At 38.6% G+C, this 133,848-nt stretch overlaps 1 protein-coding gene across 1 annotated transcript; it reads right to left on the reverse strand.

Moving 5' to 3' along the window:
* Positions 1–15,428: 15,428 nt before the first annotated feature.
* On the reverse strand, positions 15,429–102,421 carry CFAP95 (cilia and flagella associated protein 95). The gene is made up of 6 exons (XM_043486984.1): positions 102,207–102,421; positions 77,058–77,166; positions 65,379–65,497; positions 64,742–64,810; positions 36,918–36,975; positions 15,429–15,708 (listed from the first exon to the last, which is right to left on the reverse strand). Exons 1-6 carry the CDS (start codon positions 102,356–102,358, stop codon positions 15,517–15,519), a joined length of 699 nt encoding a protein of 232 aa, XP_043342919.1. The 5' UTR covers positions 102,359–102,421; the 3' UTR covers positions 15,429–15,516.
* Positions 102,422–133,848: the final 31,427 nt, after the last annotated feature.

Genomic DNA, 133,848 nt, shown 5'->3' on the forward strand with positions numbered 1-133,848 from the left:
AATACTGGTAAGATATTTCATAGAGTATCCCTTAATTGGGATGTATCTGCTTTCCCATTATTCAACTGGAGTGAGGGGATTTGAGAGGAAGACCACAGAGGCCAAGTGCCATGTTCTTCACGTAATATCAAGGCTGTGTGCATGCTTTCAGTTGCTCAGTGGTGTCCAACTCTTTGCGACACCATGGACTGCAGCCCACCAGGCTCATTTGTCCACGTAATTTTTCAGGCAAGAATACTGGGATGGGTTGCCATTTCCTACTCCAGGGGATCTTCTCAACCCAGGGATCAAACTCACATCTCTCTATTTCCTGCATTGCAGGTGGATTCTTCACTGAGTCACTGGGGACAGCTATCAAGGGTAGATACTACTTACTACTGCCGATGTTGACCTTGATCACTGGGTTGAGGTAATGTTTACCAGGAGTGTTCACTACAAACTTACTCTTCTTTACCTATTTCCATACTATTTGGAAGAAAGTTACTATGTGTTGCATACACTGAATAAATTGCAGATTATGCTCACATGCCCTACTGTTCTACTGTTTAGTTCTTCTGTTTAGAACTAAAATTCTAGAAATATAGAATTATTTGCTCCTGTTTAGCTCTAAACATCTAGAAATATTTAAAAATTTCATCACTGATACTTTCCCATGAATGATCCCCACCCTCATGTCATATAAAGCAGCGATTGAAAGGTGAAATGATCTGCTCACCCTCTACTCAGAAAAACTCCTTCCCTTACTCCAGGACTTGAACTGAGGCAGGCTTATTCTTCAGAGAAATATAAGGTTCTGTAGCATACCATCTGTCTGGCAATCTCTTGAGATACTTTTCTCTGCCTGATTTCTCCAAAGTGAGAGGCATTAAATTTGCCTCCACACTTACTTCATCTGCTTTTTTTAAATCATCTTATCCTGTCTCTCGATTACCCATTTCCTTGAGTCTTGTCTTTCATAGCCACTGTCTTACAATTATCCAATAAAATCAGAAATGCCAACAGCCTTTTTTCTTCTATTTTCCTGCTTTATGAAAGAGCTTTTTGCATCCTCCACTGGACTTTAAACTACTTATGAGAAAGAAGCATTCTGAAAAGAAATGCTCTTTACTTTGTGATTTCCCTATGTTCTTTTCTTCAGTTGGCTTGAAAAGAGAAGTGTTTTCAGATTCCTACATTTCCTTGAGGCTTTTAGAAATATTTCTTTGTTTGATGTACTTCAGTTTAAAAAAAATCAGTATATACACCCTGCAGTTTGTTTTTTAAGTAATGAATAAGGACTTTCTTGTGGCCAATTCTGGGCTCTCATTTTTTAAAAAAGCCCAGTCAACTCTAACTGCCAGCGTCGTATCAGCTATCTTATCAGTATAGTATCTGAAATAAGCCTACTCAGAATTTGTATGCATATTTGATAAAAATATGAATTAAATGCACCAAACAGGTACAATATTGAAAAATACTCTACTTTTAACCCATTTTTAAAATCTCTTCTCACTTTCCAATTATAACTTGAATTTATCCTCTCCCAAATATCTCCAAATTTGTTTTCTTACTTGACAACTCCACCCACTTGTATAGACTTAAGTTTAATTAAATGCAATTTTTTTCTAACAGTTCTTAAGATTAGGCCAAAAGCCTATAGAATCTAACATTCTCATGTTCAATAAATAAATGGACATATATTATGCACCTATATGAATTCAACACATTAAGTTTTAAGGGAAAAAAGACTTGTTAATCCTTAGTCTGGTAGTACAATAGAGAATAAAATATTTATAATCAATGAATACTTGATCCTGCCTATATTAAAATGATAATTGGAAACCTAGGCCACAAGATTTAGTTGTGTTTAATGAAAATCTCAGAGTGAAATGTGACACAAATCATTTTTAGAAAGTAAAGCAGAGTTAGCCATTACCCTTCATTTAGAAAGATAAAGGAGAAGAGTCGAACATGTACATGCCAATTATCATAACATTTAAGGTGAATCTATACTTCATCATCATGAAGTTGGATTTCTGTCTAAGTCTGTTTACTAAAAGAAGTACTTGGGCTTTTTTTTCTTATTAGTAGTACTGGGATATTTTTTGAAATTAGGAAAATATCTTTATTATTTCTGCAATATTCCACTATTCACTGTAAAAATCATGATAATGGCTTTTTCACAACTTCATAAATTATAGAAAAATTATTTTCCACCTTCTTTACAGAAGTCCCCCTGCCCTCAACCAGCCTCCCTTGCTGAGTCCCAGAGACCTGTGAGCCCTGTGTGGAGGCTCAGCCCACACACATCTGTGGCATACTGAGACAGGCCACCCACAGAGGCCTGCTACATGGCACTTGTGGCTGGCAGGCCACACGATAGGGATTTAAAAAAAGAAGAAGAAAAGAAAAAGTCTACTTCACCTATGAATATGGTTTTTACTATACAATAAATATTAATTTTGTTCCCCATTCTTATTTAGAAAATGCTTAGAGTGATGTTTTCCCTATTTTTCCATGACATAATAATATCCTAGAATATATGAAAAAATATTCCCAGCAAAAATGATTCTGTGATGAAATAAGCCCAGGAAATACTAGATTAAATAGGAGTAAACTGCCTTCTATTCTACAGAATTTCTCAGGGTCTTTGATATTTGAACGTGTGTTGTAATGCTCCAAGATAGAGATATGGCATATATTATTCCCCAATGACATTTGGCCAACAGAACACTTTCTTCAAGAAACACCTGTTAAAATCTCCAGAACAAATTTTTGGAAGTGAGAGATTAATAGAGAGAGCAATGGAGAAAGAAATTAAAATGACTATTGGGAAGCAGTGATGCTATTAATAGCAATAGGAAATAGGAGAGACAAATTTGCAATGGAAGATTATTTCATCTTGAACATAACGAGGTTCCTTTCCTGTCTGGTGGAGATGAGCAGCATGTATGAGACTCAAGCTCAGGAGAGAGGTCAGGTTATTGATTACTATTAATTAGAAGTCTTCTACTACATAGCCTTAGCACTCTGATACATTACAATGGCTTGTGAGATAGGTCACAAGTAACTTCTTACTAACATTGGTTAAAATACCAAGCTTGCAAAAGCTTTACACTTTCAAAGAAAATAGTATTATAGGCTTTTCTGCATGTAATGAATGATACAAAGAAAATTTATTTTCTCAGCAGCTAGTGACTGAATGGGTACTTTGATAAGTCCGAGGGTGGCAGCTGGGCTGCCAGGGCCTCACATCAATAGTAGTAGGCAGACTCCCTGCATGAGACCAGGAAAAGGGTATGAGTTCAAGTCTTAAAATAGGAAATGGTTTGGTGAATGGAGGGATGCAAGAGAAGCAGGAGGATGAAGAAATGTGAGAGCAAAGACACTTAATGGAGGTTTTCAATTAAACTGTCACATGCTATGTGATATAACTTACCCTCACATCCCAGTAACTGAAGTAAGTTTTCAAAAAATCATATACTGAATGTGGTTTGATTTTTTTAAAAGAAAGCAATGTTTTGTTTGGCAGAGTATCAAGACAACACTCAGATGCATGAAAAGAAGGGATAGCCAAGATCTATGTGGCCAATTTGGTGGATTCTGTTGGCTACCTGCTCCACATCTGCTTCCCTCTTCTTTCTTCCTGACACCCTGCTTTACATCCGGTAGCCATATAACAGAATCCAGTGGAAGCCAACCCCATTTGTAGTTCAGGAGGAGATTCTGGCTTGTCTAAGCCAGTCATGGAATCCCCCTTGCCAGGGACGGTTTTAGGAATGTGCAAGTGACCCCTCTGGCCACTGAGAGGTACATGAAGGAGACTCAGGGAAGTTTTCCTAGCTTCTGAGAAATTCATTAAAGAAGAGAAAGTCATTCTCTTTCCCCTGAACATTTCATGCCTGGACATGAGGGCCAGAAGACTTCATCCATTATGTAGCCAGTCTGAGGAGGGCAGAGGCAAGAGAACTCAGAAGCCAGGACACAGCAGACCAAGGGTCTCTCCTTCCTTTGAACTTCATGTTATCTGAGACCATAAAAGCACTTAGGTGTTTCAGCCAGTCTAAGAATTTTGTTTCTTGTAAGCAGAAGTATGTAAACTACGAATGCCTATAACAATATCACTCTCACTGACCTACAATCCGAAAAGCTTTTCCAGGAGGGAGAGAAAGCAGCACAGTTAAACCCAGCCTGATCTAAATATTTCATAATCTGTAGCCAATCTAATCTATATCATACCTTTGTAAAATGCTTTACTGACTGTTATGCCCACCCTCTTCTCCCACCTGAATGCATTCTGTGCACTATTATATTAGTCAGGATTCTCCAGAGAAACAAAACCAACAAGACGTGTGTGTGTGTGTGTGTGTGTGTAGATAGATTTTAAGGAATTGACTCATATGATTTATGGAGGCTGGCAAGTCCAAAATCTGCAGGGTGGGCTCTCAGGCTGTCAGGTTGGAGACTAGGAAGAGCCAATGTTGCAGTTGAAGTCTGAAGGAAGTCTGTTGCAGCATTCCTTCTTGTTCAAGGGAGGTCAGCAATTTTGTTCTATCCAGGCCTTCAAATGACTGGAAGAGGCCCATCATATTTTAAAGGCAATCTGCTTTACTCAACGTCTACCAATTTAATTGTAAATCTCATCCAACACCCTCACAGAAAATATCCAGAACAATATTTGATAAAATATCTGGGCACTGTAGCTCAGTCAAGCTGACACATGAAATTAACCATCACAACTATTTTTTTTAGTTCCCAACAAATTTCCTGGGACCTCATTTCACTTTGGGCGTATTCAAGGCATTATGTCATACGTGTGAATATTTTCAGTCATTGGCATCACAATAAATAAAAGAAAAAAAATGAATTCCACATAAAGGTAATAGTAGAGTCTAAGACACTGTATACAGAGAGCAGGATAAAAGTCAATCCAGGGAAATACCTGGGTATTACAGTTAGGAAAAGTAAGACAAGCCAGTGAAAGAGCAGTTGAAGGGGGCAGGGCAGTGCACCCATGACGCACAAAAGGACCCCTGGGTCAGTATTGCCACTGTTGTGAGAAATGGAGGGTGTCAGGGTCCAGAAGACAATTTCGGGACTAGGTCTGTAAGAGCACATCTGTTTAGGGATCCAGGCAGAAAACAGATAGCTGTTCGATTTGGTTTATTTAAGAAGCATTTAGTATAGTATTAAAAAGGTGTGTGAAATATGAGGAGGAAGCAGGGAAATGACAAGGTACCCAGGTAGTATTAAGGAAGAACAAAGAAATGTGAGCACTGGAGAAGTATTTACTTCCCTATGTCAGAAAAAACTTGGGGAAGGAGAGGCTCCTGGAACCAAGGACTGCATGACAAGAGATGGAACCATCTGTCAATGGATAAAATCAACCTGTATCAACTTAGTCAAGAGGGAACAGGGCAAGGAAATACTCTGACTTCCCTTCGATTTTCTTGATTACCTGTCGGTGCTCCCACTGACTAAACCAATGGGAAGCCAGAGTGGGCTTGCCAGATAAAACACAACACATCCAGTTAAATCTGAATTTCTGGTAAGTCTAAGTATTCATATTACATATGACATGGGACATACTTGCATTAAAGACTTATCTTTTTACTGGAAATTCTAACTTAGCCTGATGTCCTATATTTTCATTTGCTAAACCAGTCAACCCTAAGCCAGAGGGTAATGAAATCCACCAAAGCGTCTCTAAAGCACAGCCTCTCAGGGTCCAGAACAGGAAGAGGAAGTGTGGGGACTGGATCTGAAGGGCAAGAGTTGATAGGAATCACAGATGATAGCAGAAGCCAGACAAGGAGTGGCTGGGGCAAGAGGTGCAGGCAACTAAGCATCATCCGCTTTTTGAGAATGCCACCGGTGGTTTGAGAGAGTAGCAGGATTGAGGGGTGGAGTGCATAGCTGATGCAGCAAAGTGCAGAAGGGACAACCTCTCAAAAGCCTATTTGGAGAGGCCACAGCCCTTTTCCTCCCCATTTGTGGGGCTCCTTTAATGCTTCTCCTCCAAAAGGAGTCATTTATGTTGGTGCCCTGGATGCTCTCTAGAAAACACCCTTTACCTTGAAGGATGAAGACATAGAAATTTTTGTGGATAGGCGAAACTTTCGCAATTTCATGTTTAACTTTTAACCAGATTGCTCATTAGTATTAAGCTACTCAGGAGAAGAGATAAATCTACTTTTTCTCAAGAATCCTCAGAGCTGAACTATTACAAGTTTTTTCTTCAAGTATATCTCTTCCTTGCATTGCTGTATACCAAGACTGCAGACTGTATAAAATCTTCTCTTGTTACAAATTTTACTATTTGGTCAATCTCTATATTTTTAAGACTCAGGTAGTGTTAATATAAACTAAGCTTTTGTAAAGAGAATATAAATTTTAAAATAATATTTTTATCTGGAAGATGGGAATTGGTATCTGTTTTTTTTTTTTTTTTCTTTTTCCTTTTAACTGAAATGAAGCTCTGTAGAGTACTTACTTCCATGGCTAATTCTCGGTCATCTATGGTGCTGTAAATAGGTATGCCATGGAGAAGTCAAATTTGAATGTCATTCATTTTGACATTTTGGTTACTTATTTCAGCTTTTTGATTTCTTTGTTTTACTTCACTGGGACAGCTGCTGTCTACTCCCAGTATGTGATAGAAAGGTGACTTACATCAGTAAGATAGTTTGTGTTCAGACAACCAAAAGATGACAAAATCCTGTCACGTATTAAATATTTCCCAAGCCCATAACACAAACAGAACGCTTGAGTAGAGATAAAATGAACCATCACCAGGGACCTTCAGAGTACTTATGAAGCAATTTCATTTCTACAGTGAGAAATTTAAGTGAGGAAGGCTTGAGACAAATACAAAAAAGGCAAACTAAATATTTATCCTCAAACATCCAACTCAGGACCATCATTCTTCAAGTCTGTAGCTACCACGGGCAGCTGCACTTTACATAACCGAATCTGTACCACAGACTGTGAACCCGAGAAAGCCACTGTGCACAATGATTTTCTTTCAGTGCAGCATTTCTTCAAAACAGCTTTCCTCTCCACTCCTCTTCCATGCCATCTCTTTAGCATTCAGTCTTACTAGCTGCCTTCATCACACCTGTTGTGCTACATTGTTCAACTTTCACCATTTTGGGGACATGAGAAGGACTCATTCAAAATGACGCTCTGGCTTGTGAGCAATTTTTTTTTTTTTTACTTTAAGTATGATTTCAGTCAGATTAATAGATGCCTTGGCAAACTGTCTGTTTACCATGCAGGGCATAAATTTTCTTAGGTCAATTTTGCTATCTTCTCCCATTTTCCCAAGATTATAACTGAAACTCTTGGTAATATATACCTGTTAATTAACTGAGTCTTTTTAGCTAACCCCATTCTGATCATATGGATTGCAATCATTATTATCCATACACTCACCATATCAGTATATGATTATGACAGATGTCTTTATACCAATTCCCTCAGCATTTCTGAGTGTCCACTGTGTTTTAGACACAAGTGGCCCCCAATGAGTAGACATGATGCCTCCTCTTCAAAAACTGTTAAATGGTAATAAGAAAAGCAGGTGAGTGCCATAATAGAGAGACACACAAAAATCACAAATGACTGGGGAGCAACTAATATCAGACTTAAGGAGAATTTGGGGATAATGTTCAGAGGGAGGAATGTTTCTAAAACAGTCAGAAACTGTCACAATTCTATGTTTTGAGCCTTTAAGTACATAGTAAGCTTCTATCTTTTGGTTCATAAAAATAATGGCTGATAAATTATTAATACATGGAAAAACAAGAATTTCACATACAGGTAACATCAGGCAGAAAGTGATCAGGCTAAAGAAATAAAGACCTAGCTTCCTATTAGGAAGATCAGGTGGGCCATGGACTGTGTGCCCAGTTGACAAACTGGCCACAACACAGGACTGGAAAGTCACAGGCTAAATGAACAGTATCCCCTTAATCTCTAAGAGTTGAATCATACTTTGCTCAACAGTGAAGACGTGTAAAGTTCTGAGATTATTTTCAGATGATCTTGGTTTGAATTCCAACAAGTCCCTTCACCAATTGGAGGCTTAAGTGACAAAGAGGAGTACTAATGATAATCACACACAAACACACACACACACATATACACACAGTATTCACAGAAGTTGTTGTGATGATGAAATGTAAATATACAAAAAGTGCTGGCACGTGTTGCTTCTCAGCTCTAATTATTAACTCTAAATCTATACATTCTGTACTTTAGCCCCTGATCACTTTTAAGAAACTCAATTTTGTCTTCTCACCTGCGTAATTATTGCCTCCTACAACTTATAAGCCTGGATGACTCGGGTTCAGGGTATCAGCAAACCTCCTGAAATGGTAGGTAGCACTGGATGGATGGTACTATCCTGTCGTTCCAGACACTAAGTCGTGTCTGACTCTTTGTGACCCCATGGACTGCAGCATGCCAGGCTCCTCTGTCAGGTCTTTGCATCAACTTCAGCAACAGTCCTTGCAATGAATATTCTGGGTTGATTTCATTTAGGATTAATTGGTTTGACCTCCTTGCTGTTCAAGGGATTCTCAAGAGTCATCTCTAGCACCACAGTTTGAAAGCATCAGTTCTTCAGCACTCAGCCTTCTTTATGGTCCAACTCTTCCATCCACACATGACTACTGGAAAAATCATAGCTTTATAGCTTTTTGGATTATATGGACCTTTGTCAGCAAAGTGATGTTTTTTCTTTTTAATATGCAGTCTAGGTTTTGTCATAAGCTTTCCCTCCAAGGAGCAAGCGTCCTTTAGTTTCATGACTGCAGTCACCAACTGCAGTGATTCTGGAGCCCCAAAAAATAAACCAATTCAATGGACATGAGTTTGAGCAGACTCCAGGAGTTGGTGTTGGATAGGGAAGCCTGGTGTGCTGCAGTCCATGGGGTTGCAAAGAGTCGGACATGACTGAGGACTGAACTGAACTGAAGAAAATAAAATTTGTCACTGCTTCCATTTTTTCCTACAATGTGCTTAACTTAAGGGCTAGTTGCCTCCCTGAGTTAGGAAGTGCTTTGATTCTTCAACTGCAATGGGGTAGTTCTAGAACATCAGGAGATAGAAGTCAATGTATTATTTTTTCTTATTCCTTTATTCTTTGTTTGCACTATTTCCAGATCTGTGACAAAGGAAAAACTTCTCATAATTCTTAGCTATCCAGGACCCCTGAGTGGAGGGACTCACTTTGCCTTAGGAATGGATCCAAAAGGGTTATCCTAGCCCATAACTAGGCTCCATGAACACCAACAACTTGGGCCAGAAGTGACAAAAAAGCACCAAATTATGTTACCAATTTAAGGCAAATGGGCAAGATTCCCTCTTGACTCTCTTGTAGAAGTATTGAGCAGGAAGAGGCATAATTTTTGCACAAAGGACTTTGCCTAAGAAGCATGCAACAGCACAGACTGTGGTGGACTACAAAAATAGACAGAAATTATCCCCTCCTTCTACCCACACTCTTTGGTAGAGCCCACCCACACAGACTCCAGGCTGGCCTCCTGACTTGCTCCAGCCAGGCTGTAGTAAGCATGACACAAGCAGATGTCTGACAAGCGCTTGTGCACAGAAGTATCCCCATTTGCTTGTCTTGTGATCCCTGCACTACTACCAAATGAATAAGCCCAGTCTGTTCTGCCACATGATGAAATGCTCATGGCCAGGATGTCCCTGACATCCCAGATGTCTTTGAACCGAATGCCAACTAGGTGAGGCCATCCTAGAACCATCCAGCCCCAAAACAGAGAAACCACCCAGTGGACCACAGAACAATAAGAAATAGTATTTTTTCTTTTAAGTTAGTATGTTTTCAGGTGGTTAGCAAAAGCTAATTGATAAAATTATGCATTCTCTTTCAAGGTTGCCAAGTATAAATACATTATATGTCTATAGGTGTGTACATATTTATACATACAGGCATGCATACTTTGTCTTCTGGAAATGGGCACACAGACCTTAGTAGTAACTTGTTAAATATTCACAGTTGATTTAATCTTCTTCCAAAGAAAAGGAAAACTTCATTACTTAGTGATGTTAGAATATTTCTCAATATTAACAGGAATATTTGTAACTTTTTCCGGGAAAAGGTCTGGATTTCATTAGACTGTCAAAGGAGTTCATGAGCATAGCAGGGTGAGATCCACACATAAAAGGAAAATTCTAGTATGAAGGAAGAATGTTAGAGAATGAGCTGAGTTTGATTCCTAGAAAACAAGCCCTAGTAACTATCCTGACAAATGAAAAGCAGAACTGTGTGATGAAAAATTAAAGAACAGAATTTTATGAATAATTTCAGTATTATTTATTGACTCACTGTATCATCACTATCATTATCAAAAATATTGGTTAAATCACATATGTGCAATACAAATTTTCACTTGACAGTGCTTTCCTACAAGATCTTCCGGGTTCTATTCATTTTCAAATATTCTGTTGTGTCGGAATAGAAATTCCAGTATTTGTTTATAAATGAAATCTCCCAAGCTACTCCTTAAGCCAACAAAACCCTTTTTTTTCAGATTTATGTGTTTCAATTTTTTGAAAATTATATTACAAATAGGTTATGATCTTAAAAGCTAAATAACCCAATTTAAACTGGAAAATGGATCTAACTAAAGGCTTCTCCAAGGAAGATACACAAATGGTCAATAACCACATAGAAAGATGCTCAACATTACTAGCCATCAGGAAAACACAAATCAAAACCACAATGAGATACTATTTCACACCCACTAGGATTGCTATAAGCAAAACAATAGAAAACAACAGATGTTGGCAAGTATATGAAGAAACTGCACTCCTTAATACACTAGAAAATAGTTTGGCAGTTCATCAAAAGGTTAAACATAGAGTTAACATATGACCCAGCAGTTTCACTGCTACCTATATGCCCAAGAGAAATGAAAACATATGTCCACACAAAAACTCATACATAAATATTCATAGCAGCATTATTTTTAATAGTCAAAAGACAGAAATATCCCAATGTCCATCAACTGATAAATGGATAAACTGTAGTATAGCTATAAAATGGAATATTATTCAGCCAAAGAAGAAAGAAGCACTCATATTTCATTTAACATGAAACCTTCAAAACATTGTTAAGTGAAAGAAACTAATCACAAAAGACCATGCATATGATTGCACTGACATAAAATACCCAGAAGAGGTAAATCTTGAGACAGAAAGGACTTCCCAGGTGGCTCGGTGCCGCCATGCAGGAGACGCAGGAGACCTGGGTTGGATCCTGGGTCAGCAAGATCCCCTGGAGGAGGGCATGGCAACCCACTCCAGTATTCTTGCCTGGAGAATCCCATGGACAGAGGAGCCTGGTGGGCTACAGTCCAAAGGGTCATAAAAAGTCTGTCACGACTGAGGTGACTATGCATTCACACATGCATCCATGCACATAGAGACAGAAAATAGATTAGTGGTTGTTCAGAACCAAGAGATGGGGAGGCAACGGGGAATGACAGCTAATGGGTAAGGAGTTTCCTTTGGGGATGGTGAGAACATTCTAAATTGATTGTGGTGATAGTAGCACACCTCTATGAATATACCCCAAATCACTGAATTACACACTTTTAAGGTTGAACTTTATAATTTGTGAATCATATCTCAATAAAGCTATTAAATTTTTGATAAAGCTTATGATCTTAATATTTGGAACACTGATTTACTGTGTGGGGTTTTGTTTGGGTTTTCCACTTTTATTACAATATTTGCCTCAGGCTTGCTCCACCACAGCTATTTAGAGGGCCAATAGAGTCGGACATGACTACTGGGTGTTGGCAAACCGCCCTCCTGCTCACTCTGAAATAAAGTTAGCTTTTGGCCAGCAGAGCTTTAAGAAAGGATCTTTCTGCCTCTCTGTTGTTGATGGTAGCAATACCAGCAATTCTATGGGCTCACCCACCCTGCCACCTACCTGTACTCTATGTCCCATAGAAAGGACTTTTACCATTTCTGCATAGGGTCTTGGCAAATCTGGAGTTTTTCTGTGCCTCTAGAAAAATGAGCACTGGAATCCAGGGAGTGATTTTCCTCTGTAAATAAACCAGTGAGGGGCTTCCCTGGTGGCTCAGGGGTAAAGAATCCGCCTGCCGATGCAGGAAACATGGGTTTGATCCCTGGTCAGAGAAGATCCCACATACTGTGGGGCAACTAAGCTTGCATGCCACAACTGCTGAGCATGTGTTCCAAAACCTGAGAGCCACAACTACTGTGCCTGCGTGCCCCAGAGCCCATGCTCAGCAACAAGAGAAGCCACTGCAACGAGAAGCTTGTGCACCACAACTAGAGAGTATTCCATGCAGTAATGAAGACCCAGCACAGCCATAAATAAATAAACATTTGAAAAAAATACTCACTTCCTGCCTCAGCACAAAGGGATTCCCAGTATAAACCAGTGGATCTGAGATTTTATTCAGTATTTCTAAGGTGAAGCCATCCACCCACTCTCCATCTCTATTTTCTTTTTAGGGGGCTTGAAAAAGTGTATTATCTTACAGCTTTTGGGGTCAGAAGTCTGGCCCAGCTCTCACTGGAATAAAATCAAGGTGTTAGCAGGTTGTGCTCCTTTCCAGAGGCTCTGGGAGAGAATCTGTTCCCTGCTCATTTGGGTTGTTGGAGGAATTCAGTTCCTTGTGGTTATAAAACTGTCCATCTCTATTTTCTACATCATATTGCAGGGTATGCAGTTAGAGAAGGCGAGGTTCAGAATAAGAACGAGACCGGCACTTTACAGGAACAGATCACCTTTAATGAGGCAAGAAGGGGCAACAGTCAGATTAGTGAGCTGCTGCCCTTACCCAAGAAAAGAGTAAGTATAAATAGGCATGTATGTGGAAAGTTACTGTCTTAAGGGGGCCTGTTCTTCTCCAAGGTTGTTTGGAGTAGTTATCTCTTATACGGCTGGGGCAAGGAATTTTGGAGATAGGCCAGAGACTGGACCACTGGGAGCTGGGCGTAATCAAGGTTAATGTCCATTTTTTTCTCTTCCGGTGAGAGAGATTTTTGTTTTGCATAGAATGGTGGGAAGGACCTGGAGGGGAGTTTTGACTCCAGGCTATTTTGAGCCATGTAGCTTTCCTTCACATATACTCCAGGATCTTGCTTCCTACTTGAACTCAACCAGATTTGCTGTCCCTACTATTAGGATGTGGCCTCTGCCTTTATCATCTTAATCTCGGACACCAAGAATCTGCCAATTTTGCCATTTTTCTACCACCTCTTTCCCTCTACAACTTATTTCATATTTGTCCAACCTCTCCTTTGGTAAAGGGTCACAGTGCCTCCATAAATAAGTATACCAGGTGAGAACTGCGGCAAAATGGTGAACTCACCCCATCCAGAGAGGGCCTCCCATCATACCCCTGAGGACTGCTGCTGTATCAAAATCAGACCAGTGTTTCCAGATCTGAAAATGTGCCAAGGACATAAGAGTTCGAATTTTAAAGTACAATGTCCTAGTCTATAAAATGTGGCTCAATTTTTTTAATTAAAGAAAAAAACCACTGAAGATTAAATCAAATTTATTGTGGGCCAAATTTAATCAAGGACCACCACAGCAGTCTGCACTCTGCCGTGGTGAGCTCACACCAACAGTTCAGACATAATACCATATAAAGGCCAAAAGAAAAATACTGAACAAATATGAATGCTAACTGTATAAAAGCATACAAGATATAGCGTTATTTTGGTGTCTCAGGTGGAATCTTTTGAAGTATATGTGCGGAACCATTAGAAGATAGTGCAGTCATTTCCTAAAGAAGACATTCTTTAACAATATCTAAGTTTCAGCTTTTATTGTTTGAAATGGTCTCTGATACTGGTGAGTGAACCATTAAAGCAGTTATCTAAAGAAATCCAAATCAGCACAAAATAATTACTCCTGAAAAATCTAAGTAATCTTTAATTTTTTCAATGCATCATTTTATTCAACTAATTTAAATACAACCCCCCTTATTTCATTCTCCTCATCAAACAAAAACTGATTTCTAAATTGATCCCTTGTGACAGACCCAGGTTATTTATGTAAAATGTAATGCTAATCACCGTGACAATATAGAATTCCTGCTAAAGAAGGTGAATTTTTTTTTCTAAGTAAACGGCAAGTTCAAAGGTCGGTATGGCCTTTAAGACTTTTCCCTTACAAAAAGAAAAACAAATTATAAGTAGCTTGACATACAGATTTGCATACTTCAAACAGCTGTCCATTCTAGAGATGTTAACGAATGTTCAGAGTGATTAAACTTGAATTTATAGTTTATGGAAGGAAAGGTAATCCACTAGAATAGGTACTACATAAAGAATTAAATATTATATATTCATATATTATATACATATTTATACATACATATTTGTGTATACGTACAGACACTGAAGCAGCAAGAAAATATAGTAAAACTCTGCTGGTGAATGCTTTCTTGCCATTTCCACATTTTCTTTATTTTCATCTCCCTATTCACAAGACTTATGTCCTCACCTATATTTTGCTAATCACATTAACATTTATCATGAAATACTATTTCATGAATTTCTTTTTTTTAAAGAAAAATAATGAGAGTAAATTTAGCTTAGGCTGACCAAATAAATAAACCCTTCCTCAGAAAAAATGAAAGTTCAAATGCACCTCAAAGTTCAACTAGTATCTGCTATTTATGTAACCCTAGGAAAGCTACTTGAAACTTTGTCTCTGCTCATCTGTAAAATGGAAGTGTAAGTCAAAATAACTGCTAAGATTTCTTCTAAATCTAACACTCGATGATTTAATTTTCCATTAAACCCTTAAAGTTTCACTAAGATTCTGTCTGCATGACTGTTACGCCATACAATCAAAAGGTGTTATATTAAATAAGGAAAATATTCCTTAAATATTAAATAAGGGGAAAAAGGGAAAAAAATCCTTAAATATTAAATAAGGAAATATACCATGCTGAAATTATAATCTATAGTGCAGCTAGACACCACAGATACGTTAAAGTCTATAAACAGACACACTCCCCCTCAATACACATACACACACATTCAACACCATCATAGGGCCAGTGTTGCTCAAATTTCAGCAATTTGAGTTTCGTGTGGAATTTGAGCACCACCTAACTTTTTATTCACTTAAAAGTGGAAGTTATCTCATTTTTTAAAATCAGACACACCCTAAGCAAACAAGAGCTTGACTGTGCTGGCTTCATGTATTTTTCCTAATAAAATTTACTCAATAAAATAAATCCAGTCAATAAAATAAAGTACAATTAAATAAAATACCTCCAAGTATTATCTAGAATTTGTTACATACTTTCAATGATAAACATGCTAAACTTTGGAAATACCAGAGTAGCTTATGAAAATAAGGATATACACACTGTGTAGAATATAAGATTTTGTGTTAAAGGAATGTATTGTAAAGTTTCCATTGTATTTATTAGGATAGAAAATTATCAACTGTTACATCCACTCCCTTTCATTAGTTATAGAATCTGACTCCATACATTATTTTAAAAAGGGAGTAATAGGGCCATCTGTTAATGGGCTGAGTTTTCGTTTTACATATGAATTGGCATAAATCCCACTCTCGTCAAGCCAAGTGTTGATGCCAAATCTTTTGGAACCATCTAGATCTGTGAACTGAGAACGGCATTTTCTGTGGACAACTGAATAATCATCATCTTGACAAGGATCACCCTATGGGGCAGGAAAGATAATATTAATATTAAATGACTGAAATATGTATAAAGGAATGATTTCCAAAAGTTGATCTTTAATGTGTTAGTCTTATTATGATCAAAGGTTAATTTTCAAACAATTGATTAATATAATCTCTCAAATTAGTAATCATTTCTTGTATTTGGCTATTGCATTTATAAGTATTTCTAATTATGAATGATAAGTCTAATTAATGATTGTCTTATTTATAAAATTATAAATTATTATATGTGCAAAATTTTCTAAACCATAGATATACAGCATAAAGATCTATTTCTACATAAGACAAAAACAATTAAACTACCATTTAACATCTTTTATATTAATATAATTTTTCCAAAGACTAATATCTTGGGCTACATTTTTTTTTTGTCTTTTTTTTATATAAATTCATTTATTTTAATTGGAGGCTAATTACTTCACAATATCGTAGTGGTTTTGCCATACATTGACATGAATCCGCCACGGGTGTACATGTGTTCCCCATCCTGAACACCCCTCCCACCTCCCTGCCCATCCCATCCCTCTGGGTCATCCCAGTGCACCAGCCCCGAGTACCCTGTATCGTGCATCGAACCTTGATTGGTGATTCGTTTCACATATGATAATACACATGTTTCAATGCCATTCTCCCAAATAATCCCACCCTCGCCCTCACCCACAGAGTCCAAAAGACTGTTTTATACATCTATGTCTCTTTTACTGTCTCACATACAGGGTTATCATTACCACCTTTCTAAATTCCATATATATGTGTTAGTATACTGTATTGGTGTTTTTCTTTCTGGCTTACTTCACTCTGTATAATAGGCTCCAGTTTCATCCACCTCATTAGAACTGATTCAAATGAATTCTTTTTAATGGCTGAGTAATATTCCATTGTGTATATGTACCACAGCTTTCTTATCCATTTGTCTGCTGATGGACATCTAGGTTGCTTCCATGTCCTGGCTATTATAAACAGTGCTGCAATGAACATTGGGGTGCATGTGTCTCTTTCAGATCTGGTTTCCTCAGTGTGTATGCCCAGCAGTGGGATTGCTGGGTCATATGGCAGTTCTATTTCCAGTTTTTTAAGAAATCTCCACACTGTTCTCCATAGCGGCTGTACTAGTTTGCATTCCCACCAACAGGGTAAGAGGGTTCCCTTTTCTCCACACCCTCTCCAGCGTTTATTGCTTGTAGACTTTTGGATAGCAGCCATTCTGACCGGCATGAAATGGTACCTCATTGTGGTTTTGATTTGCATTTCTCTGATAATGAGTGTTGTTGAGCATCGTTTCATGTGCTTGTTAGCCATCTGTATGTCTTCTTTGGAGAAATGTCTGTTTAGTTCTTTGGCCCATTTTTTGATTGGGTCGTTTATTTTTCTGGAATTGAGCTGCAGGAGTTGCTTGTATATTTTTGAGATTAATTCTTTGTCCGTTGCTTCATTTGCTATTATTTTCTCCCATTCTGAAGGCTGTCTTTTCACCTTGCTTATAGTTTCCTTTGTTGTGCGGGTTATATTTTTAATAACTGCTATCAGGTCATACTTGCAAGTAAATGTCAAGCTGGAAGGTTCATCCTATGAGAAATTTACCTCAGTATAACCCAGTATAATATTTAAGGTATTTATCCTTAGAGTGGGCTTCCCAGGTGGTGCTAGTGGTAAAAAACCTGCCTGCCAATGCGGGAGACATAAGAGACACAGGTTCAATCCCTGGGTTGGGAATATCCCCTGGAGGAGGGAATGCAACCCACTCCAGTATTCTTTCCTGGAGAATCCCATGGACTAAGGAACTTGGCTGGCTATAGTTCACAGGGTCGCAAAGAGTCATACACAACAGAAGTGACTTAGCACACACGCATCCTTAGAGTACTTCATAAAAACTTCTATTGTAATAAAACAAGACACTATCATTGCCACTTCCCAAAGGAAATATTGATTCACTCAGATTACATCAAGGATAATGGCAGACAAGAAACATAAAGCCCCTGTACTGATTATCTAATTTCTGCTTTAAATTGATACTAATTTTAAAGCACTAGGACAAAATTGAAATTAAATCACCAAAACTATAAAACAATGAAAGAACACCAAAATAGTTCTAATCTTAGATAGGCTTTGTTGAAAACAATTGAAAATTCTAACCACATAATAATTATGGTGTCTATTTATTTACTGAGTGCCTATTATGGTCTGAACATGGTAGTTGGGTATAACTTTTAATCCACAACTGGCTCTGAAGTAGGAATCATTACTCCTACTTTACATGCAAGAAAATATCATTTGCTTAAAATCTCAGGGGAGAATCTAAAGAATGCCAGTGATTCAGCCAGGGCTTCAAGCTGTCTGCTTGTAAGACACATTAGCACACTAGCACCTTCATGAAATTCTTAATAATTCAAAGATAAAATATATAAACAATAAAATCTGAAAGCTACATAATATCCATGTCACTTTCTACATAGTTTTGGACTTTTGCTTTGTGTTGTTGGGGTTCTATTTCTTTGAGGTTTGTATGTTTGTTTTGGTTCAGATAGAGATCCTTTAAAGGAGATTAAAGCATCACTTGCCAAACTGCCCTCTAAGTAGGAAGCAGGATCTCCTCATTCCTACCCCTGTTGCAGTGGAACTGAGGAGAGCTTCGCATGTAAGTCAACACCTTCCTTTAGCATCTCCTAGGCAGAGAGGATGATACGTTTTGATGAGACGAATGATAAGAATAAATGTGATGTTTTAGGAGAAGTATTCTGGCAGCAGAAGGTGCTAAAGACTGAAGATGAAAAGGACTGGATCCCAGAGCTATGATTAGAAATGGATCTCAACAACTTACATATCATTAACTCATGGATGTATAAACAAAATGTGGTCTATTCACGCAATGAAATAATTTATTTGGCCAAAAAAAGAAATAAAATACTGGTAGTTCTATAGCATAGATGAACCTTGGAAATAGGCAAGTCCACAAAGACAGAAAGTTGCTTTGCCAGAGGATGGTGGAGGGGAAGGAATGAGGTGTGACTATTAATGAGTGTGATTGGATCAAAAGGCACCAAGATATGTGGCTAAACATTATTTGTGGGTTGTATCCAGATGAAACTAGCATTTAAATCAATGGACTCAATAAGATAGTTTGCCTTCCCCAATGTGGGTAGGCATCATCCAATCTGTTGAGGACCTGAATAAAAGAAAGGCTGAGAAAGTAAGAATTGGCCTGTTTTGCTTGATTGCTCGAGCTGAGATGTTGATCTTATCCTGCTCTTTGGTGCTTCTGGTTCACAAGCACTGGTTTCCCTAGGATTTCAGCTTTGGTTTGCTTCTGTAGAGAAACCTGACTGGTACACTGGGTATGTGGTTTCTTTGGGGGATGATGGAAATGTTCTGAAACTGACTGCGGTGATGACTGTATGACACTGGAAATATATTTAAAAAAATCACTGAATTGTACATTTTAAAAGGGTGAATCTTATGGCATATGAATTAAATCTCAGTAAATTATATCTCAGTAAGACCGTTATTTTTTACAAGTGGATAAGAAGGGGTGAACAATGCTGAAGTTAGGAAAACTAATTAAGATAATGTTTGTTGCCTGTTTTTGTTGTTGTTGTTGTTGCCTGCTAACACACATAAAACTGAATGTCTCCCATGATCAGAGATAGTAAACCAACCTCCCCACCCAAAAAAACCCTACACAACTGATCTGTAATATTTGACAATTTCTGTGTTGTCTATACTCCTACCATGGTTGATTTCAAGTGAAGTCAGTAGTGAACACTGAGTTGGGCAGACATGAACATACTCGCATCACGCAAACTTTAAGAGGTGACTCCAGCTCACCCTGAATCCACTTTTCTCATTTCCCATTAAGCAGCAGCCATGCAATGTAAGTAGATTAAGCCCCCTCTAGGTCTAGGGGCAGAATCCGATTGCCTAAGACAATCAGGATAATCTCACTCCACTCTCAATGACAGTGATTAGTTCAGTGTTAGACATGTGACTTCAGTTTGTCCAAACAGCTTAAAGCCTGAGACTTCTGTTCAAGGGTTTGGGGAAGAAAACATTCTTTTCTCACTACTGGATATAAATAAGGAAGCATCTAGCCCAGGCTGCTGTTGGCAGCCTGCCTACAATCAGTATAGCATGAAACAAAACCATAAAAAGGCAGATATGAGAGTCAGTAAAAAGTATAATGACATTGCTGTATCAATCCTTTCCTGAAGCCAGACTTTTCAAAAATATATGAGCCAATAAATTACTTTTACTGCCTAATCTAGTTTGAGTTGGTTTTTGTACAACCTACTAAAAGCATCCTATCTAGTATATACCTGAATAATCTGTAGTATTGGGACACTGAGGTACTGAGAGTTAGAGCAAGGAAATGGGTCAAAAACAAGGGAGATGGAAATATATAGAAAAGTAGGAGTAAAGGCAAGCAGTAAATTTCTGCCAAAGCATACACTCAAGAATTAGAAGGATGCAAACATGGAACAGGTGAAAAAATAAGGTTTTCAAAAATAATAACAAACTATTAGGAACCATGAGGGTATAATTACTATAAGGAAGCAGAATAAAGGTTGTTTTTCAAAGTTTAATACAAAAGGCACCAAACAGAATAGAAAAAAGCAGCTTCACCAACCAAGAAGGTCCTATATCAAAGGACCTTTTATATTGACTGCAGCTCATACCCAAGGCCCAGCTGAGATGTTGGGAGTTTTGGACAAGCAAGTAATTTGGCCTACTTTTGAAACTAAATATATAGAGAGGGAGTAATCATTTCAAAATTATTAGTAGTTTTCCCTTTTCTTTGTTATGTAACCACCCATTTTCCCACAGGGTGATCAAAATTTGTTTTAGAAAAAAAATGACAAAGAGCAAAGTAATATCACCTTCTAATGCAAAATACAGTTTTTCCTAAAGACAACAGCCTTACAATCCAATGCATACTCTTGAGGATTTTAGAATATCAATGACCATACCTGGAAGATTCAAATCATAGGTTTCTCCAAGTATGGAGAGAAAACATTCTTTGCCATGAAGCCTTAAACAAGAGTTGGAACAGAGAGTAGGAAAATACAGAGGAAGTTTGGGGCATTGTAGGAAGATGAAAATAAGGAAAAGCAAAGAAGGACAGGAGAAATAGTTGGTGCATTTCCCAATTTTCCCATCCGTAGACTTAAATCAGGGCTTCCCTGGTGGCTCAGACAGTAAAGAATCTTTCTGCAATGCAGGAGACCTGGGTTCAATCCCTGGGTTGAGAAGATTCCTTGGAGAAAGAAATGGCAACCCACTCTAGTATTCTTGCCTGGAGAGTTCCTTGGACAGAGAAGCCTGGCGGGCTACAGCCCATGGGATCAGAAAAAGTTTGACATGACTGAACAACTAATATTTTTCACACAGTTTCATAAGCTTCCCCAGTGGCTCAGTGGTAAAGAACCCACCTGCCAATGCAGGAGATGCAGGAGACGTGTCTTCAATCCCTGGGTCAGGAAGACCCCTTGGAGGAGGAAATGGCAACCCACTCCAGTATTCTTGCCTGGAGAATCCCATGGACAGAAGAGCCTGGTGGGCTACAGTCTATGGGGTCGCAAAAGAGTCAGACACAACTGAGCTTGCAGCACAGATTTGAACCAGATAGGGTCTTGTTGATATGGACAGAGAGAAGTACATTAGACACTTGAGAATAATGGCAGAAAGGCATAGGGGTCTCCTGGCCCTCATTTCTCATGAGATCTTCAAACAGACCACCTCTCATGCTGTTCTTTCATTTGCCTGGGGCACAGCCAAACCCAAACCAGTGAAGCAGCCTGGTCAGGCAGAGGGAGGCCTGGGAATCATCAGTCCTGAGGCATGTTTGGTATTCAGTGGCACAAACAAGACCCTGAAAGTAGTTGCAAGTCTGGAGAGAAGGTTCAACTGTTAGCTGCAGAGCTGAGCACTAAAGCTAGGTACTGAATGGGAATCACAGGCGGCTTCTGTGGGATCAACAGTATCTATGGAAGTGGAAATGAAGTTGAGTCATCTCAGACAAGCCATGAGGGCTCCAACCAAGCCCGGAGAAAAAGAATGGGAAATAGAAATACTCACAGACTATAGCCACTTATACCTGTAAGAAAAAGAGCAACCAGGTAGACTTGGGATATCATCCCAGAGACTAGATGTTGATGGAACAGCTACACAACAGCTCTTTGTGCCTGCATGGGCTTCTGCACGGCACGGTGACTGGGTTCTAAGAAGAAGGATGGCACAAAGAGAACAGGAGGAAGCTGCATTGCTTTTAAACAGCTACTCCAGAAATCATATAGCATCACTTTCATCACAGTCACAGTTCACCCAGATCTGGGGGGAGGTAACACGGACTCTACCTCTCAATGTGAAGAGTGTCAGAATCACATTGTAAGAGCACGTGCCATGGCAGCACATGTGGCAACCATCTTGGGAAAACAGCAATTTGCCACAGGGAGAAAAGTAGGGTGTGTTGGGGTTCCCAAGACCACCACTAGATTCAGTGACTTGCTCAGAGGACTCATGAAACTCAACATATAATTGTACTTGTGACTATGATTAGGGCTTCCCAGGCAGCACTAGTTGAAAAGAATCTGCCTGCCGATGAAGGAGACGCAAGAGACATGGGTTCAATCTCTGGGTCAGGGAAGATCCCCTGCAGTAGGAAATGGCAACCCACTCCAGTATTCTTACCTGGAAAATCCCATGGACAGAGGAGCCTGGCAGGCTACAGTCTGTGGGTCGCAGAGTCAGACATGACTGAGCACATGCACGCAAGCACGTGGCTATGCTTGATTACAGCAAGTTGATTCAAAGCAAAGTGAGCAAAGGGAAAAGGCACATAGGTTAAAGTCAAGAAAAAAAAAATAGGTATGAAAGTCTGAGACCAAGAACCTTCTCCCAGTGAGTCACACCAGATGCACTTGATTCCCTCCAGCCATGAGGTATGAGATGCTATCTACTGGGGAAGCTCATTAAAGACTCCAAGGCCAAGATTTTTCTTAGGGGCTGGTCACATAGGCACCCTCTGCCTAGCATAAACCAAAATTCCAGACTCCTAGAAGGAAAACAAGTGTTCAACATAAAGCACATTGTTTGTGCCAACAGTTTAGTAGACACTGTAAGCTACTTTTATTAGGGAATTCTTATCTCTACATGCCAACCAAAGGCCAACCTTGTAAGAAGACCTTTTAACAGATAACAGTCTCACTTCTTTTCTACAATTGGAAGTGGGAGAGGGTCTCTGAGAAAGTGAGTTGTTTTTTTTTTCCAAGAAAGATTAAATTTTCTTATAGGAGCTATTTAAATCATGGAATCAGATTAAGCTTTATGTTGATTGAGAATTAGTGTTTTTCCACTGGTGATGGGCTTAGGAAGAGGGGCCAGTGATCAGTTAGACATACTTCCTCTGCATATGTGAATTGCAGACAATTGTTAGAGTTTCAACACCCTAACATAACATCTAAATGATTACTCAACATCTATTAAGTGGGTTGGGAAGAAGTGTTTAGAAATTGTATATAGAAAGAGATTTGTGAATTATCTCACATTATTGGCTGATCCACTATTCTGGTGCCACACAGACTCTGAGTTCTGACAAAGTATTCTTAAGATAGGACTATCACTGAATTGTCTGAGTCTTCCGGATAGATGAGGGTAACTGAGAATTCATCTAAAGTGCTTAATAGGTGGGCAACAGAGCACAACAGCTTAAGCAGAGCTATACTAGAGGTGACATTTCACAAGAAGATTTTAGAGGACTTACTAACCTAACTGGGGATAAGGAATCGAAGATGCTCATACCTTCAAATCTGGATGTCTGATAGAGTTCTAACACCATTAAAAAGAATTAAAAAGACACAGAGATGAGGAGGACTTGTTTAAGGGGGCAAATGATGAGTCACTTCTCAGACATTTTTAATTAGAGATGATGTCAGTACAAAATGCTTATTTTAAAGGCAATGCTGTTAGACAGACGTCCTAGAGAGAAGTCACTGCCCTATGCACAGCAGTGATAATTGATTGGGTAAAATAGTGATAAAGAATATCACTAGGACCATGGATTATATTTGAATATGGACTCTGACTTTCATAATTATCCTGTATCAATTTTATGTGAGGCTGAAAACCTTACCATGGCTCTGTGTCTGTTATTAAGAAATGCACATTGAATTATTTATAGGTAAAGAGGCACAAAGTCTCCAATCTACTCTCAAATAGTAAATAATTGGTGACTCTAGGTAAAGATTATATGGGAGCTCCTTGTGCTGGTCTTATAAATTTCCTGTAAGTTTGAAATTATATAAAAATAAGTTACCCGTCAAAAGTGATGGTTACAGAGCCATGGGAGTGGATTAATTTTCTGAGATTATGTAAAATGAGAGGAGCAGGGTTCTGGGACCCAATTCTTGGGAATACTTACGGCTGGGTTCATAAAGAAGCCATGAAAGACAGAGACAAAAAGGCATGGAGAGAGCATTGCAAAGTCATAGGTTCTGAGGAAAGGGAGGGCACAAAGCAGGTAGTGGTAGCCAATGACTACTCACTTCCAAAGCAGCATCATAGATAAAACACAACCAACAATAAGAATCAATCTCTTGTCATCTTTGAGTGTGCTGTTTCAGAGAATGGTTGGGGAAACTGAAACATCCTGATAGAAGATGGAAAAAAGTGTCAGAGAAAGGAACACAGAGGGCAAACAAGCTCTGTAGCAACAGGAACTACTAAAGACCCAGCAACAGAATCACTGTACGGAAAATCTGCACTAAGGCTAATAAAGTTTTCTTTTTCCTTTTCTTCTCTTTTTCTTCCTTCTTCTTTTTAACAGATAATAGAAAAACGGGTTAGGATATTACAGAAGGGTCCTCTTGAGTGCCCAGCCAACCTTACTTCATTGTGAAAGACAAATAAGACATGGTTTTACCACCTACATCCGTAAAATGTATCAGTAAGTGATAGGTATCCAATTCTTAGATTCCCATCCTTTTCCCACCTCAATCCCATAACCTCTAAGCATCATTTATCTTCCAAGCCATTTTTTCAGGATAAAATGACATTGCCGTTTCTTAGTCAATCATATACCCAGTCCTTACCCATTTCTGTGGTTTCACTTATTTGATTTCATCCTGTTTTTTTAGGACTTTTTATTTTTCATAGTTTTATTTTTCAAGGTCATTTTCAGTTTTAGGCCTGACTTCTGCAATATCAATAATGCTACCTAATTTAATATCACTAGATAATTTGAGAGCAGTCTCAATTCCTTCATCTAGAGAGCTTGTCCATAAAAACACATAATGGGTTACGTTTCCTGCCCAAATCAGTCACTGCGAACTAACCTTGTGCCCACCATTACAGACAGCTATTAGCCACCTGGCATTCATACAGCAAAGATCATTCTTCCCTAGCATGCCTTTAAGCATCCTCATTTGGTGTACTCCATTTACTCTTTAAAACATACAGAGGCAACAAGCTTATTTATCTGAATGTCACATTGGATGGAATTAAAAGAGATATTAAAGTAGATTGCTGTGATATTTTGCTTAATTTCAGTATATATCATGTATAAAATTCTTCCCTACTTACATGTACTTACTCCCTACTTACAGGAAGACCTGTCTTCCCCTAATAAGGCTGTCTTCTAAGTACACACAGAGTGATGTGGGAAGAAAAGAACAATTCCCCTATGGCCAAAATTACTTTACTGCCTCTGGGAATCACAGGGCATAGGCATTTTAGACAGATTCCTTTGTTCATTTCCCTACATTACTTTTAAATTGATTTCATTTCTATTGGATATTTTTTCCCTCAATGATTGAATAAGAGTAACTGGCAAATGCAGCTGTAAAGAACATGCAAATAGTTGGATATATTTTTACTACCTATTTAAGAAACCTTTAGTATATCTTTTTATTTGGTAAAATTTACATAGGAGAAATATTTGTAACAAATAAAGGTATTCAACTAAAGAAAAATAGTCATGGGAAGTTCAAGGACATATAGACTGTGAATATAAGTATAAACATCTATATCATTAATGAGTTAGGGTTAGGGTTATCCCAAAGAAAAATATGGAGGTCTATATGAATAGTCACATCAAAAAATAACCTGACTTTTCAGTGCAGTTCCGTTGCTCAGTTGTGTCCAACTCTTTGCGACCCCATGGACTGCAGCATCCTAGGCCTCCCTGTCCATCACCAACTCCCAGAGTTTACCCAAACTCATATCCATTGAGTTGGTGATGCCATCCAACCATCTCATTCTCTGTCATCCCCTTCTCCTCCCACCTTCAATCCTTCCCAGCATCAGGGTCTTTTCCAATGAGTCAACTCTTCACATGAGGTGGCCAAAGTATTGGAGTTTCAGCTTCAGCATCAGTCCTTCCAATGAATATTCAGGACTAATTTCTTTTAGGATTGAATGATTGGATCTCCTTTCAGTCCAAGGGACTCTCAAGAGTCTTCTCCAACATCACAGTTCAAAAACATCAATTCTTCAGTTCTCAGCTCTCTTTATAGTCCAACTCTCACATCCATACATGACTACTGGAAAAACCAGCTTTGAAAAGATGGACCTTTGATGGCAAAGTAATGTCTCTGCTTTTTAGTATGCTGTCTAGGTTGATCATAGCTTTTCTTTCAAGGAACAAGTGTCTTTTAATTTTATGGCTGCAGTCACCATCTGCAGTGATTTTGGAGCCCAAAAAGTAAAGTATGTCACTGTTTCCCTTGTTTCCACATATATTTGCCATGAAGTGATGGGACCAGATGCCATGATCTTAGGTTTCTGAATGTTGAGATAGAGAGGATAGCTATGATAGATAGATTATCTATATATCTTATCTATCTCTCCATCTTATCTATGTGTCTACCCATCTCTATATCTAAATAAAGATCAATGAGAGAAGCTGGGAAAGCCTTGTGGAACTATATGAGCAACTGCCAAATGATCCTAAGGTTAAAGCTTATTGTTGTTGCTCAGTCGCAATTATGTCCAACTCTTTTCAACCACATGGACGACAGCATGCCAGACTTCCCTGTCCTTGACTATTTCCTGGAGTTTGCTCAAACTCATGTCCATTGGGTCAGTGATGCCATCTAACCAGCACATCTTCCATTGCCCTCTTCTCCTTTTGCTTTCAATCTTTCCCAGCATCAGAGTCTTTTCCAATTAGTCAACTCTTCACATCAGGTGGCCAAAATATTGGAGCTTCACTTTTCAGCATCAGTCCTTCCAGTGAATATTCAGGATTGATTTCCTTAAGGGTTGATTGACTGGTTTGATCTCCTTACAATCCAAGGGACTCTCAAGAGTCTTCTCCAACACCACAATTAGAAAGCATCAACTCTTAGGTCCTCAGACTTCTTTATAGCCCAACTCTCACATCCATGCATCCAGTCATGCATGACTACTCAAAAAACAATAGCTTTGACTATATGGACTTTTGTCAGCAAAGTGATGTCTGCTTTTTAATATGTAGTCTGGTGGTGGTGGTTTAGTTGCTAAGTCATGTTCGGCTCTTGTGACCCCATGGACTGTAGCCTGCCAGGCTCCTCTGTCCGTGGGATTCTACAGGCAACAGTACTGAAGTGGGTTGCCAGTTCCTTCTCCAGGGGATCTTCCTGACCCAGGAATTGAATCCAGGTCTCCTGCATTGCAGGCAGAGTCTTTACCAACTGAGCTAGAAGGGAAGCTCTTTGTCAAAACTTTCCTTCCAAGGAACAAGTGTCCTTTAATTTCATGACTGCAGTAATCATCGCAGTGATTTTGGAGCCCAAGAAAATAAAATCTTTCACTTTTCCCCCTTCTATTTGGCTTCCCAGGTAGCCCAGTTGGTAAAGAATCTGCCTGTCAATGCAGAGTATGTAAGAGACACGGGTGCAATCCCTGGGTCAGAAAGATCCCCTGGAGTAGGAAACAGCAGTCCAGCATTCTTTCCTGGGAAATCCCATAGACAGAGAAGCCTGGAGGGCTACAGTTCATGGGGTTACAGAGTCAGACATGACTCAACACACACATATTTGCCATGAAGTGATGGGGCCAGATGCAATGATCTTAGTTTTTGAATGCTGAATTTTTAAGCCAGCTTTTTCACTCTCTTCTTTCAACCTCATCAAGAAGCTCGTGTTAGTTCCTCTTCACTTTCTGCCATTAGAGTGGTATCATCTGCGTATCTGAGGTTATTGATATTTTTCCCAGCAACAGTGATTCCAACTTGTGATTCACCCAGTCTGCTATTTCACATGATGTACTCTGCATAGAAGTTAAATAAGCAGGGTTACAAAATACGCAGCCTCGATATACTCCTTCCCCAATTTTGAACCAGTCCATTGTTCCCTGTCTGGTTCTAACTGTTGCTTCTTAACCTGTATACAGGTTTCTCAGGAGACAGGTAAGGTGATCTGGTATTCCCATCCCTTTAAGAATTTTCCACAGTTTGTTGTGATCCACATAGTCAAAGGCTTTATAGCATAGTCAATGAAGCAGAAGTAGATGTTTTCTTGGAATTCCCTTGCTTTCTCTATGATCCAATGAAGGTTGGCAATTTGATCTCTGGTTCCTTTGCCTTTTCCAAATACAACTTGTATATCTGGAAGTTCTCGGTTCATGTGCTATTGAATCCTAGCTTGGAGGATTTTGAGCATTACCTTGCTATCGTGTGAAATGAGTGCAATTGTGCAGTAGTTTGAACATTCTTTGGCATTGTACTTCTTTGGGATTGGAATGAAAACTGACCTTTTCCAGTCCTGTGGTCACTGCTGAGTTTTCCAGATTTACTGGCATATTGAGTGCAACACTTTAACAGCATCATCTTTCAGGATTTGAAACAGTTCAACTGGAATTCCATCACCTCCACTAGCTGTGTTTTGTAGAGATGCATCCTCAGGCCCACTTGGCTTCGCATTCCAGGATGTGTGGGTCTAGATGAGTGACCACACCTTCATGGTTATCTGGGTCATGAAGATCTTTTTCGTATTGTTCTTCTGTGTATTCTTGCCACCTCTTCTTGATCACTTCTGCTTCTGTTAAGTCCGTGCCATTTCTGTCCTTTATTGTGCCCATCTTTGCATGAAATGTTCCCTTGATAAATCTAATTTTCTTGAAGAGATCTCTGGTCTTTCCCATTCTATTGTTTTCCTCTATTTCTTTGCATTGTTCACTTAAGAAGACTTTCTTATCTTTCCTTGCTATTCTATGGAACTCTGTATTCAGTTGCAAATATCTTTTCCTTTCTCTCTTGCCTTTCAGTTCTCTTCCTTTCTCAGCTATTTAGAAAGCCTCCTCAGACAACCACTTAACTTTCTTGCATTTCCTTTTCTTTGGGATGGTTTTGGTCACAGCCTCCTATACAATGTTACAAACCTCTGTCCATAGTTCTTGAGACACTCTGTCTACCAGATCTAATCCCTTGACTCTACTCATCACTTCCACTGTATAGTCATAGGGGATTTGATTTAGGTCATACCCAAATGGCCTAGTGATTTTCCCTATTTTCTTCAATTCAAACCTGAATTTTGCAATAAGAAGCTCATGATCTGAGTCATAGTCAGCTCCAAGTTTTGTTTTTGCTGGTTTATAGAGTTTCTCCATCTTTGACTTCAAGGAATATATATAATCAATCTGATTTCAGTGTTGACCATTTGGTGATGTCCATGTGTAGAATCATCTCTTGTGTCAGAAGAGGGTGCTTTTGCTATGACCAGTGTGCTCTCTTGACAAAACTCTATTAGCCTTTGTCCTGCTTCATTTTGTACCTTAAGACCAAACTTGCCTGTTACTGCAGGTATCTGGACTTCCTACTTTTGCATTCCAGTCCCCTATGATGAAAAGGACATCTCTTTTTGGCATTAGTTCTAGAATATCTTGTAGCTCTTCATAGAACCATTCAACTTTAGCTTCTGTGGCATCTGTGGTTGGGGCATAGACTTGGATTGTTACTGTAATGTTGAATGGTTTGTCTTGGAAATGAACCGAGATCATTCTGTCATTTTCTAGATTGTACCCAAGTGCTGCATTTCAGACTCTTTTGTTGACTTTGAGGGTTACTTCATTTCTTCTAAAGGACTCTTTCCCACAGTAGTGGATATAATGGTCATCTGAATTAAATTCATCCATTCCTGTCCATTTTAGGAAATGTGGTCTCTTAGCACTGGGAGAATGCCATGAGACTCAGATTCAGAATTATTTGCCTTTAAGCTACAAAATCATGGCCATATGTACATGCTTAAGGTCAGCACACATATGTACAACACACACTGAGATCTTTCAGGTATGAATATACATCAAGGGAAGCCACCATCTCCTTCTGAACCCAAGTAAGAGAAGGCTGTTTCTGTGGTTAATTAGCAGCAGGATTTTGAAACACCTTGACGTCAATCAAAAAATACTAGGTACAATCATGTGACCTCTCTTCCTTCTTCTACAATTCCACTCCCTCACCACTACATCTCTTTTGCATTAGAATGTAAACCTCTCTCTCATTTCATTTCAGTCAACAGTACATAATAAGATAAACAAGAGTATTCAGCAAATGGCCATGATTATTCTCTTAGTAGACAGTGAGTCAGAACCTTAACAGAAGAAAAAGAGAAAATTAAATAGTATATATATTAAGATGCAGTACAAAGTGAAGTAGTACTAAAATAAAAATCATGAAGACACATCATGGACTCTGAAACATTACCTAATTAAAGTTCAACCTTAATTTTTTGGATGAAAGCTTGGCAAAACTACACTCTATTCTAGACTACAAGGCTTACACATGATTATTCAGTGTGACCAGATTTACATTGAACAACTTTTCATGCTATTACATTTTTAAAGCAATAATAACAACAACAAAAGAAAAAAAAAAAAAAAAAAAGAAAAAGACTATCTACACTGGAATTATGGAAGATCATGGGGACACAGAATGGAGCAAAGATGCAAAGAGAAGGCCTTAAAAAGAAGTGGAAATAAAAGCTGATTTAGTTCAGACAGGTAATGTTTCCTATAGAAACCCCAACCTGTTCTAGATTCACTTTCTGACCTAGCTATTGGTGGTTTTCAGTAAGTCACTCTTTCCCTTATCTTCTTTTTAAAGCCCCTGTTAGACATCCCTTCCTGGGAAGCAGGAAACTAAGGGTAATTCCAGCCTTTAAGGAGTTTCTTTCATGTTTCTGAGCCCAATTGAACAATAAAAGGCTCTTGATGGTGCTCAAGGTGACTCCTAGCTAAGGTGAATCTTGGTTTGGGATGATATTCAAAGTATTTGTAAATCAATACGCACCAAGCAGTTTGGACGAGTTTTAGATGCCCCTGTCAGGCAGGTGTTAAGCTACCAGAAAGAAAATCCAGGTTGGGCCCACTCAGCCATGAGGCACAGAAAAGCCCAGTGTCTAAGGCCCATAGTATTTTAAAGTTCCTATAAAAGTGTTTTAATTTATTTTAAAATCAGAATTTTCAAAGTGACTATAACAATAGTGTGAATGTACTTGGTGCCACTAAATTGTAAACTAAAAAAAGGTTAAAATGGTACTTTTATATTATATATATTTTACCATAATGAAAAATGCAAACACCATTTTGAAAAACTAACTCTATTAAATGATAGAAACTCATATTGAAGCCAGGAAATGATGCCAGTAATTTAATACCCATAAACATCACAAAGCAGTAAGCAATGGCAGCTATTATACAGAAAATTTTGCTTAAAATAGAGTACCAAAGTCCAAAAGTACTTCTCAGGAAAAAATGAGTGTTGTATGATTTAGTTTTGTGTAATAACACCCACTGGAATTCCCTGGTGGCTCAGCAGTAAAGAATCTGCCTGCAATGCAGGAGACGCGGGTTCAATTCCTGGGTCAGGAAGATCCCCTAGAGAAGGAAATGGCAATTCACTCCAGTATTCTTCCTTGGAAATCCTATGGCCAGAGAAGCCTGGCATGCTACAGTCCATGGGGTCACAAAAGAGTTGGATACGACAGCGTCTAAACAACAACAAAAATAACACCCACAGTATACTGATAATAATTTCAGGAGGGTTAACAATAACATGACCACATAACATGGCTATAAAATACAATAATATAGTCACAAATAGTCAAAAATAGACAAGGAGGCAAAACAGTATAAAAATATAAAAGAAAAAAAGATAGGTAATCTTTACAAAATACCAATGAGAAATGCAGCCTAAAAATACATCTCTTCAATAAGCCTTTAAATTAACAAAAATGAATATAATCCAACCTGGATTATATTTGCCTTTATGGCAATACAATTGTAAAATAAATTATTTACTTTTTTTTCTTTCAGTGGAAGAAGGAGCCCATGAAACTCCTTAGGGCCCAGGTAAGTCATAATGGCAGCCCTGGGTCCTGGGAGTCCAGAATGCTGGGCTGCTGAGGCAGCAGGGTTCTGGGGAACTCAAGGCCACAGCAAATTTCTAAACAGCACAGAAATAGCAATATTTTAACAATGCTGTATCTGTACCAGGGCATAGAATCCCAGTGACAGGATAGGTCAATCCTACCATTGTGGGGAATATTTTAAACAGATGCAGCCTCTTTCTTACCTACTGGGCAACACTGCTTAGGTTCCTTGTAATCAAGTTGGAGTGCATGTCAGCTTTAATACATAACTCTCTGTTTAAAAGGTCCTCAGTTTTTTATCTCTGAAAGAACTGAGATATGCAACATTTTCTGGCTTAACGCTACACATGTGCCTGGAAAGATAATTCAATACACAGCTCTATTTAGGAAAAAAAACTGGTAATTCACACAGTAAAGACCAATCAGATGTTCTCAAATGGGAGCTGCAGGGCTGGGAGGAGCCATGCATCTCCAAAACGCTCCCACTGAGGGACTGGTCATTGGACTCAGTCTTTGGTCCTGCCTTTCTTTCCTACTATCTTGTAGGCTGACTTCAACACTCATATTTAGAATCTAGCCAACACTGTCACTTGCCATTTTTTCACCTTCTCAAGTCAATGGCTTAGATTCCATTATAACACCTCATTCCCATGACCACATCTTGGGATCTATCATTCCCCCAAATAGTTCTAAATGAGAAATATCAATAAATTCCAGTACATCCCCTTTGCTCACTACCTCTAATTTCTTTTAGCTCTCTCACTCCTTCACTATTGCCATGCTTGTTCTTTTTTTAATTCCCCAGACTCTTAAACTTCCTGAGTTTGCTAGTCCATGCCTGAACTAATTATTTTCCTTACTAATCCTGAGTGTGTTCGGTTGACTCTCCACCATTACCCTCTTCTCACTTGTCCTTTGTCTCAAAGACTCATGTACCCTACAAACATCCAGTCTTAGACCAATCTTCTGATGTAACATCTCTGTGACTTTTTCCTTTATTTTGGTTCTTTGGGAGAAAGGGAAGATTTTAAGGGAAGGTATCTTTCATTGAAATTGGGTGAGTCATAATAAATACTCCCTTTAAGAAGTGGAATTCTGAAGAAGTAACTTGCAATTCTCTTTCGTTTCTCTCCTCAGAAATAACTTCATAGCTTCCTAATAGTTTGGATTTACTCATTCATATGGGAAGATAATTTGCATTCCCTTAAGACTTCTTATAATCCCATCCTACTTTATGCAAGTATGAATTAAGCAAATGTAAGAGACCACAATATAAAAATTTATAAAGCCTCAATTCATGCACAAAATTTGAGATAACACAAATCAAAATATTTTTAAGATTTCTTCAGAAACTGCATAATTGCAAAGGTGATTGAGTGAATGGTGAGCTGTGTTTATGCAAAGGCCACATGGTGAGGTCTCTAGCAAGTAAAAAATACTCTCCTTATTTTGTCAGTATTTTATGAATCATACATTTTTGTGCGTGTATGGTAACTTCTGAGTTCAGTCACTATTCCGCTATTACTTAACCATTCACTGTCGTTACAATTTAAAATATTTTATATATTCTATAACAATGGAATGCAAGCATTATTAAATGGGGGTGCTAGAAGCAGTACTGAAAACATGCCTCAAAGTCAATTACTTTGACAAGAAACTTAGAAGTAAATGAACAAAACTCTAAATAAAGCCAAACAACTGCCATCACATGCTGCATGCTGTGCTGTTAATGTGGAAACAAGCAACATGAGAAATACTGGAAATAATGCTGAAAAAATGAAAAGAACAAATACATAACACAGTGGCTAAAGAGTTATCCACCCAAAAAATACATCCCATATTCTTTATATTTATGCTTATGGGAAAATTAGTCCTTTGAATTATGTGAGTTTTTAATTACATGTCTTGCAACCTTCTTTTTTTAGAGATGGGGCCAAATCCCATGCATATAAGGAAATGAGCCTGAAACTCATTTTTAAATAATATATGTTTCCATGTGGTTCTGATTACAAACCACCATGCTTGCTACACTGAAAAATGCTGAAAAGTATAATGATGAAGAAAATCACCTAAAATTTCACCATTCACTAGCCAACCTTACTAGCATTTAACAGTTTCTTCAGGCTTTTTTCCTCCATACTTTTACATAAAAGTATGGAGGAAAAATACACCTACAATTTTGTATCTTAATGATTTTTCTTGACCTTAAATAAGAAGATTTATCAAGACACTAAGAACTATCCATGGACTTTCTAAAAGGTGGAATATATAAATATGTAAAATATCTCATTATGTGATTACAACCTATTTAATTAGCACTGTCAGAAAGGAAAACAAAACTTTCCTTTACACTTATAGATCCTTCTGATTAGTCTAAGAATTAAACTGATAAGACAGATTAGCCAGAAAAAGTCTAATTTAACTTCATACATACAGGAACCCGACATACGTGAGAAGGTTCAAAGACAGATAAAATGAGGTATACATGTCATCCTAAGCTAAGAAATGGGATAGAGGCCTGGGGCTTCCAAGAACAGGAGGGTTCACAAGACAGTAAGACCAGATGTTTGGCAATTAGACATTTACCCTGCAATATAGATGCAGCTACTTAGCTAAAATTTATCTCCAGTAATACCTTTTTTTTTTTTTTCTGAGAAAAATTCCCAATTTAAACTCTTCTAGGTAGTTAAAGGAGGAGAGTAGGTTATCTTAACCCACGGGGTCTTTGGCTCAAGAAAATCATCATGCAGGAATGATACATTTTTTGGAGACTCATTCTGAATCCCTAGAGTACTGTACCCAATTCTAAAACATTGGGTAATTTCCAAGTTTGCCATAATAAATAATTCAGTGATGAATATCATTGGATATAAACTTTATCCCTGGTTTGAATTATTTTTCTTGGGGAAATCCTTAGAATTATTAGATCATATAGTATATCAATTCATATTGCAAAATTCCTTTCCAGAAAGACTAAAACAATTTACAATATTTCTGGCAATAGAAAAAAAAGTAGCCATCTCACCCCAGTGTCACTCAACAGAGTATTATTATTTTTAAAAATATCACTGATTTTACTAGCAAAAAAATTAACTGTTTTAATTCACACATTCTATTATTTGTAGACTGGGATTTTCCCTGTATTTGTCAGTTAACTAATAATAATTATTTCCTAATTTGTGAATTGTCTTTATATGCCCTTGGCTCATTTCCCTACGGTTTTAACAGTTTTCCTGCCAATAAATCTGAATTCTTTATGTATTAAGCATATTAATCCATAAGCCATCATATTTGCTTTTCTAACAGCTTGATTTCTATTTTTTAATAAGCAAAAAGAAATAATATTATAACATTAGTAGTACCAGGAATCTTTTATTTCCGTAAATGGTTATGCCACTTTCAAAAAACTTTTGATTATTCTCATCTATTTATACTCTCAAATAACTTTCACAATCTTAGAGTTCTCAGATAGTAAAGAAAGTTCATTGGGATTTTTAATGTAATTATATTAAATTTATAAATTTAACTTATAATTAATTTAGTTTTCCAGTCCCATAAACAGTAGTTATTTCCTTGTACTTGAGATTTCTATTTCAGTTACCTTTGGCTCAAGAAAATCCTCATGCAGGAGTGATACATTTTTTGGAGACTCAAAACACCCAAAACTTAATGCCTTCAAATAACAATTTATTACTATTTTCTTGCAATCTCTTGTGGTCTGTAGTCAGATGACAACTGAAGCTGCAGTCTACGCCCACTAGGCTGGATATCCAAGATGGTTTCATCATTCATAAGTTAAGCTCATCATTATCCCTTCTCATGGCCTCTTCCTTCAGCAGAGTAGCCTTGATTTCCTAGCCTTGGTGGCTCAAGGCCCCAGGAATTGGAAGCAGTCTTATTAAAGCTAGCCTAGATTTGGCATAGTGTTACTTTTGTCATGTTCTATTGATCAAATCTGTCACCTGACAACTGTGATTCAAAAGATGGAGGAACATTTAACTCATGCTGAATAAGTAGCCTGTCTACCATCTTTGGAGAGTAGCTTCCACATCTTCTTTATTGATCTTTATCTGAGAATTTTCTTCATAAAAGTACTTAAAATTTGTGTTGCTATAGTAATTTGTATGTTTTTTTCTTTTATAGCTTGCTTACTAAGCAGTTATTGCTAATATGAAGGAAAAATATTATCTTTGATGTATTTATTTTATATTCAATCACCTTACTAAATGGTCATAACTGATTCTAATTACTTATTATTTTAACATCCTGGTTCTCCTGAGAAGATAATCATACTATCTGAAAATAAAGATTTTTTTTCTCCTCTTTTTCAGTAGCTAAGTCTCTTATTGTTTGCACCAATTAGGACTTCTAGAACAAGACTAATAGGAAGCAGCCTTGTTTTGCTTTTGTGGTATAATGTTTTCAGTACAAGTATACTGAAGTTGTAAACTGGACATATTTTATCAGCATACATATTCCCAGGGCTAAATTAAACCACTTATTTTCATATGCTAATATAATTCAAATGAATAGAAAGGTAGGTTCTTATTCCAGATAAATTGAGTTTATGGAGCAGGACAATAAAGTGAAGATGAGGCAGAAAGTAACTAATATATTTTAGATACTGCAATATTTTCTCCCTGAAATCTATAAACTTGTTCCCAAAATAAATCATAACCATAAAATATTCCATTAACTCCCACAAATAGCTAATATCTCTAAATAAATATAAAACATCATAAATCTCAACAATTTGTCCTTTCTTCTCAAGCTTGACTATTTACACTATATGTAAAGAATCATATTAAGCACATAAGTATTAGAATATGGCTTTTCAGCTCGCTTATACTCACAAGTGGCTGATATTCATATGGTGGAGCATATTCTTCAGCATATGTTGTCAATGTACACCTAAGAAAGATAAGTCAATATCTGAGAAAAGAATGACTCCAAAAGAAAAATATTTTAATTTTTTAGTAGTATGTGCTTTAAACAAAATAAAAAACATTTCAAGGAAAATTGGCCCTAATAAAACTTTTAAATTTTTAAAATTTCCAGGCCTCATTTATAGTGTTAACTATAACCAGCAAGATGCCTTCCTTCAATTACTTCCAATACCACCTACTATTCTTCTATACTAATAATATGCTACTAAGTCCCAAAGCTCAGGTGCATTCCAGACAAGGGTTCTCTTTTCCACTCACTTTCTACTTTTCAAACTTTTTGGCCCTATACCCCAAGGTCTCTGCTAGATGGCAACTGGAAAATAATACACAACCAGGGAGTCTGAGATTACATAGTTTCTCCAACCTCCATTCCATGAAATACATAGAAATGTTGAGTGAAATACATCCTTCTCCCCCAAGTCTACAAACACAGCCCAAGACTCAAAGCTGGAGTTTGAACTGCCTATCAAGGTCAGGAGACATGACCTTGGGTTCACAGAAGGCGCAGAGCTAAATTGCTACTTATAATTAGGAGTCTGTAAAGGCTGTACCTCCATATGTGTGTGTGCTGAGTGTCCAACTCTTTGTGACCCTATAGACTGTATCCCACCAGATCTAAACTGCTACTTCCAGTCAAGAGTCTGTAAATGTTGTACCTACATATAAAAGAGACCAAAGGAACTCTAGCCATCAGACTAGGGAAACTTGCAAGAAAGTTTCTCTCTGTCTGGTACTCAGAATAGGGGAAAATTTTTTTCTCCTATGAGAAATTACTGTCCTGATTCTGTTCCTGGCAATATTATGGGATTAGATGGTCAAAGAAATTCATCTGAGAATTGCAAACCTAAAAATACCAGGAAAAAGGACATTTAAACATTTTAACACATGACTGAGCTGATGGGAGGGTAAAGAACAAGTAGAAGAATTAAAAAATAACTAGGATGTCAACTAAGAATGATTACTGGGTACAGATGCTAATATTTATCTGGCGGTAACCACCAATTAATTATTGTCAGACTTTCAAGATGTGATTTCCAGAGGTGCAACATTAGCATTATCTGGGGACTTGTTAGAAATGCAAATACTTGGATGTCACGCCAAGTCCACTGAATTAGAAATTCTAAGAGAGGGCCCCACAATCTTGCTTTAACGAGCCCTGTAGGTCAGTGGTCCCCAACCTTTTTGGCACTAGGGACCTACTTCGTAGAACACAATTTTACCAGACTGGGAATGGGAGGACATGGTTCGGTGATGATTCAAGCACATTACATTCATTGTGCATTTCATTTCTATTATTATTACATCAGCTCCACTGGAGACCATCAGGCATTAGATCCTGGATGTTGGGGACCCCTGCTCTAGGTGATTCTAAAAGTATGAGTATTGGCAATTAAAAGAACAAAAATTAGAAGTGTAACTTTCAAACCAGCAAATAGGATATTACTTAACATTTTTAAAGAACAGTCTAATAGAAAGCAGGAAAGGATAAAAAAAAAAGTGAAAAAATTTTCTGCTCAGAAGACAAATTAAAATAATAAAAAACACCTTGGTAATCACAAAGAAAGTAAAGGAATTAAACCCATCAGTGAAAATATTTTCTCAAACTTAAATTGAAAATCAAGTTGTATTATATAGCCCAACTCTATGGGATGTTTTTTGTTTTGGTTTTTTTTGGTTTTTGGTTTTCAAATATAGTTGATCTATAATATTATATTAGTTTTAGGTACAGCATAGTGATTCAGTTTTCTTATAGATTATACTTCATTAACAGTTATAACAAAATGATGGCTATAATTCCCTGTGTTGTACAGTCTATACTTGTTGCTTATTTATTTTATACATAGTGGTTTTCTATATCATACTCCTATCTTCCTCCTCCTCTTTTCCTTCTCCCCATTGGTAACACACTAGCTTGTTTTCTGTGGGTCTATTTTGCTATATACATTTGTTTGTTTTATTATTTTTTTACATTACACATATAAGTGATAACATACAGTATTTGTCTTTTTCTGTCTGACTTTTCTCACTAGGCCTAATATTCTCTAGGTCCACCCATGATGCTGCAAATGGCAGGATTACATGCTTTTTATGGCTGAGTAAAATATACCATTGTATATATACACCACATCTTTATTCATCTGTTGACAGAACTTTGGTTGCTTCTGAATCCTGGCAATTGTAAACAGTGCTGCTCTGAACATTACAGTATATGTATCTTTTCAAAGTAGTGTTCCTGTTTTTTTCTGGAAATATACTCAGGAGTGTGATTGCTGGATCATAAGGTAGTTCTATTTTTAGTTTTTTGAGAAAACTTTATACTGTTTTCCACAGAGTCTGTACCAATTTACATTCCCACCAAGAGTGTGCAGGGCTTCCTTTTTTTCCACATCCTCACCCACATTTGTTATTTGTGTTCTTTTTTAATGATAGCTGTTCTGATAGGTGTAAGGTCATATCTCATTTTTGTTTTGATTTGCATTTCTCAAATAACTAACAGTGCTGAGCAACTTTTCATGTGCCTCTTAGCCATCTGTGTGTCTTCCTTAGAAAAATGTCTATTCAGGTCTTCTGCCCATTTTTTAATTGGGTTGTTTGTTTTTTGGTATTGAGTTGTATGAGCTATTTATGTATTTTGGATATTAACCCCCTGTTGATCACAGCATTTGCAAATATTTTCTCCTATTCAATAGGTTATCTTTTCATTTTGTCAATGGTTTCATTCACCATGCAAAAGCCTCTAAGTTTTATTTATTATCCTATTTGTTTATTTTTGCTTTTATTTCTTTTGCTTTAGGAGACAGACCCCAAAAATCACTGCTATGATTTATGTCAAAGAGTGTTCTGCTTATGTTTTCCTCTAGGAGCCTTATGGTATCTGGTCTTATATTCAGGTCTTTAATCCATTTATAATTTATTTTTTGAATATGGTGTTAGAGAATGTTCTAATTTCATTCTTTTACATGTAGCTGTCCAGTTTTTATGTCCAGCACTACTTATCGAAGGGAGTGTCTTTTCTCCACTGTATATTCTTGCCTACTTTGTCATAGATTATTTGACCATAGATGCATGGGTTTATTTCTAGACTCTCTAGTCTGTCTCATTAATCTATGTATCTGGTTTTATGCCAGTACCATGCTCTTTTGATTACTGTAGATTTTTAGTAGATTCTGAAGTCAGCAAGAATGATACCTTCAGCCTTGTTATTTTTTCTGAAGATCACATTGGCAATTTTTTGCCACACATTAACACAAATTAGTCTTTTGTGGTTCCTTATAAATTTTAGGATTATTTGTTCTAGTTCCATGAAAACTGTCATGATTATTTTAACAGGGATCGCATTAATTGCTTTGGATAGTATTGTGATTTTAACAATTATTAATTTTCTAATCCATGAACATGGGATATCTTTCCATTTTAAAATATCATCTCTAATTTCCTTTATATATTTTTAAATATAACCTTCAATTTAAATTTATAAAAATATAAATCAATGTTTTATAGTTTTCAGAGTATAGGTATTTCACCTCCTTGGTTAAATTCGTTCCTAGGTATTTTATAATTTTTTATTCAATTTTAAATGAGTCCCCCCCTTTTTTGCTTTCTCTTTCTGAAAGCTCATTATTAGTGTAAAGAAAAGCAACAGATTTCTGTATATTAATCTTGTATCTTATAACTTTACTGAATTGATTTATTAGTTCTAATAGTTTTTTGTTGGAGATTTTAGGGTTTTCTATACACAGTATCAGGGCTTCCCCAGTAGCTCAGATGATAAAGCATCTGCCTGCAATGCGGGAGACCTGGATTCGATCCCTGGGTTGGGAAGATCCCATGGAGAAGGAAATGGCAGCCCACTCCAGTACTCTTGCCTGGAAAATTCCGTGGATGGAGGAGCCTGGTAGGCTACAGTCCATGGGATTGCAAAGAGCTGGACATGACTGAGCAGCTTCACTGGTTCACTGGACACACGGTATCATGTCGTCTGCCAATAGTAACAATTTTACTTCTTCCCATCCACCTTGGATGCCTTTTATTCCCTTTTCTTATATGACTACTGTGGCTAGGACTTCTAATACCATGTAAATAGAAGTGGCAAGACTGGGCATACTTGTCTTGTTCCAGACTCTTAGCATATTTTGGGGCATGAGCTGTTGTAGACTAGCCACGGTCACAATAGTGTTCTGGGCTGTCTCTGAGGCATTGCTTGAGTAAGCATTAACAATGGCCATTGTGCCTCCACTGAGAGCCAAGTCACTTTTGTATCCCATGGCCAAGCTTTTTCCCAGATCTCTGTGATGTGAAGTAAGCGAGGCTAGAGCACTTGCTCAGCTCAGGCTGGGGCACATGTCAAAGTGTTTGCAGGAAACCCAGCAACCACTGGAGCAGTCTTCAATTGACCTCTGATCTGCCTCAGAATCTAGGCTTCGCATAACCCTTCTATTAGTCTCAGCAGTCCTTCAGCCAGTCAAGGCGGCTCATCTCTCCTTTTCTGAGCCCTAGGACTGGGGTACCCAATGTGTGACTTGAACCATTCAGTCTCTGGGGCATGTCTCCACTCAAGCAATCTCTTTCTTCTGGGTCCCCTCCCAGGGGCACAGATCCCAGGTTGACTGCTTTTCTTTCCTCTCTACTTGATTGCATGTGGACTTTTGTTATAGTCTTGGTTGTACAGAGGTCTTTCTGCCAGTTTCCAGTTAGCTTACAGTGAGAATTTTTCCACGTGTAGATGTATTTTTTAATGTGTTCATAGGGGGGGAGGTGAGTTCCGTGTCCTCCTACTCCATCATCTTGGTTGATCTCCTCCCCAAGTCTATGCTTTTTACACCTAAAATAAAATTATTTTCAAAAAAAGTTTGAAAATAAAAGATATAAAAATATATTTCCAGCAAATATTAACCAAAAGCAAGTGTTCTATATTAATATCATATGTAATTGATATTGAATCAAAAATTATTAGTTATAAAGATCATTACCTACTGATTAAAGGAATAAGTCACTAAAGAAGACATAATAATCCCAAATCAATAAAGCAAACAACACACAGAATATGTAAGACAAAAAATGACAGAATCACTAGGATAAAATGACTAATTCACAGTTATAGAGGAAGAATGTACCATATGCCTAGAACTTGGGTTCCTTAAGCCTAAATCTACATACATCTTCCAAAACCATATAGATTAACAGCAAACAAAATCTTGTAAGTGTTGATGCATAGAGTGTAACAGAGGCTAGAAAAGACTACAAACTTCTGTTTACACAGAGGTGGGAGAACAATCCAGAATCAGTAGAACAAGATCCAGAGCACATTTAGGAGCAAAATCAGGTAAGGATTACATGGAAGAGGAGAAAGAGAAATACTGAGAACAAGTTGGGAAAATGCTGAAAACAAGCCTGAGACTAGAGGATTTGAACATCAGCTTTCCAAGAAACAGACTTGGAAAGTATGCAAGACCACAATAGCAGTCTTGGGAAGGCACTGCCTCTAGGTAACTAACAAGGTAAAGAAAAACAAGAAATTAAGCCCACAAGTTAAGGGTCCTAGAACCACCACTCTTTCATAAAAGATGCCATTAACAAAATAAAGCTTATTTCACTGATTCAACAGAAGAGGGCACTCCTGAACCAAGATATTGAGGAAACTGCCCAACTTTCATTCCCCCTCTGTACAATTACATGGTTGCTACTATTCCAAGAAAACTCAACATACTTAAACAGCAAAAGGCAACATTACTATGAGAAGAAAACAATAAGTGAAAATCAAAACTAAACTGATGAAAATCCTCCCCAGAAATATTTTCCCAAATAGTCACAGAAGTTCTCCATCAACATTTCTATTCAATGATGTACTAAAGATTCTGGCAGATACAGTAAAACAAGAAAAAGAAGCACAAATATACTAATGTGAATGGAAGAACAATATTTTCATTTTCCAACAGATGATAAGGTTGTATGTTCGACTACCCAAAAGAACCTACAAATCATAACAATAGGCAACTTTCAGGGAGGTTGTTAGATATAAGATCAATATACAAAAATATAACAGACATACACAAATAACAAGAAATTAGGGAGTGTAATTAAAGTGGTAAAATCCCACTTATAATTGCAATAAAATCTCTGAGCTTCCTATAGGAATACAACAGAAGATTGACATTTATGAAGAAAATGTATAAAAAATCAAAAGGGCATAGAAGAACTGCTTTTTTATAATGGATGACTCAACGTATGTTACATATGTGTATGTGTGCATATACATATATATAATTTCTAAAAGGTTTAATGTCTGATATTTTATATATAGATCTTGATTAAATTTTAATTTAAAACTTCTATTGCTCAAAAGACAGTATAGACAGAGTTATAAGAAAGGCCATGGACTAGAAGGAGTTATTACAATATAAAATTAACCAAAGCAAGATTAGCCCAGATTTAAAGAATCCTTACAAATCAATAAAAGACATCTCATAAAAATGGGATTTTTAAATAACCAGTCAATTCATAGTAGAAAAATCAGAATGACTAATAAAATCTGAAAATGAATTAAAGCTTAAAATTCAGACAAATTCAGTGATTAGTGAAATGCAAAGTAAAACTACAATGATATACCATGTTATATCCATTAGATCGGTAAAAACTAAAAATTTTCTAAATGTTGATAAAAATATGAAAGAATGAAGAGATTTGTACACTCTTGGTAGCAATATTTTTACAAAATTGAAGATGCACACATCTTAATACTCAGGAATTCTGGGTATAAAGAAACCCTTGCATATATATTTAAGGAGACATATGTATATGCATACAGATATTCAATGAAGCCTTATTTGCAATAATAAAAATTTGGAAACTATCCAATGGGTCCATCAACAGGGTGGACATATTGGATAACTAGATAAATCATTTTTCAGAAAAATTATAAAGCAAATGTGATTAAAAATATCAACTTACATTGTAACCAGATAATGAGTTGATGAGTGTTTGAAAGTATTTTATTTGGAAATATTCCATCTTAAAAAGTTTAAGTGTGAATAGATGACTATAAATAAACTTATTCTCTTGCTTTATTCTCACCTGACATTATGACTCAAATATGATTATCATTCACATGTCAACGTTTGCTTTGGGCAGGTTGACCTTGAAAGCTAGCATTGGACATCTCTCAACTCACTTAAGCAGGTAGAAACCCATTCCCCGAGTTCAGGCCCTTTTCAGGTCAGTTCAGCTGCTCAGTTGTGTCCAACTCTTTGTGACCCCATGGACTGCAGCAGGCCAGGCTTCCTTGTCAATCACCAAGCCTGCTCAAACTCATGTCCATCGGGTCAGTGATGCCAGTCAACCATCTCATCCTCTGTCCTCCCCTAATCCTCCTGCCTTCAATCTTTCCCAGCATCAGGGTTTTTTCCAATGAGTCAGTTCTTCACATCAGGTAGCCAAAGTATTGGAGCTTCAGCTTCAGCATCAGTCCATCCAATGAATATTCAATACTAATATCATTTAGGATGGACTGATTTGATCTCCTTGCAGTTCAAGGGACTCTCAAGAGTCTTCTCTAACACCATAGTTCAAAAGCATCAGTTCTTTGGTGCTCAGCTTTCTTTATAGTCCAACTCTCACATCCATACATGACTACTGGAAAAACCATAGCTTTGATTAGGCAGACCTTTGCTGGCAAAGTAATGTCTCTGCTTTTGAATATGCTGTCTATGTTGGTCATAGCTTTTCTTCCAAGGAGCAAGTGTCTTTTAATTTCATGGCTGCAGTCACCATCTGCAGTGATCTTGGAGCCCAAGAAAACAAAGTCAATCACTGTTTCCATTGTTTCCCCATGTATTTGCCATGAAGTGATGGGACTGGATGCCATGATCTTAGTTTTCTGAATGTTGAGCTCTAAGCCAACTTTTTCACTCTCCTCTTTCACTTTCATCAAGAGGCTCTTTAGTTCTTCACTTTCTGCCATAAGGGTGGTGTCATCTGCATATCTGAGGTTACTGATATTTCTCCCAACAATGCTGATTCCAGCTTTTGCTTCATCCAGCCCAGAGTTTCTCATGATGTACTCTGCATATAGTTAAATAAGCAGGGTAACAATGTACAGCCTTGACATACACCTTTCATGATTTGGAACCAGTCCGTTGTTCCATGTCCAGTTCTAACTACTGCTTTTTGACCTGCATATGGATCTCTCAGGAGGCAGGTTAGGTGGTCTGGTATTCCTATCTTTTGAAGAACTGTCCACGATTTGTTGTGATCTACACACTCAAAGGCTGTAGTGTAGTCAATAAAGCAAAGTAGATGTTTTTCTGGAACTCTCTTGTTTTTTTGATGATCCAATGGATTTTGGCAATTTGATCTCTGGTTCCTCTGCCTTTTCTAAACCCAGCTTGAACATCTGGAAGTTCATGATTCACGTACTGTTGAAGCCTGGCTTGGAGAATTTTGAGCATTACTTTGCTAACGTGTGAGATGAGTGCAATTGTGCAGTAGTTTGAACATTCTTTGGCACTGGAATGAAAATTGACCTTTTCCAGTCCCATGGCCACTGCTGAGTTTTCCAAATTTGCTAGCATATTGAGTGCAGCACTCTCACAGCATCATATTTTAGGATTTGAAACAGCTCATCTATAATTCCATTACCTCCACTAGCTTTGTTTGTAGTGATGCTTTCTAAGGCCCATTTGACTTCATATTCCTGGATGTCTGGCTCTGGGTGAGTGATCACACCATTGTGGTTATCTGGGTCATGAAGATCAGGCCCTTTTCCCTTTCTTTATTATCACCTCCAGGCAGAGTCTGATACAAGATAGGCACTGAAAAGTATTTACTAAATGAATAAAGCAATACAATAAATTAAAACATAAAGAAATAAAGAGAATTCAATTCAATGAGAATTCAAAGTAAACAGAGGTAGAAGATTAACTGAAAAGGCAATGATATAGCTAGACAACATGGAAACTTTTTTTTTCCATTTATTTTTATTAGTTGGAGGCTAATTACTTTACAATACTGTAGTGGTTTTTGCCATACATTGACATGAATCAGCCATGGATTTACATGTGTTCCCCATCCCGATCCCCCCTCCCACCTCCCTCCTCACCCCATCCCTCTGGGTCTTCCCAGTGCACCAACCCTGAGCACTTGTCTCATGCATCCAACCTGGGCTGGTGATCTGTTTCACCCTTGATAATATACGTTTCGATGCTGTTCTCTCAAAACATCCCACCCTCGCCTTTTCCCACAGAGTCCAAAAATCTGTTCTGTACATCTGTGTCTCTTTTTCTGTTTTGCATATAGACATCGCAGCACTCTTTATAATAGCCAGGACATGGAAGTAACCTAGATGCCCATCGGCAGACGAATGGATAAGGAAGCTGTGGTACATATACACCATGGAATATTACTCAGCCATTAAAAAGAATTCATTTGAATAGTTCTAATGAGATGGATGAAACTGGAGCCCATTATACAGAGTGAAGTAAGCCAGAAAGATAAAGACAACATGGAAACTTTTACAGTACTGAATAATGACTTTCAGTCAGTTATGGCTACTTATAAACTCAGTGATTCTCCTTTTCTTTTCTATAAATCTGAAGAAGAGGGTGACAATCTTTAGGTGATGTATTTAATCAAATTTTCATTTGAGAATAAACATATGAAAGACCAACATGAATCATCCTCTCAGATATCAGCTTAAAGCTGTACCCAAATAAAGAACATAAGGAAGGGGAAAAAAAAAATCCATAGAAGAGAAATGGCCTTCAGAGAAACTCAGGAAAGCAAAAGGTGAGAGAGATAAAGGAAGCATTGGTTCTTGGCATATCCTGGGGAAGGGGTATTCTGGCTCATAACTAGAACAGAGCTGGAGTATATCAATGTCAGGGCTCCAATCCAACTTATGGCTGGCAACTTTTACTTTAATTCATGTCTGGAGTCACAGGAGCTAGCCTATGCTACGCCTCCTCTACCACTCCATCACTAACCATAGCTGAGAGGTCCAGACATCAGCCTCCAGCCCATGTCTGTCAGAGCTCTCCCCTGAAATACCTTAAGAAACACCAGTGGGAAAGGGTCACTCTCCTGTGATGAGAATCATGGGATATAACGTCCCTATCCTAAGAGGGAGCAAATGAAGCCAACAGGAAGAGAATCCTGGAGGTTTTCTAGTCCTGATTCAGCAGTCTCTGAAGCTCAACTCTTCAGTGCACTTTCCCAGAGTTCCATGAGGTACTTGAGTGCTGTTTTCAATGAACTCCCTTTTGCGCCCAAGATAATTTTAATTGTGCCTTCTCTTACATACAGCCAAAAGAGTCCTCTTACAATCAGGCATTCAAAGTCTGAGGCCATTGATCACTGTAATCATATAGCTAATCCCCTTCACTCTGATTCCAAACAGACTGGCAACCTTCTGATTAGAGTTTGGCTTTCTATACAGCCTTTTTTTTTTTTTTTAATGAGAGAGAATGCTTTTATTAGGCTGACATGCCTGGTATGCTTGAAGATTTTATTTCGCATTATAAATTAACTAATTAGAATTCTGGCTTTTCTTGTAAGTTTAATGTGCACAACTCAATTTCCATGAGTCAGATAAATTGTGAAGCATAGATAAAATTGTCTTTCTGGAAACATAAAACTGAAGACCAGATGCTGGTAAATTCACCAAGATATGCCATGCTGAAAGGACGCTTGGAAGTTCACCAGCTGGCTTTAACCCAGCACTACCCACAGTTTACCACTCATGCCCTCTTCAACCTTTAACAGTTGTAAGGTAGAGTACAACTAAAAGTGTTTTGTAAGATGAGGAAGGAAAAGGAGTCTGATATGGCAGTTATCATTAAAGCCATGTATTATTTAAAATACCAACACCAAGTAACATCAGTGGTAACATGTATGACTCTATAAGATGATGCACCAAAATCTAGGATAAGATGATGTACCATGGAATCACAGCTTCTTAAATCTGGAAGAATTTTAAAGGTTAACTGCTTCTTTTCTGTTTTGTCAAAAAGAGGGGCAGATTTTTTTCTCACCCCACTTCCCAACAGTCAGAAAAAAAACTGACATGCGACATCCATTCAACTAATCAGATGTTCCCACCTAAGAACATGAATCTAAGTTACCATCTCAATTAATGAATTAATTTGGAATTAATCCAGTCACTGACAGCAGTAGAAGCAGCATCTATTTTTAGAATGAGTATAGCCACAGAGCGCCATGAATTCTACTTGACACTGTGTGATACAAGGGAAGGGAGATCTTATAGCCACTCTGGAAAATCTGTCTCACTCTCAACAAGCAACCTTCATTTAAAAAAAAAATCTCCTATCAAGCTAAAATGGATATCCCTGTTATTTCTTCCTCCTATTTACTGAGGAAGCTGTGAAGACAAATCTGATAGTTCTTCCTCTGCTGAATGCCAAGACTATTTTTCAGAAACCAACCTTGAAAAAGCTAGTGAGCAAGAGGTGGGGAGGAAAGAAAAAGTGGAGGATAATTTGAATCTGCTTTTACTTCTGATCCGACCCAAGCCATGGTTTAGTTCCCTAGCAGCTTAGAAGCAGTATTCCCCTCTCATGAAGAACACAGAACTGAACCCCAAAATTCTAATCTCTGCTTTACAAGTAAGTGGTCATGGGGCTTTCAGCAAGTAACTTAAGCCTTCTGCATCTTAATTTCCTTTATTAGTATCTGATCCATATGTATTTATAGAATAGATGGATTAAGTAATGAGGAATTGGAGTCCTTTATTACCTCTGTGCTTTGATTTATTCATCTTTACAATGAATAAAATGTCTATCCAAATGGCCTTGTAATGATGTGAGGAGAAGGATAGAGGATCATGCATACTTTGAAGGATATGGAGTGCTCTTATCCATTTAAGCATGAAAGACAATGTACTAGAGGGGTTAAGAATAACAGCCCCTGCAGTCAGATAGACCAGACTCGAAGTTAAAACCCAGCTCTGGTGCTTATTAGGTAAGGACCAGAGGAACTCCTGGAAAGTCACTTTACCTCTCTGAGCCCCTTTGTAATGGAGATAGTAGCAACATCCATCTCAAAGAATGAGAATTAAATGAAATAAGGTATGAAAGCCCTTAGCTCAGTGCCAGAGTATGTGCTCATTAACACTAAAAGAAAAAAAAAACTGTAATGATACTAAGTAAACAGAAGAACATGATTTACTTTGCATTTTAATTGGATTATTCAAGCTGCTCAATGGAGAACAGATTGAAAGGGATAAGACTGGAAGCAGAGGAACTAGATATTTATATTAGCAACTGGGTCTGGGTCACTGACTCTTCTCATCCTCCAGTCTCAAATATCCACTTGCTATCTAACATTTGCATTTCCTTCCATCTTCACTGCCTCAATGAATGGCCCCATGAAGCCCTTGTTGCCTAAGCCAGAAGCCTGGTATTCAACTTTGAATCTTCTCTACCTTCATAACTAACCAATCATCAAGTAAATGCTTATTACTCTCTTTTAAGGTGTCAAAAATCTGAGCCCTTCTTTCCCTCCATGCCACCATCACTAAAGCTCAGGCCTTTATTGTGTCTTGCCTTGATTAGTTCAGCAGTCTTTTGACTGTAGTCTCAGGTAGCTACCAATCTGATTTCTGCTTTCTGAACACAAACCTGATCTTTCCTACCCCACAGGTGAAAACTTTTCACTCCTGCCTGCATGATAAAGACCATATTCCTTAACACAGCTTTCAGGCCTTGCTTGCTTTGTCCCCAGCATCTCTCGCCAACTCTGGCTATCACCAGGGCACATGTGTACTCCGAGCCAGGCATGTTCATCATAGGTCCCAAGTCTGTATGGCCAATATTCTCTGCCTGGGCTGCCCTTCTCTCCTGTTGGTCTCAGTTCAGTTCAGTCGCTCAGTTGTGTCCAACTCTTTGCGACCCCATGAACCACAGCACGCCAGGCCTCCTTGTCCATCACCAACTGCCACAGTCTACCCAAACCCATGTCCATTGAGTCAGTGATGCCATCCAACCATCTCATCCTCTGTTGTCCCCTTCTCCTCCTGCCCCCAATCCCTCCCAGCATCAGGGTCTTTTCCAATGAGTCAACTCTTCACATGAGGTGGCCAAAGTACTGGAGTTTCAACTTCAGCATCAGTCCTTCCAATGAACACCTAGGACTGATCTCATTTAGGATGGACTGGCTGGATCTCCTAGCAGTCCAAGGGACTCTCAAGAGTCTTCTCCAACACCACAGTTCAAAAGCATCAATTTTTCAGTGCTCAGCTTTCTTCACAGTCCAACTCTCACATCCATACACGACCACTGGAAAAACCAGAGCCTTGACCAGATGGACCTTTGTTGGCAAAGTAATGTCTCTGCTTTTTAATAGGCTATCTAGGTTGGTCATAACTTTCCTTCCAAGAAGTAAGCATCTTTTAATTTCATGGCTGTATTCACCATCTGCAGTGGTTTTGGAGCCCAAAAAAATAAAGGCTGACACTGTTTCTACTGTCTCCCCATCTATTTCCCATGAGGTGATGGGACCAGATGCCATGATCTTAGTTATTTGAATGTTAAGCTTTAAGCCAACTTTTTCACTCTCCTCTTTTACTTTCATCAAGAGGCTTTTTAGTTCCTCTTCACTCTCTGCCATAAAGGTGGTGTCATCTGCATATCTGAGGTTATTGATATTTCTCCCGGCAATCTTGATTCCAGCTTGTGCTTCTTCCAGCGCAGCATTTTTCATGATGTACTCTGCATAGAAGTTAAATAAGCAGGGTGACAATATACAGCCTTGATGTACTCCTTTTCCTATTTGGAACCAATCTGTTGTTCCATGTCCAGGTCTAACTGTTGCTTCCTGACCTCCATACAGGTTTCTCAAGAGGCAGGTCATGTGTTCTGGTATGCCCATCTCTTCCAGAATTTTCCACAGTTTATTGTGATCCACATAGTCGAAGGCTTTGGCATAGTCAATAAAGCAGAAATAGATGTTTTTCTGGAACTCTCTTGTTTTTTTGATGATCCAGCGGATATTGGCAATTTGATTTCTGGTTCCTCTGCCTTTTCTAAAACCAGCTTGAACATCTCAGTTCTCAGTTCACATATTGCTGAAGCCTCGCTTGGAGAATTTTGAGCATTACTTTACTAGCGTGTGAGATGAGTGCAATTGTGTGGTAGTTTGAGCATTTTTTAGGATTTCCTTTCTTAGGGATTGGAATGAAAACTGAACTTTTCCAGTCCTGTGGCCACTGCTGAGTTTTCCAAATTTGCTGGCATATTGAATGCAGCACTTTCACAGCATCATCTTTCAGGATTTGAAATAGCTCAACTGGAATTCCATCACCTCCACTAGCTTTGTTTGTAGTGATGCTTTCTAAGTCCCACTTGACTCCACATTCCAGGATGTCTGGCTCTAGGTGAGTGATCATACCATTGTGATTATCTGGCTCGTGAAGATCTTTTTTGTACAGTTCTTCTGTGTATTCTTGCCACCTCTTCTTAATATCTTCTGCTTCTGTTAGGTTCATTCCATTTCTGTCCTTTATTGAACCCATCTTTGCCTGAAATGTTCCCTTGATATCTCTAATTTTCTTGAAGAGATCTCTAGTCTTTCCCATTCTGTTGTTTTCCTCTATTTCTTTGCATAATAATGGTAGAAGTAGCCATATAATCATGGTATTTAGAGACATGAAGGTTGTTTTCAATTACCTATTGCTGTGGCTTAAATGTTCCTGACTTAAAATAACAATCATGCTATTATCTCTGATTATTATGTGGGATCATGGGCTCCACTGGGTGGTTATTCTGCCCCATGTGATGTCAGTGAGAGCTAAAGTCATTAGGTATTTGCCTACATTGAATAGCTCACTCACATGGCTGGCAGCTGGTTTTATCTGTTGTCCGGGAAGCTCAGCTGGAGCTGTCAAATACAGTGCCTTTGTTCTCTTCCATGTGTCTTGGTTACTTACAGCATGTCAGCTAGAGTCCAAGAATCAGAAAGCAGCAACTACCAGTCCCTTTAAAGTCTGCACTCAGAAGTCTGAGGACATCAGTTTTGCTACATTCTACTGATCAAAGCCAGTCATAAGGCCAGACAAGAGAGATAACCTCTGCCTCGTGATGGGAGCATGCATATACAGAGAGAGAAGGAACTGCTGGCAGCCACCTCTGGAGACTAGTGACCACACTTTCACCAGTGCTTCCTTTAAGAGCTTAGTGCTCAAGGCTAAATGTAGCAATTATCATCTGAGTTAGCAAAGGAAAGTGATATTCATAGTCCTAGTTGATCTATCATTCAGAGAAGCAGCTTAGTAGAGTAGCTAAGACCATGGACTTTGACGTAAGACCTTGTCAGTTCAAACTCTGACTCATTATTACCTACCAGTTTGAACATGTTACTCGACTTCTCCATACCTCTTATTTTTCCCCCTTCATAGAATGTGGATGATGATGGAAACAGCTCATAGTGAGTAAATAAGTCAGACATATAAAACCCTTAAAATGGTGCCTGGTATGTAATAAACATCATATAAGTATTTACTATTAGTAGTGTTACTCTTAAGTTATAAGTTATTTAAACTCAATGAAGAGGAAAAAAAGAAAAATACCAGCACAGGTAAAAAGAATATAATCAAACTCTTTTCCCACACCTCTGTTCAGTTTCATTTACAGACAGATGCTCCACTAGCAGCAAGATGCCCTCTGTAACTTGTTACCTGGAACACCAGAGGGCACTTTGCCCAAAACTCCGATTACTATACTAGAGTGCATTCTGATTGGCCTGGCCTGGGTCATATGCCCAGGTGTTTGTGGGTTTGTGAGGAGGTGAGAGTGGAGAAGAGAATCATCCCATTCATCATACAGTCTAATTGGATCGCACTGAATGGTAGAGAGAATGTTATCCAGAAGAAGAAAGCTGGACATAGAAACAAAAGGTCTTACAAAAAATAAGAATCAACCAAAAAGATACCTGCACGTTCATAGCAGCACTATTCACAACAACCTAAATGTCCATCAAGAAGATGTGGTACATGTATACAAGGGACATGTATATGGTACATGTATACATCTTGTATACATGTATACAAGATGTAGTGCATGTATACAATGGAACATTACTCATCCATAAAAAATAAAGAAAAAAATGCCATTTGCAGCAACATGAATGGACACAGAGATTATCATACTAAGTGAAGTAACTCAGAAAGAGACAAAGGCCGGGTTGGCAAAAAAGTTTGTCCACAGGGTGGTATGGAAAAACCAGAACAAACTTTTTGGCCAGCTCAATACTGTATATCACTTACATGTGGAATCCAAAATATCACACAATGAACTTTCTATTTACAAAACAGAAACAGACTCACAGACATAGAGAAACATATTTGTGGTTTGCTAAGAGAAAAGGATGGATTGGGAGTTTGGGATTAGCAGATGCAGACTGTTATGTATAGAATGGATTAAATGACAAAGACTTAATGTAGTATAGCACAGGGAATTATATTCAATAACAAAAAAGAATATGAAAAAGAACATATGTGGGTATATAAATACACACATATACATCTGAATATATATGAATCACTTTGCTCTACTGTGAAAATTAACACAACATTGTAAGTCAACTACATTTTGGTGAAATAATTTTTAACAAAAGAAAGGAAATCAAGAATTGAATTCAGATGCTAACAAACATAAAAGGGGAAACCAACAGTAACACAATAATAGCAGGGGACCTTAACACCCCACTTTCGCCAATGAATAGATCATCCACATAGGAAATTAATAAGGAAACACAAGTCTTAAACCAGATGGCTTAATTGATATCTTCAGGACATTCCATTCCAAAACAGCAGAATACACTTTTTTCTCAAGTGCACATGAGACATTCTCCAAATCACATTAGCTGTTGTTCAGTCACTCAGCATGTCTGACTCTTTACGACCCCATGAACTGCAGCACACCAGGCTTCCCTGTCCCTTACCATCTCCTGGAGTTTGCCCAAACCCAGGTCCATTGAGTTAATGATGCCATCCAATCATCTCATCCTCTACTGCCCTCTTCTCCTCCTGCCCTCAGTCTTTCCCAGCATCGAGGTCTTTTCCAATTCCACCTCCTCGCATCAGGTGGCCAACGTATTGGACCTTCAGTTTCAGCAACAGTCCTCCCAATGAATATTCAGGGTTGATTTCCTTTAGGATTGACTGGTTTGATCTCCTTGCTGTCCAAGGGACTCTCAAGAGTCTTCTCGAACACCACAGCTGGAAGGCATAAATTCTTTGGTGTTCAGCCTTCTTTATGATCCAACTCTCACATCCGTACATGACTAGTGGAAAACCCATAGTTTTGACTATACAGACTTTTGTTGGCAAAATGATATCTCTACTTTTTAATACACTATCTAGGTTTGTCATAGCTTTCCTTCCAAGGAGCAAGAGCCTTTTTATTTCATGGTTAAAGTCACTGTCCACAGTGATTTGGAGCCCAAGAAAAAAAGTCTATAACTGTTTCCATTTTTTATCCATCTATTTGCCAGGAAGTAATGGGACCAGATGCCATGATCTTTGTTTTTTGAATGTTGAGTTTTAAGCCAGCTTTTTCACTCTCCTCTTTCACCTTCATCAAGAGGCTCTTTACTTGGGTCACAAATCAAGCCTCAGTAAATTTAAGAAAATTAAAATCATATCAAGCACACTTTCTAACCACAACTCTGTGTGCTTGCTGCTGTGGTTAGTCCCTCGGTTGTGTCTTGACTATTTGCAACTCTTTGGACTGTAGCACGCCAGGTTCCTCTGTCTATGAAATTTTTCAGAGAAGAATACTAGAGTGGTTTGCCATTTTCCTTCTCCAGGGGATCTTCCTGACCCAAGGATCAAACCTGTGTCTCCCGTGTCACCTTCATTTCGGGCAGATTCTTTACCCTCTGAGTCACTGGGGAATGAGACTAGATACCAGTTACAGGGGAAAAAAATCAGTTTAAAAAAAAAAACACATGGAGGCTGAACAGCACACTTCTAAATAACCGAGATGTCACTGAAAATATTTTAAAAAAAAATTTAAAATACCTAGAAACAAAAGACAATGAAAACACAATGACCCAAAACCCATGTGTGCATGCCAGGTCCCTTCAGTCATGTCTGATTCTTTGTGACCCTACGGACTGTAGCTTGCCAAGATCCTCTGTCCATGGGATTCTCCGGGCAAGGATACTAGAGTGGCTTGCCATTTCCTCCTCTGGGGGATCTTCTCGACCCAGGAATTGAACCTGCACCACTGAGGAAACCCATATCTTTTTGTAGATGACTTCTATGTAAAGTTCTCCAAAATTTTTCAATATATATCATTGATCTTCCAAAAACCTATGGGATATAGCAAAAGTAGTTCTAAGAGGGAAGTTTGTAACAATATAAGCCTACCTCAAGAAATGAGATATATCTAAATGGAGTATTTGTTGTTTTTTTTCAGTCATTAAGTCGTGTCCAACTCTTTGCAACCCCATAGACTGCAGAATGCCAGGCCTTCCTGTCCTTCATCAACTCCTGGAGTTTCCCCAAGTTCATGTCCACTGAATCAGTGATGCTATCCAACCATCTCACCTCTGCCACCCTCTTCTCCTTTAGCCTTCAACCTTTTCCAGCATCAGGGTCTTTTCTAATGAGTCTTATCCAGGCTCTTCGCATCAGGTGGCCAAAGTATTAGAGCTTCAGCTTCAGCAACAGTCCTTCCAATGAGTAATCAGGGTTGATTTCCCTTAGGATTGACTTGTTTGATCTCCTTGCTGTCCAAGGGGCTCTCAAGAGTATTCTCCAGCACCACAGTTCAAAAGCATCAATTCTTTAGCATTCAGACTTTTTTGTGGTCCAACTCTCACATCCGTACATGATTACTCAAAAAAGCATAGCTTTGACTATATGGACCTTTGTCAGCAAAGTGGTCTCTGCTTTTTAATACTCTGCCTAGATTTGTCATAGCCTTCCTTCCAAGAAGCAAGAGTCTTCTAATTTCATGGCTGCAGGCAATTTCCACAGGGATTTTGGAGACGAGGAAGTGAAAATCTATGACTGTTTCCAGTTTTTCCCCTTCTATTTGTCATGAAGTGATGTGACCAGATGCCATGATCTTAGTGTTTTGAATGTTGAGTTTTAAGCCAACTTTTTCACTCTCCTCCTTCACCCTCATCAAGAGGCTCTTTAGTTCCTCTTCACTTTCTGCCATTAGAGTGGTATCATCTATATATACTTCTCCCAGCAATCTTAATTCCAGCTTGTAACTCATCTATCCCAGCATTTCACATAATGTACTCTGCATATATGTTAAAAAACAGGGTGACAATATACAACCTTATTGTACTCCTTTCCCAATTTTGAATCAGTCAGTTGTTCCACGTAAGGTTCTAACTTGCTTCCTGACCAGCATACAGGTTTCTTAGGAGACAGGTAAGATCGTCTAGTATTTCCATCTCTTTCAGTATTTTCCACAGTTTGTTGTGATCCACACAGTCAAAGGCTCTCACGTAGTGAATGAAACAGGTGTAGATGTTTTTTCTGTAATTCACTTGCTTTCTCTATGATCCAGTGAATGTTGGCAATTTGATCTCTAGTTACTCTGCATTTTCTAAACCCAGCTTGTACATCTGGAAGTTCTTGGTTCATGTACTGCTGAAGCCTAGCTTGAAGGATTCTGAGCATAACTTCACTAGCATGGGAAGTGGGTGCTATTGTCTAATAGTTTGAACATTCTTTAGCACTTCCCTTCTTTGGAACTGGGATGAAAACACTGACATTTTCCAGTCCTGTGGCCACTGCTGGGTTTTTCAAACTTGCTGACATATTGAGTGCAACACTTTAACACCATCATCTTTTAGTATTTTAAATAGCTCAGCTGGAATTCCATCACCTCCACTAGTGTAATTGGTAGTAAGGCTTTCTGAGGTCACTTGACTTCACCCTCCAGGATATCTGTCTCTATGTGAGTGACCACACCACTGTGGTTATCCAGGCCATCAAGACAGAATATTACTGTTTGTTATCACTGGAATGCAGAAGTAGGAAGCCAAGAAACACCTGGAGTAACAGGCAAATTTGGACTTGGAGTACAGAATGAAGCAGGGCAAAGGCAAATAGAGTTTTGCCAAGAGAATGCACTGGTCATAGCAAACACCCTCTTCCAACACAAGAGAAGACTCTACATGTGGATGTCACCAGATGATCAACACTGAAATCGGATTGATTACATTCTTTGTAGCCAAAGATGGAGAAGCTCTATACAGTCACCAAAAACAAGACAGGGAGCTGACTGTGGCTCAGATCATGAACTCCTTATTGCCAAATTCAGACTTAAATTGAAGAAAGTAGGGAAAACCACTAGACTATTCAGGTATTTGACCTAAATTCAGATTTGACCTAAATCAAATCCCTTACGATTATACAGTGGAAGTGAGAAATAGATTTAAGGGACTAGATCTGATAGACAGAGTGCCTGATGAACTATGGACAAAGGTAAGGAGAGGATGGGACAAACGGAGAGCGTAACATTGAAACATATACATGTTTATGTATATGTCTACTCTACCATACATAAAGTAGATAGCTAATGGGAAGCTGTTGTATGACATAGGGAGCTCAACTCTGCTCTGTGACAACATAGAGTGCTGGGATGGGGTGGAAGGTGGGAGGAAGGTTCAGAAGGGAGGGTACAGATATATATACTTATGGCTGATTCACACTGTTGTATGGCAGAAAGCAAAACAACACTGTAAGCAAATATCCTCCAATTTAAAATAAATTTTTTTAATTTAAAAAATAAAAGAATTCAATTCAGATCTATCTCCCTCTCATTCCATAATCATTTCACCACACAACTCTCCTCTCCACATTTTCTTTGTTGTTATCCTCATCACCATCACCATCAGGCAATTATAAACTTCTTTCTTGTAGAGAAATGTTCAACAACTTGGTGGTATTTTATCAAGAGACCAGCCATAATTCAAGTGCCTGAGCAGGAAAAGAAAGTAAATGCCTCACACTTTGAGGGGAAAAAAGACCCTCCCGCTCTTCATATACAGTCCCTTTCCTCTGAAGAGCGCCAAGGGTTTTACAGATGTTAAATGCCCCAGTGAGAAGAGTGAATTGGGAGTTTAAACTGTGGCCTAAGCTTGCTACTACTGCTGTGAGGTAATCACTGCATACATATGTGGATAAGTGCTCTGTGCCAACAATGAAAGCTTAACTGTCTGAACTACTTTTTGGCCTCATTTAACTTGTCCATTTATGCAGCTACAAATGCCTTTCTCCTTTAGAAACATAAAATTTTAGACCAGGAAAGGACTTTACAGATCATTTGGTTCAATCCTTTCATTTTCCAGATGGAAACAACTGGAGCCCAGAGAGGGTTATTAGCCAGCACAAGGTCACATAGGTAGGTTTAACACATGTCTGAAAGTAGAATCCGTGTCTCCTATTTTCCTATACCATGCCCTTTCTTAAAAACCACACTATGGCCAAAAAGCTACCCTACCCAGTGATCTAAAACACTACTGATTTCTTTCTTCTCCAGTCAGGTGGCTCACATAAATGTTTGGATAATCCTGGAAAAGAGACACATTTATCATAAAATTTCAACAATAAACACTAATCACTACCAACAGAAGGCAATGAAATTTGGCAAAAAATGACAGGACACATTAGTTAGAGCTGACCTTATAAGAGATCTATCTAGCTTCTTCTCTACCCTCTAGTAGGTGATTAATACTTTTGGGCTGTCCTAAAACTGGCCCAGAAGCCCATGGATCTGCTTTTCACCCAGCAAATATGCTATGTTAGAATTGGCTTTTTCCTACTTGAAAAAAAAAACAAAAACTTCTCCTGTGAACCATTATCCCAGGACCATATATGGTTATGTACATAAATTTAAATAAGGGCTTCTGAGAAATAAGATCTTAAAATTATATTTATACCACATCTCTCAAAATTGGATTTGCTTTATATAGGTTTTGTGGTTGTTTGTTCTGTCAATTTGGTTTCTGATTTTTTGTTTGTTTAATGGTCACAGACACAGTCAAGACATTATATTGTACATGAAAAACCTTACTTCTTAGAATAAATCAGCTACAACTGTCTGGTTCTATGGACAAATCATGTAATGATTTTGTATTAGATATCCAGGAGCCTTCTGACAGTGAGTTAGTTTTTCATCCCTCATAAAGAGTACTTTCACATTAAGTGAAAACTCCTTGAGGAGTCTTAAGAACAAGGTAGAAGGGCAAAGAAAGACCCTTAGATTAACTTGTTACAGCTTCATGTTTCTATCCACTTTTCCTATGTGCCTTAAAAGAAATGTGCTTCATTATTTTTCTAGACCTTTAGTCTCTCTATCCATGTAGTAAAAGTAATGTATGTTAGAGAACCCTAAACATGCAACTATATCCATCTTAGACCATAAGAGCACTGTTGACATCTTTGAACCTTCTTGACTCTCACCCCTTCCATCACTGGCCAATGCCAATTCCTTGGTTACTCACTGATGGAAATACAATCAACTCTCAAGAGAAGCAATAACTCTAATTCTGGACAAGCTCACTCCAGCCTCAAGGCATATTATTCTCATTTTTAAAGTGTAAGTCATCAATATCACTTTTGGTCTCAACCTGACCATTCTATATATTGCAGTTGTTGAAAACGTATCTCCATCTGTGACGTGTGGAAGGAATTATTCACCAAGCCCTTTTCTCTAGTTAAGGTCAGGAGTGATAAATTCAGTGATGTCAAACATTCTGGTTGTTCTGATTTTCAATATGTTCCACTGAGATGTTTGCTGCCAGTTTAAGGAAGAGAGGCATTGTGTCTTCTTCACATTGGCTCAAAATAAAGTAGGTGGGCTACTGCTTTTGAGTTGCAAGAAAAGGAACAGACTGTCAAATGCTATCACAACATAATGAATGTTATCTAAAATTAAGATAAATGTATCTGACTAATGTCTCCTTAATAACAAAGCTATATATGTATTCTGATTTTTTTCCATCAAGGTAACCTGAAGTTTAAATTTACATTATGATTACAGCTTTTATTTTATAAGTTAAAGCACATTATTTTGGTCCATTGAGCAAACTCATTTTTATTCACTGCCTTTTAAAGTTGACATTTAACTTCTACAGCTGTACAGTTGGCAAGAAGCAAAAGAATATTTAATATTCAAGGGAGCAGATTCTACAACACCAGAACATTCTATTGTATAGAATGCCCTATAATTAGTGTACGTTAACTGAAAGAAAGAATTACAAATGGAATTAGTGGAGGATGGTTGAAGGTACTCATGTATTCATTTCCTTGCTAGTACTTGTGCATCAAATAAAACAAACAAGTAATTCTAGTAATTCAAACTAATAAGAGCTGATTTTCTAAAAGACCGTGTCTTTTAATGTATTTACCAAACTAACATTGAGAATAACTTTAGTTCTTCAGGACTTAAAGTTGTAAAATCAAGTAAAACAGGAATTAGTTATACCCCTTTTCCAGTATAATTTGCTGTTCAACATCAGAAATAGTTTGTTCATTTGAGAAATTAATTATATCTACAGTAGGTCAGGTTCTTTGTTAGGACTGGGGGGAGCTGCAACAGCCTTTGCTTCAGAGCACTGAATTCAGTAAGAAAGGCAAATAAGAATGTAAGTAACAGCAACCTAACTGGATAGGGATAAAAGAAGTACATGGTATTATGAACACCCACAAGAGACCTACCATGGGGGCTGGGAGTGGCAATAGGAAGGGAAGGTCCTTCAGAAGAGGTGACATTTCAGATGAGACTGAATGACTTCAAGGTTAAGATTGAATGTACACATTGAATCTTGCTTCCTCAAAAAGCTTCACTAAAATCAAATTAAAGAGATTCAAAAAATAAAAATAAACCCACAAGAACAAGAAGGACAGAAAAAGGAATACGAGAAATGAACTTTGAAAGCTCAAGAGAAGATGGACAAGTGGACTCTGACTTAGCAGAAAGCTGAACAAATCCTCAAGCAGCAAAGGAAGATTGGGGCAGAGCTATTTGAGAAGCATATAAACTCCAGGCAGGATCCTCCCCCACACCCCATTGCTGAATAACTGCCCCTTCCTTACTCCCTTACTTCAGCAGGAAGCTAGAAATTTATTCACTTGAAAGGGTAAAACAGAAAGTCCTTGACCAACAACATAGTTCAGTGACCATACACAAGGAAGGATTAACATGGATGTCCAAGCCAATTGCCCTGTTCACTCCAACACCACAGATACTAGCCCTTTGCTCCTCAGATGGGCAATTTGGGGAACTTCCTCTGGGGAATGTGACCAGCCCATAAGGAAAGACTAAAATACTGATACCAGGGCTTCTGCAAAAAAAAAAAAAAAAAAAAAAGACACACTTAGATCCCTCTAGTGAAGCTCCAAATAAATAATCCTCACACAGAGGCTCTGAGCCTCATCTCTTAATTATGAGCAGGAATACTTAGTCGCTCAGTCATGTCCAACTCTTTGCAACACCATGGACTGTAGCCCACCAAGCTCCTCTGTCCACAGGGATTCTCCAGGCAAGAATACTGGAGTGGGTTACCATGCCCTCCTCCAGGGGATCTTCCCAGCCCAGGGATCGAACCCAGGTCTCCCACATTGCAGGCACACTCTTTACCAGGTGAACCACCAGGGAAGCCCGTGAGCAGAGAACCAAGGAGTAATTACCAAACATCTAAGGGAAGCTTCTAGAATGGAAGATAGATACCAAACAAACAAAAGGCAAACTAATAAAAAGCATCTTAGAGAAAACAGATAATATGCATGGATAAAAATTTAGTAAAACTAACTATTAGTAACATCCCCAAATATATATTTCAGTCATGAAACAAACAAACAAAAAAAGAATTCTATAAAAACAGAAGGATTCAGAAAACAAAAAGAGAATTCAATAGTAGGGTTGAAGACACAGAGAGTAAAGTAGACAGTAAAGACAAATATGAAATAGAGAGAAGACAAGAAAGTTAGAAGACCAGGCCAGGCAAACCAACATCTAAATAAGGTATTTCCAAAAGTGAGAACAGAGAAAATGGAAGGTATAAATCATCAGTGAAATAAATGAAGAATATTTTCCTGAACTGAAAGACAGGAGTTTCTTGACCAAAAGTATTTGCCAAGTGGCTGGACCAGCAGATCTGCTTAGCATTTAACATATATGCACAAATTACTGTTCTGTTTCATACGTTTTAACCTACTTAGTCATCACAACTCTATAACTCTAGCCCCATTTTACAGATAAAGAAACCAAGGTACAAAATGGTTAAGCAACTATTACTAGCCCAAGTTCACACAGCTAGTAAGTGGCAGAGCCAGGATTTGAAAGTAGGTAATGTAGCCCTGAAGTTCACTACACAATACTACCATGCAGGAAGGGGCAGCATTGTGAAATTTCAGAAAATACTATAGACAGTTCCATTTGATTTTTTAAAAGCAGGAGTATGTACTATTTTGATAGTGTATGCAGAGCCAAACAATTGACTAACAACCTGAGGGAAATTCCATGCAGACTTCTGTTCCTACCTCCAAACACAACTTCCTTCTGTCCAATAGTCTGTCCTACAAATTCCAATTACATCAGAAACTCTAAATTCCTATTCCCCACCCCCAGCTCAACAATAACACTGCTCTACACTTGGGCTCACCTCCCTGCACTATAGCCAGGAAAAGTGACCTCAGTGACTAAGTGATCCTCAGTTCTCATCTTCAGGAGCACAGAACCCCACTGGTTGCTAGTCAATCCTTGACAACAGTTGCATAACATATTAATATTTTGCCCAGTTCTATCATTATTCATGGCAGGACAGTAAGTCTGAAACTAGTCCTTGTATACCTGAAAGGATCTTTACTTGACTTGCACATTTAAATAATTATGGGTTCAAAATTCTTTTCCTTCAATACTTTAATATTATGCTCTTGCATCCAGTGTTGCTGTTGGGAAACTAAGGTCAACCTGATTTTTATTATTTTGCCTTATATTTGCAACCATTTTCTTTATTTCCCTAAGTAATAAAGCTTTATATTTCTGTTCCATTGGTTTTCAATTCCTATTATATTCGTTCCATCAGGTCTATTTCATCTGGTAGAAGTTGACTACGTCTTTTCATTTTTCATGATGCTTTTGTTCTTTAGATGTGTCATGATATTTTTAAGACCAGGAATTCAGCTGTATTATTAATAAGATGATCAGTTGCCTCTGCTTTTGATGACTCTATAAATGGTCCACTGAAAAGGGAGGCTCAGCCGGTGTCTTCACTGTGAGTGTAGGAGATATGAGTTGAGTGCCTCTGCTGTACTTCTCTGGGCTTAACTGCACTTATTTTCCCTGGCATTTCTTTCTCCTCAAGATATACTGCCTAGTTCCTATATGTCGGAGAATATTTTCTCTACTTGGAGTTGTAGGAGACAACTCAGGGTCAGCTTACAGCACTTTCCACTACCACTCTAAGCACACTCTGCAAAGTAGGTTAGCTCTAAAGCCAGACAAGTTCTCAAAGGAAGCACAAACAACTAAATTGCCACTGATGATATATACTCATATCTTCATAATACACGATCCAACACTTAGAATTTTTTCATGCTTATAATTACCTATATTTCATCACTTATATATATATATATATATCATTATAGCAATTATGAAAGTTTGTCTTCTTTAGAAAGATGAGTAGAAAAGAAATATTTTTTCTGTAGTGACATATCATGTTGTCTCCAAAAGCAATTTCTTTTATTAGTTAAAAACAGTAGTAGTTTCTTCCTATACCGTTAATTCTCACTATTCACAGTAATGTTCTGGAAAGTCATTGTGAACACTGAATTAGAACATCTTGAACGTATTAGGAGAAATACAGGGTTAGGTTCCTTCAAGCTCTGGTTACATTTTCATCAGCAAATTAACACATATTTTGGTTTCATGTGTGTTTCTGTTTAAAGACATTCTATTCAATATATAGTTTATGCATTAACTTTGACTATGGCCAGCAGTACTGTAACTCATGCCTGAAGGAAGTTTATCTATTTTCTGCATAAATCATATCATAGTCTTCTTGCCCTTAGGAACACTAAATAACATTTCAGCACTACACTCAGAAACCATTTCAAACAGCAAAATCACTAAAAAATCACCCAAAAAAATGCAAAAAATACATGATTGTGAAAAGGACACTTGCATACACTCTGAAAACTGAAACAAGAAGGTAGTCTCACCTTGTTCCACCTCAGCAGAGAATGTGTGCTTTGGGTAGCTCAAATTTTTTGCCACCATTACTGTCTTTATGCATATCCATTATTATCTGCAACAGCACCCTTAGTATTGACTTGGGGGTTATAAATCAGTTTTAGCAGTAAGAGAATTTACAAATATAGAATCTACAAATATTGGGTATTGAATAGTGTATTATTGTTATTATTATTGCTTGCATATTGATGGGAAAAGCTTGTTAAAGGAAAGAAGTCTCATGCTAATTTTTGTGTATACACATGCACACAAACACATATATCACTATTCATATTTTTTAAATGACAACCTACTTTTCTTCTAACAGTCTGATGGTATTAATAAATTGGAAAAAAACACCATTTTTTTTAAGAAAGGAAGGAAACCTGTAAAATACCACATAAAGGACAGTTTGTTGACTTTTATTCACCACTAATTCCTTCACCCCTGCAAACAAACCTTCTGAACCATTAAGAAACATTTTGTGCAATCTGCAGCAGTTTAGGGATTACGAACATTTTGCGCCAATCTGTTGGGTGTCTAGTAAAGAGAGCTCCAAAACCTGTGGCAGGCAATCCAGTATCCCTGGAAACAAGATAACAACTTTTAGAAAACATGTCAAACTGACATTCACAAACTTTCAAAGCCAAACAAAACTAATTTGGGAGCTGAATTTTTATTATAAATTTTTAAAAGATTTCCATGTTTGCAAGTTTAATGAACTTTACAAAATATTAATAAAATGTCTCAACAAGTAAATGGAAAATTTCAGCATTTCTGTCCAACAACTACAATACAAGAGGAAGTCTATGTCATGCATTTCCACAGAAAGGCACTAACTTTTAGCAGTAAATTGTAGAAATGGGGTTCAAACCTAGGTAGTCAGAACTATCACCAGAAAAAAACACATGAAGGGAAAAAGACCTTTAATTGGACCTATAATGTGCAGAGTTGGCTGGCAAACAACCAAGGGAAAGAGAATTCCAGACAGAGGGAGCAGCATGAACAGAAAGCATGGCAGCTTGAGATGTGGTGTCCGTGCTTGCTGTAGCCCAATAATGTGTAGCTGGGGCCAACCTACCTCCTTCACTGCTTATTTATAAGCCCTTTCCTGCAGAAGCCTGTTCTAAGGAAAGGGCTATATTAAGCATACCTTTCAATAATTCCAGAGTTCACAGTTTCCTCATTCAATAAAGCCTTGCTCTTTATTTTGGGCAGTTTCGTGTTTAAACAAACTTGTGCCATTTTTTCACATGTTTCTGATATCCAAATCTGGAAAAAATAAAAAATCACATATAAAGAAAATAAATAGTTAAAAATTCTCAGTTACTAAAATATATTTCTGTTGAAGTACATTCTGATTTTAATTGTTGACTATTCATATTAAAAAATAAATGGCCCATAGCAGTCAATGATTTCATCATAAATATGTGAAAATGGCAATTCCTTACTATGTTTTGTTGGAACAAAAATCAGATTGGTTGTTTCCGTGAAATGGAAAGTACTTCATTCAACTAAATACTAACTCTTATTTGCTTTCTATTTCCTTCTCAAGATTAGTATATTTTAACTTCTTTAAATAAGAAAATGTAGCAATCACTTTGTAAATCACACACGACTTTAGATACCATCATTACCATTGTTATCCATTTTCTATCACAGAGGATAATTCAATGAATTATCAAACAATTATTACTATGAGAAAAACCTGATAATTATAGGATATACTCAAATCAATTGCAGAAGCATCATGGGTAATGTCTAGAGGATCTTAGGAATTAAAATGTATGCTGAAGATTCAGTGTTTTTCCCATTCAAAACTCTAGAAGAGCACAAATATGGAGATTCACAGCAGAGATTCAGAACTCACTACCACCAGAAGAACCAATTACTTGCCACAAATCTGAAGACAAGCTTCCCTAAGATATCCTATGAAGCCCTAGATCACATCAATTCCACTAGATTTTGTTCAAAAAAAAAAAAAAGAGAGAGAGAGAGAAAGTACTGTTTAGAAATCTGGAGACTTCAACTGCAAGAGTATCCTAGAGCTACAGTCAAATTCCTTTGGTCCATTTTTGTGAAGATTAAAGAGGCTCTGTAAAACTAAGAACCCATCCAATTCAAAGCAATTTTAACTGTAGTCTCTGATCCTGGTTCCTTGGTCTACTCCATGACTTCTATGATTTCTGTCCCCTCAACCTCCTGAATCACCAGCTTCCCAACCTAATTTCCCAGCTCTGACTCTTACACTTGTAACTCAACTACTCTTCCTCAGAGATTCCAAGTTTCACAAATAAACAGCAGAGGACTCTGTATTGGGCTCCATATTTTACACTCTAATGAAAAATAAAGCATTATCTTTTAGGGAAAAAATTACTAGGTATCATTTTGTTTTTAAGGTGTAAGTTTGGCCCAACAATTAATCTTAGATATGCTCTAATCATTTTTGACAGTAAATATTTCAATAAATTAATCAACACCATTGAAAATTATATAAAACAAAGGTACTGGCAAATTGAAACAATGAATAGTAAAAAGAAACAGATAATAGCATTAGTGGCTCTTAAGTTTATTGACTGCTTATTCTGTATCAGACACCATATTAAGCATTTTATATACATTAGCCCTCTAAAAACTTAAAGCAACCCTGAGTGTTATGTATTAATTATGGTGGCAGAAGGAAAAGAAAAATCATATGGGGGAATTGAAGAAAGTTTAATAGGAATCTCCTTATTAAAGTGTGGCCAGAATTCAGAAGACCAGCAAACAATGATGAAGCACCCTGACGACAGCAATACTGGTGAGCCACAGGGTGGGGCAGTTATGGGACCCAGATGTACAGCTGGAAAGAGAGGGTCACTTGGTAGTTGTGGCTTTCAGAACAGACACAGTGTTTTAGTCTGCTCAGGCCGTTGTTACAAATATCATAGACTGAGGGACTTACACACAATAGGAAATTATTTCTTAGAATTCTGAAGGATGAGAAGGCCAAGATCAAGGCACTAGCAGTGACTGGTGAGTCTACTTTCTAGTTGATAGACAGCCCTCTTTTCACAGTCTTCACAATGGCAGAAGTGGGAAAGAGCTCTTTGGTGTCTCTATTATTAGGGTATTAATCTCATTCATGAGGACTCCACTTTCATGAACTAAACACCTCCCATATGCCCCATCTCTTAATTGCATCACACTGGGAGTTAGAATTTCAACACTTGAGTTTGAGAGGGACACGATCATTTAATCCATAGAAGACAGCCACTGCCAAAATGGCCTCTCAGGAGGAAAGCAAAGAAATGTCCAAGCCAGCTCTCCATCCACTGATGTCAGCGCCTTCCACAGGCCAATTCCTGGCAATTCACAGGAAGCCAGAGGGCAAAAGGACTCACTGACATAATCCATAAAGGTCAGCCCCCTTGGTACATAGCAGGGTTGAGAAGGGTGGAGAGTAGATCTGGAGGGAGAAAGGAAGGACTCTTGGCTTATTTTATCTTCTTTTTAAGGAGGGGAAAACTGAGGTTGAAAGGGATTAAGTAATGCTCATGTAAACCAGAGAGAAAAGAAGTTCCACAATTTAAAACAAGCAGTCTGACTCATTCAGTCATTCATCCATCCGTCCGTATCTGTGAAATGCCAGGCATCCTACTAAGTTCTAGAGTTATAATAGTAAATAAAACCCAGAGACTATACTGGCTGTAGCTTAGTGAGTTGCAATAAACCATGGAATAATGGCAATAACAATACCACATTGACCAGACACCATTCTAAATGTCTTCACATTAAATGCTCATGAAAACTCTATTCCCACTTTATACCCAAAGAAATAAAGAAACAGAAAATTGTAAACTGTTGACCGAAGTTACAACCTAGTAGGTGGTGGAGCCAACAATCAATGAGAAGCAATCTGTCAGCAGAGCCCACACTTATCCTCTGTGTCTCCCATATCAGAGGTAAATAGTATCCTCCAATATTAGACTTCCCTTTCTGTTATTCATCAATAATAGAACTCTCAAATTTTAGTTGGGCCCATGAGGTTTCAGACTACATTTCTAGCCTCCCTTATAATTAGAAATGACCAGTGACTGGTTCTGGACAATAGGGCATAATGGAATTAATATATACAACCTTCAGCTTCTGTTTCTCTTTCTGTGGTATGGAATGTGGACATAATGACCAATTTCCAGCAGCCATATTGGGCCTTTTGTAAGGGATGGCAGAGCAGAAAGCAAGAAGCAGTAGGTGTCTGACAATTTATCAAACTTTCATATCACTCCTGGCTTGTTATCCTCTAGACTTTTTTTTCATTTTTCATTTTTTTTATTGCTATTAATTCAAGGAAAAAAGGTTGCATAAAATCCAATCTTTTCTAGAAATATAAGTGGCCTTTCCAGTACATAACATTTCAAATATCAAAGTATATAGTAAACATACAAATAAGGAGAAGATAACATACCTCCTATATACAATACAGTCTTTTAAATCATAAAATAAGCTCCATAAAGTACAACTGGCAAGTGATTCACAATGCGGTCCATACTTACCAAAACTCTCACTTCCACAATTCGACTGCAGCTTAACAATTAATCTAATAACATGGTCCCAAAATACCCAAATAAAACATATCTAATAAAAATAATTTCCTTTTGTTGAACTTTCTTTTCAAATTAAAGCTTTCATCTACCCCTTCACCCACCCCTCCTTTCTTCCCCTTTTACTCCTACACCTGAAAGAAGGTTTCAAAATGTACATTGGTGCTATAAATATAAACTCTACCTATGAAGCTTTACAGGAAGCTTCTTACTTCAAGTGTTTCCTTTCGTCTGGCAATCTGTTAGGTTTCTGAACCAAGGCCACATATTTAAGTTCCTCGGCTGCACACCAACGTGACCCCACAGAAACACCCACCCACCGTCCCTGCTCTGTACTGAGGGTGGGGCACAGCAGACCCAACCCCAGGCCCTTACACCCACGGCTCAACGCCGGGGGCTGCTCAGTGCCATCGACTTTTTATATACAAGAACAAAACCTTATGTGAACAGTCACTGTTGATTTTTGGTCTCTGTTGTGTGTAGGCAAACCTAATCCTACACCATCGTAATCTGAAAAATCACTTTGGTCTAGAAATGTTCATAACCTGACATAAGGGTGGATAATTTATAAAAACACTTCCATGTGTTTAAAAGTCTCTTGGGCTTTATATATATGTATCACAAACTGGAGATTGGCAATTTGATATGTGCAATTAACATAGCACAAGCTTACAGGATAATCACTAAAATTTCCATTTAATTTGCATAATAAAATCTAGCTTGAGTAAAACGGTAATATAAAAAATATCTAATATGTATACAGGAAGTACACTTCATAATATCATTCTTATTCCCCATTTTCCTGAGCATCAATTTTTTAAGTCTCTATCTCTAATCTTCCGAAATGAATTCTTCTGTATGGCTACATTTAAGAAAAGCCAGTAGGTGTATGGAGAAGGCAATGGCACCTCACTCCAGGGCTCTTGCCTGGAAAATCCCATGGATGGAGGAGCCTGGTGGGCTGCAGTCCATGGGGTCGCTAAGAGTCGACACGACTGAGCGACTTCCCTTTCACTTCTCACTTTCATGCATTGGAGAAGGAAATGGCAACCCACTCCAGTGTTCTTGCCTGGAGAATCCCAGGGACGGGGGAGCCTGGTGGGCTGCCGTCTATGGGGTCGCACAGAGTCAGACACGACTGAAGTGACTTAGCAGCAGCAGCAGCAGCAGTAGGTGTATAATCTGGGTAATGGGTACAGGAAAAGAGTAGGTCACTTAGGACTTCCCCTCAAGTTTCACATTTGAATGTAACCAGCCTATTTATGCTGAGGAAAACTTACCCGCTGGAGAATCTCTCTCAGCAAGATTCACTTTAAATGATGCCCAACAGGCATTTCTTTTTGGGTTCCTTATAGGGTTCCCTGAAAGCATGCTCCTCTAACTCACACTGAAGAACTGAAGTGACTTAGTACACACGCACACAAGCAAATTGACACACAGGAAATATTAAAAGCTAGTTTCTCTGAAAGTTAAATTAGAGCATGACTGTGCTCAATCGCGCAGTCGTGTCTGACATTTGCAGGCCCCATAGGCTGCAGTCCACAAGGCTCCTCTGTCCATGGAACTTTTTAGGTAAGAATACCTAAAGAGCGGGTTGCCACTTCCTACTCCAGGGGATCTTCCCTACCCAAGGATCAAACCCACATCTCTTGGGCCGCCTGCACTGGCAGGGAGATTCTTTACCACTGACCCACCTGGGAAGCCATGTGGCATGACTATTGACACAGAAAAAGAGTTGCAAAGGAGAGTAATAGGATCAAAATGGCAGATACCTCCTTTCATTCACGTTCCAAGGGCCAAGAAATGATACTTGATAGAATTCCAAAGCCTATAGCTGAAGCATAAGACAAGGAAAGTACTCGCAAGTTGGCCAAAACTTACACAGAATTCCTGAAACAGGAAAGTCAGATGCAATTGTACTGACATAGGAAAAGCCAAAATCCAGGAGAGCATGCTGGAACCTGTCGCATCAACTTCAAATTCAGAGATTATGGAGACAGAAAGCAAGAGAGGGCCCTGACTCAACAGTCCACTATCTCCAAACATCTTCCTTTTCCCTGGTTTAAGTGGTTCTCTTTCACTGACATTTAAAATTATTCCATTTATAAAGATTTGATCCATAACGCATTTTTCGGGTAGTACTTAGATCTGAATGCAGCAAGCATCTATAAGACTGTAGTACTCAAAATACTATTCTACTATGTCAATCAAAGAAAGAGAAAATACCTGAACCAATTAAGTAAATGACAATTTAATTTCTCAAATCCATTATAATTATACCCCTTTTAGGGTCTTTAATTTTTAAATGTTGTATTTTCATCCACCAAAACAGCTCGTATTTGAGACCTACTTAGTATTCATCTGTTCATAAAATGAATGTTAGCACACTTTTGTACTATTCATTTATTTGCCATTTTAAGTCCAAAATGACTGTGATGTTGTTAATACTAAGCTAATATTACCCTAATTTGCTCATCAGTGTTATCCTGTTCCAAAAATGCCTTGGCATTGATCCATTAGCTGTATAAGAAAAATCTGCTTGATAAAATTACTCAAGTTTCTGTTTGTTCCTTTCTGACATTTCTCATCTTCTGTGACACAACATCAAATTTACTCTGTATCTAATCCCTCTGAGTTTATGGGATTCAATGCGCAACACTTCCTTAGAAGTGGTCTTACATAAGTGATTGTGACAGGGGATCATAATCTGACATGAGGTCCTTGGGTGAGGGACTTAACAAATGAAGAAACAATGATAGATGTACTCTTGATCATTTACTTTGCATGGAACTCACTCTGTTATAGCTAAGTAATACCTCAATGAAGTCCAAATAAAATAACACAAACTATTGTAATTTAAAATACTACTTCCCATAATCATTTAGACTACTATTAACACAATCAGAAATTCCAGTGGCTTGAATGACTGCTCCCCTATGAACCCATGGCTCCATTCAGCTTCCTGAAGCCAGAGGGGTCATTGGGGTAGGAATTTGACTATGCTACCACTGAAACTTGGGTAGTATCTTTCCAGATTCCACCAACAGATAATTCCTTTAAACATTCAGCTCAGGAGCTTCAGGTGGTCACCTCTACTGGGAAGCCATATTTTTCTTTGGCCACACCACCACACAGCTTGCGAGATCTTAGTGTCCCAACCAGGGAGTGAATCCAGGTTCCTTGGCAGTGAAATCACTGAGTCCGAACCACTGGACCACTAGAGAATTCCCTAGGAAGCCATCCTTGACCCTCTCCTCAACTTATTTCAGTTCAAGTGCTCTGCACAGCATCCTGACCTTCTTCCTGTCATATTATCCATCATACATACCACCACTGTGGTTGCATGCACCCACTACCCCCCAAAAGTCTGTGAGTTCCTGATGTACAGTGACCTTGCTTTGAATTATGTTTCTAACCCTAGCATTCATCATGATAACTTGGCACAACATTTCTTATCCCAGCACTTAACAAAATAATAGGAACTTAATACATGTTTGTGGAATATAGTCTTCCTTTCTTTCTTCTTTCCATAAATATTTATTGTGTACCCACTATGTGCCAGCCCTGGAGAAGGGAATGGCAACCCATTCCACTATTCTTGCCTGGAGAATCCCATGGCCTGGCAGGCTACAGTCCATGGGTTGCAAAGATTCAGACATAACTGAGCGACTAATACACACACACACACACACACACACACAATGTGCCAGACACCATTAGAGGAAATGGAGATATAGCAGAGAACAAAAAAGACCAACATCTGTTCTCCCATAAAGCTTGTATTCTAGTAGGAAGAGACAGACAAATAACAGCTAACAAGTCTTAAATATGTCCAGTCATTGAAGTGCCATGAAGAAAATTAAAGTAAGGGAAGGGGATGGAGAGGGATGATGTGAATAGACTTCTATTTTATATACAAATGGGCAAATGGCTCATTGAACAAGTTGGTCTTGTAAGTAGGTACAATCAGAAAACAAATCTATTCTTCTTCCATTGCTGTCCATCCATAGTTACTTGAAAGGGATAATTCATTTTTATGCTCTTTGCTGAAATATAGGACACACTTTAGGACTTTTCTGGTCACTGAGATAATATAAAAACCTTTGGCTACTTCTGTCCCAAGAACAGTTTTACTGAATAAGTAAAATGCCCAGTCCCATGTATGAGCCAAAATTTCATTTAAAATGAAAGGTTCTCAAGAAGCATGTTTCAGTCTGGTCTACTTCGGCTGACTTCTTCCCAATTGTCCCCCTTGGAATTCTTCCCTAAACCCCAACTCCTTCTTGCTCCTTGAGGGTTTAAGATGAGGGTGAGAAGACATGAGGAAGGAGAGAAGCAAATGTGGGAAAAGTGGACATGTACTCTTGGTTTGGCTTTCTCTGGGTTTGCCTGTGTCTGACCCTCTCCGACACTGAAGGATGTTCAAAATTTTCTTGCGGGGTTCTAATAGAAGCTGAGATCCCTTCTGGGAACATCCAACGGTGTGTTATATGATACAGGATGCCAATCTCTGCACTTAGATGTCCTGGCTCAGCTCATGGGAATACAGTCAATCCCTCTCCCATTCCTACATGAGGTGCTCTCGGGCAGGCACTAAAATGGCTCTCTGTCATCTTTCTCTTCTACATGGCCCATATCTCATCTCCCAAAGCCGCATCTGGGCCTGATTACTCACTTATCTTTGTCCCACCACTGATGAATATGTAGTTAATTCCCTTCTTGCTGCTCTGCTGCTTTAGATAGATTACCGGAGCCTCATATCTGTAACTTAGTTTTGCAGATGAGACTTATAGCACACCTTTTTCAAAATCCTGTCTCTATTTTCAAACTGAATTTTGGCTTTGCTGCAGGTTGGGAAAAGATAATTGGGAAGTGGATCCAAGTTCATTCAGTAACATTCCTATCTAACACACACTGGAAACCTGGTAGGACAAGGTTTCAATGACTATGAATGAAAGTCATAAAGAAGGGAAATATTATTTCATTTATACATTCTCTATGAAACCCGAGATTTAACTGCTACAATGCATGGAATATAAGGAATGAATGTTTGAGGTTCCTACTCCTTATATTTCACTTCATCTCACTTCCTCCCACAATCTAGAGACCAAGAGCACTTTCATTTAGGAATCAAAAATAAATGTGTTTAAGGGTCACAGATGCTAAGTGTATGCCAGACAATGCCTGCATTGTACACCTTGTGTTCATTCTCACCATGCTCAAGAAAGCAAGGGAGAGCTGGGTTTGGAGAAGTGGCAAGGGGTGGTTATTTTCTGAGTTAGGCATTATACTCAAGAGCCCCCATCCATGTGCTGGCTAATGACCAATTAGGCAGCCTGGTGCAAAGGCAAGAGGGCAGGGTGGAAATCGGGGAAACTGGCAGAATACCCCTGAGATTTAAGCTGTGGGACTAAAGGAGGACAAAGCAGAGAGAAACAGAGATGCTGAGAGTGTGTGTGTATCAGATAGAGAGGAAAAAGATGGAGGGAGAGAGAAGGGGAGAGAAAAAGAGAGGGAGGGAGAGAGCTGCCTTGGTTCCGGTAAGTGTCCTTGTTCAATATCCAGGCAGCTGCATCTTTATAATAAACTCCCATTTTCAGGCTATGTTTATTAGTCTCTGTCTATGATAACTATAAAAGGAATGGGGAACAGCATGGGTTCGGCTAAGCTAATTTATTCCCATCATCTTGCAGAACAGAGAATTTTCTAGAGGCATTCTCAATGGTAGAATTATGGATCTTCCTAGGCTTACCCTTTTTTAAAGTAGCCCAGCCTTTGAGGGGCAGGATGTGATCCAAACCCAGACTTCTCAACACATTCACATCTGTCTGTGAAATTACCAACTCTTCAGGCCCCAAGGCCAAACTAAGAAGTTGAACTGAGCAGTCAACTAGTCCCAAATCTCTTGACACTGTAGGACAGAATTTGGGAGACTATGGGGAGTTGAGTTCCTGCCTCACACTGATTGAGCAAACACCTAAATAGTTTGAGAAAGAAGAATGGAGCTGCAGGAATCAATCTTCCTGACTTCAGATTATACTACAAAATTACAGTCATCAAGACAGTGTGGTACTGGCACAAGAACAGAAATATAGACCAATGGAATAAAATAGAAAGCCCAGAAATAAACCCATGCACCTATGTGTACCTTATTTTTGACAAAGGAGGCATGAATATACAATGGGGCAAAGACAGCCTCTTCAATAAATGGTGCTGGGAAAATTGGACAGCTACATGTAAAAGAATTAAATTAGAACACTTCCTAACACCATACACAAAGATAAACTCAAAATGGATTAAAGACCTAAATGTAAGACCAGAAACTATAAAACTCTAAGAGGAAAACATAGGCAGAATGCTCGATGACATAAATCAAAGCAAGATCCTCTATGACCCACCTCCTAGAGTAATGTAAATAAAAACAAAAGTAAACAAGTGGGACCTGATTAAACTTAAAAGCTTTTGCACAGCAAAGGAAACTATAATCAAGGTGAAAAGACAACCCTCAGAATGGGAGAAAATAATAGCAAATGAAACAACTGACAAAGGATTAATTTCCAAAATACACAAGCAGCTTATACAACTCGATACCAGAAAAACAAACACTGCAGTCAAAAAGTGGGGAAAAGACCTAAACAGACATTTCTCCAAAGAAGACATACAGATGGCTAACAAACACATGAAAAGATGCTCAACATCACTCATTATTAGAGAAATGCAAATCAAAACCACAATGAGATATCACCTCACATCAGTCAGAATGGCCATCATCAAAAAGTCTACAAACAATAAATGCTGGAGAGGGTGTGGAGAAAAAGGAATGCTCTTGCACTGTTGGTGGGAATGTAAATTGATACAGACACTACGGAAGACAGTACGGAAATTCCTTAAAAAACTATGAATAAAACCACCATATGACCCAGCAACCCCACTCCTAGGCATATACCCAAGGAAACCAGGGTGGAAAAAGACACATGTATCCCATTGTTCATTGTAGCACTATTTACAATAGCTAGAATATGGAGGCAACCTAGATGCCCATCAACAGATTAATGGATAAAGAAGTTGTGGTACATATACACAATGGAATATTACTCAGCCATAAAAAGGAATGCATTTGAATCAGTTCTGATGAGGTCGATGAACCTGGAAACTATTATACAGAGTGAAGTGAGTCAGAAAGAGAAAGATAAATATTGTATTCTAACGCACATATACGGAATCTAGAAAAATGATTCTGAAGAATTTATTTACAGAGCAGGAGTTGAGAAACAGACATAGAGAATAGATTTATGGACATGGGGAGAGGGGAGGAGAGGGTGAGATGTATGGAAAGAGTAACATGGAAACTTACATTACCACATGTAAAATAGATAGCCAACAGGAAACTTGCTATATGGCTCAGGAAACTCAAACAGGGCTCTGTATCAACCTAGAGGGGTGGGATGGGGAGGGAGATGGAAGAGAGGTTCAAAAGGGAGGGGACATATGTATTTCTATGGCTGATTCACGCTGAGGTTTGACAGAAAACAGAAAAAATTCTGTAAAGCAATTATCCTTCAATAAAAAAAATAAATTAAAAATAAAATAGGAAAAAAAAGACCCAGCACAGCCAATAAATAAATAAATAAAATTATCTTTTAAAGAAAGAAAGGGGAAAAAAAACACCTAAATAGCCATGGAGTAATCCATCCACAACAATGCAAACAGGAAGTACTTATGCAACGAATCCTCCTTTAGTAACTTGGTTGTACAAATGTTATAGGAAATAATAGCATGTTTAAATTACTTACAACTCTGTCACCTTAAGTACAAAAGATATGAAATCAAAGAAATGGGTTCAAACTCTCACTCTTTCACTCCCTGGCTCGGTGACTTTGAGTAAGTCATTTAACATCTAGGAGTTCCTCTGCACTTGTAAAATAGCAATAATAATACCTACTTCACAGGGTGATGATGAAGTTTAGAGGAGACATCTAGCAAGGTATCACAACAGCAGTAAGAATTTCTTGAGCATTTGCTATGCACCAGGCACTGAGTTAAGCACTTTATTTGCTTTATTTACCCAGTAACCTTATGAAGTGCTCCCACCTTACAGGTAAGGTCACTGAGGCAAACAGGGGCTAAGCCACGTGCCTAAGTAACTAACACAACTAAGAGGAGCCCTGAGAAAATGCTCCTTCCTCTACTTTTTCATGTTTCACTAGGAGGAAGATTTGGGCTTAGAAAAATTAGTGGTTACTACTTACTAGGGGTTCACTGGTTCCAAGTCGACGATATGTTGAATTACATAGTTTTTTCACTTCTTCAGGACCCTCTATATCATAATCTTTGGGATAAGTTTCTCTGTCACGGTGCCTTAAGAAGAAAATTAGAATCTGTTAAAGGACAAAGCTTATTCATCATGTATTGCATTTAAATATTTTAAAAATAATGCAATGAAAGCTTACTACATTTCTGACATTGTTCTAATGATAAATTTACTGGATTTGGGACATATATTGCCCATCTCTTTTCAGGTAATACTGAGGCTACTCCCTAAAAACAATTTAGCATGTGTGATAAAACTAATGATATAAAACAATACTTTTCCAACACAGTGATTATTCAGTGACTCCAGTGAAGTGAATCTTATTTAATAATGTAAATTAGTTACTGAAAGTAAAAATTAAAACAAGACATGGTAATATCTTAGAAAGGCAACTTACCACTTTAGAAATTGTTCTACCATGAGTTTTAATTACAATTCTTTTCAAAACAAGAGATAGTAAAATATTTACTCATACGGATTTATAACTTGTGGTCCCTGCTTCTAAAGAGGGTGTAAAGGAAGTTAACGGTTAAACATAACAGTTCTTAAAACATGTAGATGAAAGAGGAAACGTATTCTGAACATTTTGACTAAAACAGTGGTTGAAAATAATAATAAAGGAAATGTCTGGGGATAAGGAAGGAAAGAGGAGGTGAAGTGGCCCACAACAGAAGGAGCTATTTTCGCAAAGCTTTCTCAGGTGAGATAAAGGAAACTGAACCCAAACACCCATCAAAAGAGGTTTGCTTTTTTATCAAGAGATATGGAACTAGGACTATGTGAGGGACATGGAGGTACCCTGGAACTTATTATCCATCCATCCACCTATCTGCTCATTCATTCAGGAAATATTTTAAATACCTATTACATGCCAGGCATTCTGTTAGGTGCGGGAGATACAAATGGGGAGAAAGTGTGGTGTAATTCCTGCCTTCGGTTGCTCATAGTCTGGAAAGGGGTGGGCAATTAAACAAGAAAAATCTACAGTGTCGTTAAGTGTGGGCACAGGACTGTAGAAGCAGAACAGCATTGACTAACCTGGGTGGGGCACCCAGCCTAGGACCTGACCACCCCACCTCACCCCACTGCATTGGCGCTGGGGCCCTGCACTGCATTCAGCTTATACCCTTACCGCCCCACCACTACTCATGGAAGCAGAGCTCTGCATAGAACACAGCAGAGAGGGAGCCCAGGGCAGGTTAGCAGAGCTCCAGCATGAGCCCTCAGCCCTCCTCACATCTGAGCATTAACTGCAAAACACTAAGAGCATTTTGGTACCAATACCATTTTTTGAGAGCCTGAGAGAAACCTCTCACTGAAGTTCTTTAGGGGAATATTGGACATTAAGAATCAGGAGTTGGGGACTTCCCTGGTGGTCCAGTGGTTAAGAATCTGCCTGCCGATACAGAGGACATGGGTTTGATCCCAGGTCTAGGAACTAGGATCCCACATGCTGCAGGGCAGCTGAGCCTGTGCACCACAGCTATTGAAGCCCGGCACTCTAGAGCTCATGCTCCACAAGAGAAGCCCGTGATGAGAAGCTTGTGAGCCACAGCTGAAGAGTAGTCTTGGCTCACTGCAACTAGCGAAAGCCCGTGCACAGCAGTGAAGATCCAGCACAGACAAAAATAAATTAATTAATTTTAAAAAAACCCCACAAAACAGGAGTGGTAGAGTGAATGGGGTCATGGGCTTGAGTCATTGCTCAGCAAAGTGCTAGCTGTGTGACCTTGGGGAAGTCACTTAACTTTTCTGTGCCCTTATTTTCATATGTGTAAAATGAGGACAGAAATTATACCAGTACATTTTAAGATTTTTAGAAGAGTTAAAAGGAAAAAAAATTAAAGGTGGAAGGTCCTGCAAATAATATAAAGAACCCATATAAACCTACATATAGTGAATACTCATCTGGCTTCAAAAAATTCTGAGGTAAAAAATTTGTAACTTAATTTTTGCATTATTGTACTTAATTTCTTTTCCAAGTGCTCATAATTTCAGGTGAAAAAAACCTAATCTCGGTCAATTCTGGTTCTCTTCCAACTCTAAAGAGTTTGTGTGGTACCACAATGCCAAGAATCCATCTTTATTGGCATCATATCTCCTTGTTGGAACCCGTGGAAACATCCTCATTCTCCAATGTTCTTCCATTACAGATCCATGCAGAGCTCTGGTCCTGCCACACAGCCTACACTGACTGGCACTTTGCCAGAAGGGTGCCACTATCCGAACCACGAAAAACCTTTTTGTGTCCCTCTCCAACCAGGGTTCCTAGAAACCCAGATGTCATCCCTGAATTGTTTGCCTGGCCCCACCACACTGGGCTTGGGAGACGCATCAGAGCCCCACACACCAACAGCTCTGGAAACATTACCCTGGGAATAAACGATTAGGCAGTGATAGGTGCCATCTACTTTAGGATTTCCAAAGTTTTAATCCAAGTTTGGGATCCCAGACAAATCCACATATTCTCAGCTTCTCTGGCCTCTTTCATCTTCAGTGCATGAACTCTTCATCTACTAAGGGACAGAACACCCCAGCTCTTCATCTATTCTCCCAAATCTGCAGTGCCATCCCAAGACCTAAGGTTTCGAACCTCAAAGCCAAGAATTTGGCTCTTCTGTTGCCTGTTGGGTCATTCTTCCCTGAGGCAATAAAACCAGGATACCTTCCTAGGAACACAGGAATGAAAGGCCAAAACACCAAGTAATGTTTCAATGTATTATCTCCAGGGCCCATCTCTTTCTTAGGCACTATAGGATCCCTGGGATGGGAAGATCCTCTGGAGTAGGGAATGGCCACCCACTCCAGTGTTCTTCTCTGGAAAACCCCATGGAAAGAGAAGCCTGGCGGGCTACAGTCCTTGGGGCCACAGAGAGTTGGACATTAATGGGTGACTGAGCACACACACACACACACAGGCCCAGCGTCCAGGGCCTGTGAAACTTTTAGGGGCTAAGAAAAGTGTTTTAATCACTTTTAAATCAGTAAAAAAGAATGTAACCAAGCTTGAACAATATACATCTTTATACCAAAGCAATCATAAACTATCATTTAAAACGTTTTTTTTAATGGAGGACGGGACCCATGAAGGCAAAGATAGTGTCCATGAAAGTCAGAATGCAGCCTTGATTATCCCGCCATGTATTTTAGGTTGTATTATAACTAGATTATTACCAAAAATACAGACATGTTCCTTTTCTTACCACAATCTCAGACAACAATCAAAAGCCCAGCATTAAAACATCAATCTATAATGAAACTTTGGAGGACTAAGATAATGCAATTGGCATTCCATAAAGTCTGCTGGCTGCCCACAAATGATGTGCCCAGAGCCAGCAGGTTCTGAGAAACACACAGCTGAAGACCTGCCCCTATTTCCTAGATGCTGCCAACCCAGCAAAAATAAATATATGTGTTCAAAAATGTAAAATATAAAATATGCAAAATGTAAAATTAACAGTAAAAATATACTTATTATAATACTAAATGTATACTTAGGGGCTTATTTGCCACATATAACAGTAAAAATGATTAGGGTATTATAAAGGATATGGGAGGCCTAATTATTCCCTGATTTTATCATGTCAGTTGAATATTGACTTGTGCCTCAGTTTCCCCAAGATGAACTGGGAATCATACACTAAGGACACAAATCAATTGAATGAGAGTCTCAAGTGAAAAGTGACATAAAAATGCAAATGTTATTATGGGTAATAATATTATATCTATCTATAACATGCTTCATTGGGGATTTTTAAATACTTTGTCAATATCAATTAAGCTTTATAGCATCTTTGTAATACATATATACACATAATCAAAGTATTATATACATAGACATATATGTCTATACATATACATATACTTCATATTGCCTTATTTTGCCTGCTACCTGAATTTATTTATGGTTGTCATGACTTCTCATTTATTGCAATAAAAATTCTTTATAAGAAAATAATGAATATAATGAAATAAAATGTACAATGTCTGTAGAACAGTAACTTTCAAACTTTTTGATCATAGTCCCCGCCTATACCATTACAACCTACCCTGAGACATTTTTAGTTGTTGCATCTGGGTGGAGTGGTTTGCTATTGGCATTTAGTGGAAAGAGGCTAGCAATGCTCCACTAAATATCCTATGGTGCACAGGACAGTCCCCACAATAAAGTACTATCTTATTCAAAGTGTCAAAAGTACCAAGATTGAGGAAGAGCTAGAGGATGACTGTATACCAGATTCTTAGATCAGTCAGTTCAGTCACTCAGTCATGTCCGACTCTTTGAGACCCCATGAACTGCAGCACGCCAGGTCTCCCTGTCTATCGCCAACTTCCGGAGTTTACTCAAACTCATGTCCATTTAGTTGGTGATGCCATCCAGCCATTTCATCCTCTGTCATCCCCTTCTCCTCTTGCCTTCAATCTTTCCCAGCATCAGGGTCTTTTCCAATGAGTCAGTTCTTTGCATCGGGTGGCCAAAGTATTGGAGTTTCAGCTTCAGCAATAGTCCTTCCAATGAATATTCAGGACTGATTTCCATTAAGATGGACTGGTTAGGTCTTCTTGCAGTCCAAGGGACTCTCGAGAGTCTTCTCCAACACCACAATTCAAAAGCATCAATTCTTCAGCACACAGCCTTCAGTCCAACTCTCACATCCATACATGACTACTGGAAAAACCATAGCTTTGACTAGACAGAACTTTGTGGGCAAAGTAATGTGTCTGCTTTTTAATATGCTGTCTAGGTTGGTCATAGCTTTTCTTCCAAGGAGCAAGCGCCTTTTAATTTCATGGCTGCAATCACCATCTGCAGTGATTTTGGAGCCCTAAAGTCTGTCACTTTTTCCACTGTTTCCAAAAGTTTCCACTGTTTCCCCATCTATTTGCCATGAAGTCATGGGACCAGATGCCATGATCTTAGTTTTCTGAATGTTGAGTTCTAAGTCAACTTTTTCACTCTCCTCTTTCACTTTCGTCAAGAGGCTCTTTAGTTCTTCTTCACTTTCTGCCATAAGGTCAGTGGTCCCCAAACCTCAGATTTCACAGAGCAGCAAAACTTTACCCCCAAATTTGTAAGACCAACATAAAATTGCGAACACTTTCTCTTAACAGGAACATTAAAAATAAAATAACTATCCATCACCTTTAATAAGAAGACTTCCAACACCAAAGATAAGTAAAATCAATCTTAAAATCCTTTAAATTGAATAAATTTAGCTATGTGAAAAACTTGCTACACTGTCTTTATAGTTTGCACATCACCTTGGATTAGTATAAAGGTCATTATTGACCAGCCCTGGTCTAGTCTACAGACTGGATCTGCAGATGTTCGTTTTTCTCCAGACAGGAATTTGACAGCAGGAGTCAGTTCAAGGCTAAAGCAGCTTGATACAGGTATTGTGTTGTTCACTGAAGGAAGAGCTGAGTTTTTGATGTCAGGTGTGTAGATACAGACTGACATTCTTGCTGGAAGGGGCGCTTCTATGACCTCCTGACCTCCTGCTAGCAGGGCCAGAATCTTCTTTGTCAATCAGCCTTGCTTCTGCTCTGTCAAGCCCAGAGCTAAGCTGTGGCTATTTTTTTATATGAGAAATCTTTATGTAAGACATCCTTAATTACAAGAAAGGAAATTTGTTTTCTCTACCCTATTGTGGGAAAAACAGTATGAATATGAACAGAATTACAAACGAGCAAAGGGCTGACAAGACAGGATCAGAGCTGCCAACTGTATAAAAAGGAACTTGGAGTGATGACCCTGATGTCAAAAATGCCACTTGGGCTGATTCAGAAAGGATTAAGGTCAATTGAATCTAGTAAGGCAAAGATAGTACAAGTAGGTTCCATTGTAGAAAATACTCTACTACCAATCCTACAATTACCTGAATGCTCTAGATCCTGTATTTCCTGTCTCCTCCAGTCTAACATAGTCCCAAGTAAAATTTCATGAAAAACACTTTCTGGATTTGTTTCTGGGGTCATTTGGAAGCTCGGGTTTCCTACCATAAGTGCTGGATGATTTCACTTCTAATCAAATCTGCAAGCCCCTCTTGACTAAACACATATAAATTCCCAACTGAGTTACAGGACTAAACAAACTCAACTCCAGAACATACTTGGGCAAGGATCTGAAGATCCTCTCAGGCTGCCCTAAGCCATAGTGGTCCAGCTCTCAGAAAAGAACAAGGTTGGGTTAGATCACAGGATTCTTCTTGCAGGAAAGGAGACCAAGTTACTCCCTAAGGTTTTTTCTGTGGTCTCAAGATTAAGTGAGGGAAGCACAGTGCGGGTGTGCAAAGAGACCATTATCTTTATCACTTCTCCACCTTTCACGTTTTAAAATAATTGTCCATTAATGAATCTTCCTTTTCATTAGACTAAGAACATCTTAGACGCAGGGATCATTTTTTTTCCACTCATTTTTGTGATCTCAGTGCCTAAAGACTTACACATTGTAAATGCTCATTAAATCTTAAATGATTGATTGAATTTCTTACATTTTGTTCCTGTCACCTTAATATAAATGCTGAAAGCAAAGGCTTTCAAACATGTCCATAGAAATAAAGAGCATCCCAGCTCACTCAACAAAAATGCACATAAAAAGGAGTGATTATGCATATAGAGATGCTAGTTCTTTTCAAAAAAAAACTTGTCTCCAGAGGAATTATAAATCTGCATGCCAAACGGGAAAAGTCTCAGCATACATTGCAGAGGGGGTGTGAACCTGAGCAATATCTGACAATGAAAATCCAAGCTGAATTCTGGTTTCTGGTTCCTTGACGAGAAACACATTTTCTTCATGAATTTCAAAGATGTTAAAAATGTTGACTCTGGATGGGAGAATACATTAATTTCAAATTTTAGAACTATTAATGTAGTTCACAACTACTCTGTCAGCTATTGTATTTCTGATGTAAATCTGAGCCAAATGAGAAAGATACCTTTTCTATTAGCTTTTATAATTAACTGCTATCTAGGACTTTACAAGAAAATTACCCCAGGGACTCAGCTATATTTCCTGGCACATTAGAAGCATTAAAACTAGTAGGATCACAGACTACAAAGAAATACTTGACAATCCTCTTTAAAGATTTCACAGGCAAATGATTTATATGCCAAGGTAGTGCTATTTGGTGACACATTTATCAAACTGACAAATGAAGACTTTTAGACATATTTGCAAGAGTCATAAAGAAAATTTTATGTCCTTGGGAGAAATGGTGACATTTCAGACTCATGAAGAGGGACTTTGTTTTTCAATGTGTCTCAGGCTCTGTGTGATTCATGTATTTATAACTATGAAACCACAGAATCTGAAACCTAAAAACTGCACTCAAAAGAAAAGTATTTGACGGAGACAGATAAGTGAGGTCATTTTCCTCACTCAGCATATATTGAATGACATGTAAATAAGACCCATCATTATTGTGAAATTTTTTATAAGAAATTTTAGAAACAGGAAGCCCCATGGAGAATATAGGAAGTAAACAAAAGGAATACAGCATGGGAGACTGTCTATCTTAACAGTTGAAATGTTAAATGTTGTCAGTATAATTAACTGCCAAACATATTGTTGTAGCCACACGTTCTGGGAAACAAACTCACTCAGAAGGCAATGCAGATAATGGAGTGAAGTTTATTACACTAGTGGGCCCAAGGCAGAGTCTCCTCTTAGCCAAGGATCCCGACCAGTTTTTGTGAAAACCTTATATACCCTAAGTGTACATGCTCAAACTCACCTTCCCAAATTCTCTGAAACTAGTCTGAACAAAGGAAAAGAAAGATACAATCAAAGTTAACCCGGGATTCAAATGCCTTAAGCCTAGGTAGTTAACAGTGGACAATTATCAATAGGCCTGTGGTCATACCCCAATAAGCATAATAGAATTTATTATTCTATTCAGTTACACAGATACTTAGGGTATTCTTTTAGGCAACGGAGAGTCTAGGTACGAGCCCTGGGGCTCTTCCATCCAGGGGGTCTGGTTTTCCAGTTGGCATGTCGTTTCCATAGATACTGGGCATATAGCTCAAAGTCCACAGTCCGGCCCAAGATGGAGTCCTGCTTTCAAGAAGGAGCCTGTTCTGTTTCCTCCTTCAATATGACTTTGAAAAGAGATGGAGGAACATGGATTAACTGGAGTGACACTGCAATTGATTATCCCACCTGGGACACTGTTAGAGGGAAATCAGGTCCTAAGTACACTGACAGGGGTGAAAAGGATTGGGACATTTTATTAACCAATGTTTTTTGACGACTGGATCTCAATTATCTTCAGATTCGAGGATACTTCTTACTGTTCTGTTAGGAAAAACGCCGCGGGAGGAAAAAGCCGCCTCTAAGGACCGGTGGTAAAGGCCTTTTATTAAGCGTAGCTCTAGGGCAGAACTCCCGGGGGCTGGTGAGTGAGGAGACAAAGGGAGTCTGCAAGGTATGAGGGGTGGGGAGGGGTTTTATAGTCCGGGCAGGCATCCAGGCCAGGTCTTTTCATATAAGGAAGAAAGCGCGGGCTACAGCGGTGGTCAGTGTCCGAGGGCTTTATGTTGGTACCTGATTGGGCCAGGCTGCAGGGGGCCAGCCCCTGGAAGTTTAGCCAGCCTCCAGAATTTGCCTTGCAGCACTTTCCCGGGGGCATGCCCCGACCTTTCAGGTTCCTTTGATCTCCCCTCCAGAAACAGTTTATGTTGGCTGGCCAAAGACACTTAAGGTGGTGGAATAGTAAGACTAAAAAGAGACCGAGTCTTTAAGGTGTATTATAAGTTGGTAATTACTGTTATCCAAAAAAATTACTGTTATCCAAAAAAAAACTGTTATCCAAAATTACCGTTATCCAAAAAAATTATACTGTCATGAATGGCATGAAGACTAGTTTGGCCCCTGCAAACTAGAAACAAATGCCTGATTACCTGCATAAACTCCTATCCCTACAGTCTTAATATTACTGGCTTAGATAATTTGAATTAATTGCTGTAGAGTAGCATAAAATGGAGCTTCCCAGATGACGCTGTTGGTAAAGAATCTGCCTGCCAAGGCAGGAGACACAAGAGACACGGCTCGCTATCTGGGTTGGGAAGAGCCTGTGGAGGCAGGCATGATGACCCACTCCAGTATTCTTGCCTGGAGAATCCCTTGGACAGAGGAGACTGGTGGGCTACAGTCCATAAGGCCACAGAGTCTGACATGACTGAAGTGACTGAGCATGAACATGCAACATGAAATTATTATATTATGTGAGCTTAAGAACCATGTTAATGCACACTTCTATGAATCCATGAGCAAAGTATATTGAGTAGATAATACAAGGATCTTTAGTTTCAAAGCAATTCATTCTATTCACATTGAAACAAATGAAAAAGCCTTTCTTCATAAATAGTATCTATAGCTAAAACAGTCTTTCTTTATGAACATAGCTACACAAATGAACACTTTTTCCATTTCTTCCTAAAAATCATTCAAAAGCGGCAAAGGAAATGGAAAAATTAAAACTAATTTATGGCGAAGTTATAATCCCTAGATTACATCATGTATAAGGGCTACTTTAAGCAGCCAAGATCCAGTTGAAGACAAGTGGAAGAAGCAGAGACTGAGCCAATAATCTCAGTAGAGAGATTGCAGAGAAGTAGAAACTCTCAGAGCACCAGCCAGACTACATTCCCATAGTTTTGCAGATAAACTCTTTCACTGAAAACAATGGAAAATGTTAGATCAATATATATATACACATATGTGTGTATGGGCGTGTGTGTGTATTTTAAATTCCAGCACATTGAAAGTATGTGAGAGATGATAATCCAGTGGGGAATTTAAAGGCCAATTTTTGGATGAAAGCTGTAACAAAAGGGATAAATAGAATTTTAAAACATCAAACCCGCTGATGCCCTTGGGACATTTGTTAATAGGCACAGGGGCAATGGCTTCAGGCTGGAGGTACTAAAGTCTAGGCCTGGAGCCCACCTAGGATGGGAGTTTTACAAGGAAGTCTTCCATATGTGGTAGATATTATGCCTGCCAATACAATTTCTCCTTTTTACTGGAAATGTAGGCGATTAAAATTCCCAGCTCCTTTGCAGTTAGTGAGGTTCATTTGACAAACTCTGGCTAATAAAATAAAAATGAGCAGAAATGACACATGTCATTTCTCCCGTAGAATTCTCAAATCTTTTTTGCCCTGCCAAAGCAAAAGACTTTCTAGATGATGGAGCCTCAATCAGCCTTAATCCCAGAGGATCTCTGTGGAGGAATGCCGAAACTTCACCAGAAACCTAAAGAAATCTTTGTGTAAGTAGGAAATACACCTTTATGTGTTAAACCACTGAGATTGTAGGAGCTGTTTGTTATCACCGGAATGCAGAAGTAGGAAGTCAAGAAATACCTGGAGTAACAGGCAAATTTGGACTTGGAGTACAGAATGAAGCAAGGCAAAGGCTAACATAGATTTGCCAAGAGAATGCACTGGTCATAGTAAACACACTCTTCCAACAACACAGGAGAGGACTACACATGGACATCACCAGATGGTCAATACTGAAATCAGATTGATTATATTCTTTGCAGCCAAAAATGGAGAAGCTCTATACAGTCAGCAGAAACAAGACTGGGAGCTGACTGTGGCTCAGATCGTGAACTCCTTATTATCAAGTTCAGACTTAAATTGAAGAAAGTAGAGAAAACCACTAGACCATTCAGGTATGACCTAAATCAAATCCCTTACGATTATACAGTGGAAGTGACAAATAGATTAAGGGATTAGATCTGATAGAGTGCCTAAAGAACTATGGACGGAGGTTCCTGACATTGTACAGGAGGCAGAGATCAAGATCATCCCCAAGAAAAAGAAATGAAAAAAGGTAAAATAGCTGTCTGAGGAGGCCTTACAAATAGCTGTGAAAAGAAGAGAAGCTAAAGGCAAAGGAGAAAAAGAAAGATACATTCATTTGAATGCAGAGCTCCAAAGAATAGCAAGGAGAGATAAGAAAGCCTTCCTCAGTAGTCACTGCAAAGAAATAGAGGGAAAAAATAGAATGGGAAAGACTAGAGATCTCTTTCAGAAAATTAGAGATACCAAGGAAACATTTCATGCAAAGATGGACTGAATAAAGGACAGAAATGGTATGGACCTAACAGAAGCAGAAGATATGAAGAAGAGCTGGCAAGAATACACAGAAGAACTATGCAAAAAAAGATCTTCATGACCCAGATAACCATGAAGGTGTGGTCACTCATCTAGACCCACACATCCTGGAATTCGAAGCCAAGTGGGCCTGAGGATGCATCACTACAAACAAGCTAGTGGAGGTGATGGAATTCCAGTTGAACTGTTTCAAATCCTAAAAGATGATGCTGTGGAAGTGCTGTACTCAATATGCCAGCAACTTTGGAAAATTCAGCAGTGGCCACAGGACTGGAAAAGGTCAGTTTTCATTCCAGTCCCTAAGAAAGGCGATGCCAAAGAATGTTCAAACTACCGCACGTTGCACTCATCTCACATTCTAGCAAAGTAATGCTCAAAATTCTCCAAGCCAGGCTTCAACAGTACATGAATCGTGAACTTCCAGATGTTCAAGCTGGGTTTAGAAAAGGCAGAAGAACCTGAGATCAAATTGCCAACATCCACTGGATCACTGAAAAAGCAAGAGAGTCCCAGAAAAGCATCTACTTCTGCTTTATTGACTATGCCAAAGCCTTTGACTGTATGGATCACAACACTGTGGAAAATTCTCCAAGAGATGGGAATACCAGACCACCTGACCTGCTTCCTGAGAAATCTGTATGCAGATCAAGAAACAACAGTTAGAACTGGACATGGAACAACAGACTGGTTCCAAATTGGGAAAGGAGTATGTCAGTGCTGTATATTGTCACCCTGCTTATTTAACTTATATGCAGAGTACATCATGTGAAATGCTGGGCTGGATGAAGCACAAGCTGGAATCAAGATTGCCAGGAGAAATATCAATAACCTCAGATACACAATGACATCACTCTTAAAGCAGAAAGTAAAAAGGAACTAAAGAGCCTCTTGATGAAAGTGAAAGAGGACAGTGAAAATGTTGATTGAAAACTCAACATTCAGAAAACTAAGTCCTGTCACTTCATGGCAAATAGATGGGGAAACAATGAAAACAGTGACAGACTTTTATTTTTGGGGGCTCCAAAATCACTGCAGATGGTGACTGCAGCCATGAAATTAAAAGACACTTGCTCCTTGGAAGAAAAGCTATGACCAACATAGACAGCATATTCAAAAGCAAAGACATTACTTTGCCTCCAACAGTCTGTCTGGTCAAGGCTATGGTTTTTCCAGTAGTCATGTATGGATGTGAGAGTTGGACCATAAAGAAAGCTGAGTGCCAAAGAACTGATGCTTTTGAACTATGGTGTTGGAGAAGACTCTTGAGAGTCCCTTGGACTGCAAGGAGATCAAACCAGTCAATCCAAAAGGTTTGATTCAGTCAATCCTGAATATTCTTTGGAAGGACTGATGCTGAAGCTGAAACTCCAATACTTTGGCCACCTGATGTGAAGAACTGACTCATTGGAAAAGACCCAGATGCTGGAAAAGATTGAAGGCAGGAGGAGAAGGGGATGACAGAGAATGAGATGGTTGGATGGCATCACCGACTCAATGGACATAAGTGAGCAAACTCCGAGAGTTGGTAATGGACAGGGAAGCCTGGCGTGCTGCAGTCCATGGGGTCCAGAGTCACACACAACTGAGCAACTGAAATTAACTGATGTAAAAATGTACACATTTTTTCAAACACTGTAGAGGAAGCACTAATAATTCCCTCACTTTGAAAACTAAAACTAATGGGCCATCTTTATTTATCCATGTGACTCCTAGGAGCTAGGACAACGTGTTCTAGAAAACTTTCCCTGGTCCAATAGGCCTAAGTGCTCCTCTTAGATGTCTCCAGAGCACTCTGCTTACTCCCATCCTAGCAAGTATTACAGTACATAGTAATTGCCCAGCAAGACCCCTCTGAGGGTAATGTGATTTATTATAGGTCTTATTACTGTCTCACAGTAATCTTGACCTCCTAGGGGCAGGGAGAATGTCTTATTCACTGTCAAATCCCAAACCCAGTAGATGCCATTCATAAGAGATCTCTTTATTTAGAAAAAAACATTGTTTTTTTTGGAGGGAGTAGGGGTTATTTGGTATTTTGCTTTATGTTTTCAAAAGCTCATCTCATGCTTCTGGGTCCTGGCTAAACAGTTCAGTGTTTTCCCAAGTTTTCTAAAAATTGTGACAAGTGATTCATACATTTTAATTTCAAAATATTCTTCCTACCATTTTCTATAAAAGGAAGCCAAATTCTTTGCAATAAATAAATGAAATTATATTAATTCTTCCATTTGATTGAACCTGGAACAATCTGATTGGGGACCTAACATCTCAACAAAGAAACATAATTTTTCTGCCAATTCATTACCTTTGTTAATGCATCAAAACTTATTGCGATCAAAATAAAGAAAACACTTAGTGTGACTAATATCAATTAAAATGTAATTGTACTTCAAAATTAAATATTATAAACAGTAATAGAAGATGTGTCTATCAAAACAGTAATATAATACTCAGATTTATTCAGAAATTTTTCAAAGCACCACAAAATCTTTTGTTCACTAAATCTCTACACAAGATTTCTATTTTCTATCTGTGATATCTAAGGTCAATTTTTTAAATTATTTTTTTAAAGATTCAGTTGTTTTTTTTTAAATTTATCTTTGGCTGTGCTGGGTCTTTATTAGTTTATTGATGTGTGTAGGCTTACTCTAGTTGCGAGAAGCAGGGGCTCCTCTTCCTTGAAGTTCTCAGGCTTCTCACTGTGGTGGTTCCTTTTGTTGTGAAGCATGGGCTTTAGGCACGTGGGCTTCAGTAGTTGTGGCTCCCGGCCTCTAGTGAGCTGGCTCAGTAGCAGTGGCACACAGGCTTAGTTGCTTCAGAGTGTGTGATCTTCCTGGACCAGGGATCAAACCCATGTCCCTTGCATTGGCAGGCAGATTCTTAACCACTGGACCACCAGGGAAGCCCCTAAGGTCAATTTTTGAAAACTGCATGCGTGGGTGCCAGTTGGGTGTGTGAGTGGGGAAGCTTAAAGTCAAAATAATAGCTAATGTAGGAAGTCATCAATATATTCAGTTCTCTTCAGTCGCTCAGTCATGTCCAACTCTTTGCAACCCCATGGACTGTAGCACGCCAGGCTTCCCTGTCCATTACCAACCCCCAGAGCTTGCCCAAATTTATGCCCATTGAGTTGGTGATGCCATCCAACCATCTCATTCTCTGTCATCCCCTTCTCCTCCTGCCTTCAATCTTTTCCAGCGTCAGTGTCTTTTCCAATGAGTCAGTTCTTCGCATCAGGTGGCCAAAGTATTGGAGTTTCAGCTTCACCATCAGTCTTTCCAACGAATATTCAGGACTGATTTCCTTTTGGATTGACTGGTTTGATATCCTTGCAGTCCGAGGGACTCTCAAGAGTCTTCTCCAACACCACAGTTCAAAAGCATCAATTCTTCAGTGCTCAGCTTTCTTTATGGTCCAACTCTCACATCCATACATGACTACTGGAAAAACCATAGCCTTGACCAGACAGACTGTTGGAGGCAAAGTAATGTCTCTGCTTTTGAATATGCTGTCTATGTTGGTCATAGCTTTTCTTCCAAGGAGCAAGCATCTTTTAATTTCATGACTGCAGTCACCATCTGCAGTGATTTTGGAGCCCCCAAAAATAAAAGTCTGTCACTGTTTTCATTGTTTCCCCATCTATTTGCCATGAAGTGACAGGACTTAGTTTTCTGAATGTTGAGTTTTCAATCAACATTTTCACTGTCCTCTTTCACTTTCATCAAGAGGCTCTTTAGATCCTTTTCACTTTCTGCCTTAAGAGTGATGTCATTGTGTATCTGAGGTTATCGATATTTCTCCTGGCAATCTTGATTCCAGCTTGTGCTTCATCCAGCCCAGCATTTCACATGATGTACTCTGCATATAAGTTAAATAAGCAGGGTGACAATATACAGCACTGACATACTCCTTTCCCAATTTGGAACCAGTCTGTTGTTCCATGTCCAGTTCTAACTGTTGTTTCTTGATCTGCATACAGATTTCTCAGGAAGCAGGTCAGGTGGTCTGGTATTCCCATCTCTTGGAGAATTTTCCACAGTTTGTTGTGATCTGCACTGTCAAAGGCTTTGGCATAGTCAATAAAGCAGAAGTAGATGCTTTTCTGGGACTCTCTTGCTTTTTCAGTGATCCAGTGGATGTTGGCAATTTGATCTCAGGTTCTTCTGCCTTTTCTAAACCCAGTTTGAACATCTGGAAGTTCACGATTCATGTACTGTTGAAGCCTGGCTTGGAGAATTTTGAGCATTACTTTGCTAGAATGTGAGATGAGTGCAACGTGCGGTAGTTTGAACATTCTTTGGCATCGCCTTTCTTAGGGACTGGAATGAAAACTGACCTTTTCCAGTCCTGTGGCCACTGCTGAGTTTTCCAAATTTGCTGGCATATTGAGTACAGCACTTCCACAGCATCATCTTTTAGGATTTGAAACAGTTCAACTGGAATTCCATCACCTCCATTAACATCAATATATAAATGGGTTATATTTTAAACTTGTGTTATAAATTTGGGTATTTGGAATTTAGAATTCATTCTCCATCGCAGTAGCTCTCTATAGGATATAGTATTATATTATATAAATAACTACAAGATAGGATGGGGCATAGTAGATATCTATGGGATTATTGGGCTTCCCTGGTGGCTCAGATGGTAAAGAATCTGTTTGCAATGCAGGAGACTCAGGTTTGACTCAGGTGTGTGGGGAATATCCTCTGGAGAGGAGAATGCCTACCCACTCCAGTATTCTTCTCTGGAGAAAACCAGGGACAGAGGAGCCTGGTAGGCTACAGTCCATGGGGTCATAAAGAGGGAGATATGACTGAGCAACTTAATAGGATTATCAGCCTAGCACTCCTTCTTTCTCCTGGGAATGTCCATTGTGCCCTATGGCTATTGGTGAGCTGCCATTTTCTACTTCATTTTGACCAGTCAGATGACCCCAAACAGATACTTGGCCCAGTAATGGACATATGACCTGAAATTTTAAAATTCAGAACTTAAAATATCTTAAAACCAACTTTTTTGTTGGTTGAAGATCTAAGTTATAAATTACAGAACCATAGCAGTCATGTTTCCCATAGTCTTCAGTGATAAGATGAGGGTAACACAAAGAGGAGGAGAGAGGAGAAGTGAAGCAAGACCTGGAGGCAGTGGCACCCCTTACATCTGTTGTTCCTGCGGTTGAGCTGCATACCTGCCCTTCTTCTTATCTAGTGATCAACCACGCTATGAATATCATGACCTAATTCACTTTCTTCCTTCCTTCTGCTAGTGCAAGCTGAGTATTTGTCAACTGCAGTCAAAAGAAGTCTGATCAGTACACACAGAAAATAGTACTGATGAGGTGGCTTCTCAGGCCAACTCAGAGAAGTTTATCACAGAGTGCTAATTCTAGTGCCATTGAAAACCTTGATCCCTGAGCCTGGGTATCCTGGGGTCCATAAGACTGAACCTCTCCTTACCAAAATATCACTAAGCCCCACCTTCTTCTTACCTCCTCCCTCACACCCTACACATCCTTACCTAGAAAAGGACCATCAGTAAGGGAAAGAAAGCTGGTGAAAAAGCACATGCGACTCTCTGTGAGGAAGAGTGCAGCAGCATTAAGACGAGGCTCTGGTGACTCCTGCAGCCCAGGAGAGAGATGGTCCCAAGAACAGGAAGGAGTTGGCTCAGGCAGAGGTACTTGTATACAGCAATGTTCTTTTCTAATCCAAGTGTACCCACATAAGGAAATGCCTGTCCTATAATATCTGCCCTACAGGTCAAGGGTTCATCTTGCAAGTAAAACTGTTTTATTTTGGCCATCAGGTAAATTAAGCAAAACCTCATACAAAGGGAAAGGTACAATTTTATAACCACTGGTTTTCAGAAAATGAATTTGGTTGGGATTTCACAAAGAGAGAATAGCACTGAAAGAAAAATACAGTCAGGACAAAAGGATGCAGAATGTCCTGCATCATCCTGAAAAATAGAAAATAAGATGTTTCCCTCCCCAAAACTACTACATTCAAAAGCATTTGTGGGTATGTGCGTATGTTGAGGAATAAGAATGTAGCACAAAGATTAAAAATAACCATCGCGTAGGACCTACCATTATAGAACACAGACAAGAATGAAAGGGTGGTTAAACTAAATGAATGTGAATAGCATCATCCTTTTTATCCAACATAAACTGGCAATTAAAAAGATATTTTAAAAAGATTCATAATAAACCATGAAGAATGACTCAGACTATGAAAGAGATGAAGTACTGTGTTTAAATTCTGATCATTTAGAGAATGTTTGCTCCAAGGGAAAAGCTGTAAAAGTGATATCAAAATTTTTAAAGTAATTTTCCTTTATTCTTACTATGAAAATAATATACATTCATTAATGGAAAATGTAAAAGTGGCAAATAGGAAAAAAGAAAAGGACAAATAATCCATAAATCCACCATCCAGTAATAGATATCTTGTGTTGCATAGTAAATATCTTTCAGCCTCTTTCCAATGCATATGGACATATTTTTAACAAAAGAATTTATTATATGCTGTTTCTTTTTTTACTTAAAATGAGATTATATTTTCAAATAATAAACTTTACATTTTTCTTTGCTTAACTCTTTAAAATAATCTTTGTTCTAATAAATCAGAGGCATCCACATTTGCCCTGGAAAGATCTAGGACTGTTTTGAATATAAAGAAAAATAAAGTGTTAGTGATTAACTTCTGAATAACAATAAATTCCTTTAGTCCTGCTGCTGCTGCTGTTTACTCGCTAAATTGTGTCCAACTCTTTGTGACTCCATGGACTGTAGCCCGCCAGGCTCCTCTGTACATGGGATTTCCCAGGCAAGAATACTGGAGTGGGTTGCCATTTCCTTCTCCAGGGTACTTTCCCAACCCAGGGCTCGAACCTTCATCTCCTGTTTGGCAGCAGATTCTTTACCACTGAGCCACCTGGGAAGTCCTCTTTAGTCCTGGGTCAGATGCTTTTATTGAAAGTCAGGAGCTGTTAAGAAATAAAAGGGCTAAATTTCTTAAACTTTGGGAGTCAGTGGGCCAGCTACAGGACCACTATGTTCTGGGATGAGGTACCCCTACCACAGTGGCTACTACCAGCCTAAGTCAGGGGACAGGGGAGGATGAGCTTGACATGGGGATCTATAGTGCTAAGGAGAGCCAAAATGGAAATGAGTCTGTAAGCAGATCCCTCAGGTCTTCAATGAACCAAGTGGATTAGTCAAAAATTCACTAGTAGCAAGCACAGAAGTTGGATAAAGGATGAGGTGAGCAAGAACAAAGACCCACATGTAGATCTGGGAGACTCACTCCCCCACCACCAAAATACCATATAACTTCAGTCCCTCCTGCACACACAGATAACACAAGGAAAAGGAGAGGGTAGAGCAGGTAGGACTCAGAAGAGTGGGCGCTGTTATGAAAGAGACTATTTTAATCTAAAACAAACTGTTTAAACTCAGAGATAGAAAAATCCTTTGGCATGTTTGAATTTTTCTCTAGTAACCAACAATTGAAAAACCTTTAGGATCAGTTTTAGAAAACAAATTTTATATATGTATCTTGCTTACATGAAAATTTCTAATTCTGCTACTGACTAGATAGTAAATATATTTCCACATCATTGATCTACTATCACATCATCTTAAATGATCACACAGTATTACAACTTGAAATGCTTTTTAAAGTACAAGTTAAGACACAACTACTGAGCTTGTACACTCTAAAATCTGTGCCCTACAAGAAGAGAAGCCCATGTATTGCAACTAGAGATTCCCTTGCACCACCACAAGAGAAGGCCCGCACCCTGCAATGAAGACCCAGCACAGCCACATTTTTTTTTTAAGTATAAGTTAAGAAATTAGAATGTCTCTTTAAACTGTGACTATCATTTGTCCCTATACTAACTAAAAATTTTCTAAGTACCTGTTATTCATGTAACTGTCATTACCAGTACATTCCTGGTAATTCATGTACTACATCTAGGAAGAGTACATGTTTAGCTCCCATTTTTAAGTTCTTTACCATTCTAATCAAAGCCTAATGCTTTATAATCCTCCAATCTTACCTCTACAGAGGTGACCAAACATGCTTCAATGTCATCCTGCTGTATCAGGACCAGGGCTGTGCATGTGCAGAAACACAGATGGACTTAGAGATTTATTATGCCAAACCAATTAAGTCAGGAAGACAAAGATAAAAACCACACAATATCACTTATATATGGAATCAAAAATAGGACACAAATGAACATTTCTATGAAACAGACTCATAGAGTACAGACTTGTTGTTGCCAAGGCGGAGGGCGCTGTGGGGAAGGAAGGATTGGGAATTTGGGATTAGCCAGATGCAAACCATTATATACAAGATAGACAACCAACAAGGTCCCACTGTATAGCACAGGGAACTATATGCAATATCATGTAATAAATCAAAATGGAAAAGAATTTGAAAAAATAAATATATGTAAAACTGAGTCACTTTTCTGTACAGCAGAAATTAACATAATATTGTAAATCAACTATATATAATTTAATAAAAAATTTTTTTTAAGGGTCAGGACTGTGAAAATCAGCTCTGGAGTTATTATGGATTTGCATTATCCTGTAGTCCTTTACCTTAGGGTCTTTTTAAAATATAAAATAGAGGCCCCCAGCCTGCAATGCCTTTTGTGTTTGTGTGTGTGTCCTTTCTATCTGCTCATTTGTTCATTTCTTTGATAAACATTATTTGAGCACCAACTGTGTTCTTATAACTTACCCTGAGGTTTGCTCTTCTCACTTCTTATTACTGACCAAAAAAGCTCTTTAAATTCTCTTCTCTTTCCTCTCCATATAACCAAACATTTAAAATGCACAAAAGAAAAGTTAAAAGCTTTTGACTGAGGGTCTAAGTTGTTAAAGTAGAAGAATGGAGGCTTGCTGAAAGGGGAAGCATTTATGGATTTCAACAGAGGCAGGCTGCTACATGTGGTTACTAAAGAGCTTTCTTTATTTTCTTTGCCTTTTTATCCTGAGTGTGTGTTGGAGATGTGAGAAGATGGGATTGATGGATAGAGAAAATCTGTGTAACTCTAGCTTGGTCCTTAGTGGTGTGAAGAACTCTAAAGACTTCCAGGTTAGTCCACAAGAAAACTGCTGATTAAGTATAGGAAGAACATACAGCACATTAGAAAACTCATCTCTTATTTTCTAATAAGCATACCAATGATATTCTAGTGCCTTGAAACTGGATTCTCCTCTGAATGTGAAGTACCTTGAATACATATGAACTCCTTGTTCAAATAGCACAATAGAATATAAGTCTGAAGAGCATCATAGAAAGTTCTTTCTTTCCCCCGCCCAAATGGTTTTCTGTAAAAATTCTTAAAACTATCAAGTTCCCGACCCTACAATTATCACCACATTTTAATTTTTCTTCCTTTTTCCCCTTTCTCTTTCTGTTTTTTTCCTATAATGGGGGTGGCAGGGGAGACGAGTAAAATACCCAAGCTCTTTAATTTAGGGCTCAGGCAGGAGAGAGAAGTAATTGAAATTACAAATATATAAAATTAACCTGAGTGAGTCCTTAAAACTCTTTACGTATCACCATGGAGACCAGAGCATGAACTGTCTCCATGGAAACTTGAGTGAATTTTTTTGGCTCATCACTTACTGCTGATGCTGCTAAATCACGTGAGTCGTGTCCGACTCTGTATGACCCCATAGATGGCAGCTCACCAGGCTCCTCCATCCCTGGGATTCTCCAGGCAAGAATACTGGAGTGGGTTGCCATTTCCTTCTCCAATGCATGAAAGTGAAAAGTGAAAGTGAAGTTGCTCAGTCACGACCGACTCTTGGAGACCCCATGGACTGTAGCCCAACAGGCTCCTCTGGGCATCGGATTCTCCAGGCAAGAGTACTGGAGTGGGTTGCCATTGCCTTCTCCCATCACTTACCACCAGATGTCAATTTGGCCAATGAAAAAGAGATACATATAACAAATAAATACATAAATAAGAACTAGCCTCAAACTAGAGAATTAAGGGCAAATCTAGTTGTCCTGGTTCTTAGTATTCAATTATTCCGATGAGTGGGAAGATATCCCAAGAGAAAACTTCCCCTCAACTCATAATTTCCAATGGAAATATCTGATGATATAGCTCCATAAATGCTATAGGAATGAATAGAGAAAGATAATTTCTAGAAAAAATCTTTTTCATTCAGAAGCATCAAGGTGTAATGCAAGTGATATGCCTCTCTATTCACCACTCCAACTGCAAGAAGACAAGACTCCTATACAATTTCTTATAGTAGTGGACCAGTAATGGACCAGAAACACTTTTAGCAACCATTCTGGGTATTTCAGTTTATCATGTCTATTATACACAACTGTTTTTAATGTGTAGTGAAGTCAAACAGACTTGCATTACATTCTGCATAAAGAGGAACACGGGAATCACTTAAATGTTTATTGAGAGGTACTTCAGAATTTCTCCCAGTTAGATCCTATTTTGCAAACCTATAGGCACAGTTCCTTCGTTGATCAAATACTCAATTGAGAGGTCACCAAATGATTATTTTATTTTATATTTTATTTTATGCCACACCATGAAACATGCAGAATCTTAGTTCCCTGACCAGGGATTAAACATGTGGCCCCTGTAGTGGAAACAAGGAGTCTTAACCACTGAACCACTATTGACATACCCTCAAATGGTGTATTTTAGATAGTAGGTGTTCATCAATTAAATAATCACTAACATAAGTTTAAAACTCAATAAAAGTTTTTTTAAAATTCAATAAAAGTTTTAATATACAACAAAATAAGTCAAAAGAAAGCAAACAGTGATGACCAAAATACATAAAAACAAAATGGTCAATGACATTGATTCATCTAGAAATTTATATAATTTGAACTTTATATATAGTTTTTTTAGGACAGATCTTGGTGAATGGATGTGGAAGGAAAACAAGGATGCCAGCAGCACAGCCAGCTCAGAGAAATGCAAGTGTTTCTCAGATTTGACAGTTGATTCTCATTATTTGAGGCCATTATGTTTTAAAAAGTCACAAACAATTAGAAAATACTGAATCATTGTTCCTAGGGGAAATACAGGATTAGGTTCCTATCAGCCTCAGGTCACATTTTCATCAACTAATCAATATGTGACCCAGTTTTATGTGTGTCCCTGTTTAAACACATCTTGTTTAATATATATTGTTGACTCATTAACATTGAAATTACAGCCAATAGCACTGTAACTCAAGTCTGAATGAAGTTTATGTAACACACATACTTTCTTCATGAGGCACATCATAGTCTTCTTACACTAGACAGCACTTCAGCACTATGTTTGGGGGCCACCTGAACAATGATATCACCAACAAAAAGTACACAAATGCAAAAACATGGCACTAAGTAGACAGTGAAAAGAATACTTGTTTACAGGAAGAGGAGCTAAAACAAGAAGGCAGAGTGCCTGACATCAACTGAGACTATGTGTGTGGGATGATTCAAATTTTTTGCCTCTCAGCACATGTCCATAAATGACCATGAAAGCACTGCAAGTAATGATTGGGGTTACATATAAATTTTTGCAAGTAGAGGAATTTGCAAATACAGAATCTACAAGTAATGAGATCAACTATATTTACCAACTATAGAGAACCTCTTCTATTTCCCTCTGACACTGCTTCTTACTATTACATTGCTCTTGTCTATTCTCTTTTGTGTACCTATAGAACCCCTATTCTTCCTTCTAAACCTTGCTCAGAAAACCCTATGCACACTAACCACCCCCTCCTATTACATTTGCCTCTTACACTCATCTCTATTTTGCACAAATCAAATTATACTGAATTTACTGACATTCTACTTTATTGGCCAATGAAATTCACTGAGGTCAGTGATCATGTCCTAATACATGTATATAATCTTTGCTGTGTTTACCATGTGCTAGGCTATCTGTCAAAAGATGCTTCACATATAATACCTTGTTTAATCTTATAATAACACTATCAACCCCATTTTACAGTTGCAGAAACAGAGGCCTAGAATAGTCATGTCACTTACCACATCACAAGCTGCAGAACTGGTATTGAAACCTAAAAATCCAAGCTTTTAATCATTATATTATGCTAAATAAATATGTTACTATGTATGATTGACTCCTTAATATGCACAGGCATGGTATTAAATGCTTTATATAAATTATCTCATTGAACCACTTTATCCATCTCTGTATCTCCAACACATAGCAAAGTCCATGACACAAAAATATTTGTTAGGTTGAACTGATTTCTTCCTGCTCCCAAACCTTCTTTCTAAAACCAACATGAGAACTCTCTACAGCTCCAGCAGTGATCAGAATGACTTTCAATGTTACATCACCCTTTTCTCCCACCAAGATCCTCGTCCTCTTTCTCATACATATTCTTCTGTGTTTTGCTACTGATGTCTGTGATGACCACAAGGAAAGTCTTCAAAGCAAAAGAAGTACAGAAGGGAGCAGAAGCACTGTCCACTTGAAAAATGTCTTTTTCTTTAACAACAATTTCTGGCAGTGATTTACATTATGACCTAAATCCTTATGGAGTAACAAAATCATGGAAGAGTTAAGAGTTTTGCTTGAGGCCTGTGGGGTAACCCCTCTATGAGGTTAAAGAGGATTTTTCTGCTTCTCAGTGTAGGTTTTGATTTCAAATTAACATAACCTGTCATAGTCAGTTCAAAGTAGGCAGAGTTGGTTTTAGGGATAAGAAGTAAAAGTAAGGGAGAGAGCCCATGGGAAAGGGAGTAGGCTATAGAAAATTTGCAAGACAGAAACAACAGGATTCACATACATTACATGAAAGAACGGATCAAGGAGCATTTAGCCTTGGGCTAGAGTCAAAATTATTTTCTTTCAAAGGTGAAAGTATAAAGAGAACAAGATATGAAATTTCATTTCAGATCTTCCTCTTCCCCAGAATATTCCAAATAATCTAAAAACAATAATTCTCAAAAATACAGCCAGGAAAATTGACCCAAAGGACAGAATTCTAAATGCTCTAAAAGGCCTCATTTTTTCTCCCAATTATATGTATCATGTTTTTGCTACTGGACACTGTCATATTTAATAAACAGCAGAATCTCTTAGTGAATTCCAAGCCCAAAACATAATGCAGGGAAGTAAACGTTTCCTGAGGTCAGGCAGGAAGTCAAAATTACCAGAGAAAGGAGTAGACTCATCTTAAAGAGTAGCCAGTGTTCAACTCCCCAGTACATTCATAGTTGCCAGAAAGAATAAAATTCTTTGCTGCCAAGGCTTTCAACTTTTCAAAAGAAGACACAATCCTCTATTTCCATGTGAAATGTCCTGGTTTTAAATGTGGTCAATTAATTTAAAAGAAAAATGTAAACACAGTGCACATCAAATAAACTGTGTTTGCTGGTTTACCCAGTCGGGGGCACAGGAAATATTTTAGGGACCTCTTTCAAATCACTCATTGTGTTTCACTGCCCCCAAGAAATGGAAGTCCTGGAGGCCATCCTCTGAACAGACATCTCCTCCTGTGCCTTGGTCTCCTAACAGACTCTGCCATGATTTCCTGGCCTCTGCAGATACCCTCCACCTCCACTCTCTGTGTGGGTGATCTGTGACCTCTGGCAGACAGGGTCTGGTGACAGCTGGTCTCCATGTGTACTAGGGAGCTGCTCTTGGAGGCCTCTTCTATCTCGTCTGCCCTGCCCAAACTCTCAATCCTACACTCTCCATTTCTCCTTTGAAGATCTGTTTCCCTTTATTTTCTCTCTTCTGATTTCTCTCTTGAATGATGTTTTTCTTTCTTTATCTACTCTTCTTTTCCTCTTTTCTTATTTTCCTATTTATTTCATGCTCTTCACCATCATCCTCTCTTACCTTTCCTCTCCCGTCCCCCATCCCTTCCCTTCTTCTCCATCTCCCAGCACCTAGGAACCCGAAGAGAGCTCGCTCACCAGGAATACACCAATACTGGCTTCGAGTATTTCTTGTGATGGGAGCGGAGGGTTAGGGAGCCCTTGCGCTCCATTAAGTCCGTGGGTCCGAGTTCCAACCAGTATTGTCCATGGCTGCACCATTCCTGGCAGGAACTGTCAGAGCTATCCATGGCGGCCCTCCTGACACAGACCTCGAAGGATTTCTCTCTCTATCCTACTCCGTGTGCTGACACAATCCAAGATTCGGCGTCTCTCATCTCCTAAGCAACCTGGGGCGGGGTCAATGGAAGGGCGGGGCCAATAGAGAGGCCGATCCCTCAAACTTAACAGTCCTGGTTTCCTAGACAGTGTACGGAACTACTGATTAGGAATAAACTACACCCCCCAGAGTGCAGTGAGAGAAGGGAGCAGGCTACCTACAGCTTGGGAGGAACAACTGCATCCTGGGATATGTAGTTCCACCCTCCTAACAGCCTAACCCTTAGAGTGCGCGGAGTTAAGCGCGAGCGCTGGGTCAGTTAAGGCCTGAGTGGACCTGAGCCCCGAGCCGGTCTGTTCTGGCTGTCTTTGGGGAAGTTTCTCGTTACCATTCGTTATCTGTTGCCACCACACCTTCTGCTTACAACTTACATAAATTTGACTAAAGGGGAGCTAGAGAACACCCCTCAAACCATAAAGTATGTCTTTTCCATACAACGTTTCTAAGAGCCTTAGGCTTCAATAAATTCCAGAAGTTTCTTAATGTAAGAAGATCACATTACACAAGCTTAAAAACACAAGAGATATTTCACATTACAAATATATTCTCTAGTTCGCAAATGATTTATTATGGTATGCCTAATAGTGTTCTTCTGAATTAGATTTCACCAATTTGATACACACAACTACTAAGTGCTTTTCTGTGGCCTGCAGTGCCCAGCGTGGGCACCTGTGGTATGTGTAGGCCCCTATTTTACTGACAGTCACAGTTAAACCATGTTTTTTAGAACCAAATAAATAGCCCACTGTCACCTGCCCAGAATTAGTAGAGCACTGATTGCTATTTTAGCCCTTTACTTCTGAAGGAATGAAAATTAGAAGTGTAAACAAGATCCATGCTAAGCTCAATTCTGTCCAATCAAAGCATAGCACATTGTTGTTGCTCCAAAAATATTATCATATTATCACTATTTCTCAAGCTTTGTCTGTAAGGCCTATTTAATAAGTATCTTTTTATCATATTTTAATATGAAATTTAATAGCCTGAGTCAGAAAAATGTTGGCAGATATTTTTATATATTGTTACTAATGATAACGATGGTTTTGTATTCATATGGAATCTTTTCAAGATCAGTAATAAGCTTTATTTTTTATAACTATGAAATCGCTGATCTTCAACATACTTGAGTTATTCCTGTTTTCCTCAATCTTCATCAAACCAATGACGTGCAGGGCTTAGTGCAAGGCCTTCTATTATAGTAACTTCTTTTCAACATAATATCCTTGGAGTGAGAAAATTACAGCTCAGGTGGCTGAATCAGTACTTCTCTGTAAGATAAGTACAGGCAGACCAACTTGGAAAGTGGGAATCCCTTCATCTGAGCCTACTCCAGTGTATTTCTTTATTAGTTTTATCAGATCCATGAAGAAGTTGCCAAGGAGACCCGACCAGGACAGCAAACCTAAAACGGATGTAATCCAGCCAGATGTAAATAACCACAGAGGTTAACCTCCTTACCATCTCCTTTCCTTTCTGTCTTAATAGTCTGCTCAATTCTTGGAAAAGCCCCTGCTCAGGACCTTCCAAAGTCACCATCAACTTATCCTCTCCTAGCATTAAAATTCTTCTACCAAGTGTCATGCAATTATTTGAGAGAAAAAAATTTTAATTACATAAGAACGTTAATTTGTACTATCTTCATGATGAATCTAGTTTAAATCTATTAAAAAACTTGTACTGAAATTGTATAATGCTTAAAAGTTTGAAACAAGTATTTATGTCCTAATTAAGGATTGCATAGAATTTTTTTAGTTCTCCAGATATGAGGACCTCCCATCACCCACCATATACATCTCTAGGGGCTCTCTTTCAAATATTTTGTATAAAAAATTTAGGATCAAAATGAATGAGAGGTATCTGATCCTCCCTGCTCCCGCTGTCTCCCCTATGTATCTCCTGTTCTGTCTCCCTTCTCTCCTTTGTTTCCTTTTCCCCGCTTTTTCACCCCTTATCCCTTCCTCTTCCATCACCACTCCTTATTTTCTTTCCTTCTTCCCTCTTCTTTTTCTCTTCCCATCTTCCCTCTCCCTGTTTCCTCTTCTTCTTCTTCCTCCTCTGAGAAGTGGTATGGATTTTAGAGTCAAAAACTACTGCTGAGCCCTTACGACAATTTGGTACAATTCAGTTACGTGAAAAATACAGAAGGAAAATAGTATGACCTAGAAATCAGGGCCAAAATTTATTTGAATAAGTTCATATTAAAGGAGTAATGCTAATGAAAGCTTCAATCTTCTTGCCTTTCCTTTAGCTATTCATAACTACCAACAGTCTTTTTAGAGGAATTTAACCTTGAATATGATTCTTCAGTGCTTCTAATTTGGATTGCAAACATATCAGGCATTGACCTGCTCTCAAGACATTATTAACAAGTATTAAGTCCTATCATGCAGCAGACATTATTTCTGGAACTCCTACTGTCAACATGGGGATTAATTTATAAAATAGTCAATGTATAGTGTTCTATAATTCAGCATTTCCCTTATTTTGATATATAATCCAGCCAATAAGTGAAATTCTTCAGTAGAGTTGCTCATAGATGTTAAAACTTTAATGACCTGGGTTAGTAATGACATACTCTAACATAAATGTAGATTAGGGATTTCTTTAATATCCTACAAGTTGGATATCCTTAATTATTCAAAGACTGAATACCCATTTTCACGAATGATCTAAACCCTTAGTTTCTTCCATGTTTCTTCTGTGCCGCTTTAGTGTTTTGGCACCTTCACTCTTTATTAGCAGCAAGAATGAGACAATTTAGCTACCAGTTACTAGTTCTTATGGAAAAGTGGCACTGGAAATTAAGTTCAATATCTTTGTGACTTTCTTTGTTCCCTGTGGTCTTTAATCTAGATGAAGGAACATTTTCTCCCAGGGAAGAAGCTCAGAGGAAAGATACCGGATTTGGGCTCCTTTCTTCTCCTGGTGGTGGTAAACATTTTCCTGTGTTTCGCATAAGTCCCACCCCCAGCTGCATGATGAGCAGGCTGATAAGGAACTTACAAAAAGGCTTCTCCCAGAGGGTCAAGTGTATGCAGGAAGTTTCTCTTGTTGTTGTGTAAGCCAAGCACATAGCTGAGGATTCTGAGTCACCAGTCTGGGGAAGAGAAGGGGAGCTTAGGGCAGAAACAAAAACTTTCTGAACCTGTAGGGTCTTTCTCCAAGTTGCATGATTTCGAGTTTCCAGTGTTCAGTTGGCTTATGTCAGGCTTATGACACTGTTTCCTCTGTTAATTAAATTTCTTTTTATACCATGATGTTTAGATTGCTTTAAGTAGGGAGGCTCAGGCTATTTCAGAAGGATCATTTTCTAAACAGTCAAAAAAGTGAAAGTGTTCCTCGCTCAGTCCTGTCTGACTCTTTGCCAGGAGGAGGCTAAAATCAAGTAAGGTGACATTAAAAGATAATAATAAAGAAAATAAGGCCTTGAGAGTAAGGATCTTTAAGACAGAGGGTTTGTTTACTTTTTTGCTACTATTCTATGACTAATTAGTATACTTCTTAAAATTTGGAGCACGGCTCAAGTTGGGAAAGAGAGTTGAAATGCTTCTTTTCACGGGAAGCTGGAAGTACTATTCAACAAATAGTTTGCCAGAAAAGGAGTGTTTCTGAGGTGTGTGCTGTGGGGGCTATAAAGGTAAGCCCACCATGGGATTCAAGAGGAATTGGAGGCAGAGTCAGCTGTTTACTATTCCTTCACCTTAACAACTCCTCTTTTCCTCCTGGATTCACTATGCAGCTTCTTTCCTTGTTAGGATTGAGGATTGAGGAGTTAAGGAGGAGAGGGTGAGAAGAAGCATCTTATTTGACTACTGACCTCATAATTTCTGTCAAGGCCCTCCGGGCGTTGATGCCTAAATGTTGGTCATAGGGAATTTTTGTAGGTTCCTCATAGGCCTCCTTAGAGGACTGCATTATTGCTAAGAGCAGATTATGTATCTTGATTATTTAGGTCATCTTACCCTTGCACTCATACTTCTTGGGCAGAGTCCTTTGAAATCAGTCCATCCTAATCTTTCCAGTGTCCATTCTTGCCCATGGGAAACAGCATGTTTGGTGCCCTCTAAATCCTGGAAGCACAAGCTGCTCCTCTTCAGGCTCTGCTACCATATAAAGCTCCAGAATGCCTCTAACCTTCAGATATTTCTAGGCTAGAAACTGGGCACCACTCACCAGGTCCTCCAAATCCCTAGGTGACATGTCAAGCTCTCTTGAGAAAATTCTAAAACCCTTCTCACTTAAAAAAGGTGCTCTGCACTAGTTCCTCTGTGGGAGTTGGGGAGCAGGGGAGAGCCCAGACCAACAAGCAATTCTCAGGATACCAGCTTTGCATCCTATAATTCAGCTCAGTTCTGACACTATCTACCCAGAGATAGCGTTGGCTATCATGGGTTGAGGGTTCAGCCCTACCAGACTGCCCCCCATTCACCAGTCACAAGTCCAGGTTATTACCTGTACTTCTGACCAAACTGGCTATAAATCAGAGATTATATGCCCTCCTTGAGTTCAATTAGATTGCTAGACTAGCTCACAGAACTCAGAAAACATTTTACTTACTAGAACACCAGGTTATTATAAAGGAATATAGCGTAGGAACAGGCCGGTGGAAGAGAGGCAGAAGACAAGGTACTGGAGAGGGCACTGGACCTTTCATGCTCTCACCACGTGCGCCACTCTCTCCGAGTCTCCGCATGTTCACCAATCCAGGAGCTCTCTGCACCCTGTTCTTTTGGATTTGGGGGCAGGCTTCATTACATTGGTATGACTAACTAAATCACTGGTCATTGGTGACTGATTCAATCTCCAAGCCTGCTCCCTTCCCTGAAAGTTGAGGGTGGGACTACGTTCCTACCCTCACTTTGCTGGTTCCCCTGGCAACCAGCCCTTACCTTCCAGTGAGGGCCAGAAGTCACCTTATTTACATAACAGGAGACACCTTTGTTGTTCTCCTTGCTTAGGAAATTCCAGGGATTTAAAAACTCTGTGCACCAGGAACCAAGGACAAAGACCAAATATATACTTCTTATTATAAATCACAATGTCATATTTGACTTGAATGGAAAGGGGAGAAGAGAAAACTATAGCATTAGGCCAACTCTCTCCAAAGAAATCCTCATGGCCACTCTTCCTCCCCTCATTCAGTCTGACCTTCATATATGTGTGTGTGTGTGTGTGTGTGTGTGTGTGTGTGTGTGGATAAATAGATGATGCATATTATTGTATCAACTTCTCTTTGAAAGTCTGTTGCCTCTGCCCACAGCTCACCCTACATTCTCTGGCTAGAACTGATCACTCCCTCTTCTCTATTTTGAAGTATCTTGATCACCTCTTATGATGGTGCCTATCACACTGTAGAAAAGTTCATTTTTTATATGTTTATCTTCCCCACTAGAGTGACTTGAGGACACCATCATTTTGGCATCCCTAATGTGTGCCTTGAAACTCAACATTCAAAAAACTAAGATCATAGCATCCAGTCCCAACACTTCATGGCAAATAGATGAGGAAACAATGGAAACAGTGACAGACTTTATATTCTTGTGCTCCAAAATCACTGCAGATGGTGACTGCAATCATGAAATTAAAAGATGCTTGCTCCTTGGAAGAAAAGCTATCACAAACCTAGACAGCATATTAAAAAGCAGAGACATTACTCTGTCAACAAAGGTCTGTCTAGTCAAAGCTATGGTTTGTCCAGTAGTCATGTATGGATGTGAGAGTTGGACCATACAGAAGGCTGAGCACCAAAGAATTGATGCTTTTGAACTGTTGTGTTGGAGAGGACTCTTGAGAGTCCCTTGGACTGCAAGGAGATCAAACCAGTCAATCCAAAAGAAATCAGAACTGAATATTCACTGGAAGGACTGATGCTAAAGCCGAAACTCCAATACTTTGGCCACCTGATGTGCTGACTCATTGGAAAAGACCTTGATGCTGGGAAAGATTGAAGGCAGGAGGAGAAGGGGATGACAGAGGATGAGATGGTTGGATAGCAACACCAACTTGATGGACATGAATTTGAGCAAGCTCCACTAGTTGGTGATAGACAGGGTAGCCTGGCATGCTGCAGTCCGTGGGTTCACAAAGACTCAGACACAACTGACCGACTGAACTTAATGTGTGGCATAATGCCTGGAACCCGCATGGTAGTAGAGAAAAAGCAAAACCAGAATTCAATGGGTACTTTCTAGTTGTCACATACTATACCAAGCATGTCAACATATATTATCTCATTTAATCATCATAGCAGTTTTATGAAGTTGCATCTATTTTATATTTACTACAAAGAGGAAAAATAGGACTTAGTTAATTTAATGACTCCCAAAATCATGACACTACATAGTGAAGACAAAATCTGAATGTAGTCAGTTGGACTCTCAGTCCAGTTTTTACTCAGTATTGTCTCCTAGGACAGAAAATTATTACAGTTAAAGTTGTGGCTTCTTTTCTTTTTTAATTAATTTGTTTTTATTGAAGGATAATTGCTTTAAGAGGAAGTAAAAAGCCTCTTGATGAAAGTGAAAGAAGAGAGTGAAAAAGTTGGCTTAAAGCTCAACATTCAGAAAACTAAGATCATGGCATCTGGTCCCATCACTTCATGGGAAATAGACGGGGAAACAGTGGAAACAGTGTCAGACTTTATTTTTTTGGACTCCAAAATCACTGCAGATGGTGATTGCAGCCATGAAATTAAAAGACGCTTACTCCTTGGAAGGAAAGTTATGACCAACCTAGATCACATATTAAAAAGCAGAGACATTACTTTGCCAACAAAGGTCTGTCTGGTCAAGGCTATGGTTTTTCCAGTGGTTATGTATGGATGTGAGAGTTGGACTATGAAGAAAGCTGAGCACCGAAAAATTGATGCTTTTGAACTGTGGTGTTGGAGAAGACTCTTGAGAGTCCCTTGGACTGCTAGGAGATCCAGCCAGTCCATCCTAAATGAGATCAGTCCTGGGTGTTCATTGGAAGGACTGAAGCTGAAACTCCAATACGTTGGCCATTTTATGAGAAGAGTTGACTCACTGGAAAAGACCCTGATGCTGGGAGGGATTGGGGGCAGGAGGAGAAGGGGACAACAGAAGATGAGATGGCTGGATGGCATCACTGACTCGATGGACATGAGTTTGAGTAAACTCCGCGAGTTGGTGATGGACAGGGAGGCCTGGTGTGCTGCGATTCATCGGGTCGCAAAGAGTCAGACATAACTGAGTGACTGAACTGAACTGAACTGAATATTCCATTGTGCATATGTACCACAATTTCTTTATCCATTCATCTGTCGATGGACATCTAGGTTGTTTCCATGTTCTAGCTATTGTAAATAGTGCTACAATGAACAATGGGATACATGGGTCTCTTTCAATTTTGGTTTCCTCAAGGTATATGCCTAGGAGTGAGATTGCTGGGTCATATGGTGGTTTTATTCATAGGAATCTCCATACCGTCTTCCATAGTGGCTGTATCAATTTACATTCTCACCAACAGTGCAAGAGCATTCCCTTTTCTCCACACCCTCTCCAGCATTTATTGTTTGTAGACTTTTTGATGATGGCCATTCTGACCGATGTGAGGTGATATCTCATTGTGGTTTTGATTTGCATTTCTCTAGTAATGAGTGATGTTGAGCATCTTTTCATGTGTTTGTTAGCCATCTGTATGTTTTCTTTGGAGAAATGTCTGTTTAGTTCTTTTTCCCACTTTTTGATTGGGTTGTTTTTCTGGTATAGAGTTGTATAAGCTGCTTGTGTATTTTGGAAATTAATCCTTTGTCAGTTGTTTCATTTGCTATTATTTTTTCCCATTCTGGGGGTTGTCTTTTCACCTTGATTACAGTTTCCTTTGTTCTGCAAAAGCATTTAAGTTTAATCAGGTCCCACTTGTTTACTTTTGTTTTTATTTACATTACTCTAGGAGGTGGGTCATAGAGGATCTTGCTTTGATTTATGTCATCGAGCATTCTGCCTATGTTTTCCTCTTAGAGTTTTATAGTTTCTGGTCTTACATTTAGGTCTTTAATCCATTTTGAGTTTATCTTTGTGTATGGTGTTAGGAAGCGTTCTAATTTAATTATTTTACATGTAGCTGTCCAGTTTCCCCAGCACCATTTATTGAAGAGGCTGTCTTTGCCCCATTGTATATTCATGCCTCCTTTGCCAAAAAAAAAGTTACCCATAGGTGCATGGGTTTATTTCTGGGCTTTCTATTTTATTCCATTGGTCTATATTTCTGTTCTTGTGCCAGTACCATACTGTCTTGATGACTGTAACTTTGTAGTATAATCTGAAGTCAGGAATGTTGATTCCTCCAGCTCCATTCTTCTTTCTTAAGATTGCTTTGGCTATTTGGAGTCTTCTGTGTTTCCGTATGAATTCTGAAATTTTTTGTTCTAGGTCTGTGAAAAATGCCATTGGCAATTTGAGAGGAATCACATTAAATCTGTAGGTTGTGCTTTGTAGTATAGTCATTTTCACAATATTGATTTTTCCTACTGGAACATGGACGATCTCTCCATCTGTTTATGTCATCTTTGATTTCTTTCATTAGTGTCTTATAATTTTCTGTGCACAGTTCTTTTGTTATCTTTAGGTAAGTTTATTCCTAGATATTTAATTCTTTTTGTTGCAATGGTGAATGGGATTGATTCCTTAATTTCCCTGTATGATTTCACATTGTTAGTATATAGACATGCAAATGATTTCTGTGTATTGATTTTGTGTCCTGCAACTTTGCTAAGTTCACTGATTAGTTCTAGTAATTTTCTGATACTATCTTTAGGGTTTTCTATGAACAGTATCATGTCATCTGCAAACAGTGAGAGCTTTAATTCTTTTCTGATCTGGATTCCTTTTATTTCTTTTTCTTCTCTGATTGCTGTAGCTAGGACTTCCAGAACTATGTTGAGTAATAGTGGCAAAAGTGGACTTCCTTGTCTTGTTCCTGATCTTAGGGGGAATGCTTTCAGTTTTTCACCATTGAGAATAATGTTTGCTGTAGGCTTATCATATATGGCCTTTACTATGTTGAGGTAGCTTCCCTTTATGCCCATTTTTTGAAGAGTTTTAATCATAGATGTGTGCTGAAAGTTGTCAAAGGCTTTTTCTGCATCTATTGAGATGATCATATGGTTTTTATCTTTCAAGTTGTTAATATGGTGTATCACATTGATTGATTTGCATATATGGAAGAATCTTTGTATCCCTGGAATAAACCCAACTTGATCATGGTGTATGAGCTTTTTGATGTGTTGCTGAATTCTGTCTGCTAAAATTTTGTTGAGGATTTTTGTATCTATGTTATCAGTGATATTGGCCTGTAGTTTTCTTTTTTGTGTTGTCTTTGTCTGGTTTTGGTATCAGGGTGATGGTGGCCTTATAAAATGAGTTTGGAAGTGTTCCTTCCTCTGCAATTTTTTTGAAAGAGTTTTAGAAGGAAAGGCATTAGCTCTTCTCTAAATGTTTGACAGAATTCTCCTGTGAAGCCATCTGGTCCTGAGCTTTTGTTTTTTTGGAGATTTTTGATCACAGTTTCAATTTCAGTGCTTATAATTGGGTTGTTCATAATTTCTATTTTTTCCTGGTTCAGTCTTGGAAGATTGAACTTTTCTAAGAATCTGTCCATTTCTTCCAGGTTATCCATTTTATTGCCATATAGTTGTTCATAATAGTCTTATATAATCCTTTGTATTTCTGCATTGTCTGTTGTAACCTCTACTTTTTCATTTCTAATTTTGTTAATTTGATTCTTCTCTTTTTTCTTGATGAGTAAGACTAAAGGTTTGTCAATTTTATCTTCTCAAAGAACCAGCTTTGGTTTTATTAATCTTTACTATTGTTTCTTTCATTTATTTCTGCTCAGATCTTTATGCTCTTTCCTTCTACTAGTTTTGGGGTTTTTTGTTCTTCTTTTTCCAGTTTTTTTAGGTGTAAAGTTAGGTTGTCTATTCAACGTTTTTCTTCTTGCTTGAGGTAGGATTGTATTGCTATAAACTTCCCTCTTAGAACTGCTTTTGCTGCATCCCATAGGTTTTGAGTTTTCATGTTTTCATTGTCATTTGTTTCTAGAAATTTTTTGATTTCTCTTTTACAGGTTTCAGTAACCTGTTGGTTATTTAGAAATGTTTTGTTTAATCTCCATGTGTTGTGTTTCTTACAGTTGTTTTTCTTGAAATTGATATCTAGTCTCATAGCATTGTGGTTGGAGAAGATGCTTGATATGATCTGAATTTTCTTAAATTTATTGAGGTTTGATTTATGACCCAAGATGTGGTCTATCCTGGAGAATGTTCCATATGCACTTGAGGAGAAGTTGTATTCTTCTTCATTTGGATGGAATGTCCTGAAGATATCAATAAGATCCATCTCACCTAATGTATCCTTTAAGACTTGTGTTTCCTTATTAATTTTCTGTTTGGATGATCTATCCTTTGGTGTGAGTGGGGTGTAGTGTCCTACTATTACTGTGTTACTGTCAATTTCTCCTTTTATGTCTGTTAGTGCTTGTCTTATGTATTGAGGTGCCCCTATGTTGGGTGTATAGATATTGACAATTGTTATGTATTCCTCTTGGATTGATCCCTTGATCATTATGTAGTGTTCTTCCTTATCTCTTGTAATCTTCTTTATTTTAAGGTCTATTTTGTCCGATAGGAGGATTGCCACTCCAGCTTTCTTTTGCTTCCCATTTGCATGGAATATATTTTCCCATCCCCTCAGTTTCAGTCTATATGTGTCTTTAGGTCTGAAGTGGGTTTCTTATAGACAGCATATATATGGGTCTTGTTTTTGTATACATTCAGCAAGTCTGTGTCTTTTGGTTGGAGAACTTAATCCATTTACATTGAAAGTAATTATTGATATGTATGTTCCTATTGCCATTTTCTTAATTGTTTGGGATTGATTTTGCAGATCTTTTTTCTTCTCTTGTATTTCTTGACTATATAAGTCCCTTTAACATTTGTGGTAAAGCTGTTTGGTGGTACTGAATTCTCTCAACTTTTGCTTGTCTGAAAAGCTTTTTATTTCTCCATCAATTTTGAATGAGATCCTTGCCAGCTACAGTAATATCAGTTGCAGATTTTTCCCTTTCAGTACTTTAAATATATCCTGCCATTCCCTTCTGGCCTGCAGAGTTACTGCTGAAAGATCAGCTGTTAAGTGTATAGGGTTTCCCTTGTATGTTGCTTGTTGTTTCTCCCTTGATGCTCTTAATATTCTTTCTTTGTGTTTAGTCTTTGTTAATGTGATTAGTATGTGTCTTGGTGTGCTTCTCCCTGGGTTTATCCTGTATGGGACTCTTTGTGCCTCTTGGACTTGATTGACTATTTCTGTTTCCATGTTGGGGAAATTTTGAACTATAATCTCTTCAAAAATTTTCTCATTCTCTTTCTTTTTCTCTTCTTCTTCTGGGACCCCTATAATTCAAGTGTTGGTGTGTCTGATATAGTTCCCGAGGTCTCTGAGACTGTCTTCAGCTCTTTTCATTCTTTTTACTTTATTCTGCCCTTCAGAAGTTATTTCCACCATTTTATCTTCCAGCTCACTTATTCGTTCTTCTGCTTCAGATATTCTGCTATTGATTCCTTCTAGAGTATTTTTAATTTCAGTAATTGTGTTGTCTCTGTATTTTTATTCTTTAATTCTTCTAGATCTTTATTAAGTGATTCTTGCATTTTCTCCATTTTGTTTTCAAGGTTTATTATCATCTTTACTATCATTATTCTGAATTCTTTTTCAGGTAGTTTGCCTACTTCCTCCTCATTTATTTGGTCTTTTGTGTTTCTAGTTTGTTCCTTCAGTATTTCTCTGCCTTTTCATTATTTTTTTTAAGTTATTGTGTTTGAGGTCTCCTTTTCCCAGGCTTGAAGGAAGGTTGAATTCTTTCCTTGAAGAAGGATGAATTCTTTCTTCCTTTTTGTTTCTGCCCTCCTAAGGTTGGTCCAGTGGTTTGTGTGAGCTTGTATAGGGTGAGATTTGTGCTGAGTGTTTGTTTGTTTGTTTGTTTGTTTGTTTGTTTGTTTTTCCTCTGATGGGCAAGGCTGAGTGAGGTGGTGATCCTGTCTGCTGCTGATTGGGTTTGTATTTTTGTTTGTTGTTTAGATGTGGCATCCTGCACAGAGTGCTACTGGTGGTTGGGTGGTGCAGGGTCTTCTATTCAAGTGGTTTTCTTTGTGTGAGTTCTCATTATTTGATACCCCTAGGGTTAGTTCTCTGGAGAAGGTAATGGCACCCCACTCCAGTACTCTTGCCTGGAAAATCCCATGGACAGAGGAGCCTGGTAGGTTGCAGTCCATGGGGTCGCAAAGAGTCGGACATGGCTGAGCGACTTCACTTTCACTTTTCACTTTTATGCATTGGAGAAAGAAATGGCAACCCACTCCAGTGTTCTTGCCTGGAGAATCCCAGGGATGGGGTCTCACAGAGTCGGACATGACTGAAGTGACTTAGCAGCAGCAGCAGCAGGGTTAGTTCTCTGGTAGTCTAGGGTCTTGGAGTCAGTGCTCCTACTCCAAAAGTTCAGGGCTTGATCTCTGTTCAGGAATGAAGATCCCACAAGTGGTTTTTTTTATGGCATTAAGTGAGATTAAAACAAATATCCAAAAATGAGAAAGCAAAGATGAACCCCAGACAAATGGCAGTTACAAAATCAGGCAAATAATAATTAAAATAATCAAATATACACATATACATATACACCCATGAGCAAAGTGAAAACAGTCCAACAAAAATAAAGTATAGGAGATTGACCTAGCAAACAAAGGAAATCAAAAATTATATTTACCAGTTAAGAACAAAACTAACTTAAGCACAAACTGGAAAACAAAACTAAAGCAAGGTGCCAAGTAGGGAATAAAGCAATGAAAACGAAACTAACAAATATGTTGAGAGGAAAGGAAAGAAAGAAAACAGAGAAAGAATAGATATGCTAATAGATAAGTCAAATAGAGGTAGATGAAGATTTCTATACATTAAAGATTAACTGCAAGGGGAAAAGAAGAGTAGGAAAGTCAAACAAAGGAATAAATGTAGAAAAAATATAATAGGTTTAAAAAAATTAAAAATTAGAATTATAAAAAAAGAAAAGAAAAGAAAAGAAACGGAAGAAGAAAGAAAAAGGGGGGAGGAAAAAGGAGAACTCCACAGAACTGCAAAAGCCCAACATAGAGGCAGAGGCTTATAAAAACAGTAGAAAGTGTGACTGAATATACACATATACCTATACACCCATAAGCAAAGTCAAAACAGTCCAAGAAAAATAAAGTACAATAGATTGACCCAGCAAACAAAGGAAACCAAAAATTATACCTACCAGAACAAAACTAATTAAAGGACAAACTGGAAAACAAAACTAAAGCAAAGTGCCAACTGGGGAATAAAGCAATGAAAATAAAACTAACAAACATGTTGAGAGGAAAGGAGAGAAAGAAAAGAAAGAAAGAATAGATATGCAAATTTAAATAGAGGTAGACAAGATTTATATATATTAAAGATCAACTACAAGGGGAAAAGAACAGTAGGAAAAGCAAACAAAGGAATAAATGTAGAAAAATAATGATATGTTTAAATAATTAAAATTTTAAAAAGATAAAAGAAAAAGACGAAAACTCCACTGAACTGCAAAAGCCCAACATAGAGGCAGAGGTTTATGACATGAACAAAACATATGTGACTGAGAAAAAGAAAAGCTCAAAAGCTTAATTGGATTACTTAGTGCCAATAAAATCAACAACTACATCAGACGGGGAAAAAAAGGAGAAAAGAAAAGAAAAAAAAATCCAAAAGGATCTACAGAACTAGTCAAATAATAATAATAATAAATGTTTTTCTTGAGTGACTGCTGTCAGTCTTTTCCCTCGCTGGGAGTCACAGTCCACCTCACTTCCCTAGGATGCCCTCCTGATCTCTGGATCTGCTGTGGGGGGCAACTCAGATTCTAATCTGGTCCTACTACTGTATGTTCTTGCCTCCAGTGTCCACAGCTATCAGAACTATTGCGTTTTTTGTTTTTTTTTTTTTTTTATTGGAGCTCTCAATGGCCTTTTATATATTCCATAGACATGCTTAGTTGATCGTGTGGATTTAATCTGCAGCTTGTACAGCTGGTGGGAAGGTTTTGGGTTTTCTTCCTTAGCCACATTGCCCCTGGGTTTCAATTCAATTGTGGTTTTATTTCCACCTTTATATGTAGGTCATCCACTGGGATTTAGCTCCTGAGGCCACCCTGGAGGGCTTGAGTTTGCCCCATGAGGGCCAGGTGTGTAGGTGGTGCAGCTCCTTGGGTCACAGGGGTTCAGGCAGCACCAGGTACCCAGGGGAGTTGGTGGCTAGGGCAGCAGGAAATATGGTGCTCTAGAAGGGTATGGCAATACACTGTATTGGCTAATACACTCCAGTATTCTTGCCTGGAGAACCCCCTCTCTGACAGAGAAGCCTGGCAGGCCACAGTCTACAGGATTACAAAGAGTTGGACACTACCTAAGCGACCCTGTGTGCATAGACCAAGACTTTTTTTTCCTGTGGCAGCTATGCCCCAGTGAGAGTTGAGTGTGAAGATGAAACAGCTGCTTGGCTTGTGGGGACCCTGGTGGTATCAAGTGTGCAGGGACACGGAATGCCTCTGCTACAGGAGTTATGGCCCTATCAGAGTCTTTTTTCAAGCCTCTTGTAGCTGGTGATCAGGCCTCTCTGGTCAGTCTTTCTCTGTAGCTCTACCCATTCAGGCACTTAGAGGGCTCCCTTGCCTGGGGTCCTTCTCTATTGTTCGTGGTGTCAGGAACATAGAGGGGCCCCCTGGCTGGAGTCCTACTCTGTAGTTCAGTGCATCAGGCGTTTGATGGGCCAGCCTCTCTATTGTTCAGCTGCAGATGCTGGCGTGTGGGGAGAGAGAGGCTATGGTAATGGCCCCACTCCCTACACATGACTCAGCAGTATCACCTTGCTTCCATGGCTGCCTAGCCTCCCTCCACTGGCATTTCCCATCACAATCTCCTCCCTCACATCCCCTCAATCCTTCTCTCCACAGTCAATGGCAGTCCTCACCATGGGATTGCTCCACAATCCCTAAACTCCAGTTCCCAGCCACTGTGCCTTCCAAAGACCAGAGTTCCCATCCAGGGTATGTATGGCTGCAACAAGGACTGTCTGATTCTCATTCCATTTAGGCTGCCACAGATCAGCTGTTTCACTCTCAGCCTTAAATGTTTCTCCTCTGACTGAGACAATTGCCCCAGTGTGAGGAATCAGACCTTTGCTTCAGTTCCCTCACCTGCTGAGGGCAGATCCAGTCCTACTAACACTCCTGTTTTTCCCCCTAGTTCCTTCCTCCTACTGAACTTTGTGTGGTTCAATATATTCTTTTCCACTGGTCAGGTACTCCTGTCCACTCTCAGCAGGTGTTCTGCATGCACTTCTGTGTCTGAAGGTGTATTCCTGCTGTATCCGTAGAGAGAGATGTAGTCCACATCCACCTACTCCTCCACCATCTTGTTCTCTATGGCTTCATTTCTAATTGATTAAAATTAATTTTTAAATGTTGATCAAAATTAATTTTAAATTTCCTCTAAATATAATTTTACTATAAAGTTTATTCTAAATTTACTTTTAATATTTTATTTAACATGTATTATCTATATAAAAATATTTAGAACAGGTATTCTTAACTGAGAATTCACATCTCAGACAATAATTTACAGCTTTATTTTTCTAGCCTCCAATTGAAATTTATATTTCCTTTTATTGTGAATATAGGCAGCAGACTACAATGGCATTAGCATGTATGTCACAAACAGAAATCATAGATATCTTCTTATAATATTATTGCTGTTGCAAATATTCCAAAATAGCATTTATACTCATTGTACTTTGAAATTCTGATTCTTATTAGATCCATGCTGGATCTTTTTAATTAAGGCATTAATAAAAAAAATCACATATAACTCTATATAAAAATCTGTGGGGATTTTTAGGATTTGGATAAGTTATTATACTTATAATTATTTTATGCATCTAAAAATCATTATTCAGAAAAGAGGTCTATATACTTCACCAGAGGCTCACAAGGTCCATTTCACAGATACCAAAACAGTCAAGAAGCCCTGGTCTTAAATGTAAAACATATAAGTAATTTATTAAATATTAGCTAAATTCTTAGTTACTTATTTTTTTAAAAGTCTGCTGTATATTTGTCCCTTAATCTACGTTTTTTATTTTTACCAAGAGAAAGCCTGGCTTAGAGGAGTCTGAATATATGCTTGATGGATGAAAAAGTAAATAAATGATAACTAAAAATATTTGAAGGAAAACTAACACCATCCACCAAAAACATTATGAAAGATTAGCAATAATAAAAGATAGGCTGAAATTATAATATTCAAACTATTTTGAAAGAAACTCAGTAGCATTAGACCAAAAGGAAACTTTTCTATGTCTTTAAGACCTTTCTATTTTGCCAACTCTGGAAAACAGAGTCTGAGGGAAAAAAAATACAGAAGGAAATTTAAACTTCCAAGTTTTTAGGACGGAATTTGAAGTGAAATGAAAGTCGCTCAGTCGTGTCCGACTCTTTGTGACCCCATGGACTGTACAGTCCATGGAATTCTCCAGGCCAGAATACTGCAGAGAGTAGCCTTTCCCTTCTCCAGCAGATCTTCCCAACCCAGGGATCGAACCCAGGTCTCCTGCACTGCAGGCAGATTCTTTACCAGCTGAGCCACAAGGGATGCCTTTTTGAACTAGTCACATAACTGTTTTAGTATAAATTAGGTCCAGAGGTTTTCCAAGTAACACTAATGATTTCTAGTTAAAGTTTTCCTCGTAACAGTGACTCAGCTAGTACACTGTTGATGACAAACAACAGAAAGCCAAATTAAACTCCTCAGTATGGAAAGAAGAATTTATGGGCTCATGTAACTGAAAATTCCAGAGGCACTTCTGGCTTCTAACATATCTGAATCCTAGGCATTGATGATGTCTTTGGGACATTGTTCCACTATTTCTTGTTTCTGCTTTCCTTCTAGAGTTAGCTTATTCTCAGGCACGTCCCCCCACCACCCTGCTAAATGGCCACCAATTTACATTGTTCCCTTGTTCTCTCACAACATAAAGTATTTATCTTTCCTTGAGTGCCAACGAAAACCCTGGGCACCGACTGACCTGAATGCACTCTTGTGATTATTCTGAAAAAATCACTAGTGCCAGGCCCAGAGTTGATGTGTCCCCAGCTTGATCTGTCATGGATTTCCCTCCAAGGTGAAGTCTACCCTTTCTGAGCAATCTAGACCAAAAGTATGGGTTTGGACTAAAGGAAAAAATAGCTTGCTAATTTCAGAATAAGGGGAAAGCATGTCTGGCAGGCAAAAAGCAAAAATAGATATCCTACTATAGACTATGATTGACAGTAACAATAAGACATCCCATCCATAAAATCACTTTATGAAATATTTTTACAAATATTTCTATTTCAAAGATAATTAAACCACACATTCAGTAAGAAGCAAAGCCAGTCTTTTTTAAATTTATTTTTAATTGGAGGATAATTGGTTTACAATGTTGGAGCAAAGTCATCTTTAAACTCCAAGGATTGCAGGAATCTGGTCTCTAGGACTATAAGACTATTTCTTCAGCTTAACCTTTATAATTTTTGTCTCCCTGGATATGTTATAACTTTTCCATCTAAGGCACTGGGTAGCCATGCATTAGGTTAGCAATATGTTTTCAAAATTCCTCCTTGTTAATTTCCTCTGAAATTACACATTAAATACCCTGAGAATTTCATACAGCATAGTCAAGGATCTCTTGTCCCTTTGTCGTGTCATTTGGGATCAAATTTCATTTTGTCCTCAAGAACATCCGGCTCACATTTTGCCTTTCTTTTGCTCTCATCTTCCCTGTGACTGGTTGATTTTCCTTTCTCTGAGTAATCCCACACCCCTGTGTCATGTCTGTTGTCCACGAGAGGACCAAAGGACTTGAGTCTTGCTTCCTCAGAGTTCTCTTGTCACTCTAGAATCCAAAGATGGAAAAATGTATCTGAAGTTCTAAAATATTTCAACATAAGCTTTATTCTACAGTGGAAGGTTAAATGTGCTGTTTTCCCAAAGCAACGATTTTAAAACAGATATGATCTTAATTTCATATAAAACTCCAAGAAAAAAAAAACACCAAGACCTCAATATCATCTACAAAATTATTCAGAAAGCCTTTATCTAGTAATATGAAGAATAACATTTAATATTAAAGGAAACTACCCTGAAATGTATTTTAAATGTAATCACACAGCTCTTCTGTATCATCTCGTCTCACTCACCAATGTCTATTCTATTTAGTTTAAGATGAACTAAACTTCTGAGTGAACCTTATCATTATTGAAAAATGTATCATACTTTCTCTCAGTGTGGATATGAGGAGAATATTTTGTGTAAAAATTAATAGCCTTTTTTCTTGGCACATTATGAGGTCCATTTTGGAAGTAATATACATTAATGACCACTCTCTGACTTACCAATTTGAAAGTTTTCCTCAATACTGTGACACAAAATTTCCTTCCAGCATAGTCAGAATGTAGGATAGATGTCTCTTCCACATGGCTATCCTTTCTTATTTTTTAATCTAAATGTATAAGAGTCATGGAATAAGAAATCCTAGGATTTGAACTCACAGGAAGGAAGAGTAAAGGTTATTTGATACAGCATCTTAGCCAAAGTAGAAATGTATTCCTGGCTCCTACACTATTACTGAAAATACTTATCCAACCTCCACATAAGCTCAGAGTCAAGAGGGCACACTTCACAAAGGCGGCCCATTCCAATTTTGTACAAGTATAATCGTTAAGTTCCATCTTATGTTGAGCTAATATGAGCCTCCTTGCTTGATGCACCTGTTGGTTCTGCTTCTTAAAGATAAAAGATAAGCCTTAGTTCTCTCAAGCACAAGATCCTTTCAGACATTTGAACAGTTAATACATGATTTCTCTTTTCCCAGGTAAACAAAGTAAAGAAACTTACTTGTTCTTCATCTTTATTATGGCTCAATCTCTAGATGTGCATCACTTTGATCACAATCTCCTTAAAAAAAAGTCTTACTGGCACAGAGCACAATATTTCACTCCCACCAGTGACCAGTGCTGAGTACAGTGAAGCTACTGTATCCCATACATTTGATTCTGTGCTCTTATTAGCACAACCTAAGCAGGAGAGGAAGTAAAAAGTAAGAGAGGATACGGAGGGAGGGAGACAGAAACAGAAAATAGATGAACTGAGATCAAATCAGGGAGAAATAGACAAATTCAAAATATATGTATATCCCAAGGCTAATACTAGGATCAGAACTACCAACTGGAGACAAAGTTTCTGGACATGTGACCCTGCATTAAGTCCAGGGCTTTGGAAGCAACAAACAAAGGAGCCTATGAAAATGAAAATCCTTTCTAAAACAACCTATCCCCAATTTAGACTCTCAGAATTCCCCCAGATTAAACTCAACAAATGTGAGTTCACAAAAAAAGATTGGCAAACACAGAAAGAAATAAGCTAGGATGAGCAAAAACAACAAGGAATAGATTTAGGTCCTCAACCACCCCCTAAATCAAATATTCAAATTATTAGATGCAGCATGTGAGATAACTCTGAATGGAAATTCTAAAGAAACAAACCTTGGAATAATAAAGCATTCTAATTAAGGGATAAATCACTGTCAAAAATAGAGAAACTTTCAATGTGAACATGGATGCATTAATCAGTAGTTTTCCCCTCTTACTATGGAAATCTTATGAAAGTCACAAGTATGTAGACAACAAAAATATTAATTTTATTTAAAATTAAGATAAAGGCTACAAAATATTTAAAAAGGTTGCTGAGTGATAGGCAGAATTCCAAAATTCATGCCTCCCTCCCTGTTGACCCAACCTGGACTTCCTGCACTAATCTGAGTATGAATATGATGAATTCAGTAATACCTCTGTGATTATGTTATATTCCATAGCAAATGAGATTTTGTAGATGCAATTAAGAGTACTAATCAGTTGATTTTGAGAAAATCAAAAGGGAGATTATCCAGGTGAACTTAATCTAATCACACAAGCTCTTTGAAAAGTTTTCTCTGTCTATTGGAATAAGGGAAACTCAGAGAGAGAAAACAGAAGGATTCAAGGCACTGTTGCTAGTTTTGAAGATGGAGGAGCCTTGTAAAAGATGGGAGAGTGGCCTCTAGGAGCTATAATAGTGGTCCACAGCTGATAGCTAGTAGGAAAAGGGACACTCCAGTCCTACAATTGTAGGGAAAAGAGTTCTGCCAACAACAATAAGATTGAAAGTGATTTCTTCCCCAGATACTCCATAAAGAGCCCAGTTCAGCTAACACCTTTATCTTGGCCATGTGAAACCCTCTTTAGAGAACCAGTGAGGTCGGCCCAGGCTTCTGACCTACAGAACTATCAGCTATTATATGAGTGTTGTCTTAAGCCATTAAATCTGTGGTAATTTGTTATGTAGCAATAGAAAACTAAAATAAGTGATATTTCAGAAAGTACTACTAAAAAATACCTAAAAATAATGAGCCACATCTTGAGGTACAGAAAGTATCCCTAATGAGCACTAAGTGAATTGGAGAGGTGCAAGTGAGTGGTATCAGATGGCCCCCATACTACTGACATTAAGTAGACGAGGAGGGTTGAAAAAAAGTCTGCTAGTTTATACTCTCCAACGAGCCTAGTTCTTATGTGTGTGTGTGTATGTGTGTGTGCTCAGTAGTGTCCAACTCTTTTCGACTCCACAGACTGTAGCCCATCAAGTTCTTCTGTCCATGGAATTTCCCAGGCAAGAACACTGGAGTGGGTTGCCATTTCCTTCTCTGGAGGATCTCCCCAATCCAGGGATTGAACATGCAACTCTTGCGTTGGCAGGTAGATTCTTTACCACTGCACCGCCTGGGAAGACTGTAGTTCTTATAATCTTTACTATAAAGAGGATATTTTGATTGCTCTTTTCATCAATGTTGAGTCCTTTGTTCCATTTTAATTATTTTGACTTTGAATTATACTTGTTTGAGATTAGTATTGCAACTCTATGGTTACTTAGATTTTCCTGGTGCATCTCAGTTTCCTTCTAAGCCATCTAGCATAATTTAGGATGGGATTCATTTATGGATAAGAAAATAGTTAATCTTTCCTTTTCAAAAAGGAAATTTAATTCTTTGCCATCTTACTTTTTGTCTAGTTACATTATATTCTTTTCTTTTCAATATTTTCTTGTTTTTGTTTTTTCTGGCTACTCCACGGACTATGCTTTATTTGGTATTATATTTCCCATTGATGTCAAAAGTAAAAATACTTGTTTTAATTTTACTAGTGGTTATGAAGCTTTTCCAACATAGTCTTTAACTTGCACTTCCTTATGTTTTGAGATCAGGAATAAAATATCACCTCTTAATAACATGTAATATGACACTGCTCAATACAAGGTATGCCATCATCAAAGGCTTATTTGATTAGACTAAGTTGAAATCAATTTGTTCTTCAATCTCATTGGAAATTATTTGAGACATCAGATTCATACAATATCTCAGACAGCTGGCGGTGGGGGAGCTTTAAGTAATATGGCCTCTGATAATGCAAGCATAGATGTTTCTAAATGAATGGTAAGAAAGCACTGTCAAAGTTTCATATTGTTACTACTCATTGTTGAAACTCATTGAAGTGCTACATTTTTAAAGATATGTATAAAAATCCATTCAGTGGTTGACAATCAATCTGTCTTCCTGTTCAAACAAAACACAAGGGAGAATGATTGGTTCATTTACTTTTCAGTGTCTTATGCTCCTTTTCAATCTAAACTCCCATGTCATGGATGTAGCAGTGCCTCTACAATTCCCAGAGAGAGTCTCTGAGCACCTGTATGTGGCATCCTGTCCAAGGGCAATTTAACTGTCAGGATACATCATCAAGTTCTTCAGCAAGTTGCCCAACTTATCACTAAAGCTGTATGAACAGCTTTATCGGATGACACAGCCCTAAATCATTTAAATCTGAGAGAGAACAGTGGAGAGTTACTTCAAAGGCTTATACAGTGGTTGCATTGAGGTTTGTGGATGAAACATGATGGCCATGAAGGAATTTAGGGAGAAAAAGCAGTCATCACTTCTGTTTGCTTTCCAATTCTTGTCACATTACCTTTCTAATTTCAGGATAAGCTTATAGCTGATCTAAAAGGGTTTGTTAGCATGACTCCCAGAGATTCCTGGCAAAGTGATCCCTATTCTGGCTGTGCATTGCTAAGTTTAAGAATATACTAGAATCAGGATATAAAGTAGATTGCATGCAGCAAGGGTAATGAATCGGGGCTGCTCAGGCTGGCTTGGGTTTACTGTATTGCTGCACTCCATTGTGTCTGACTCTTTTGTGACACTATGGAATGCAGCCCGCCAGGGCTCCTCTGTCCATGGAATTCTCCAGGCAAGAATATTGGAGTGTGTTGCCATTTCCTCCTCCAGGCAATCTTCCCAATCCAAGGATCGAACCCATCTCTCTTGCATCTCCTGCATTGGAAGATGGATTCTTTAACACTGAGTCACCTGGGAAGCCCTTTCCTGTACTATACTGCCTCCTATAATCATACTATGTTTTGCACTGAGAGATTTAATGTAAAGCTAACAATGACCAAATCATATGTAAAAACAGATCTCTGACCCACCACCTGCAACAACTGGCCAGGAAATCAACCACCCCCAGGAAGCCAGCCTGTGATAAGTCAGACTTGTAGGAAGTCAAACTTCTATCTCCAGTGACAGTCTAGGGAGACAAATAGAAAACCCTCTAACAATCAACTTCAAATGGCCAGGATTTGATTAATAATTGACAGCATTCTTAATATTTCCCCATAACCTGCCCACAGGTTTCCCATGCCAACAGCTTCCAATCAGGGCATACCTGAAGCCTTTTGTTCTTTCCACTCCTCTGTCTGCCTTTGGTATTCCAATCTCTTGAAGAATTTTCCACAGTTTGTTGTAACCTACACAGTCAAAGGCTTTGGCATAATCAGTGAAGCAGAAGTAGATGTTTTTCTGGAATTCTCTTGCTCTTTTGATGATCCAGTGGATGTTGGCAACTTGATCTCTGGTTCCTCTGCCTTTTCTAAATCCAGCTTGAACATCTGGCAGTTCATGATTCAGGTACTATTGAAACCTGGCTTGGAGAATTTTGAGCATTACTTTACTAGCGTGTGAGATGAGTGCAATTGTGCAGTAGTTTGAACATTCTTTGGCATAACTCTTCTTTTGGATTGGAATGAAAACTGACCTTTTCCAGTACTGTGGCCATTACTGAGTTTTCCAAATTCTGGCATAATGAGTGCAGCACTTTCACAGTATCATCTTTCAGGATTTGAAATATTTCAACTGGAATTCCATCACCTTTACTAGCTGTGTTCATGGTGGTGCTTCCTAAGGCCCACTTGACTTTGCATTCCAGGATGTCTAGCTCTAGGTGAGTGATCACACCATCGTGGTTATCTGGGTCATGAAGATTTTTTTTGTATAGTTCTTCTGTGTATTCTTGCCACCTCTTCTTCATATCTCCTGCTTCTGTTAGGTCCATACCATTTCTGGCCTTTATTGTGCCCATCTTTGAATGAAATGTTCCCTTGATATCTTTAATTTTCTTGAAGAGATCTCTAGTCTTTCCCATTCTATTGTTTTCCTCTATTTCTTTGCATTGATCACTGAGGATGGCTTTCTTATCTCTCCTTGCTATTCTATGGAACTCTGCATTCAAATGGGTATATCTTTCCTTTTCTCCTTTGCCTTTCGCTTCTCTACTTTTCTCTTTGGAAGGATTCCTCAGACAACCGTTTTGCCTTTTTGCATTTCTTTTCCTTGGGGACAGTCTTGATCACTGCTTCCTATATAATGTCACAAACCTCCATCCATACTTCTTCAGGCATTCTGTCTATCAGATCTAATCCCTTGAAACTATTTGTCACTTCCACTGTATAATTGTAAGGGATTTGATTTAGGTCAAACCTGAATGGTCTAGTGGTTTTCCCTACTTTCTTCAATTTAAGTCTGAATTTGGCAATAAGGAGTTCATGATCTGAGCCACAGTCAGCTCCTGGTCATGTTTCTGCTGTATAGAGCTTCTCCATCTTTGGCTGCAAAGAATATAATCAATCTGATTTCATTATTGATCATCTGATGATGTCCATGCATAGGGTCTTCTCTTGTGTTGCTAGAAGAGGGTGTTTGCTATAACCAGTACGTTCTCTTAGAAAACTCTATTAGCCTTTGCCCTGCTTCATTTTGTACTCCAAGGCCAAATTTGCCCGTTACTTCAGTTATCTATTGACTTCCTACTTTTGCATTCAACTTCAGCTTCTTCAGCATTACTGGTTGTAGCATAGACTTGGATTACTGTGATATTTAACTTATATGCAGAGTACATCATGAGAAATGCTGGGCTGGATGAAGCACAAGCTGGAATCAAGATTGCCAGGAGAAATATCAATAATCTCAGATATGCAGATGACACCATCCTTAAGGCAGAAAGTGAAAAAGAACTAAAGAGCCTCTTGATGAAAGTGAAAGAGGAGAGTGAAAAAGCTGACTTAAAGCTCAACATTCAGAAAGCTAAGATCATGGCATCTGGTCCCATGACTTCATGGCAAATAGGTGGGGAAACAGTGACAAACTTTATTTGGGGGGGGGTTCCAAAATCACTGCAGATGGTGACTGCAACCATGAAATTAAAAGATGCTTGCTCCTCAGAAGAAAAGTTATGACCAACCTAGACAGCATATTAAAAAGCAGAGATATTACTTTGCCAACAAAGGTCCATCTAGCCAAAGCTATGGTTTTTCCACTGATCATGTATGGATGTGAGAGTTGGACTGTAAAGAAAGCTGAGCACCAAAGAACAGACATTTTTGAAGTGTGGTGTTGGAGAAGACTCTTGAGAGTCCCTTGGACTGCAAGGAAATCCAACCAGTCCATCCTAAAGCAAATCAGTCCTGAATATTCATTGGAAGGACTGATGCTGAAGCTAAAACTCCAATACTTTGGCTACCTGATATGAAGAACTGATTCATTAGAAAAGACCCTGATGCTGGGAAGACTGAAGGGAGGAGAAGAGAATGACAGAGGATGAGACGGTTGGATGGCATCACTGACTCAACGGATATGAGTTTGAGTAAACTCCGGGAGTTGGCAATGGACAGGGAGGTCTGGCATGCTACAGCCATGGGGTCACAAACAGTCGGACATGACTTGAGCAACTGAACTGAACTGTGATACTGAATGGTTTGCCTTGAAAACAGAGATCGTTCTGTCATTTTTGAGATTGCGCCCAAGTACTGCATTATACCCAAGACCATCTTATCTGCCTCTGGAGAAATCTGTATGCAGATCAAGAAGCAACAGTTAGAACTGGACGTGAAACAACAGACTGGTTCAAAATTGGGAAAGGAGTATGTCAAGGCTGTATATTGTCAGCCTGCTTATTTAACTTATATGAATAGTACAGTATGTGAAATGCTGGGCTGGATGAAGCACAAGCTGGAATTAAGATTCCAGGAGAAATATCAATAACCTCAGATATGCAGATGATACCACCCTTATGGCAGAAAGTGAAGAAAAACTAAAGAACCTCTTGATGAAAGTGAAAGAGGGGAGTGAAAAAGCTGGCTTAAAGCTCAACATTCAGAAAACTAAGATCATGGCATCTGGTCCCATCACTTCATGGCAAATACATGGGAAAACAATGGAAACAGTGACAGACCTTGTTTTCTTGGGCTCTAAAATCACTGCAGATGGTGAATGCAGCCATGAAATTAAAAGACGTTTGCTCCTTGGAAGAAAAGCTATGACCAACCTAGACAGCATACTAAAAAGCAGAGATATTACTTTGCCAACAAAGGTCTGTCTAGTGAAAGCTATCGTTTTTCCAGTAGTCATGTATGGATGTGAGAGTTGGACCATAAAGAATGCTGAGCAACAAAGAATTGATGCTTTTGAACTGTGGTATTGGAGAAGACATTTTAGATTCCCTTGGACTGCAGAGATCAAACCAGTCAAACCAGTCCTAAAGGAAATCAGTCCTGAATATTCATTGGAAGGACTGATGCTGAAGCTGAAACTCCAATACTTTGGCCACCTGATGTGAAGAACTGACTCACTGGAAAAAGACCCTGATGCTGGGAAAGGTTGACGGCAGGAGGAGAAGGGGACAACAGAGGATGAAATGGTTGGATGGCATCACCAACTCGATGGATATGAGTTTGAGCAAGCTCCAGGAGCTGGTGATGGACAGGGAAGCCGGGCATGCTGCAGTCCACGGGGTCGCAAACGGTCGGATACGACTGAGCGACTGAACTGAACTGTCTGCCTATGAGTCTCTGCTAAAATACAAGTGACAGTGACTGACTCGCTTACTATAGCAAGCTCTGAATAAATAGCCCTTTGCTTGTTTTCATTTGGTTAGTCTACATTTATGTCTACAGTATAAATCTGAGTTTAAAAAGGTGCTCCTGGCTTCAAAGAAGTGGTCCCCAGCACATATCCAGGCTAATCTACTTAGAGAACTGATCCACTCTTGTGTATTTTAGTCAAAATGTAAAGAGAAAGATTATGAAGACTGAAATGATTCTTATTCAGATATTATTATCTGTACCTACACACCCAGTGAGCTTCCCTTGTGGCTCAGCTGGTAAAGAATCTACCTGCAATGTGGGAGACCTGGGTTTGATCCCTGGGTTGGGAAGATCCCCTCAAGAAGGGAAAGGCTACCCACTCTAGTATTCTGGCCTGGAGAATTCCACAGACTGTGTAAGTCTATGGGGTTGCAGAGAATCAGACATGACTCAGCGACTTTGACTTCACTATCTGATTACCTTATCCACTTTCACTTCAGGCACCCAATAGTGAGGATTTCAAAAGGTGGAATCCCCATCTGTCCTGTAATATGTTGCTGACCTCTGTGATGTGTACCAAGGCTGTGCTGATTTCTTTTACATACTCTAGATAGTTAAACCCTGCTTGATTTACCGAAGGAGCATGTATCTGGTTTTTCCATCAGTCTGAGCTTCCAAGTGACATTGTCAATATAGTGACTGTGCACATTCTACTTCTCAGATTAGGTAGGCAGGGCTTGTATATTTTGGAGAGGAATATAAAGACTTTTGTCTTCTGTCCAAGGCTAAAATTTCTAGATAACTTCTAATAGTAGTATTTCTTACCTGGAGCCAGGTACCGTTTGAGGAAGAAAGGGCAATAAAGGCAGAGAGCGCAGCATAAGAAAGGTGAGGAGGCAGGAACATTAGAGCACTGTTGTGCATCTCATGAGCCTCTAGAAGATGCCATATGGTTTACATCAAACTTCAAATGCAGACTTCCAACTTCTACAAGCTGAGGGAATAGGAGAAGGAAAGACCCTGAAGCAAACTTTGCCCTGAGGGGAGATTTTTAAACACTATTTATTCCTGGGTTTTCTTGTATTAAGGGGACAAGCAACATCTATAGATGAATATAGAGTTAAACATTTGACTAACCATCTCTTAACTCATGCATTAAATCAAAAAATGTACCCATGCTATTTCTCTCTGCTAATTATGCTGGTAAGTGCTATCTCGTTTGAATAGTTCTTCTTGAGTCATAGGGGCATAGGATCAAGCAGTCAACAGAAATACAGAACATCTTGACTGGAGGCTGACAGCCACAATGACCATGAATCACGGAAATATCAAAAGAAGTAGCACCCCAGACCAGCAAGGTCTCCTATTATGTAGTTCTGCGACCCCTACCCTCAAAATTCTCTTTCAATAAACCTGCCCTCTTTTAGAGAGTAGGACAGTAGTCTGCTCTCCTCATTTGCTGGAAAATTAATAAATTTCTCTTTCCTTTATCCTCAAAACTTTGTTTTCACTATTCTCATTCAGACTCAGAGATAGGAACCGAATTTTCAGTTATACATCCATATAGGCACCACTGAGCTCTCAAGAGCCTCTTGATGAAAGTGAAAGAGGAGAGTGAAAAAGTTGACTTAAAGCTCAGCATTCAGAAAACTAAGGTCATGCCATCCGGTCCCATCACTTCATGGCAAATAGATGAGGAAACAGTGGAAACAGTGTCAGACTTTATTTTTCTGGGCTCCAAAATCACTGCGATGGTGACTGCAGCCATGAAATTAAAAGACACTTGCTCCTTGGAAGCAAAGTTATGACCAACCTAGACAGCATATTAAAAAGCAGAGGCATTACTTTGCCAACAAAGGTCTGTCTAGTCAAGGCTATGGTTTTTCCAGTAGTCATGTATGGATGTGAGAGTTGGACAGTGAAGAAAGCTGAGTGCTGAAGAATTGATGCTTTTGAACTGTGGTGTTGGAGAAGACTATTGAGAGTCCCTTGGACTGCAAGGAGATCAGACTAGTCAATCCTAAAGGAAATCAACCCTGAGTATTCATTGGAAGGACTGATGCTGAAGCTGAAGTTCCAATACTTGGCCACTTTATGCAAAGAGCTGACTCAGTGGAAAAGACCCTGATGCTGGGAAAGATTAAGGGCAGGAGGAGAAGGGGACGACAGAGGATGAGATGGTTGGATGGCATCATCGACATGATGGACATGGGTTTGGGTGGACTCTGGGAGTTGGTGATGGACAGGGAGGCCTGGCGTGCTGTGGTTCATGGGGTCTCAAAGAGTCAGACATGACTGAGCAACTGAACTGAACTGAACTGAGCTCTCAAGACATTCTCATCTGATTGTTCTCCTTCATGCCTACTGCACAAGGATCACCAGCTCATTTGACTCTAAGTGTGATCATGACACGGTCCAGATGTTCATTTTCAATCTTTGAGGCCTAAATATGTCAGCAAATATTTTCAGGGGTAAGATCAGGTAAGAACAATTATGTGCTAAACATGAATGTCTACTTCTCTCTTTGCATTGCAAATTCCTTCTTTGATATTAATCATGGTTGTTAATATTCATGTAAGCATCTGTAATAGAGCTCCTGATTCTGTCAATTTGCAACATATCATTAAAATAGCAACGTTTTTCCTTTTTAAACCTCAAGATTTTTCTGTCCTTATATACGTGTGTGTTAGTCACTCAATCACAACCAAGTCTTTGTGGCCCCATGGACTGCAGTCCACCAGGCTCCTCTGTCCATGGAATTCTCCAGGCAACTGGAGTGGGTTGCCATTCCCTTCTCCAGAGGATCTTCCTGACCGAGGGATCGAACCTGGGTCCCCCACATTGCAGGCAGATTCTTGACTGACTGAACCACCAGGGAAGCCTTATATATAGGCATTGTAGAAAATAAGAAAGAAAGAGAAATAAAGGAAAGAAGGGAAGAAAGATTGAGGAAAGGTGGGACAAAAGGAATGAAGGAAGAGAGGGAGATCACAATACCAACATCACTATTAATATTTGGGTATAAAATTTTCCAATTATACTTGTTGTCATGTAATCACAACATACAAAGTATTTTATAACTTTCTTTACTCAAAAATATGTTAACATTAAACATTCCACAATGTAAATGTTAATAACAGGAGTACATTTCAAAGTCTGGGTAGTCCATACAATGTCTTCTATTGTTAAATATTTATTGTTTCCTATTTTTCATTATTATAAGGAATGCTGCCATTACCACCCCATAAATAAGTATTTTCCTGAATGCATTGTAACGTCCACATAAAAAAAATGTAGCATCTGTAACAGAGAAATTGTACTTATCATACATATGTATCATACAAATTGTATCTATAACAGAAATTGTATTTATCACTCAAAAGTTAAGCGTACCTTTATTACTTTTGATGTGTGTTCCAAATACCCTACCAGAAAGGTTGTTAACAATTTATACTCCTTCCAGCAATGCATGGGTATGTTCCTTTTCCTATACCTTCTTTGTCTGAGTATTATACTTTGGCCTTTCTCTCCTTTCTAACTCTTGTCACCTGTTAATGTAGTAATGCACCAGAGTTTTCCTAAGAAAAGTTTACTTATCTTACATACATTTCACTACAATGCATCCCAAGGATCAATGATACACAGAATGTGAAGGATGTAATTTAGCCTCTTCAGGATAGATCAAGGGCTTTGGGGGAAAAGCACAGTTAACAGAAAAAGGCATGGAGGGTGGAATAATGAGGAAGATGAAAATCAGTCCTTAGATGTTTATCTAAGAAAGATTCTAAATAGGATGAAAGGTGGGAAAAGCAAATCAATATTTTGTACCACCTTCTGGATACAATGTTCAGCCTAAATATTACCCCTGAATGCCAGATTTAAATATGTGACAACCTATTTTGAGATTTACACTTGTTTAGGTTTTTCTCTCATCACCACTACATCAACATACAGCAAGATACAACACACCAACATAAAGCCAATTAGAAAAAATGCTTCATTCTTCCTCCAAAATATATCTTTACCTGGTCTAATTTTCTCCAAATTACTGTTTCTTATGGCCATCTCTCATCTGACCATAGATTCTTAATTGTTCTCCCTGCTTCTACAATCCATTCTCTAAATAGCAGCCAGGGAATGATAGTCAAAACATGTCATCTCTCAGCTTAAAAGAATTCAGTGGCATCCTCTGGCTCTTGGAATGAAATCACAATACCTTATGTGGCTTACAAGCCCTTACACACAGGTAGGATTCTGTCCAACTCTCTGATGCCATTTGGGACTGCTTTCCCCCTCTATCGTCTGTCAGCAACCACTCTGGCATCATTCTACTTCTATTGTTTGCTGCATTGTTTTCAGCATTAGAACTTTTCGATCTGCTGTTCTACCTCCTTGGCCACTCTTCTCACTTTATGCATGGACAGATCTCACCCATCATGTCCCATCTCAGAAAAAGCCTCCCAGACTATCCTTCTGAGGTTGCCTGCAATCACCAATACATTAATTCTCCATCACATAACCCTATTTTTTTCCTTTGTTAGAAAATCAAACAATCTTCTTTATTTCCTTTCTAACTTGGTTGTTGTCTTAGTCTCTAGAATGTAACCTCCGTGTGTCCAGTGACTTACTTTTCATAAAACCACTGTATCACCAGCAGCTACCTGAATGGCATACTGTTGACATTCAAAAAGTTTGAGTGTATAAAATAAAAAAACAGAAGGTATATTCATGATCAACTAAAATCATATTTTCTTTGTGGTACTATATTTTCTTACATATACATATAATCATTATAGCCATAACTAAGGAGTTATTTTATTTTTAAATAATTTTACTTTGATTGGTGAAAAGGAACATGGCATTGTTTGAATAGTCTAACCTCATTTAATCATTGTCCCTTATTTTTGGAAATTTAGTTTTTACAATTTTTCACTATTATAAGCAATATTATCATATGTAAACTTGAAGTTAATATATACTTATTAAAATTTCCTACTTATTAAAGTGGCTTT

The sequence above is a fragment of the Cervus canadensis genome, chromosome 14, assembly GCF_019320065.1.
Source record: "Cervus canadensis isolate Bull #8, Minnesota chromosome 14, ASM1932006v1, whole genome shotgun sequence".
NCBI lineage: Eukaryota > Metazoa > Chordata > Mammalia > Artiodactyla > Cervidae > Cervus > Cervus canadensis.

Bases quoted from the DNA above. Each gene is read 5' to 3' on its own strand.
- CFAP95 (XM_043486984.1), bottom strand. From the start codon at position 102,358: ATGGATAGCTCTGACAGTTCCTGCCAGGAATGGTGCAGCCATGGACAA. The intron at 65,498-77,057 runs GTAAGTAGTAAC...TATTTTTTCCAG, and splicing joins TTGGAACCAGTGAACCCCTA to ATTTGGATATCAGAAACATG. The intron at 64,811-65,378 runs GTATGCTTAATA...TCTTGTTTCCAG, and splicing joins AACTCTGGAATTATTGAAAG to GGATACTGGATTGCCTGCCA.